The following is a 144179-nucleotide window of genomic DNA, read 5'->3' as shown; positions in this document are numbered from 1 at the left end:
TTTTACATATTGCACTCACCACATTCTTTTATGTCACATGCATAAAACCAGAAGTCGTACTCCATCGTAACGTACTCTAAGTGCTGCCGCCCGACAACTAAAAGCAGCTGTTACCATGTTGTCAAAGACGCACTTACTTCCAAACACTGCATAGCTATCGATACGTTTACAATGTTTAATACAGAACAACGCAGCCTACAACGGACAATATATTCTTTTATTAAACACTTAGAGGCTGTGGATCCCCACAGAAGCAAAATCTACACATCAGTAGCTTTCCTAATACTTTACCTAGTCGAAATCCGATTACTATTTTGTAATCCTTCGATTAATCGGAACCGTTTGATGTACATCACAACAACATTCTGTTTGATTTTCATTTTGGTATTTTTCTAGTGATTTTTGTTTTTGTGTGTTTTTAGCCCTTCCAACCCATTTCAACCTGGTCCAGTCAAAACATTATAAATGTAGTTTGCATACGATCAGAGCTGGAAGTTTGTGAGGGATTTCCCCAAGGTAATTTGGATGAACTGAATTACCTTTATTATTAGCTGTCAACATGACTTCAACTTACGCGACACTTAATTTGAAGCGTTAGACTCGTGGTAATTCGGAGGTAGAGCTTATCCGACGCCTTGGGGACGGCGTCACTACCCACTAGAATCAAAGCGGCAGCATCAGCTGAAGAGAGGCACTTTTTGGCAGTAGCACATGTGTGGTTGCTGTTGTGCTGAGAGTCTTAGCTGCATTGTTTATGCCTATGGTGGAGATGGCAACACTGACTCATTCAGCCAGCAACATATTTCAGTGCATCGCTCATGTTCTTGTTCATGTACAGAACAATAATAAACCAAATTAACTGATACTTTCGTCGCCTCTTGGTGGAACAACATAATTATAAATGAGAAGTACAATGTTGTGTGTTTTATGTATATAGACTAAAGGGCGAGTGAACATTTGTACCGAGGGCGGGAATCGAACCTGGGTCTCAGGCTTGCTAGGGATGTGGGTTAGCCACTGAGCCAACTTAGCACAGGGGTTCAGACAACTGCACGCATTATCCTGGCACGCCTCCCTCTTCTATCGAAATTCTTACTGCCGTCCCAGCCTACTTTAAATTCCCCCTTATACACGAACAGAATTACCGAGGCTCTTCATTTTCTGGAATAGCTCCTAAGCACCGAACGTTAATGGGAGACCCAGGTGCAGGTATTGGTACAAATGAAATGACACGATTTCAGAGACTTTACTCGTCACATACATATACAGTCTATACAGGGTGTTACAAAAAGTTACGGCCAAACTTTCAGGAAACATTCCTCACACACAAAGAAAGAAAATATTTTATGTGGACATGTGTCCGGAAACGCTTACTTTCCATGTTAGAGCTCATTTTATTACTTCTCTTCAAATCACATTAATCATGGAATGGAAACACACAGCAACAGAACGTACCAGCGTGACTTCAAACACTCTGTTACAGGAAATGTTCAAAATGCCCTCCGTTAGCGAGGATACATGCATCCACCCTCCGTCGCATGGAATCCCTGATGCGCTGATGCAGCCCTGGAGAATGGCCTATTGTATCACAGCCGTCCACAATACGAGCACGAAGAGTCTCTACATTTGGTACCGGGGTTGCGTAGACAAGAGCTTTCAAATGCCCCCATAAATGAAAGTCAAGAGGGTTGAGGTCAGGAGAGCGTGGAGGCCATCTAATTGGTCCGCCTCTACCAATCCATCGGTCACCGAATCTGTTGTTGAGAAGCGTACGAACACTTCGACTGAAATGTGCAGGAGCTCCATCGTGCATGAACCACATGTTGTGTCGTACTTGTAAAGGCACATGTTCTAGCAGCACAGGTAGAGTATCCCGTATTAAATCATGATAACGTGCTCCATTAAGCGTAAGTGGAAGAACATGGGGCCCAATCAAGACATCACCAACAATGCCTGCCCAAACGTTCACAGAAAATCTGTGTTGATGACGTGATTGCACAATTGCGTGCGGATTCTCGTCAACCCACACATGTTGATTGTGAAAATTTACAGTTTGATGACGTTGGAATGAAGCCTCATCAGTAAAGAGAACATTTGCACTAAAATGAGGATTGACACGTTGTTGGATGAACCATTCGCAGAAGTGTACCCGTGGAGGCCAATCAGCTGCTGATAGTGCCTGCACACGCTGTACATGGTACGGAAACAACTGGTTCTCCCGTAGCACTCTCCATACAGTGACGTGGTCAACGTTGCCTTATACAGCAGCAACTTGTCTGACGCTGACATTAGGGTAATCGTCAACTGCACGAAGAATTGCCTCGTCCATTGCAGGTGTCCTCGTCGTTCTAGGTCTTCCCCAGTCGCGAGTCATAGGCTGGAATGTTCCGTGCTCCCTAAGACGCCGACCAGTTGCTTCGAACGTCTTCCTGTCGGGACACCTCCGTTCTGGAAATCTGTGATGAACACTAACCTGTTGATGCTACGTACTGATGTGCTTCACTCTAGTACTGTAGAGCAATGAGTCGCATGTCAACACAAGCACCGAAGTCAACATTACCTTCCTTCAATTAGGCCAACTGGCGGTGAATCGAGGAAGTACAGTACATACTGTTGAAACTAAAATGAGCTTTAACATGGAAATTAAGCGTTTCCGGACACATGTCCACCTAACATCTTTTCTATATTTGTGTGTGAGGAATGTTTCCTGAAAGTTTGGCCGTACCTTTTTGTAACACCCTGTATACAGGGTGACAATTATTGAACTATATGAAATAAACGTAAGTTAGTTACAAACTACGACGTGCACACATGCAAACGTCACTGCAGATATTCGGATGTAGGTTATGGCACGCAAACCATTCAGAAGTTATCACGATTGTATTTCATGTTGTTCAATAATTGTCACGCTGTACATTAAATCATATCTGTATGAGACTAGTAGAGGCTCTGAAATTGTGTCATTTCATTAATATTGTGTACGTTCTACAGGGTTAATGTATTTACTTGATCTGTTTTCGGCTTACAAGTCCATCATCAGAATTTAACTATCGTCTTCAAAGAAGCTACAATTGTTGTAAAGAAAATTGGAAAAGTTGTTACTTGAAACTTCCTGACAGATTAAAACTGTGTGTCGGACCGAGCCTCGAAGTCGGGACCTTTTCCTTTCGCGGGCAAGGGCTCTACCGTCTCAGCTACCCAAGGACGACCCACGGCCCGCCCTCACAGCTTCAATTCTGCCAGTACCTCGTCTCTTACCTTCCAAACTTCGCAGAAGCTCTCCTGCATACCTTGCAGAACTAGCACTCCTGGAAGAAAGGATATTGTGGAGACATGGCCTAGCCACAGCCTGGAGGATGAGTTCGGGTCTCTGTCTGGCACACAGTTTTATTCTGCCAGGAAACTTCATATCAGCGCACACTCCGCTGCAGAGTGAAAATCTCATTCAAGATGTTACTTGTCTAGACTGAGGAACGAATACACAGAAAACGCATATCGTAACCCCTTCACATCTGTGCCTTCCATCTAAGAACAAGTAATACCCTCCCGCAACATTCTGTGTCATCCGTACCATTGGTCGGAGACCGTCAGCAGCCGGAATAGAGAATTATCTCCTACGCATAGGCTGCCTTTGGTACCACAACACAGCATTTGGAGAGGTGCCGTAACCAGACTGCTTATGAATGGCGTCGCATTGTGTTCGGCGATGGGTAATGGGACTGCACTATCCAAGATTACCATCGCCGAAAAGTCTGGTGGTGACTTTGGAAGAGGTCTTATGCTTCTGATGTTTTGGAGAGGCACAACGATGTTACTGTTGGCGTTATGATGTGGAGAGCCATCGGGTATGATGTCACGTGACGGCTGGAAGTGATTGAGGGTACACTGTCGGTACAACGGTACGTCACGGACAGCCTGCGTCCTCGTGGGTTGCTTCTCATGTGACAGTTTCGTGGTGCCACTTTTAAACACGGCAATGCTCAACGCTCGTCCACTCATGGTACGTGTCTCTATGTACTGTCTGCGTGATGTTGAGGTGCACCAGTATCCTGAATATCAAGGACCAGCTACAACAGTTGTGGGCCAGCTTGCCTCAGGAGAGGATCCAATGGCTTTATGACACTCTCCCAAACGAATCAGTGTATGCATTCAGGCCACAGACTGTGCAACGTCATACTGATAAGGCGGCTCATGCTGCCAAGTTCTTTGAAAATTTGACTCGATTTTGTAGTCGCCGAAATAACTTCACATGTGCCTTCCGCCCTTGAAGTTTCATTTCGTTTCCTCTTCTCGTTCTGGTTGCTTCACATTTTTGTCAAGCACTGCACATTGTAGATAGCTACTGCCCTAAAACACTCCCTTGAGGTACCCACGAAATTACCCTTACATCTGTCAATTTCGTACTGTTATGAATAACATACCAAATTCCGTTGGCAAGGAGGTCTTGAATCCAGTCACATACACTGAAGAGCCAAAAAACCTGATACATCTGCCTAATATCGTGTAGGACCACCGCGAGCACGCAGAAGTGCCCCAACACGACGTAGCATGGAACCGACCTATATCTGAAGTAGTGCTGACACCATGACTCCTGCAGGGCTGTCCATAAATCCGTAAGAGTACAAGGGGGTGGAGATCTCTCCTGAACAGCACGTTGCAAGGCATCCAAGATATGCTCAATAATGTTCATGTCTGGAGAGTTTGTTGGCCAGCGGAAGTATTTAAACTCATAAAAGTGTTCCTGGAGCCACTCTGTAGCACTTCTGGACGTGTGGGGTGTCGTATTGTCCTGCTGGAATTGCCCACGTCCGTCGGAATGCACAATGGACATGAATTGATGCAGGTGATCAGACAGGATGCTTATGTACGTGTCACCTGTCAGAGTCGTACCCGGACGTATCAGGGCTCCCATATCACTCCAACTACACACGCCCCACACCATTACAAAGCCTCCACCTGCTTGAACAGTCCCCTGCTAACATGCGTCCCCTGCTAACATGCAGGGTCCGTGGATTCATGTGGTTGTCTCCATACCCGTACACGTCCATCCGCTCGATACAATTTAAAACGAGATTCGTCCGGTCAGGCAACATGTTTCCAGTCATCGGTTTTGACGGGCCCAGGCGAGGCGTAAAGCTTTATGTCGTGTAGTCATCAAGGGTACACGAGTGGGCCTACGCCTCCGAAAGCCTATATCGATGATGTTTCGTTGAATGGTTGGCACGCTGACACATGTTGGTGGCCCAGCATTGAAATCTGCAGCAATTTGCGGAAGGGTTGCACTTCTGTCAAGTTGAAGAATTGTCTTCAGTTGTCGTTGGTCCTGTTCTTGCAGGATCTTTCTCCGGCCGCAGCGACATCGAAGATTTGATGTTTTACTGGATTCCTGATATTCACGGTACACTCGTGAAATGGTCGTAAGGGAAAATCGCCACTTCATTGCTACCTCGGATATGCTACGGTCCATCGATCGTGCGCCGACTACAACACCACGTTCAAACTCAGTTAAATCTTGATAACCTGTCGTCGTAGCAGCAGTAATCGGTCTAACAACTGCGCCAGACACTTTTTGTCTTACACAGGCGTTGCCGACCGCAGCGCCGTATTCTGCCTGTTTGCATATTTCTGTATTTGAATGCGCATGCCTACACCAGTTTCTCTGGTGCTTCAGTGTATCTACTCCAACACTTGTTTAGCTCATATTTTGTTCGCAAATCGTCAGTGCGAAACTTTATCGCATCTCTTCCGAATGTTAACGAACAGTGGAACATATGGTCGATTCTTTCTCCAGCAAAGTTTATAATGCATGAGCATAAAACATATACCACATTTCTACAACAGACTCACGTCAGTGTGATGGGCATATTTTTATGTCCATCTACGGGACGACCCTGCTTGAGACTAATAACAACTCTAGCTTTTCTCCAATCACTTGTTACCATTTGTTGTTCCAGCGACCTCAATAAACTGCCGGTAGAGGAGAGCAAGTTCATTCGCATAATCTGTGTGGAATCTGACAGGTATCTAATCTGATCCAGATGCCTTACCACTGCTGAACTGTTCTAGCCGATTTTCTATTCCGCGATCGCTTATCTCAATACCTGCCACCTCGCCATTCGAGCGACTTTCGCAGTGAAACAATTTCGGAAGAGGAATTTCAGTATTTCCGTCATGTCTCTATAATATTTCATTTCGGTATGGTTACAGAACGATTGAATACAGGCTTTCAATTCGCTTGCTGATTTTACGTAACTTCACAACTTCTCAGTATTTTTCGACAGATCGGTTGGCAAAATTTGGCTTTGGAATTCATTTGAATGTATCTTGCTCTCCTTAAGCTTTTTTGTCTTGGTTCAAATTTTGCTTGTAAAACAGGCTTCGACTTCGCTTAAATCTCTGATAAAGCTTTTTTTGTTTTCGTAGCAACTTTCTAAATTCTATTACGAATGAAGGATGGATACGCCTTTTTGCAAGTACACAATTATTATTTTACTTTAATACACAAATATGTTTCACCACAGTTGTGTCATCCTCAATGGGCTCTTTCCTTTCTTTTTGTGAAAATACAAAACTATATTTAGGTTAGGAAATATATTATATTGGCTTTTTATTGTTACTTAAATTACAAATGTTTATATTGTGTGTGTCCTATGGCTGCCAACCGAAATCAGCGACAGGCTGAATTAGTACACCCCGTCATCTGCAAACATGAGGGGAGTTCCGGATATCGTCTTCACTGAATTTTTGTTTGTAATCCAACCTTTAAAATATATATTCCGGTAAAAGTCGTGGTATGTGTTCCTTTTTTGGCCCTACCATTGCTGTATTTGGCCTGTCGTAATCTGTGGCTGGTTTGTATTTGAGTGCCGAACGACTTTTTGTTGTTTTTGTGTAGTGGACAGACCTGCGGACACGGCTAAAAATTTTGTTAAGCTTTAGTATGGAGAAGTAATTGGTGTTGTTTGTTATTCATGGATTATATTTCGTATTTTAACAGCGTTTACTCACGTTTTGTCCTGTTCATTTGTGAATATTGTATCTTGCTATGTTGCTGTGGTTTGGACACGCGTTTCATTTAACAGTTTACGTTTCTGATGCACTTTTGACCACTTTTCACTGTTTTGTTTTGGTTTGACGACCGCGAACTTTGAATTTGTTCCCTTTGTTTTCATTTTGTCTGTGCTATGTGTGCGTGTGCGTGTGTGTGTGTGTGTGTGTGTGTGTGTGTGTGTGTGTGTGTCTTTCTTTATTTAGTGTTGTCTGATAGTTCGTTTAGAGTGCTGAAGGGTATTTTGTTGCAGAGTTCGGTCATTAATGACTTTTTTGCGCTGTTTGATGGCTTATTGGTTGTGTTAATTTTCTTCTATTGTTAAAAATGGTACCAGTGATTACTGCGTTCTAGAATTTGGGGTTCCGTTTCTATGCCACCGGAGTGGTGGTTGTTTTTAACGAGGTGGTTGGCAAATGTGGAATGTGAGTTACTACTTTTTAGTGCTGTTAAATGTTCCGAGTATCTTATCCTGAAATTTATAGATGCCTGTCCTGCAGGTTAGTTGGTATATACCTGCTCTGTTGAATTTATCTGTGGTGGTATTAGGTTTTTGTAATATTTTCCGCAGTGTGTTGTTTGTTTTATACATACTTTGTTTTGTCATAGTGTTTCCTATTCTTTGTGTTATTCGTTCTCAAAGGCGCTACTTTTTCACTTCTTTGTGGCTTCATCATCTTGTGTGCTTTGTGTGTTCTCTGCTGTGTGCTTGTTACTGGTGTCTTGGGCTGTGATACTGTTGTGTGTTCAGTGCCAGTTGTGTTTTTATTTTTTGGTTCAGTTTGTCAACAGTTTTTATTTTGTAACAATTTTGTATGGCAATCTGTATGGTTATGTTTCGTTATCGTGCATAGCTATATTTTTCCATTGGAATAATACTGTTCAGTGTGTTGGAAGTATCTGAGGCTGACCTGCTTGTGAGCTGTCGGATGGTTTGTCCTGTTGTGAATAACTAAACTGGTTGATCTAGGTTTCCTGTATACTGAGAACCAGTGTTTGTACTTTTCGTTTTCCATTGTGATGTCTAGAAAATTTATTTATTCGTCTCTTTCAGTTTCAAGGGTTTCAAGCATTTTCTAAATTCTAACACGTTCGGACTTTCCCACACCCTTAAACCTTGCTAGGCACATTCAAGTGTAAGGTTTATTGTACAATAATATTGAGATTTATCCATTTGTTTTGCATATTTTCTTCCCAAGGGCTGAATATTTGATGTTGACTGCTCAGATACTCTGCAATTTGTTTCCTGTCACTCTTGATAAGCAAAAATATTTTCCTACGTTTCTCAACATTCCTTACAGTACCTGTACCCATAAACGCAATAACAGTCTTATAGCCACTGATTCCGTTCTGTGTGTTAGCTGTTTCGAAAAGTTCTGGTCTTTTACTGACCAAGAGGTCTAGACATTTCCGTCACGAGTCGACTCTGTAACTAACTGCTCGGAGTATTATTCAGAAAAAAAAACGTTGATAACAATCTCAAACGAATGCCTGTCTCTTGAACCACTTTTAATCGCATGATTTCCCCATTCTATAGCTGGCTGGCTTCATCCTACATATCTTCGTGTTTCAAGGTGGTATACACCGAGCGAGGTGGCACAATATTTAAAGACACTAAACTCCTGTTTTGGGAGTTTTGCTACTTAGACTTAACTTTTCCGTGATTTTACTAATTGAAGAAGAATGCTTGGATTTCCTGTAAGAAGGACATGATCTAATTGTTATCTACTCATTGGCTAACTTGAGCATGTCCTCTGTCGCTAATGATAGCACCGTCGACCGAACGTTAAACCTAATCTTCCTTGCTCCAACTGATACTTATATTAGATGTACCAGTAGCTCTTCCCTACTAATTTTTGCATATTAGTTACTGTTAAGTTTCCACCGGTAAAAAAAGCCAATTACAAAGTCACAAACTACTACGGTCACTCATTCACAACCGCACCGCCTCAAGTGTTCTGCCTCTCCCAACCAGAGGGGATTGTCAACGCCCCCCAAAACAAGTGTGTGTCTTATATTATCAGGTTCAAGATCGATGGTCACGAATGAACTCTGCATAAACAACGTGTCGTTCCGATATCGTATCAGACTGAATGACGTAATTAAATACATCTTCAATAATCTCGTTGGTCAAGCTTCTGGTGAAATGACGTATGGATCCGATTAAATGTGTTTGCATTCAGATGATAATAACTGAGTTATTGCAGAGACACTCGCAACAACCGTAGAGCTATTAGGTGGGTTTACTGTAGCTGCAGCCAGAAAATGTATTACTTTCGTTCTGTTCTGAGCGGGCATGTCACTTAACCTCCGGTCATTAGTTATCGAGGTGTATATATTGCCATAACGATCCTCTGTAATATGTAATGAGACAAATCCAGAAAGCGAGATACCCTGCGTAATCCCACACTTGGATTCAAGCCACATCTGGATTACTTTCCTTCCGCACAAGTAAACACCAGAAGCCACACAATAAGAGCACTTCCGCAAAACGTTAGTATGATCTGTCTGTGACGGCGTCGCAACCAAGAAAATGCTAAACAATCAAGTAAAGTTGTCCTCAACCCGAAGGTAAGTTATAACACATCACGCCTTTACTGCGTATGCTCCTATTGGAGGTAGGATGCCCACCCTTTCGTCCAGTCTTCAAACTGAACTACCGAGCCGATTATAGGTGACCTACAGTTTAACGTTGACTGCTAACCACGGTAAAACTCGAATACAAGAAATTTTTCATATTTGGTTTATAGTTATGTACAGAATGCTGTATTTTTATCTGCCTCAAGTTATGTTGGCTGTACACACGGGACGTCGTAGTTCGCTTTCATGTCAACGTCATTGCTATAATAATGGGCAGGTGTTCGAAATGACCTGCGAACGTAAGAGTATTACGCAGATCGATTTGTGCTACAATTGTTAGGCACAGCACGTCACCACTGATATGTGACTGTGAGTGTCCTATTGTATACTACTGTAAGGCGATAAAAAATGCAGTGACATGTACATTTCTCGGACAGTGCGCGATCTCTCGAAAGCCTCAGCTGTCTAGCTCATATATCTTCTCCATTTCAAGCAGCTTCGCTTTTTTATCGCAGCGAGGCCCCCAGAGGTTATCTCTTTCAAAGGTCGAAGTAAGAATACTGTCATACTCGTAACCACGAACGAGCTGTAGCATACCAAATGATGCACTGCAGCGACTGAGGGTGATGCCTTCGTGTGCTGTAAACTAATTCTCTGCATTCGATACTATCGTTCACATAAGTTTTACTGTTTGTCTGCCATTTAGGAGCTGCAGAAAAACTCTTTAGCAGTCGACGTTTTTCTACATGGCATATTACTAGAGTAAATAAAACATACACTGCTGTAGAAAAAATTGTAACAGTCGAGGAAACAGCAAGGGAGGTTTTCGAAATGATTAACTACGGTATTCACTTTCATATAGACAACGTATTGTGATGCTGACATGAAAACTCCAATCTTCCATGGAATCGAGTCAAAGAGAAGTTGGATATGTTTCCGTATCATTTCGGACAGGTTGCATCGATTAGAGCTCAAATTCCTTGGTACATATCACCAGCGTATACTGGCAGATGGGAAGAAGGAAGCAAGGTTAGATTTTTAACGTCCTGTCGATGTCGATATTATTAGAGACGAGTTACTAGCTCAGATGAACGATAGAGTAAGGGAGCCTTTATGGATTGTGGAAACTGCTCTAAACGTGTAGGTCTACAGCAATTTAGAGAAATTTTATTTATACTTTATTTTTTGTTGCTGCGTTTCACTTCAGAATCTGCCGTCTTGTGGCCAAGGTGGCTCGTGAGACAACTATTAACATGACTTGCGACGCACTAATGCCTGGAAAAATTACGCGCTAGCAGCTCAAGTGTAATTGTGATACTGCTCGCACAGAACTCGACAGGAAACTGTGGGCGAAATTGAACAGATCTCGCAATGGGCGTGGAAGATGCGCAGACTCTCTTTACAGATGGGTGCTACAGAGTCTCCGGGCCCCGAAACAAACAATCAAGCACATTAGAGATGAATGCCCCTTGCGTTCCTACCAGGGGAGTTGGAGCGACCTCATGAAAGCTGATGATACGGCCCTTATATGGATTAGAAACCTAGATGTTGACGTTTAGTTACTTCTGTATGTAGTTTGTATTTTGATATTCCTGTTATACATAGTATTACTAATGTTATATACCTGTAATTTTAAACTGCATGCGAGCTATACGAATAAATAAAAATAAGCTACAGAGACTGAAACATTCCTTTTATCCGCCCTCAAGTTAACAGCTCGAAATCCAAATCGCAACCAGAATCTATACGAAGGAAGGGTTTAACGTCCCGTCGACATTGAGGTCATTAGTGACGGAGAATACGCTGCGGCGACAAAAGCCTCTCGGCGGTACCTGCGCGACTGTCCAGTTACATTCCTCAACGCAAGCCCTACGGATTGTTAGTCACGCCATCACACGAGTTTCTCTAATTTCGTGTGACAACAACAGACTGCTATGTTTTTGTCTACAGTTTGGAGTGTCTTACCAAACGAACTCCGTACGGTGTTTCTTGTTCAAATGGTTCAAATGGCTCTGAGCACTATGGGACTCAACTGCTGAGGTCATTAGTCCCCTAGAACTTAGAACTAGTTAAACCTAACTAACCTAAGGACATCACAAACATCCATGCCCGAGGCAGGATTCGAACCTGCGACCGTAGCGGTCTTGCGGTTCCAGACTGCAGCGCCTTTAACCGCACGGCCACTTCGGCCGGCGGTGTTTCTTGTGTAGGCGGAGATTAGTATTTAACGACCCATCGACAACGAGGTCATTAAAGACGAGCACGAGCTCGGATTAGGGAAGGATTGGGAAGGAAATCGGTCGCGCTCTTTCAAAAGAACCATCCCGTATTTTCGTGAAGCGATTTAGGGAAATCACGGAAAATCTAAATCTGGATGGCCGCACACAGGTTTGCACCACGTGGCTCGGTGTTTTGCACAGTATTGCGAGTTTTCCCAACTGAAATTGCTAGGCCCCAGGAGCTGTAGAGCTCTTATATCAGATCACAGTACAGTATGTGCCACAATAATATTTTTATCATAAATACTGATGCCTTTAAAAATATTTTTGTCCATTTCTATTTATTGCGATTAGACCAGATGAATATCGAGATGATTTCTCTGAATAGGGTACGACAGTTTTTTCCTTATGGCTAGACTGATTAACGAAACTTATAATAGAATATTTATTAAAATTGTAGTTTTGTATGACCATGGCCAAACGTCCAGTAGGTGGGGGTAGTTCTTTCTTAGTGCTTGACATATAACAAAAATATAAAGATTTTTACAAATCGGTATCGCAATAATAATAACAAAATGACATTAAAATCTGCCTGCATAGTGTGAACTCTCATGTGGACGATTAGAACAGCACAGACAGAATGCTCGTGCGCCTTGAAGCGGTCGGACAGAGACCACTCTCTCAGAAGCGTTTTGTGCATTATTTCAAGGTTTTGGATTTCTTTATATGCCAGTGCAACAACGAGTAAATAAACAACAACAGGACTCATGTCTAGCCTTAATTCTGTAACAAAATGCAACGGTCCGCAGCTCGTGGTCGTGCGGTAGCGTTCTCGCTTCCCGCGCCCGGGTTCCCGGGTTCGATTCCCGGCGGGTTCAGGGATTTTCTCTGCCTCGTGATGACTGGGTGTTGTGTGATGTCCTTAGGTTAGTTAGGTTTAAGTAGTTCTAAGTTCTAGGGGACTGATGACCATAGATATTAAGTCCCATAGTGCTCAGAGCCAAAATGCAACGATGTTTGAAAAACGAAATGTTGGCAGAGCCTGTAACTACCCCATGAGTTTCAATATTCCGACAAACTGTTTCGCGGAACGTCATAACAGGTGGTCTGCATCCAACACGTCCAGCAGTATTATCGTCCATATGAATCACGGAACAAATAACGAATTAAACTAAACTTACCAGAAGCACTTGCCATATTATTTGCAGAACACTTACGTTTTTCCAGATTCCTACACATGACCTCCTCCTCCACCTACAACGGCTGGGGAAGTAAGTGTCTTTCTGCTGGGTTCCAGGGCACCAGGGAACTGCTGGAAACGAAAAGGCGGATCTAGCAGCCAAGGAGGCGTACCTTGATCCTCAGGTCTTTCGGTGTGTCATCCCCCTGCGTGCTAAGACGTAACTGTTGAGCTCCAGAGTGTTGCGTCGGTGGGAGGATGAGTGGCTGGAAGTAAGCGACAATAAGCTCCGTGTCGTAAAGCGCACAACTAGGCCGTGGCGAACCACGTCGACGCATGGTCTTTTGCTCCGGCGAGAGGACCCTCCAATGTGTGTCGCTTGTGGCATACACATCAGTGTGCGCCACATTTCATTACACTGCATTTCATTTTCAGACCAGCGTGCCGCGGCTGATTTGCCGACGGATCTGCAGTCTATTTTAGGTAATGATCAAACGAATGTGGTTCGCGTTTTAAAGTTTTGTGAATTGTCCAACGTTTTTACCAATATTTTAGGGATATGGTTTTAATGTCTTCATTGGGCGACTGGCTCGCCCATATTTTACGTAAGTGGCCAGCCATTGACATTTTCCTGTGCCTTCATTTTAGCCCCCTTGTCGTTTTACTCCTGTATACCATCCTTTCTTCTTTGCTGTTGTTTCAACGTCATGTTTTACTACTTCTCTACACACTTTTAATATGAGTACGGGAGCTGATAAGCGGCCGTAAGCACTGAACACACGCACCAGACATCGCCATCTGTTAATGTCGTGGACGGAGTTCTGTGTTTGGTGACTACAAGAATATTTAGTATCGAACCTGAATAGTGACGCGTTCACATTTCAGGAGAGTATCGAGCGCATAACACCTAGCACGGCCGCGAAATATCATACTACCGCAGTGGCGCACGTGTATAAACCCACGTCTGGCCAGAATCTCAGCACATTGCGGGCTATTGTACTGTGTCTCGTTTTTGTATTCATGCTTTCGACTCTAATGACCTCGCCGTCGACGTAACGTTAAATTCTTATACTATATTCATGCTGTCACGGTGAGGTATAAGCCTTTAGTTTCGTACAGTGTGTGAGGTCTCATTTGATCCACTTATTGATCTGACCAGCGTACTTTCCATACTTAGAAAGTTAACTTGAAATTCTATCACTGCTTTGCATTGCTGTTCTTAGGGAATTACAAAACCACTACAGGATGATAATTTAACTGAGCTCCTGACAGTCACTTTTCCCTCATTCAAGAGAAACTTACCACTGATGTGCAGATACAATTGATTTTAAACAGATATCTGCAACTACTTTTTTTTTCTTTTTAAGATCATTTAAACTTATGCGTGTAATAGCTTGTTAAGCTTTTCTATTATGGCACGAACAAACGATTTGACTCTCTAACGACATACAGCAAGAGGTTTTCGGGAAGAATGGGGAAGTATTGGTAAGGCATAGTTAAATGTAACAACTGAAATTGATGGTACTCTAGCTACTTGAAAGACATAATCCGTAACAGAATCTCCATCGCATACCGTCGAGGACAACAGGGGAGATTACTGTTCCATCCAGTTACGTATTATCTCGTGTCATCACAAAAGGGGATTATACTGAAAACTTATTTCACAGCATTATTACTGGAAAATTAAGTAATGAAATTAGTTATATTCCAAACTCAGTCGTGAAAATAAAACAAAAGAATAAGATAGCACATCATTAATGGCGATTACTGGCATCATTAATTTCAACAATCATTTAATATACACCTGACGTAGTAGAAGCAAGGACCAGTTCGTTTAGGGTTACGCACGTACAGAACATTTGTGCTATTCTCGAGAGCGAAAGTGCATACGCGTACAGTAATTTTTTAAATAAGTAATACTCAACAAAATATTATACGAAAATTACTTTTGCGTCACGGATAGTTGAGAAATACGTAATTTCATTAAAGTGCAACTGATAGTTAAGCCATCGAGGCAGACTTCTTATACCAAAACTTCTCTGAATAAACAGTTACTGTCAAGCACCAGTAAAGGTTAAATTACGTTTCAGGACACAGAATGCTGCTAACTCAGAATGCAGGACGGTTTTTCTGCTCTTATGAAATTTTGAATTTATAAGAGACAGTCAAATGAAAACGAGACAGAATTAACGCACAGCGGTACGTGGACACTTTGCAAAGATTGAAGCTCTCTATCAAGTCCAAATGCCCAGGAATGCTGACGGACGGCAATCAACGCTTGCCCACATGTAGCCAACGCTGTAGAAGTTTCGCTGGGAAGGCCTGACACATCCTCCATAAAGCCCCGATCTCTGTCCACTTGATTTCCATATTTTTGGAGCCCTGAAGCAAGACATTCGTGGCCGTCGATTTACTTTGGACGAGGAGGTGCACGCCTGTGTAAAATCATGGTAAGCCCAAACATACATTTTTTCATGTAGGCAGTGACTGTATTTCTCATAGTGGGTTAAATGTTTTGAGAGTCATGGCAATTACTTTTCTAATAATAAACAGTTTGATTACTTTCTTTCCATCTGTCTGGTTTTCATTTCACTGCCCCTTACAGTTTATTAAGCAATAGAAAAGAACCATAAATAGTTAATAGTACGCATGTTCAGAATAATTTGTGCTAGCTTCTAGATGGATCCTGAGCGGAGACCTATTATCGTGACAAGTGAACCGTTTTTCACAAGTCTAACGGCGGTAGACAACAGCCTCTCCAGTGAGATCTACCGTACGCACACATACCCGAAGTAGTAATGGATTTGCGGGTGAAATCATGCAAGTTGTGGAATTTGTGAGTATGTAGCGGTTCGTTGATATAGTACCAATCTATGACACCAAAATTCTCGAGTTAGATCCTCGTTCAGCCCCGTGATTTTAAATTTGTAAGTTATTACTTCTTTCTCCTCTGGCACCGTTTGTCGGTATGCAAAATACCCACTGGAAGATGTAGAAATAATTTAGTTTACATGATGAAATTGATATTCAGGCATGGCCAGTCGCTAATTCACAGTAAATCTTTAAAATTGAGAGGATGGACTTTAGGAGATGAAGATAATTCAGTCCAGGTCAAGTTTATTGTTAGATTTTCGGCAGACTCAACAAGTGTAAATGGTTTGCCAAATTCCGACATCCACAAATGCGGATCTGGACCAAGGAATTCCCGAAGAGGCTGTAGAACAAAAATTGTGGGTGTAGTGAGAATAACATTTCGCTTACCACTGTCTGAAGACGCTCCGACCATTGATACATTTATCACCTGCATCGAAGCAGTTCTCCCTACCGAACGAGGTGATACAGTAGTTAACACATTGTACTGCAGTTGAGAAGATGACAGTTAAGATCTACTTCAGGTCATGAAGATTTAAGTTTTCTCTTGATTTCCTAATTGTTTAAGGCGAATGGCGGGTGGTTGGTTTGAAAGGACACAGCCGATCACATCGTTGCCCCTCCTCAAGGTTGTGACCCGACTCTAACGACCTCATCGTCGACGAGTCGTTAAGCTCTAATTTTCCTTAGATTCCCTACATTTACATACGTACTCCGCAAGCCACAGTATGGTGTAAGATGGAGGGCACCATGTAGCACTAATAGTCATTTCCTTCCTATTCCATCAACAAATGGAGCGACAGAAAAATGCCACAGCACAAGGCCTCATTTTTCTTACCCTATCTTCACAATCCTTATGCGAAATGTACGTTGGCGACAATAGGCTCGGTCTGTATTCAGCTCCTAATGCACATTCTCTAAATTTTCTCAACAGTGTTACGCGAAAAGAACTTCATCTTCCCTCTAGGAATTCACATTTGAGTTCGCGAAGCATCTCCGTAACACGGTTGATCGAATCTGCCGGTAACAAATTTAGCAGCAGACCGCTGAATTGTTTCGATTTCTTCCTTTAATCCGATCTGGTGGGAATCCCAAACACTCGAGGATTATTCAAGAATGGGTCGCCCAAGAGGTAGAAGAACTACACTACCCTAAAACTATCCTAATAAACTGAAGTCGACGATTCGCCTGCACTGCTACAATTCTTACATGCTCGTTCCATTTTGAAACGTTACGCCGAGATAAATAATCGACGTGACTGTGTGGAGCAGCACATCGCTAATACTGTATTCGAACATTACATGATTGTTTTTCCTACTCAACTGCATGAACCTAAATTTTTCTACATTTAGAGCAAGCTGCCATTCGTCAGGTCAAATAGAAATTCTAGGTAATTCTGTATCCTTCTACAGTCACTCCCCCTTATAATACAGCATCATCACCAAAAATTCGCAGACCGCTGCTCTCTCTATCCGTTAGATCATTTATGTACTCGTATATACAGAATAAGAGCGCCCTATCACACTTCCCTGGAGCACTCCTGACGGTACGCTTGTCACTGAACGCTAGACGTCGAGAGAAACGCACTGGTTTCTATTACTTCTGAAGTCTTCGAGCTACATATCTAGGAACGTACTCCGTATGCTAGGATCTTCGTTATAAGTCTGCAGTGAGGCACCGTATCACCCGCCCGGATAGCCATGCGCGTTAAAGCGTGCTTCCGGAACGGGCAGAGGCGCCAGCCCCGGATCGAATTCATCCGGCAGCATTTATTAGGCGACTAGTTTCTAACCCTTATAGGTTCATTTTCAACCCTTGCTGCTGAGATTATAAAAACTGTACATAGTTGTCAGTGGGCGGTGAATACAAAAGTGGCATTACAATAAAAAGTTCCAATTTAACAGAAATTAATGATTTGAATGTAAACATACCTGCACTGACAGTACCTGATCTTGACAACAAACACTGAGTGGCAACACAAGGTCTATAAATGTTTGCAGGATGCGTGCCACAATCCATACATGTCTGGTACCAAGTCAAAATCAAACTGGAGGTCAACATAACGCAACAACACCAGGAAACTCACGTAGAAGCGCACATCCGCAGCCATTGGGCTTGTTGCGTTTTAAAACTGGGATGCGTCTAAGCACCTTCATTAAACCTGATAACAATACAGTGAATGACAACAACAAATGTACAGGTATTACACAAATACAAATACTAATGTGACGCGTACCCGTTACATATTGGAACAGAAGTCAAGCGCTTCATGTTCAAGTGCGCGTTCACCAAGAGACGCATCGAATTCAAAAAGGGGCACTGCAGTGCCTTTATTAACCAGTCACATGTGATATAAAGTGCAATGAAACAAATCGCATTTGTTGCTCTATTACAAATTCCGCGTTGGACATACAGATGGTTGTCTTCCAAAAGTCTACATACGCATAGTTTACATACATATAACATTTAAAAACAATACATATCGTTTGTTTAACCAATAAGTTTTGCAAAACATTACATAGTCCTACTAAAAACAGCGTCTCATAGCATCCAATCAGCATTACATCACGTCATGCGCGACCACCTTGAAATCGCTTTATCCTGTACTTAAACTGTGTATCTGTCCATGCGAGTCCTGTTGTGAATTACAGAGGATGAATACTGAAACACGGATACTGAAGCATTTTACGTAATCCCAAACAATTTTGTGCTACTGCTCATACATGCTGCATGAACAACCTTTTTCATATAGTGCGCCTACGATCACGCCACTCTTCAGCCACACACATTATGGCTTGACATAATTTACTAACTAGAAATACTAATCCAATTACAGATGCACTTAAATGCTCTCCTACGAAACATTGTTTCAAATTGAAACATCCTGATCTAAAATGTTTGGTGGCTTGATATACTCCTCTAACTACGGATTACACTCAAACGATATAATATCTATTACAAAGCGCTCTCGTGCGAAACATTGTGCTACGTGCCATACAGAGCGCACAAATTTCCTGTTTATTCGCTGTGAGATCATCATACACTACTTTGGGCATCTAATGCAGTAAATAAAATTGAAACGGCCAAAATATGTAGCCTGCATGTGAAAACCCACATACCTTACCTAAAAGCGAAATAAAATAAAATTAAAATTAATAAAATTTAAATAGTAAAGAAATAAAATTTAAAAAATTTAAAAATCAGGTCATTGTGTCCGACTTCCGTGTACGAGCATTTTGTACGTCATCTGCGCACACTACTTAAAAACTATTTAATACTAGGGATCGTGCCATACACACCCTAACCCCTGTTAATATCCTTGCATTACCATCTAGCAATTATCGGGAAACGGCAGGGCGTCCCAGAACGCTTGATAAAGACACTCGTGACATTGAGTGGGCATTCAATTAAATATACATGTTTTGCTAAATAAATGGGTAGGAGCGGAGTGTTTAAATTACAGTGATCTTGTCAATGTGCGTGGTATTAAGCAGTTCAAGAAATTACAAAAACAGAAGTCTCTGCAAGTCCGAAATAATTTGGGGAGCGTGAGTATGCAATGATAAGCCCTGGTTGGACAACTGTCACAACCTCTTATGAAATTACTTTCCTTACTGTAGCGAACAGTACGCATATAAAAAAAAAATTTGCATCACTTCCGTTCCGAGAGTTCCGGAACATGTACAGAAAATTGGAATAGAGATCAACATAAACATCATTTTCGCCCTTTTTATTGCTCATGAAAACCACACACTGCATGTTGTAGTCCGCAGCTCGTGGTCTTGCGGTAGCGTTCTCGCTTCCCGCGCACGGGATCCCGGGTTCGATTCCCGGCGGGGTCAGGGATTTTCTCTGCCTCGTGATGACTGGGTGTTGTGTGCTGTCCTTAGGTTAGTTAGGTTTAAGTAGTTCTAAGTTCTAAGGGACTGATGACCATAGATGTTAAGTCCCATAGTGCTCAGAGCCATTTGAACCAGCCAGCCATGTTGTACCACCATACAGCGAGACCTTCAGAGGTGGTGGTCGAGATTGCTGTACACACAGGTCCCTCTTATACCCAGTTGCACACCCTTTTGCACTGATGCATGCCTGTATTCGTCGTGGCATACTATCCACAAGTTCATCAAGGCACAGTTGACCCAGATTGTCCCAGTCCTCAACGGCGTTTTGGTGTAGATCACTCAGAGTGGTTGGTGGGTCTCGTCGTCCATGAACAGCCCTTTTCGGTCTATCCCAGGAATGTTCGATAGGGTTCATGTCTGGAGAATATGCTGGCCACTCTAGTCGAGCGATGTCGTTATCCTGAAGGAAGTCATTCACAAGATGTGCACTGTGAGGGCGCGAGTTGTCGTCCATGAAGACGAATGCCTCGCCAATATGCTGTCGTTATGGTTGCACTATCGGTGGGAGGATGGCATTCACGTATCTTCCAGTCGTTACGGCGTCTTCCATGACCACCAGCGGCGTACGTCGGCCCCACTTTATACCCGCCCAAAACAGCACGGAACCTCAACCTTGCTGACTCGCTGGACGGTGTGTCTATGGCGTTCAACCTGATCGGGTTACCTCCAGACACTTCTCCTACGATTGTGTGTTTGAAGGCACATGCGACACTCTTCGGTGAAGAGAACGTGATGCCAGTCCTGAGCGGTCCATTCGGCATGTTGTTGGGCCTATCTGTACTGCCCTGCATGGTGTCGTGGTTGCAAAGGTGGACCTCGCGTTGGACGTTGGGAGTGAAGTTGCGCATCATGCAGCTTAATGCGCACAGTTTGAGTCGTAACACGATGTCCTGTGGCTGCACGAAAAGCATTATTCAACATGGTAACGTTACTGTGAGGGTTCCTCCGCGCCACAATCCGTAGATAGCGGTCATCCACTGCAGTAGTAGCCCTTGGCCCGCCTGAGCGAGGCATGTCATCGACGGTTCCTGTCTCTCTGTATCTCCCCCATGTCCGAACAAGATCGCTTTGGTTCACTCCGAGACGCCTGGATACTTCCCTTGCTGAGATCCCTTCGTGGTACAAAGAAACAATGCAGACGCGATCGAACTGCGGTACTGACCGTCTAGGCATTTTTAAACTACAGACAAAACGAGCCGTATACCTTCTTCCTGGTGGAATGTCTGGAACTGATCGGCTGTCGAACCCCTCCGTCTAATAGGCTCTGCTAATGCATGGTTATTTACACCTTTGGGTGGGTTTAGTGACATATCTGAACAGTCAAAGCCCGCATCTCGTGGTCGTGCGGTAGCGTTCTCGCTTCCCACGCCCGGGTTCCCGGGTTCGATTCCCGGCGGGGTCAGGGATTTTGTCTGCCTCGTGATGGCTGGGTGTTGTGTGATGTCCTTAGGTTAGTTAGGTTTAAGTAGTTCTAAGTTCTAGGGGACTGATGACCATAGATGTTAAGTCCCATAGTGCTCAGAGCCATTTGAACCATTTTTTGAACAGTCAAAGCGACTGTGTCTGTGATACAATATCCGCAGTCAACGTCTATCTTCAGGAGCTCTGGGAACCGAGGTGATTGATGTGTGTAGTTGTGATATGGACACGGACAACATCTTAGGTCATCAGCCCCCTAGAACTTAGAACTACTTTAACCTAACTAACCTAGAGACATCACGCACATCCATGCCCGAGGCAGGATTCGAACCTGCGACCGTACGGTCGCGCGGTTCCAGACTGTAGCGTCTAGAACCGCTCCGCCACCGCAGCCGACTCCCAGCAAAGAGTCTACCCAGTACCAGTCAGTGTTGTCCTTATTTTCCTAAGAGTCCAGCCGTTACCGTATTCTCCAGAAGAACACTTCACTGTGCCGAAAATAGTTTTCGATGCCAGGTTGAAATCACCGTCCAGCCAAAGAAGTTTGGTTCTTGTGGTGTTTTTCTAAATCGCTTAATGCAAATATTGGGATAGTTCATTTGAAAATGATATAACCGCTTCCCAGTCCTCAACACGAGGCTGTACTCTATCTGTAGTGAAGTTAACCAAACATCTGACTTTGTTTTCCGTTCCGTTTGTCGCAGGAATGCAAGTACAGCAGTGTGTGAAGGAGAACTTTTATTACAATACACGATGCATTTCGAACCCTGAGCGATGATCATCTTCAGGTGCTTGACATCAGTTCTGCATCATTGTGTGAAACAGGTTGCCACTGGTTCTGTCAAGTGTCAAGCTGATACGTTTTGCTGCAAAGTAACTATAATAGTTTTTTTACAAAACTAAGAAAAAATAGTATTACTGACTATTTCCAGTATGTAGTGAATTTATGTACGACATGTGTAAGCTTCTTTTTAAGCGACAGACAAATGAAAATGAGCCAGATGGAAAAAAGGAAGTAAACTGTTTACTGTTCCAAAAATAGTCGCCATAACTATTAATACGAGTACTTTTATCCCACAGTGAAACTAGACGATCAGCGGCTTCGTAGACAAATGTTTGCGGTTGCCTACGGAACCACGATTTGTACCCAGGCGTGCACTTCTACGGAAGATGTGTAAGGGCTTCCCAGCGAAAACTTTGCAGTATAATCGAAACAATCTTGGCAACATGTGAGGCCGCCGATGGGTTAGTCCGGAAGTATCATATAGCCTGCAGACGTCTGTTACCCTCTGCATAATAAAGTAAATAATTATTATATGTGTCTTTTGTAAATGAATAGAGGATACAAACGATACGATTTTCTTCTTTAAGTTTGACGTCGAAAGAAATTTGGAAATTTGTGGTAAGGACTATTGGACCAAACTGCTAAGGTCATCGGTCCCTAGGCTTACACACTACGTAATTTAACTTAAACTAACTTACGCTAAGGACAACACACACACCCATGCCCGAGGGAGGACTGGAACCTCCGACGGGGGAGCCGAGTGAACCGTGACAAGGCGCCTGAGACCGCGCGGCTACCCAGAGCGGCAACGTCGGAAGAAAAACGCGTGTCGGAACGTATACACAGAAAAACAGAAGTCCAGTGAAAAATAAGGGACCTCTCTTTCACGGTAAGTCCTTCAGGTACAGCCTGTAAGCCGCGTTACAAATACGCATTGCGTTAGTTCTGGTTGTCATCAACACGTACGGGACAGACGTTCAGTATCAGTGTAGTGTAACCCATATTATTAGCTAAAACAGTCAATCAGACTGATTTTTAAAGAAGAAACTGCCAATTTCTTTTCCCATCTTTGTCCGGGCAGAGCTTGTGATCAGTTTCCAACGACTTCGTCGTCGACGGAGTATAAAACTCTAATCTTCCTTTCTTGACGCAGACCTTTCAAGGTACAGTTTTGTAGCACAGCCACCAGCAGAACGAAACCGCCTAAAATTTGCCTTAAAGGCGTAGCTCATAATTCAGCCTGTAGGTAACACCATCGAATGCCGAATAGTAAGTCTTTTTATTACTCTTCTTTTAGTGCACAAACTAACTTGACAACTGATGAGCTGCTCTGTCAAAAACATTAAAAGAAAGACTAAATGAGTACAAACAACTCGGCCGTTTGGCCAAAGAATAATTAACATTTTATTTGTTGTCGTTAATTGGCATCTCCAACGCAGTCCCCCACCTCCCCTTCCCAGGTGGCACAGCGGGCACCAGGAATGTGCGGAAACCTATTTCCTATTCTTCGACCTGTTCTCGTATACGTCACTGGACTGGTTGATTTGTAGGTGTCTCGGCTGCCGGTTGTTCTTTCTCTGTGTCGGGTGGGGTGGTAGTCGCCAGTGCAGTAGACCTCTTCTCCAGGAGTGTCCGTAGAGAGCAAATGTGCAGGTTTGACCCTTTCCGATGACACTGTCAGAGGCCGGTCGTTGTACCGTATTTGAACCGTACGTTCAGTGTGTCTTAACACCCGGAAAGATCCCAAGTATGGAGGTTGCAGCGGCGCGCATACAGCATCGGTTCGCAGCATCGCATGTGAGCATGTCGCAATGTGCCTTTGGAGCTCCCTGACGTGATGCCGAGACCAGGCGTAGCTTACAGCTTCACTCGCTGTAACATATACGGCAGCTCTGGTTCCACAGACATCTGTTTTCTGAAAAGAACTCCGATGGCAGATGCAACTTCTCTCCGTAAACCATTTCGGCGGTCCAAGTTCCAATGTGCTGTTTAACTGCACATTCACTGAGGTGACAAAAATCATCGGATAATTGCTAATATCGATTCGGACCTCCTCTTTCCCGGCGTAATGCAGCAACTGGGCGTGGCGTGGACTCGACAAGTCGTTGGAAGTCCCCTTCAGAAATGTTGAGCCAAGCTGCCATTACAGCCGTCCATAACTTCGAAAGCGTTGCGGTACACGATGTTGTGTACTAACTGACCACTCGATTGTGTACCGTAGATGTTTGATGGGATTATAAGTCGGACGATTTCGGAAATGGTATGTCCCATACGTCTAACTCCAATTACCATTCCGCGTTCAAAGCCTGTTAATTTCCGTCATGTCGGAAATCTTCTTATACGAATCACCGGAGTACAAATGACAGCTCCGTCAATGCACCGCCCTTTTATACCTTATGTACGGGATACTACCGCCATCTGTATTTGTTCATATCGCTATCCCGTGACTTTCGTCATCTCAGTGGAAGTGCGGCCTTCAGAATTCTATGCCAACTCTTCGACATTGCGTTAGTTGATCGGTGACGGCTTGTGGTTTGATGGTGTTCGAAGCCACATAATCTAGCTCCAGAAATAACATTGATTCAAATGTCGCCCCAGGTCTGTGTGACATAAGCGGGACAAGTCAGTCGCGAAATACACAGAATTATGAATGCCCCCGCTGTCGTCTCCACTGATACATCTCCTAGTGGAATCGCCCCACAACCGTACACACATAACGATATTCCTATGACGGCGGAAGTGAGCCCACGAGGTCTATGTGCAAGTGACAGAATCGACTTGCAGTTTCTGGAAAGTCTCCCACTTGTTAGAGCATATCTCTGCCAACTTTGCATCTTTGCTGGCAATACACTCATTCGTCTATATACGGCGATCAGGGGAACGTGCGAGGCTGTGGACGCTATCGAAAATTGATTTTCGTAGCGACAGGGTCACAAACGGCCTAGCTACGGTCCTGGACGTGTCGCAATAAATTAGGTCTCTTCTGCCAAATAACAACACCTGCTCGAGTTTGAGGGATGTGGGGTTGTTTCGCAACAGCTGTTGTAGCAGCTCAAATGTGGTTTTATTAGATCTTACCTGGTCATAATTAATCGAGGCGCCTTTTTCGGAAAAAATATCGGGCACTATGTTGTCGGGAAACCGAGGAGAACAGCCCTCTTCCATAACCTGGAAGGGTATATTGTATATTGCAAATGGCCGCGATTCATCATACGGCGGAAGTGAAATAGGGCTTCATAAATGGCCAGTAAATCTCTGTCGTACAGATTCCAGTCAGTTTGATCTTTCGATAGCTTTCGTGAAAAAAAACCTAACAGCTTCCAACTGCCTTCCATGTTTTGCTGGGGTGCTGCACCAATAGCCAAAATTGCCGTATGAACTGGGTAAGACAACAGTATCGCTTTTTGCAAAGTTGTCGTTGCCTTTCCGAAAGCTTACTGCCTAATCGGCGTCCATAGCAGGGGTTGCTTGTCTGTTACGTTGCTCCCTATTAGAGCCACCGTCAGCTGCGCCTGCATCTCTGCTGCTCCAGGTAGATGGTGTCTGTAAAGTTTGACGATCATTAGGAATCGTCGCAACTATTGATAATCTGTAGGTCGCGGAATATTCCGTGGCGCCTCCACTATCTGCTCGAGAGGGCGGATACCTAGGTGGTATCACGTGACAATACTACCCCACGGGCGTCGCGAAGTTGGTAACGGGATTACCTGTTTCCGGCCAACGCCGATAGCGACCACGCGGGATCTGTCGGACCGAATGGTGCGTGCCTGCTGAGCCACGCCTGCAGCAAGCAGCTCTTAGAGAGCCTGTATAGGGAGAGAGTGGCCAACCGAACGATACGGTGGCCATTTTTCTGCCAAACTGCGTGCGGGACTTTTGAATGGCCAGTAGTGGAGTACACACTTACCGAATCAAAAGCACAAGACAATATGGCGAAATCATTCGTTAAATGCCTTTCTTTACAGCTATACTATACTCATAATAGCCTACTACGTACAGCACAGGAAAATCTGATACAGTGGCTGTAAAAATTATTCGTTACTTGCATTTATCTCCTTTAAAGTTCGTTTACTAGACATATTGCAATGAAAGTAACTTAAATAAAAAAAATATAGTGTATAGCATTTGTTTTGTATCGGAAGTGCATAACGCTAAAGATTTAACGTACCTGTATTACGTCAGATGAATGAAAGTCGTAAGCAGATGTTTACAACCAAATGCAGCACAACCTGGCATCGTTTGCGAACGTCTGCAGAACGAATTACAGATGTCAAAAACAATACTGTACAATTACTAACGTGTTTACTTCAAACATGTAAGCCTACCGACTTCATCACAAAACGCTTCATTATTTCAACTCGTATTTAAGATCGCAAACGTTAATTAAGTACTAAAAACGATATACAACTAAATCGAACATGCATGCACAACGCATAACAAGTCTCTCAAATACCTTTTTATCGTTTTCAAAAGTCGTCTGAACTTCAATTCAGCTCAAAAGCACGGCGAACATAGGAAGCGCGAGAGACGTTTGGCAGAAAAATGGCGCCAAAGCTAATCAACGAATTACGCGCAACTTCACCTACGGCCACTCTCTCTGTATACAGGCTCTCTAGCAGCTCTGTACCATGAGCGGCCGGCCTAAATGGCCGAGCGGTTCTAGGCGCTACAGTCTGGAACCGCGCGGCCTCTACGGTCGCAGGTTCGAATCCTGCCTCGGGCATGAATGTGTGTGATGTCGTTAGGTTAGGTAGGTTTAAGTAGTTCTAAGTTCTAGGGGACTGATGACCTCAGAAGTTAAGTCCCATAGTGCTCAGAGCCATTTGAACCATTTAGTACCATGAGGGCCCTCTGCCACCGCGATATAGGACGGAAAGCAGCAGCCACTCAGCCCACGTGCACTTAGAGCCTGTTGCTGCAGCACCATAATTCGTGATTAGTGCAGCGAGCCTTATCGTTCTTGCTGTTGTAATAGCTGGTATTATTTCTTGCTACATTATTTGTTTTGAGTCTTCGTATGCTTGGAGAGATACAGGTTAAGTAAATCTTCTGTTCGTTGTGTTAACTTGTTCGCTAATCGTATCTGCTCCTGTCCAGTTTCCCTACGGCGACAGGTACTGCATCACTCTGTAGCACAGCTCTCTTTAGTGCTGAGTACGAAGCCATACACAACACGAAACACGTCACTTGTTTTAGGTGAAGACTACACTTTGCTTCAAAAATGTTCAAATGTGTGTGAAATCTTATGGGACTTAACTGCTAAGGTCATCAGTCCCTAAGCTTACACACTACTTAACCTAAATTATCCTAAGGACAAACACACACACCCGTGCCCGATGGAGGACTCGAACCTCCGCCGGCTTCAGCCGCACAGTCCAGGACTGCAGCACACTTTGCTTCGTTTATTAGTAGGCGCAATTTCCTTATTCTGTCGAGTACTTCTTTAAGTTGCTCTTCGTGCAACTTGGCTGTCCTTGAGAATATCAATACGTAGTCAAGATGTACAAAGTAGAAATCCAGACCCCTCAACACCTCATCTGTAAATCTCTGTCAGGTCTGAGCTGTATTCTTCAATCCAAATGGCATATAGAAGTGTTCAAATGGCTCTGATCACTATGGGACTTAACATCTGAGATCATCAGTCCCCTAGAACTTAGAACTACTTAAACCTAACTAACATAAGGAAAAATGGTTCAAATGGCTCTGAGCACTATGGGACTTAACATCTGAGGTCATCAGTCCCCTAGAACTTAGAACTACTTAAACCTAACTAACCTAACGACATCACACACATCCATGCCCGGGGCAGGATTCGAACCTGCGACCGTAGCAGTTCCGGACTGAAGCGCCTAGAACCGCTCGGCCACCGTGGCCGGCGAAGTGTTCAAATCATTCGAAAGTTGTTATCATGGCTGTTTTGGGAATGTTTTCTTCAGCGACCGGAAGCTGGTTATACTCTTTTTTGCAGAATACCGTGGCCCAGCTATAACATTCGTAAAATGGCACAAGTTCGGTACAGGACAGCAGTCAGCCATTAAGTGCGCGGTAATCCTTACAGGGTCTCATCGTGCCATTGCTGTTTCTAACGAGGTGGAGTGGCGATGCCCACTTGCTATCCGACCTTTGTACGATTTCTGCCTGCAGCTTGCTCTCACACTCCACTTTTGCCTCAGCAAACCGATTGGATCCTGGTCTTCTGGGCTATTGGGATGCTGGTTGGTCCGCAGTAGGCTCCATATGTTGCACGGTGGCATGTACTACCTTCTGTCCATTACTTTGCATCTCCTGCTTCATCTCCTGTGTGACTGCTTCTTCCAGTAGCGTTACGGCGTTGCTGGCAATTCTGCCTATGTGTCCACCACAACTTCACTTCTCCACCAAACTTACACTGAGCTCAGCTGCAACCCCGCTCTTGTTGGCAGCTGAAATCTGCCCAAGGATCGGTTCGTGCACATCAGCCAGCACGAATCACCATTTAAAATTCTTGCCGAATTCAGTATCCACTGTCTCCTCTTGTTCTCCATACGTCGCGATGGGCGAAATGTTAGCAGCAGTTAAGTGGAGTGATGCGCCTACGGCCTCTCCTGTTTCTGCTCCACTGAAAGTGCGCTAACGTCCCAGCCAGAATGGATCAGGTAGCACCGATTTCTGTCAAGTATAAGTGATATGACAACGTAAGCGGACAAGCTTGCTTAGACGTTTGCGTGTGCACACATAAGTCCCGCGAATGACTGGGCTGATCCTGAGTGCTGCACCCCGGTTGCCTTCGATCACTCCACCACCTCTGTCGGTTGCCGTAATGGCTGTCTCCTTGTTACCACTCGAGCTCTCTCGTGTATTTGTGCAGGCCGCTGCAGTAATTTGGGAATGTGCAGGGCTATGTGCATCTCGTGCCCACATGCCGGACCTTTTGTGATAGCAGCAAACTCTACCTTCGTCCCTTCAGGACCTTGTCTCCATTGTACCGACGTATGCCCTACCATTTTACCACCTCTATCATTGTCTGGTTTGTTCAACGCTAGCGCCGATAATTGCTTTTTAATTGTTTCAAATTGTGACTTCAAACCGTGGAGCAGGTCGTCGAGGGACTTCCTCGATTCCTGTAGTATAGTTGCAGTCTCAGCTGTGTAGCCGTAGTCGGCTTCCTGTTTTATCGCCAAGCCTCCCCTACTATTGCGTGCACCCTCTTAGCTACTGTCAGCACAGAATTAATGTCGTCTTTCCCACAAGAGACTGCTTACGTCTTCTCTGGCAGCAGCAGTTGCGTGAACCACACGAGCCGAAGAGTCTCATCCGACATCGCTGCTTCCTCCACTGTGTTTCTGAGATGTCGCCAGAATTCCGAAGGCTTCTTATCTTTGACACGTTCGAACTGTAGGACCTGCTACATCCGTTGGTCTAACGACTTTTCCATGCGTGAACCACATGTCTGACAAGTGTCGATAACGCTCGTGTGTAGGATGTGACGTCCTCTAACGTCTCCACTACTCGTGCATTAAGGCTATTAACTGCCACCACTTTTTCCTTTCTTCCAGCTTTGTTTTGTGTGTCTCGTTTGTTTTACTCCCACCCTTGTGGAATTATTTTAATCGGAACGAGGGACCGACGACCTAGCAGTTTGGTCCCTTCCCCCCCCCCCCCCCCCCTCTTTTAAACCAACCAACCAACTGCCACCACATACCTCATATCGTCGTTCGTGACTTGGTTCTATGTAAACTCTAATCTAACATTGCGAAACAAAGTTCAGGCCCTTCCGGTAGGGACTTGGGCACTTGCATTTTCATTGTTGCTTTGTCAGCCTCGTTAGACTTTGCACTTCCCACATCCTCCATATTTTTTCCACCGTGTACAAACTCTAGGGGCTGCTCCGGAAATGAATGGTTTCCATGCTACAGACCATTTATTCAATCATATTATACTTTGTTACGGAGACTGCGGTCTAATACACGCTGTACCATGCAGCCACTGCTACAGTATGCATGGTTTCCTCCTAGAGATGGCTCTGAGCACTATGGGACTTAACATCTATGGTCATCAGTCCCCTAGAACTCAGAACTACTTAAACCTAACTAACCTAAGGACAGCACACAACACCCAGCCATGACGAGGCAGAGAAAATCGCTGACCCCGCCGGAAATCGAACCCGGGAACCCGGGCGTGGGAAGCGAGAACGCTACCGCACGACCACGAGCTGCGGGCACCTCCTCCTAGAGAGTGGTACTGTTCCTCATACGTCAGGCCCTAGCGCCCTCTCCAGCCATAGTAATTGGTAATATTGTGTCTGATTCACTTCTCTGGTTGATTCAACTTGTGGTGGATGTGATACAGCGTTGTACACAATGGTTCCGTATTCGAATCAAGAGCTTGCCGCCATGGTATTTATTGTACTTACGGAAAGGCAAATGGCAACGGGCGGTGGGTAGCAAGGTTGTATCAGGAGACCTATCCCCCTGACAATAATCACAGCACTCAGTGTTTCCAACAGTGTTTCGCCGTTTGTCTGAAACGAGGTCGTTTCAGGAATCAGGAAATCATGAAGGAGGTTCCCGAAATGTTCGGACACCAGACTTCGAGGAAAATGTGATTAACAACTGCGGAAGGCGACCGCCATGTCAACACCAGGCAGTTGGCCCGCCAGTACAGGGTAAGCCAGACGACCGTGAGGAAAATTCTCCACGACAACTGTTACTATTCGTATCACTTACAACGTGTGGAGGGCTTACTAGTGACACACTTTCCACATCGCGAGCAGTTTTGCCACTGGTTTCTTCACAAGGAACCACGACTCCGGGATGTGTGTCACCCATCCTATTCACAGATGAGGCCACCTTCACGCAGAGTGGTATCTTCAACTTTCATAATAGTCGTCTGTGGGATAGTATGCAGAACACCAGTGGTATGGTGACAGCGAATCATCAGCATCGGTACAGCCGGAATATGTGAGCCGGATAATTGGCGACCGTATTTTGGGACCATTCTTCCTTCGACGTCGGCTAACAGGTCGGAACTAACGGCGTTTTTTGCGGGAGACTTTGCCTCTCTTGCTTGAAGAAGTGCCGTTGACGATTCGATGGGTTAGGTGGCTGCTACATGATGGTGCTCCAGCCCACTTCTCCGTTAAATTCCATACGCACTTGGCCGGCCGAAGTGGCCGTGCGGTTAAAGGCGCTGCAGTCTGGAACCGCGAGACCGCTACGGTCGCAGGTTCGAATCCTGCCTCGGGCATGGATGTTTGTGGTGTCCTTAGGTTAGTTAGGTTTAACTAGTTCTAAGTTCTAGGGGACTAATGATCTCAGCAGTTGAGTCCCATAGTGCTCAGAGCCATACGCACTTACTCGTGTCTTCCCTGGTCGATGGATCGGATGCGGGGATCCAGTTGCAAAGTCTGCTCGTTCACCGGATCTCAACCCGTGCGATTTCTGATTAGGGGCCATCTCAAAAGTACCGCCGGCCGAAGTGGCCGTGCGGTTAAAGGCGCTGCAGCCTGGAACCGCAAGACCGCTACGGTCGCAGGTTCGAATCCTGCCTCGGGCATGGATGTTTGTGATGTCCTTAGGTTAGTTAGGTTTAAGTAGTTCTAAGTTCTAGGGGACTAATGACCTCAGCAGTTGAGTCCCATAGTGCTCAGAGCCATTTTTTCAAAAGTACCGTGTATGCAGAGCCCATTCCAGACGTGGAAACAATGGGGCAGCGTATTCGTGCTGCCTTTGACACTGTTCGGATGCAGCCTCTCTGTTGTGAACGTCTGAGACAGAACATGCTACGGCCCGTACACGCATGTGTTGAGGCACATGGAAACCATTTTCAACACATATTGTAACTGTGGCTGCATGGTACAGCGCGTATTAGACCGCAGTCGTTGTAACAGTGTATGATTGAATAAATGGTCTCTAGCATGGAAACCATGCATTTCCGGACATAAGTTCATTATACCTTTTTTGTCCCGTATCCTCTCACCGATCGATTCCTAGAGTTTGTACGCGGTGGAAAAAATCACCCTGTATACTGACTCAATCTCTACGCACTTCCCCGTCGTTACGTGACGCATTTCACGCTTGTCTTTCCTTAATCTGCCTTTGTAGCTCTTCTTGTAAGCGTGAAAGCTGTTTCTCCATTTGATCTTGTATCTCGTCTTAATGCGAAGTCACCGCCTCGCTATGCGCTGTAGTTGTACCGGGTGATTGTAATTAAACTTCTCCTACTTAACACGTTATAACACAGAAACTAGTTACCGTACAAGTACCAAACTTGGTAGCATTATTGTCCAGAGTATGGGCTGCACGATTTCCATGCGTCACAGAGCATTGTCCAGTTCGAATTATGGCCACCTTGTGCTGTGATCAATCATCGTGATTCATAGTCACACACACCTTAGCAGTCGCAGTGCACTTGTTGGTGGGTCGACATGAGCTGGGACAAAAGGTGAAGCTCTATTATCAAAAAAACAGTGATGCTGCAGCTGCACTTCGCGAATATCACCGGCTCAAAGGATTATGGAAGGGACCTCTTTCTCCACCTGCTCTGCGGAGCATGATGAAGACGTGCGAATCGACTGGAGAACTGGGCGTCGCTCCGGGAAGAGGCCGACGATCGGCGGCACCACAGGTGGTTGATGAAATCGCTAATGCTACGGCAGACAACGCTGCGCGCAATTCCCGATCATAAGACAGCGTGCTGTGTCACGACAGTTGTACATCCCATGGTCCACTGTACGGAAGGTGCTTCGCACTGTTCTCAAATGGTATGCGTACAAGGTCCGTATCGTACAGGAGCTTGCACCACGACGTGTTGGTGAACGTGTCACCGTATGCTGTGGCTTCACGGCTACGTTCATCATTAGCCCATTCCTTTTTTTTTTTTTTTTTTTTTTTAACAGGTTTGCCCTCAAGGTCCAAAGACGTGCAGTGTGACTGGCCAGCGTTACTGCGATATGCTTTGCCACATGTCATTCCTGGCCTATAGGAGAGAGACACATTGAAGTCAACAGTTTTCATGCAAGATGGGGCCCCACCGCACATCGCTCGTGAAGGTCACCTGCTTCTACGAAATACACATGGAAACGATCGAATTATCAGCCGATCGTGTCCAAATGCTTGGATCTCAGTACATTGAAGGACAGGTTTTACCAGGGGAACATTCACACGTGTGCTGATCTGAAGAGCAGCATATGAAGAGAAGTAGACAGCATACCTACGGACTTGCTTCGTTCTGCTGTGCAGAATGCAATCCTGCGCCTTCAGTCTCTTCTGGATCCTGATGGCCGTTATACTGAACCCCTTTTGCAGCAGTAATGGTACCGGTACGTAACGGTATGATGTACCGTAGCAGCACATTTAAAGTCTTCAAATTGAAGTGATTCTGCATTATTTCTCTTCCCATGTCCTTGATATTAATGCTACCAAGTTTGGTACTCGTAAAGGTAATTAATTTCCATTTCTTGTTAAATAGGGAAAGTTTAATTATAACCACCCGGTATTTGTTGCCTCTTTCCTGTTTCTGGGCTCACCATTTTATAGACGCAACTCGTAATAAAGCCTGTAGATAAAGACACTACCGAATGCTGAAGAGTAACTCTTTTTACCACTCTTGTTGACAAGCGAAGACTAACTTCACAACCGATAAACTGCTCTGTCAAGAACACTATAAACAAATAATAAATCATTACAAACAACTCAGCCGTTTTGCCAAACAATAATTAATATTTCGTTCACTGTCCTCAAGTGGTGTCTCCCACAACACGTTCGGCCAATCTGTTTTATGAGAATGTCGTTACCGCATAACGTGGGTGCAAAATTTATTGGTAAGTTGATAACAGAAGCTGCTCTATGCATAGCGGCATTTTGATTAGCTAGGTCTCATTAGAGCTGTACGCAACCTGATGTTATGAGACAAATGTGTTTCTCTAAATCGCTTCAGGCGAAGGCTTGGATAGTACCTCTGAAAAGGAAACGGACAGTTTCGTTTTCTTTCTTTGTCGAATACAAGCTTGTTCTCCGTCCCTAACGACCTAGTCGTCGACGCGAGGTTAACCCCTTCATCTTTCTTAGGTTAACCACGTTAACTTGCTTCCTTCCACAAAGACGACACAAACTCTCAAGGCAGTGTTATAATGCTCTTACTGCAGCGCATACGCGCACACCATAGACACTTGTAACTTGTCTTTAAAGGTCGTTCTGCGGAGCTAAATAGCCTGTCGGTGAATGTCTCTAATGCGAGTGCCACGTCTTTACGGGTACGAAACTGGTGTCGACACAAATACAGGATGAGAACAACGTTGTGATCTCTAAGAGCATTCCTACGTTCTGAGGAGAATGAGCGTTGCAGTGAGTAAATTGCTGCATTTCTTTACGAACTCTGGTATTCACAGAAACTAAATGCCCCACTTCTTTACAAATTAATATTATGTAACCGAAGGAATATGCGGATAATACAATCTGCTTGCTTTTTATTCGCATATGGCAGCTTCCTCTATGGAGGAGAAGTTTCTCTCTTGAAAGTGCCACAGTTTTAGAGTAAATCACATGTGTCGAACATACGTCACTATCTTCAAACACGAAGTCCTGCAAAGTATAGACTTCGGTGCACCTGCAGATACCGTGTTTCTCAGACATACGAAAAGATTAGATGCGGGTTCGTCACTGTCGGCTCATAAAAAAATTAAGGATTATTAGGAATACGGCTATGTCAGAGTAAAATAAAATCGTCATAACTTTTGAACGATTTGCGTTAGGACGTTCAAACAGCACGGTTGGCCGCGGGGATGATGGGAATTAGTATACGCAAGCACACACAGATTGTCGTTGTCGGCCACTTTCATTTGGATGGGTTCGTCAATAACCATAACTGGCGCATTTGGGAGACTGAAAATCCGCATTTCGCGATCGAGAAGTTTCATCACCCTCAACGGGTGACTGTGCGGTGTGTAATGTCCAGCAACGGAATAGTCGGTGCGATATTCCTTGATGGCATGGGGACTACTGAAGGGTATGTGAAGGTTTTGGAAGATGATTTCATCCCCATTATCCAAAGTGACCCAAATTTTGACAAGATGTGATTCATAAAGACGGCGTTCGACGCTATCGAAGCAGGTGAGTGTTTGATGTCCTGGAGGAGCACTTTGGGGACTGCATTTGGCATGGGTCTCGATTGGCCACCATATTCTTCTCATATGAATGCATGCGACCCCTTTCTATGGGACTATATTAAATACAAGGTGTACAGCAATAGCCCCAAAACCACTGCTGAGCTAAAAACAGCCATTCTAGAAGTCATCGACAGCATCGATGTTCCGACACTTCAGCGGGTCATGTAGAATTTCGCTATTCGTCTGCGCATCATCGCCAATCATGGTAGGCATATCAAACATGTTACTACCTAAATCCGAATATCTGTAGTGACGTTTACATGTTGAACAAAGTGTGTTCACGCCGTAGTTTGTAACTAATTTACGTTTTCTTCATATAGTTCAATAATTGTCACCCTGTACAATCGACTGTGTATTACCTTATAAGGTCAGTCTTCACATACGCGTAATTAAAAATGGTTCAAATGGCTCTGAGCACTATGGGACTTAACATCTGAGGTCATCAGTCCCCTAGAACTTAGAACTACTTAAACCTAACTAACCTAAGGACAGCACACAACACCCAGCCATCACGAGGCAGAGAAAATCCCTGACCCCGCCGGGAATCGAACCCGGGAACCCGGGCGTGGGAAGCGAGAACGCTACCGCACGACCACGAGATGCGGGCTATGGAAATGACCTTTCCGATATACTGAGCAACACAGTAAGAGTGTTTATTGTCCGTGCTCTTAGACAAAGATATTGTCGTTGTGTCCAGTCCTATCAACAACAAAAAAATTCTCATTTTCAGCGTCGAATTATGGTTAAACGTACGTAGAAGCGTGTTAACGATTTTAACTAAAGATTACGAACAGTTCAGTAATACAGCGCTGTCTGTAGTCACATCCATAATGCTAAGTGAAACGAGTTGAAATGAAAACATAGCTTTAATTGTTAGGAGAGCGCAAGAATGAAGAGAACTAAGAGCGTGTTCCAAGAGTACGATGAAGACCTCTAAGAAAAATTTCGTGTGAACGATTAATGTATACTGCTCTAACGTTTGAGATGAAACATATTCGTCTGACTGATAAATGCTGCCTAAATAATTTAAGAAATTGCAGCATTGTTTGTTACCAGCGGGCTTAACAAATATGCTTGCTTCAATAAATGGCAATAGTTTCGAGACAAGAAATATTAGGAGGTCAAACTGTCTTTTTTCCGTTCCTTTGCTAGTAAATGGAGCAAGAGAGGGAACCAAGCCTTCTCTGTCGTGCCCTTAACAGAGGGTTGTGGGATGTGAATATATGAAGGGTCCCAATAAGTTCGTTTATTACGTTTTCTGACTGATAGACAAGAATTAAAGACACACCCTTCTTTGTGGAAATCTGCCGGGCGTAGCAGTCTTTCACTCTAGAGCAGGGCCGCACAAGGTGCATGCACCGGTGCATCGCACAGTGCAGAATGTTGACGACGGTGCAGACCCCCCACTCCTCGGCTTTGCGCAACCTCTCACTTCCTTAGCTTGTGTCGCTCGCGCCGCCTGTCTCGACGTGTTTCAAAGCTTTTACCCTGTTGTCATCGTCATTGCCAAATACTGATGTACACTAGGTGGAGAGCTTAGTTTGGTGTACCGGTACAAAAGAGATTTATATAATAACTATAATAGTAACAATTTTAAATTTGGTTTCAACACAAACGTATCTTCCTATGTGCTCTTTATTTTATTTTCAATTATGCTACTAGGATCTGGAACAAGAGATTGGCTGACAGCAATTCTGAGAGAATTTTTTAAATTACAATTAGAAATACTCGCACGGAATCTAGTTTTTGTACAAGACAAAACAGAAAAAAACTTTCACATACACAAGTGGAACCAAACATAGAAATAATCTTCGCTACTTCTCTGTGTAACTTGGGAAATTCTTCCTTCTGCAAATTCTGGTTGAATTGGAGCAAACCTTTTGTTTTGTAAAACACATCCTTTCGGTGAACATCGCTTTGCAAATCAATTAGTTCGAAATGTAAATCTGAAGGCGCACTTTCAATATCCATCGAAAAAGCTTTCACAAAAACATCGAGAATAGGCTGCAGGTAGGTAATTTCCTGAAACAATAAAAAAAGCCAATGTTAATAAATCAAAGTAATGTAAGCCGTTGTTTCGAAGTACTAAAATGCGATAGATTTTAATAAACATGTAATGTGTACTATTAGTTTTAATGTAATGTTACACTTGCATATGTAACGCAATCTCCTTTATTTAGCTGTATTTCGTACACCGGCACATTACCTGGAATCGGTCGTTAAACGCATTTTCAAGGGATTGTAGCACCTCGACGTATTTTTCAAAGCGCACTCCTTCCTGCACAGATGCTGTCAAACAAAAACATAGTACCGTTTTGATTAGAGCGGTTATAAAAATCAGGCTGTTTTAATAAAGGTACAATTGATATCTCGCTTACCTAGTTCAGGAAAGTGTTGCGTATTTTTCTCTGAAAGGTTGTTTTTGAAGAGCTTCAGTTTATACTGGAAAGCGTTTATTTTGCTGATCATATCGTTGATGAGATTGTTTTCTTTTTGGAGTTTCAGACTTAAATCATTTAGGAGAGCCATAATGTCTGCTAAAAATCATAAATCAGCTACCCATTCAGGGTCATGAAAAAGTGGCTGCGGACGTCCGTTGCTCTCCAAAAACTGAGCCACAGTGTGGCGTAGTCGAAAAATTCGGGAAATCACTTTCCCTTTGCTCAGCCAGCGCACCTCAGCGTGGTAGGGAATATCTGGATACTCCTCTTCAAAGCAAATCAAAAATTCTTTGAATTGACGATGAGAGAGTCCATGAGAACGAATGTAGTTCACGATACGCACCACAACCTTCATCACATCTTGAAGACCGATAACTTTCGCACAAAGAGCCTCTTGGTGTGCAAAACAATGAACGGAAGGTAAATTCGACATGTTTTTTCCGCAGTAGGCCAATAAACCCTTTTGCTTTACCGCACATTGTTGGTGCCCCGTCTGTGGTTACGGAAAACAGCTTTTCCCAATGGAGTCCTATTCCTTCAGCTGCCATTTCAACAGCTGCTAAAATATCCGCCCCTGTAAGTGTCCTTCAACGAAATCATACCCAGGAGCTCTTCCGTTACATGTAGGTCGTCGTCCACGCCACGCAAAAATATTGCTAACTGAGCCGTGTCGTTAATATCCGTGGACTCATCAAGTGCGATGGAGTACGCTAGGAAGTTTTCAATTTTGGCTGCCAGTTGTTCATGCAAATTCTCAGCAATGTCGTTGATTCTCCGATGTATTGTCATTCTGGAAAGTGGTATTCTGCTGTACGCGGGAGCTAATGTGGGATTCATTGTCTCTACTCCGTCCAACATAATGTTTTTTTATTAATGGCCAGTCCATAAATGGCCTCCCAGCTCTTGCTAAACGTAGAGCAACTTTGTAACTAGCTCTGAGAGTCCTTTCGCAACACCCCTCATCTTCTTCACCCTAAAGTAGAGAAAAAAAGATATGTTAGAAATAATTTATGCGAAAACGAAAACTAAGGAATCTAAACAAATGTTATTTCGTTTCGCATGACATTTAACCAAAATATACATGCTAAAGTACTTGCAACAAACCTCCTTTGTAGATACGGAATTCTCTTCTGCAAGAGTTTGCAACCTCCGTAATTCTTCCTCTCTGGCATCCCCTGTTATATAACTATACTTTTCTGAATGCAATTTGCTGTAGTGCCTTTCAATAGACGATTTTATGACACACGTAATTAGTGTACCGCAGATTAGACATTTGGCTTTATCGTCACAACGCACAAAAAAGTAGGAGAGTTCTCATTCCGGTTTAAATTGACTTTCGGCAATTTTCCCGTTTTTAGGAGCAGATGGTTCCATTATTCCGGTAATTGTCTTGCGCTTACGTATTCCAATGTTGACTGAACCGTCTGGCAGCGCATTCGGCAGCGCACAGCGTCGGCCTCACCTAGCAAGCCGAGTTGAGGCGAAGTATGCCGAGTTGAACCGATGCACTGTGCAGGCACTCGCTGCACCTCGCTTTGCACGCGTGCGGTTTTCCGTGTTTGTGCGGCCCTGCTCTAGATCCTTGAAAGACAGGTCGCTAGTTGTTTTGAGGATCAAAATCCTCTTTCGGTTTAGCTGCCTGACCTACTGGGTTTACACTTTCACATTTCTGTTCACTAATCATGTTCGCCAAAAGTCCACGACAAGCTGATAGTTGACACCATTGTGTCTCTTGACTGCCTCTCGTCCGCGCTGTTGAAGCTTCAACAAACCATTTACGGCTGTACTGTTCAAGCAACTAAAACACAAAAATACCTCGGACTAACATTTTACTACAAACTGACGTGGAAACTCCACTTAACCATTCAACACAGAGCTCACAATGAATTACCTTCCGATCCTGGTTTTCCAAGCACTCCACCTTGGTTTCATTTACATTCCCCAATCCTTCACAAGCTTTCATCCCCCACGACCACATTTTAGCGCCCTCACAAGTCCTGGAGAGTCACCAGCTCGAGTCCCACAACCTTCTCCTATAATTTATAGACCTGAAAACCTTCCGCGCCCACACGAACGTACTTTCCGATCCTCTCTATACGTTCATATATTTCATTGCCCCTCTCAACGAAACTAGGACAGGCTATCGACTCCAGACCACGAAATCCGCTGCGACATCTGTCTCTCTCATCGGAATTAACCCCCATCTCCCTATCCTTTTGCCCATCATAACTCCGTACCCCCATTTCCCTTTTATTCACTCTCCATACTGTCGCACAAACCACTGTACGTTGCAGCTACCCTACATCCCAACCACTATAACTTGTTAATATTCCACATCTTACATTTCCGTCTCAACATCCCACATTTTTTGTAAAAAAAGACAGCTGTGACTTTGTCTGTGTTTAATATTATCAACATCAACGATCTTTTTAATAATTCTAAAACATACATACATGTTTTATTTTTTCAAATACAGGATATCTCAAAATGTACTCTACAACTGTAGTGTAATGTTATTTATGGATTTTTCCGTTACTTCTTGGTAGAACAATTCCATATTTAAGGTTGAATAACAATTGAAGAGTTCTTGTTCTACTGATTTTCGTTTATTTCTCACTGTTTTTAGGCTTATTGGACCATCTCCAGGAAATAACTGACTAGCGTCCGGAAGAAACACTAGTTCTTAGCTAACCGGACAGATACAATCCATTTGTACAGAATGGTGTGCACCAGGTGAAACAATGCCTCGCTATTCTGACAGAACTACGATACAGAGCAGGTGTCACCCTGTACAAGTAGAAGACATAAGACCGGCCACCCGGCCATATTTACTACAAAATTATTTCCAATTGGAAGGTACTCTATGCAGACAACTAGAGGTATTGGCAACTGAGTCTACCCTCAGCTCTCTCTTTGCTGAATTTTTGATGGACCATTTCAAAAAATAATTCCTATTCAAAGAGCCTCTCAGTGATATCAAATATTGGTACAAAAATATGCAGATGATGTATATGTGTCTGTGGACTGGTATCAAAAGACAGCTTTATACATTACAAGAACATCAAAACTTACAATACAAAAACACACAATTCACCATGGAGATCAGTGAAGAACCTAGTTCAAATGGTCCAATGGCTCTAAGCACTATGGGACTTAACATCTGAGGTCATCAGTCCCCTAGACTTAGAACTGCTTAGACCTAACTAACCTAAGGATATCACACACATCCATGCCCGAGGCAGGACTGAGAACCACACACTACACGGTCCCCATAATTAAATCGAATGGGGAATTATACCAGTACACGTCCATCCCCTCGATACAAATTAAAACGATACTCGTCCGACCAGGCAACATGTTTCCAATCATCAACAGTCCAATGTCGGTGTTGACGGGCCCCAGCGAGGTATAAAGCTTATGTCGTGCAGTCAGCAAGTGTCCACGAGTGGGCCTGTAGTCCCGAAAGCCCATATCGATAATGTTTCGTTGAATGGTTCACACACTGACACTTGTTGATGGCCCAGCAATGAAATCTGCAGCAATTTGTGGAAGGGTTGCACTTCTATCAGGTTGAACGATTCTCTTCAGTTGTCGTTGGTTCCGTTCTTGCAGGATCTTTTTCCAGGTGCAGCGGCGCTGGAGATTTTATGTTTTATTGGACTCCTCATATTCACGGCACGCTCGTGGAATTGTCATATGGGAAAATCCCCACTTCATCACTACCTTGGAGATGCTGTGACCCCATCATCCGTGCGCCGATTATAGCACCACATTCAAACTTTAAACTTGATAACCGGCCATTATAGCAGAAGCAACGGATCTAACAATATCTCTGTATTTGTATAGGCATGCCTATACCAGCGACTTTGGAGTTTCAGTGTATATTGGAGTTATAGACCACAGAGCCGTAATCTGCCTGACAATATATCTCTGTATATGAACAGACATAGCTGTATCATCGTCTTTGGCATTTCAGTGTATATAGGCGATCCCTACCCAAGCGCTGTATTTTCCCTGTTTACATGTCTCTGTATTTGAATAGGCATGCCTATACCATCGACTTTGGCGTTTCAGTATATATAGGTGTTCCCTACCGCAGCACTGTATTCTGCCTGTTTACATGTCTCTGTATTTGAATAGTCATGCCTATACCATCGTCATTGGCGTTTAAGAGTATGTAGGCATTGCCTATTGCAGCGCTGTATTCCACCTGTTTACATGTCTCTGTATTTGAATAAGCATGCCTATACCATTGCTGATGGGGTTTCAGTGTATATAGGCGTTGCTTACTGCAGCGCTGTATTCTGCATATTTACATGTCTCTGTATTTGAATAGGCATGCCAATACCATCGTCTTTGGCGTTTCAGTGTATATAGACGTTGCCTACTGCAGCGCTGTGTTCTGCCCAGTTACGTGTCCCTGTATTTGAATAGGCATGCCTATACCATCGTCTTTGGCGTTTCAGTGTATATAGGCATTCCCTACTGCAGCTCTGTATTCTGCCTGATTACATGTCTGTTTTTGAATAGGCACACCTATACGATCGTCTTTGGCATTCAGTGTACATAGGCAATCCGTACCGCAGCGCTGTATTCCAGCTGTTTACATCTCTGTGTATTTGAATAGGCATGCCTATACCATCATCTTTGTCGTTTCAGTGTATATAGGCGTTGCCAACTGCAGCGATGTATTCTGCCTCTTTACATGTCTCTATATTTGAATAGGCATGCCTATACCATCGTCTTTGGCATTTCATTGTATATAGGCGTTGCCTACTGCAGCACTGTATTGTGCATGTTTACATGTTTCTGTATTTGAATATGCATGCCTATACCATCGACTTTGACGTTTCAGAGTATATAGGGGTTGCCTACCGCAGCACTGTATTCTGCCTGTTTACAGGTCTCTGTATTAGAATAGGCATCCCAATACCATCGTCCTTGGCGTTACAGTATATATAGGCGTTACCTACTGCAGCGATGTATTCGGCCTGTTTACACGTCTCTGTGTTTGAATAGGCATGTTTATACCATCGTCTTAGGCGCTTCACTATATATAGGCGTTGCCTACTGCAGCACTGTATTCTGCCTGTTTACATGTCTCTGTATTTGATTAGGCGTGCCTATACCATCGTCTTTGGCGTTTCAGTGTATACAGGCGTTCCCTACTCTATCGCTGTATTCTGCCTCTTAAATGTCTCTGTATTTGAATAGGCATGCCAATACCATCGTCTTTGGCGTTTCAGTGTATGTGGACGTTGCCTACTGCAACGCTGTGTTCTGCCTAGTTACGTGTCTGTCTTTGAATAGGCACACCTATACGATCGTCTTTGGCGTTCAGTGTACACAGGCGTTCTGTACCGCAGCGCTGTATTCCAGCAGTTTACATGTCAGTGTATTTGAATAGGCATGCCTATACCATCGACTTTGGCGTTTCAGTGTATATAGGTGTTGCCTACCGCAGTACTGTATTGTGCATGTTTACATGTTTCTGTATTTGAATAGGCATGCCTATACCATCGACTTTGGCGTTTCAGTGTATATAGGGGTTGCCTACCGCAGCACTGTATTCTGCCTGTTTATATGTCTCTTTATTTGGATAGGCATGCCTATACCATCATCTTTGGCGTTTCAGTGTATATAGGCGTTGCCTACTGCAGTGCAGTACTCTGCCTGTATACATGACTCTTTTTTTGAATAGGCATGCCTATACCATCGTCTTTGGCGTTTCAGTGTATAAAGACGTTCCCTATCGCAGCGCTGTATTCTAAATGTCTACATGTCTCTGTATTTGAATAGGCATGCCCACACGATCGTCTTTGATATTTCAGTGTATATAGGCGTTGCCAACTGCAGCGCTGTATTCTGCCTGTTGACATGTCTCTGTATTAAAATAGGCAACCCAATACCATCGTCTTTCACGTTACAGTATATATAGGCGTTGCCTACTGCAGCATGTATTTTGCCTGTTTACATGTCTCTGTATTGGAATAGGCATGCCTATAGCATCCTCTTTGGCGTTTCAGAGTATAAAGACGTTCCCTACCGCAGCGCTGTATTCTACCTGTCTACATGTCTCTGTATTTGAATAGGCATGCCCACACGATCGTCTTTGATGTTTCAGTGTATATAGGCGTTGCCAACTGCAGCGCTGTATTCTGCCCGTTGACATGTCTCTGTATTAGAATAGGCATCCCAATACCATCGTCTGTGGCTTTTCAGTATATCTATGTGTTGCCTACTGCAGCGCTTTATTCTGACTGTTTACATGCCTCTGAATTGGAGTAGTCATGTCTATACCATCGTCTTTGGCGTTTCAGTATATGTAGGCGTTGCCTACTGCAGCGATGATTTCTTCCTGTTTACATTTCTCTGTATTTGAATAGGCATGCCTATACCATCGTCTCTAGCGTTTCAGTGTACATAGGTGTTGCCTACAGCAGCGCTGTATTCTGCATGTTTACATGTCTCTGTAATTGAATAGGCATGCCTATACCATCGTCTTTGACGTTACAGTATATATAGGCGTTGCCTACTGCAGCATGTATTTTGCCTGTTTACATGACTCAGTATTTGAATAGGCATGCCTATACCATCGTATTTCGCGTATCAGCGTATTTAGGAATTGCCTACCGCAGCACTGTATTCTGCCTGTTTATATGTCTCTTTATTTGGATAGGCATGCCTATACCATCGTCTTTGGCGTTTCAGTATATGTAGGCGTTGCCTACTGCAGCGATGTATTCTTCCCGTTTACATTTCTCTGTATTTGAATAGGCATGCCTATACCATCGTCTCTAGCGTTTCAGTGTACATAGGTGTTGCCTACAGCAACGCTGTATTCTGCCTGTTTACATGTCTCTGTGTTTGAATAGGCATGCCTATACCATCATCTCTAGCGTTTCAGTGTATATAGGTGTTGCCTACTGCAGCCCTGTATTCCGCCTGTTTATATGTTTCTGTATTTGAATGGGCATGCCTATACCATCGTGTTTGGCGTGTAAGTGCATATAGGCGTTGCTAACTGCAGCGCTGTATTCCGCCTGTTAACATGTCTCTGTATTTCAATAGGCATGATTATACCATCGTCTCCAGCGTTTCAGTGTATATAGGCATTGCCTACAGCAGCGCTGTATTCTGCCTTTTTACATGTCTCTGTATTTGATTAGGCATACCTATAACATCGTCTTTGGCGATTCAGTGTATATAGGCGTTGCCTACTACAGCGCTGTATTCTGCCTGTTTACATGTCTCTGTATTTGAATAGGCATGCCTATACCATCGTCTTTGGCGTTTCAGTGTATATAGGCATTCCCTACTGCAGCACTGTATTCTGCCTGATTACATGTCTGTTTTTGAATAGGCACACCTATACGATCGTCTTTGGCGTTCATTGTACATAGGCGTTCCGTACCGCAGCGCTGTATTCCAGCAGTTTACTTGTCAGTGTGTTTGAATAGGCAAGTCTATAACATCATCTTTGTCGTTTGAGTGTATATAGGCGTTGCCAACTGCAGTGATGTATTCTGCCTGTTTACATGTCCCTATATTTGAATAGGCATACCTATAACATCGTCTTTGGCATTTCATTGTATATAGGCGTTGCCTACTGCTGCACTGTATTCTGCCTGTTTACATGTCTCTGTAATTGAATAGGCATGCCTATACCTTCGACTTTCGCGTTTCAGTGTATATAGGGGTTGCCTACCACAGCACTGTATTCTGCCTGTTTACATCTCTCTGTATTTGAATAGGCATGCCTATAGAATCCTCTTTGGCATTTAAGTGAATACAGAAGTTCCCTACCGCAGCGCTTTATTCTACCTGTTTACATGTCTCTGTATTTGAATAGGCATGACCACACGATCGTCTTTGACGTTTCAGTGTATATAGGCGTTGCCTACTCCAGCGCTGTATTCTGCCTGTTGACATGTCTCTGTGTTTGAATAGGCATTCCTATACCATCGTCTTTGGCGTTTCAATGTATACAGGTGTTCCCTACTGTATCGGTGTATTCTGCCTCTTTAAATTCTCTGTATTTGAATTGGCATTCCAATACCATCGTCTTTGGCGTTTCAGTGTATTTAGGCGTTGCCTACTGCAGCGCTGTTTTTTGCCAAGTTACGTGTCTGTGTATTTGAATAGGCATGCCTATACCATCGTCTTTGCCGTTTCAGTTTATAGAGGCATTCCCTACTCCAGCGGTGTATTCTGCCTCTTTACATGCCTCTGTATTTCAATAGGCATGCCTATACCATCGTCTTTGGCGTTTCAGTATATATAGGACTTGCCTTCTGCAACCCTGTATTCTGCCTCTTAACATATCTCCGTATTTCAATAGGCATGCCTATACCATCGTCTCCAGCTTTTTAGTGTATATAGGCGTTACCTACTGCAGCGCTGTATTCTGCCTGTTGACATGTCTCTGTATTAGAATAGGATTCCAAATACCATCGTCTTGGACGTTGCGGTATATATAGGCGTTGCCTACTGCAGCGATGTATTCTGCCTGTTTACATGTCTCTGTATTTGAATAGGCATGCCTATACCATCGTCTCGAGTGATTCAGTGTCTATAGGTGTTGCCTACAGCAGCGCTGTATTCTGCCTGTTTACATGTCTCTGTATTTGAATAGGCATGCCTATACCATCATCTCTAGCGTTTCAGTGTATATAGGTGTTTGCTACTGCAGCGCTCTATTCCACCTGTTTACATGTCCGTGTATTTTAATAGGCATTCCTATACCATCGTGTTTGGCGTGTCAGTGTATATAGGCGTTGTGAACTGCAGCGCTGTATTCCGCCTGTTAACATGTCTCTAAATTTCAATAGGCATGCCCATACCATCATCTCCAGCTTTTCAGTGTATATGGGCATTCCCTACTGCAGCACTGTATTCTGCCTGATTACATGTCTGTTTTTGAATATTCAAACCTATACGATCGCCTTTGGCGTTCATTGTACATAGGCGTTCCATACCGCAGTGCTGTATTCCAGCAGTTTACATGTCAGTGTATTTGAATAGGCATGCCTATACCATCATCTTTGTCGTTTCAGTGTATATAGACGTTGCCAACTGCAGCGATGTATTCTGCCTGTTTACATGTCTCTATATTTGAATAGGCATGCCTATACCATAGTCTTTGGTATTTCTTTGTATATAGGCGTTGCCTACTGCTGTGCTGTATTCTGCCTGTTTACATGTTTCTGTACTTGAATAGGCATGCCCGCATCTCGTGGTCGTGCGGTAGCGTTCTCGCTTCCCTCACCCGGGTTCCCGGGTTCGATTCCCGGCGGAGTCAGGGATTTTCTCTGCCTCGTGATGGCTGGGTGCTGTGTGCTGTCCTTAGGTTAGTTAGGTTTAAGTAGTTCTAAGTTCCAGGGGACTTATGACCACAGCAGTTGAGTCCCATAGTGCTCAGAGCCATTTGAACCATTTTGTCGTTTCAGTGTATATAGGCGTTGCCAACTGCAGCGATGTATTCTGCCTGTTTACATGTCTCTATATTTGAATAGGCATGCCTATACCATCGTCTTTGGTATTTCTTTGTATATAGGCGTTGCCTACTGCTGTGCTGTATTCTGCCTGTTTACATGTTTCTGTATTTGAATAGGCATGCCTATACCATAGACTTTGGCTTTCCAGTGTATATAGGCGTTGCCTACCGCAGCACTGTATTGTGCATGTTTACATGTTTCTGTATTTGAATAGGCATGCCTATACCATCGACTTTGGAGTTTCAGTGTATATAGGGGTTGCCTACCGCAGCACTGTATACTGCCTGTTTACGTGTATCTGTATTTGAATGGGCATGCCTATAGCATCCTCTTTGGCGTTTCAGTGTATACAGGTGTTCCCTACTGCGGTGCTGTATTCTGCCTGTTTACATCTCTCTTTATTTGGATAGGCATGCCTATACCATCATCTTTGGCGTTTCAGTGTATATACGCGTTGCCTACTGCAGTGCAGTATTATGCCTGTGTATATGACTCTGTATTTGAATAGGCATGCTTATACCATCGTCTTTGACGTTTCAGGGAATACAGACGTTCCCTACTACAGCGCTGTATTCTACCTGTTTACATGTCACTGTATTTGAATAGGCATCACCACATGATCGTCTTTGATGTTTCAGTGTATATAGGCGTTGCCTACTGCAGCGCTGTATTCTGCCTTTTGACATGTCTCTGTATTATAATATGCATCCCAATACCATCGTCTTTGACATTACAGTATATATAGACGTTGCCTACTGCAGCGACGTATTCTGCCTGTTTACATGTCTATGTATTTGAATAGGCATGCCTATACCGTCATCTCTAGCGTTTCAGTGTATATAGTTGTTGCATACTGCAGCGCTGTATTCCGCCTGTTTACATGTCTCAGTATTTGAATAGATATGCCTATACCATCGTGTTTGGCGTGTCAGTGTATATAGGCGTTGCAAACAGCAGCGGTGTATTCCATCTGTTAACATGTCTCTGTATTTCAATAGGCATGCCTATACCATCATCTCTAGCATTTCAGTGTATATAGTTGTTGCCTACTGCAGCGCTGTATTCCGCATGTTTACATGTCTCTGTATTTGAATAGGCATGCCTATACCATCGTGTTTGGCATGTCAGTGTGTATAGTCTTTGCCTGCTGCAGCGCTCTATTCTGCCTGTTTACATAACTCTGATTTGAATAGGCATGCCTATACCATCGTATTTCGTGTATCAGCGTATTTAGGAATTGCCTACTGCAGCGCTGAGTTCTGCCTGTATACATGTCTCTGTATTTGAATAGGCATGCCTATACCATCGTCTTTGGCGTTTCAGTGTATATAGGCGTTGCCTACTGCAGCGCTGTATTCTACCTGTTGACATGTCTCTGTATTTGAATAGGCATGCCCATATGATCGTCTTTGATGTTCCAGTGTATGTAGGCGTTGCCTTCTGCAGCGCTGTATTCTGCCTGTTGACATGTCTCTGTATTAGAATAGGCATCCCGATACTATCGTATTTGGCGTTTCGGTATATATAGGCGTTGCCTTCTGCAGCGCTGTATTCTGACTGTTTACATGCCTCTGTATTCGAATAGGCATGCCTATACCATCGTCTTTGGCGTTTCAGTATATGTGGACGTTGCCCACTGCAGCGATGTATTGTTCCTGTTTACATGTCTCTGTATTTGAATAGGCATGCCTATTCCATCGTCTGTAGTGTTTCAGTGTATATAGGTGTTGCCTACTGCAGCGCTGTATTCCGCCTGTTTACATGTCTCTGTATTTGAATAGGTATGCCTATACCTTCGTCTTTGGCGTTTCAATCTATATAGGCGTTGCCTACTGCAGTACAGTATTCCTTTTGTTTAAATGACTCTGTATTTGAATAGGCATACCTAAATCATAGTCTTTGGCGTTTCAGTGTATATAGGCGTTGCCTACTGCAGCGCTGTGTATTGGCTAGTTACGTGTCTCTGTATTTGAATAGGCATTCCTATTCCATTGTCTTTGGCGTTTCAGTTTACAGAGGCATTCCCTACTGCAGCGGTGTATATTGCCTGTTTACATGCCTCTGTATTTGTATTGGCTTGCCTATACCATCGTCTTTGGCGTTTCGGTATATGTAGGCCTTGCCTACTGCAGCGCTGTATTCTGCGTCCTAACATGTCTCTGCATTTGAATAGGCATGCCTATACCATCGTCTCTAGCTTTACAGTGTATATAGGTGTTGCATATAGCAGTGCTGTATTCTGCCTGCTTACGTGCCTCTGTATTTGAATACGTATGCCTATACCATCGTCTGTAGTGTTTCAGCGTATATAGGTGTTGTCTACTGCAGCGCTGTATTCCGCTAGTTTACATGTCTCTGTAATTGAATAGGCATGCCTGTACCATCGTCTTTGACATTTCAGTGTATATAGGCGTTGCCTACTGCAGCGATGTATTCTGCCTGTTTACATATCTCTGTATTTGAATAGCCATGCCTATCCATCATCTTTGACATTTCATTGTATATAGGCGTTGCTTAATGCAGCGCTGTGTTCTGCCTGTTTACATGTCTCTGTATTTGAATAGGCATTCCTACATCATTGTCTCTAGCGTTTCAGTGTGTATAGGCGTTTCCTACCGCAGCGCTGAGCTCTGCCTGTTGACATGTCTTTGTATTTGAATAGGCATGGCTATACCATCGTAGTTGGCGTTTCAGTATTTTTAGGCATTGCCTACGGCAGTGCTGAATTCTGTTTGTTAACGTGTCTCTGTATGTGAATAGGCATGCCTATACCATCATATTTGTCGTTTCAGTATATATAGGCGTTGCCAACTGCACTGCTGTATTCTGCCTGTTTACATAACTCTGTATTTGAATAGGCATGCCTATTTAATCGTCTTTGGCTTTTCAGTGTATACAGGCACTACCTAGTGCAGCGCTGTATTCTGCCTGTTTACATGCATCTGTATTTGAATGGGCATGCCTATACCGTCGTCTTTAGCCTCTCAGTGTATATAGGCATTACTACTACAGCGCTGTATTTAGCCTGGTTACATGCCTTGTATTTGAATAGCCATGCCGATACCATTGTCATAGGCGTTTCAGTGTACATAGGCGTCGCCGACCACAGCGCCGTATTCGGCCTCTCAATATATCTCAGTATTTGAATGGGCATGGCTATACCATCGTCTTTGGCATCTAAGTGTATACCGGCGTTCCCTACCGCAGCGCTGATTTCTGCCTGTTTACATGCCTCTGTATTTGAATAGGTATAGTTTTACTGTCGTATTTGGCGTTACACTGTATGTAGGTATTGCCTATTGCAGCATTGTATTCTGCCTGTTTACATGTCTCTGAATTTTAATAGGCATGCCGATACCATCATCTCTATCGTTTCAATGTATATAGGCGTTGCCTACAGCAACGCTGTATTCTGCTTGTTTACATGCCTCTGTATTTGAATAGGCATACCTATACCATCGTCTTTGACGGTTCACTGGACATAGGCATACCGCATCGCAGCACTGTATTCTGCATGTTTACATGAGTCTGTATTTGAATAGGCATGCCTATACTATCGTCTTTGGCGTCTCAGTGTATATAGGCATTGCTACTGTAGCGCTGCATTCAGCCTGGTTACATGCCTCTGTATTTGAATAGGAATGCCTATACCATCGACTTTGACGTTTCAGTGTATATAGGCGTTGCCTACTGCAGCGCTGTATTCTGCCTGATTACATGTCTCTGTATTTGAATATTCATCCCTATACCACCATCTTTGGCATTTCAGTGTATATAGGCGTTGCCTACTGCACTGCTCTATTCCGCCTGTTTACATGCTTCTGTATTTGAATAGGCATGCCTATACCTTCCTCTTTGGCGTTTCAGTGTACATAGGCGTCCCGTACCGCAGCACTGTATTCGTGCTGTTTACATGTCTCTGTATTTGAATAGCCATGCCTATACAATCGTCTTAGGCGTTTCAGTGTATATAGGTGTTGCCTACTGCAGGTCTGTATTGTGCATGTTTACATGTCTCTGTATTTGAATAGGCATGCCTAAACCTATGTCTTTGGCGGTTCAGTGTATATAGGCGTTGCTTACTGCTGCGCTGTATTCTGGCTGTGTACATGTCTCTGTATTTGAGTAGGCATGGCTATACCATCGAAGTTGGCGTTTCAGTGTGTATAGGTGTTCCCTACCACGGCAGTGTGTTCTGCCTGTTTACATGCCTCTGTATTTGAATAGGCGTGCCTATACCATTAGTCTTTGGCGTTTCACTGTATATTGGTGTTGCCTACTGCAACGCTGTATTCTGCCTGTTGACATGTCTTTGTATTTGAATAGGTATGCCTATACCTTCGTAGTTGGTGTTTCAGCAAATTTAGTATTGCCTACTGCAGTACTGAATTCTGCTTGTTTACGTGTGTCTGTATTTCAATAGGCATGCCTATACCTTCGTCTTTGGTGTTTCAGAGTACATAGACGTTCCATACCGCGGCAGTGTATTCCTGCTGTTTACCTGTCTCTGTATTTGAATATCCATGCCTATACCATCGTCTTAGGCGTTTCACTGTATATGGGCGTTGTCTACTGCAGCTCTGTGTTGTGCATGTTTACATGTCTCTGTATTTGAATAGGCGTGCCTATCCATCATCTATGGAATTTCATTGTATATAGGCGTTGCTTAATGCAGCACTGTATTCTGCCTGTTTACATGTCTCTGTATTTGAATAGGCATGCATATACCATTGTCTCTAGTGTTTCAGTGTATATAGGCGTTCTCTACCGCAGCACTGTATTCTGCCAGTTGACATGTCTTTGTATTCGAATAGTCATGCCTATTCCATCGTAGTTGGCGTTTCAGTGTTGTAGCATTGCCTACTGCAGTGCTGAATTCTTCCTTGTTACTTGTCTCTGTATTAGAATAAACATGCCCATACCATCATCTTTGGCGTTTCAGTGTATATAGGTGTTACCTACTGCAGCGCTAGATTCAGCCAGTTGATATGTCTCTGTATTTGAATAGGCATGCCTATACCGTTGTCTCTGGCGTTTTAGTGTATATAAGTGTCCCGTACCGCAGCGCTGTATTCGTCATCGTTTCATGTCTTTATTTGAATAGGCATCCATATACCATTGTCTTTTGCTTCGCAGTGTATATATGGGTACCCTAGTGTAGAGCTGTATTCTGCCTATTTACAGGCCTCTGCATTAAAATAGGCATGCCTATACCATCGTCTTTGGCGTTTCGGTGTATATAGGCGTTCCTTCCTTCAGCGATGTATTCTCCCTGTTTACATGTCTCTGTATATTCAACCCTATACCATCGTCTTTGGCGTGTCAGTGTATATAGGAGTTGCCCACTGCACTGCTGTATTCCGTCTGTTTACATGTCTCTGTATTTGATTAGGCATGCCATTACCATCATCTTTGGCGTTTAAGTGTATATAGTCGTTGCCACCTGCAGTGTAGTATTCTGCCTGTTTTTATGACTCTATATTTGAATAGGTATGCCTATACCATCGTCCTTGATGTTTCAGTGTATATAGGCGTTGCCTACTGCAGCGCTGTATTTTGCCTGTTTACATATCTCTGTTTTTGAATTAGCATGCCTATACCATCACCTTTGGGGTTTCAGTGTATAAAGATGGGGCCTACAACAGCGCTGTATTCCGCCTGTTGACATGTCCCTGTATTTGATTGGGCAAGCCTATACCATTGTATTTTGGCGTTTCAGTATACATAGGCATTACGTACTGCAGTGCTGTATTCCACCTGTATACATGTCTCTGCATTGGAATTGTCATGCGTATACCATAGTCTTTGACGTTTCATTGTATATAGCCGTTGCCTACTGCTTCAATGTATTCTGCCTGTTTGCATGTCTCTGTAATTGAATATTCATCCCTATAGCATAGTCTGTCGCGTTTCAGTGTATATAGGCATTGCGTGCTGCTGCACTGTATTCTGTCTGTTTACATGTCTCTGTATTTGAATAGGAATGCCTATACCATCGTCTATGGCGGTTCAGTGTATATAGGCGTTGCCTACTGCAGCGCTGTATTCTGCCAGTGTACTTGTCTCTGTATTTGAATAGGCATGCCTATACCATCGTCTTTGGCATTTCAGTGTATCCAGGTGTTCCCTACCGCAGCGCTGTATTGTGCCTGTTTTTCATGTCTCTGCATTTGAATAGGTATGCCTATACCATCGTCTGTAGCATCTCAGTGTATATAGGCATTGCTAATGCAGCGCTGTTTTCAGCCTGGTTACATGCCTCTGTATTTGAATAGGCATGCCTATACCATCGTCTTTGGCGTTTCAGTATATTTAGGCGTTGCCTACTGCAGCGCTGTATTCTGCCTGTTTACGTATCTCTGTATTTGCATAGGCATCCCTATCCATCATCTTTGGCATTTCATAGTATATTGGCATTGTTTAATGCAGCGCTGTATTCTGCTTGTTTACATGTCTCTGTATTTGAATAGGCATTCCTACATCATTGTCTCTAGCGTTTCAGTGTGTATAGGCGTTTCCTACCGCAGTGCTGAGCTCTGCCTGTTGACATGTCTTTGTATTTGAATAGGCATGGCTATACCATCGTAGTTGGCGTTTCAGTATTTTTAGGCATTGCCTATGGCAGTGCTGAATTCTATTTGTTAACGTGTCTCTGTATGTGAATAGGCATGCCTATACCATCATATTTGTCGTTTCAGTATATATAGGCGTTGCCAACTGCACTGCTGTATTCTGCCTGTTTACATGACTCTGTATTTGAATAGGCATGCCTATTTAATCGTCTTTGGCTTTTCAGTGTATACAGGCACTACCTAGTGCAGCGCTGTATTCTGCCTGTTTACATGTATCTGTATTTCAATGGGCATGCCTATACCGTCGTCTTTAGCCTCTCAGTGTATATAGGCATTACTACTACAGCGCTGTATTCAGCCTGGTTACATGCCTTGTATTTGAATAGCCATGCCGATACCATTGTCATAGGCGTTTCAGTGTACATAGGCGTCGCCGACCACAGCGCCGTATTCGGCCTCTCAATATATCTCAGTATTTGAATGGTCATGGCTATACCATCGTCTTTGGCATCTAAGTGTATACAGGCGTTCCCTACCGCAGCGCTGATTTCTGCCTGTTTACATGCCTCTGCATTTGAATAGGTATAGTTTTACTGTCGTATTTGGCGTTACACTGTATGTAGGTATTGCCTATTGCAGCATTGTATTCTGCCTGTTTACATGTCTCTGTATTTTAATAGGCATGCCGATACCATCGTCTCTATCGTTTCAGTGTATATAGGCGTTGCCTACAGCAACGCTGTATTCTGCTTGTTTACATGCCTCTGTATTTGAATAGGCATACCTATACCATCGTCTTTGACTGTTCACTGGACATAGGCATACCGCATCACAGCACTGTATTCTGCATGTTTACATGAGTCTGTATTTGAATAGGCATTCCTATACTATCGTCTTTGGCGTCTCAGTGTATATAGGCATTGCTACTGTAGCGCTGCATTCAGCCTGGTTACATGCCTCTGTATTTGAATAGGAATGCCTATACCATCGACTTTGACGTTTCAGTGTATATAGGTGTTGCCTACTGCAGCGCTGTACTCTGCCTGATGACATATCTCTCTATTTGATTAGCCATGCCTATCCATCATCTTTGGCATTTCATTGTATATAGGCGTTGCTTAATGCAGCGCTGTGTTCTGCCTGTCTACATGTCTCTACACTTGAACAGGCATGCCTATAACATCGTCTTTGGCGTTTCTGTGTATATACGCGTTGCGTACTGCTGCACTGTATTCTGCCTGTTAACATGTCACTGCATTTGAATAGGCATGCCTTTACCATCAAATGGCTCAAATGGCTCTGAGCACTATGGGACTCAACTGCTGAGGTCAGTAGTCCCCTAGAACTTAGAACTAGTTAAACCTAACTAACCTAAGGACATCACAAACATCCATGCCCGAGGCAGGATTCGAACCTGCGACCGTAGCGGTCTTGCGGTTCCAGACTGCAGCGCCTTTAACCGCACGGCCACTTCGGCCGGCCCTTTACCATCGTCTTTGGCGTTTCAGTGTATATCGGCGTTGCCTACTGCAGCGATGTAGTCTGCCTGTTTACATGTCTCTGTATTTGAATATTCATCCCTATACCATCATCTTTGGCATTTCAGTGTATATAGGCGTTGCCTACTGCACTGCTCTATTCCGCCTGTTTACATGCTTCTGTATTTGAATAGGCATGCCTATACCTTCCTCTTTGGCGTTTCAGTGTACATAGGCGTCCCGTACCGCAGCACTGTATTCGTGCTGTTTACATGTCTCTGTATTTGAATAGCCATGCCTATACAATCGTCTTAGGCGTTTCAGTGTATATAGGCGTTGCCTACTGCAGGTCTGTATTGTGCATGTTTACATGTCTCTGTATTTGAATAGGCATGCCTAAATCTATGTCTTTGGCGGTTCAGTGTATATAGGCGTTGCTTACTGCTGCGCTGTATTCTGGCTGTGTACATGTCTCTGTATTTGAGTAGGCATGGCTATACCATCGAAGTTGGCGTTTCAGTGTGTATAGGCGTTCCCTACCACGGCAGTGTGTTCTGCCTGTTTACATGCCTCTGTATTTGAATAGGCGTGCCTATACCATTAGTCTTTGGCGTTTCACTGTATATTGGCGTTGCCTACTGCAACGCTGTATTCTGCCTGTTGACATGTCTTTGTATTTGAATAGGTATGCCTATACCTTCGTAGTTGGTGTTTCAGCAAATTTAGCATTGCCTACTGCAGTACTGAATTCTGCTTGTTTACGTGTGTCTGTATTTCAATAGGCATGCCTATACCTTCGTCTTTGGTGTTTCAGAGTACATAGACGTTCCATACCGCGGCGGTGTATTCCTGCTGTTTACCTGTCTCTGTATTTGAATATCCATGCCTATACCATCGTCTTAGGCGTTTCACTGTATGTGGGCGTTGTCTACTGCAGCTCTGTGTTGTGCATGTTTACATGTCTCTGTATTTGAATAGGCGTGCCTATCCATCATCTATGAAATTTCATTGTATATAGGCGTTGCTTAATGCAGCACTGTATTCTGCCTGTTTACATGTCTCTGTATTTGAATAGGCATGCATATACCATTGTCTCTAGTGTTTCAGTGTATATAGGCGTTCTCTACCGCAGCACTGTATTCTGCCAGTTGACATGTCTTTGTATTCGAATAGGCATGCCTATTCCATCGTAGTTGGCGTTTCAGTGTTGTAGCATTGCCTACTGCAGTGCTGAATTCTTCCTTTTTACTTGTCTCTGTATTAGAATAAACATGCCTATACCATCATCTTTGGCGTTTCAGTGTATATAGGTGTTACCTACTGCAGCACTAGATTCAGCCAGTTGATATGTCTCTGTATTTGAATAGGCATGCCTATACCGTTGTCTCTGGCGTTTTAGTGTATATAAGTGTCCCGTACCGCAGCGCTGTATTCGGCATCGTTTCATGTCTTTATTTGAATAGGCATCCATATACCATTGTCTTTTGCTTCGCAGTGTATGTATGGGTGCCCTAGTGTAGAGCTGTATTCTGCATATTTACAGGCCTCTGCATTAAAATAGGCATGCCTATACCATCGTCTTTGGCGTTTCAGTGTATATAGGCGTTCCTTCCTTCAGCGATGTATTCTCCCTGTATACATGTCTCTGTATATTCAACCCTATACCATCGTCTTTGGCGTGTCAGTGTATATAGGAGTTGCCCATTGCACTGCTGTATTCCGTCTGTTTACATGTCTCTGTATTTGATTAGGCATGCCATTACCATCATCTTTGGCGTTTAAGTGTATATAGTCGTTGCCACCTGCAGTGTAGTATTCTGCCTGTTTTTATGACTCTATATTTGAATAGGTATGCCTATACCATCGTCCTTGACGTTTCAGTGTATATAGGCGTTGCCTACTGCAGCGCTGTATTTTGCCTGTTTACATATCTCTGAATTTGAATTAGCATGCCTATACCATCACCTTTGGGGTTTCAGTGTATAAAGGCATGGCCTACAACAGCGCTGTATTCTGCCTGTTGACATGTCCCTGTATTTGATTGGGCAAGCCTATACCATTGTATTTTGGCGTTTCAGTATACATAGGCATTACGTACTGCAGCGCTGTATTCCACCTATATACATGTCTCTGCATTGGAATTGTCATGCGTATACCATAGTCTTTGACGTTTCATTGTATATAGCCGTTGCCTACTGCTTCAATGTATTCTGCCTGTTTACATGTCTCTGTAATTGAATATTCATCCCTATAGCATAGTCTGTCGCGTTTCAGTGTATATAGGCATTGCGTGCTGCTGCACTGTATTCTGTCTGTTTACATGTCTCTGTATTTGAATAGGAATGCCTATACCATCGTCTATGGCGGTTCAGTGTATATAGGCGTTGCCTACTGCAGCGCTGTATTCTGCCAGTGTACTTGTCTCTGTATTTGAATAGGCATGCCTATACCATCGTCTTTGGCATTTCAGTGTATCCAGGTGTTCCCTACCGCAGCGCTGTATTGTGCCTGTTTTTCATGTCTCTGCATTTGAATAGGTATGCCTATACCATCGTCTGTAGCATCTCAGTGTATATAGGCATTGCTAATGCAGAGCTGTTTTCAGCCTGGCTACATGCCTCTGTATTTGAATAGGCATGCCTATACCATCTTCTTTGGCGTTTCAGTATATTTAGGCATTGCCTACTGCAGCGCTGTATTCTGCCTGTTTACGTATCTCTGTATTTGCATAGGCATCCCTATACCATTGTCTCTAGCGTTTCAGTGTGTATAGGTGTACTCTAACGCAGTGCTGTATTCTTCCTGTTAAAATGTCTTTGTATTTGAATAGGCATGCCTACACCATTGTAGTTGGCATTTCAGCATATTTAGGCATTGCCAACTGCAGTGCTGAAATCTGCGTGTTTACATTTCTCTGTATTTGAATATTCATGCCTATACCATCATCTTTGGCGTTTTAGTGTATATACGCGTTGACAACTGCAGTGCAGTTTTCTACCTGTTTACATGACTTTATTTTAATAGGCATGCCTATACCATCATCTTTGGCGTTTCAGTGTATATAGGCGTTGCCTACTACAGCGCTATATTCTGCCTGTTTTCATGTCTCTGTATTTGAATAGGCATGCGTATACAGTCGTCTTTGGCGTTTCAGTGTATACCGGCGTTCCCTACCGCAGCGCTGTTTTCTGCCTAATTAAATGTCTCTGCATTTGAATTGGTATGCCTATAGCATCGTTTATGGCGTCACCATGTATATAGGCATTGCTACTGCAGCGCTGTATTCTGCCTGGTTACATGTCTCTGTATTTGAATAGGCATGCCTATACCATCGTCTTTGGTGTTTCAGTGTATATAGGGGTTGCCTACTCCAGCGCTGTATTCTGCCTGTTTACTTATCTCTGTATTTGAATAGGCATGCCTATCCATCATCTTTGGCATTACATTGTACATAGGCGTTGCTTAATGCAGCACTGTATTCTGGCTGTTTACATGTCTCTGTATGTGAATAGGCATGCCTATACCATTGTCATTAGCGTTTCAGTGTACACAGGCATTCTGTAAAGGAGCGCTGTATTCCGCCCGTTTACATGTTACTGTATTTGAATAGGCATGCCGGTAGCATCTTCTTTGGTGTTTCAGTGTGTATAGGCAATGCCGACTGCAGCGATGTATTCTGCCTGGTTACATGTCTCTGTATTTGAATAGGCATGCCTATACCATCGTCTTTGGTGTTTCAGTGTACATAGGCGTTGCCTACTGTAGCGATGTATTCTGCCCGTTTACATGTCTCTGTATTTGAATATTCATTCCTATACCATCGTCTTAGGCGTTTCAGTGTATATAGGCGTTGCCTACTGCAGCACTGTATTCTGCATGTTTACATGTCTCTGTATTTGAACAGGCATGCCTATACCATCGTCTTTGACGTTGCAGTGTATATAAGGCATTGCCTATTGTAGTGGTGTATTCTGCCTGTTTACAAGTCTCTGTATTTGAATAGGCATGCCTATACCATCGTCTTTAATGTTTCAGGGTACATAGGCGTTGCCTACTGCAGCGGTGTTCTGCCTGTTTTAATGCCCCTGTATTTGAATAGGCATGCATATACCATCGTCGTTGACGTTTCACCGCATGTAGCCGTTGCGTACTACATACTGTATTCTGCCTGTTTAGATGTCTCTGTATTTGAATAGGCATGCCTATACCATCGTCTTTGGCGTTTCAGTGTACATAGGCGTTCCGTACCGCAGCGCTGTATTCCCTCTGTTTACATGTGTCTGTATTTGTATATCCATGCTTTTACCAGCGTCTTTGGCGTTTCAGTGTATATAATCGTTCCCTACCTCAGCTCTGTATTATGCCTGTTGACATGTCTCCGTATTTGAACAGGCATGCCTATACCATCGTCTGTGGCGTTTCAGTGTATATGGGCGTTGCCTACTGTAGTGGTGTATTCTGCCTGTTGACATGTATCTGTATTTTATTAGGCATACCTATACCATTGTCTTTGGCATTTCAGTGTGTATAGGCGTTGCCTACTGCAGTGCTGTATTCTGCCTGTTTACGTGTCTCTGTATTTGAATAGGCATGCCTCTACCATCGACTTTGGCGTTTCAGTGTATATAGGCGTTGCCTACCGCAGCACTGTATTCTGCCGGTTTACATGTCTGTGTATTTGAATAGGCATGCGTATACCATCGTCTTTGACGTTGCAGTGTATATAAGGCACACCTATACGATCGTCTCTGGCGTTCAGTGTACATAGGCGTTCCGTACCGCAGCACTTTATTGTGCCTGTTTATATGTCTGTATTTGAATTGGTGTGCCTATACTATCGTCTTTGGGGTTTCAGTGTATATAGGGATTGCCTGCTGCACTGCTGTATTCCACATGTTTACATATTTCTGTATATGAATAGCCATGCCTATACCATCGACTATGGCGATTCAGTGTATATAGGCGTTGCCCACTGCAGCACTGTATTCTGCCTGTTTATATGTCCCAGTATTTCAACAGGCATGCCTATACCATCATCTTTGGCGTTTCAGTGTACATAGGTGTTCCGTACCGCCGTCAGTATTCCGCCATTTTACATGTCTCTGTATTTGAATGGGCATGCCAATACCATCGTCTTTGGCGTTTAAGTGTATGTAATCGTTGCCTACTGCATCAATGTATTCTGACTGTTTACATGTCTCTGTATTTGAACAGGCATGCCTATACCATCGTCTCTGGAGTTTCAGTGTATATAGGCGTTGCCTACTGCAGCACTGTATTTATCCTCTATACGTGTCACTGTATTTGAATAGGCATGCTTATACCATCGTCTTTGGCGTTTCAGTTTACATAGGCGTTACGTACCGCAGTGTTGTATTCCGCCTGTTTACATGTCTCAGTATTTGAATAGGCATGGCTGTACCATCGTAGTTCGCAGCTCTGTATTCTGCCTGTTGACATTTCTCTGTATTTGAACAGGCATGCCTATATCATCGCAGTTGGTGTTACAGGATATTTAAGGATTGCCTTCTGCGGCCCTTAATTCTGCCTGTTTACATGTCTCTGTATATCAATAGGCATGCCTATACCATCATCTCTGGCGTTTCTGTATATATAGGCGTTGCCCACTGCTCTGCAGTATTCTGCTTGTTTACATGACTCTGTATTTGAGTAGGATGCCTATACCATCGTCTTTGGCGTTTCAGTGTATACAGGCATTCCCTACCGCAGCGCTGTGTTCTGCCTGTTTACATGACTCTGCATTTCAATAGGCATGCCTATACCACCGTCTTTGACGTTTCAGTCTATATAGACATTGCCTACTGCAGGGCTGTATTCTCCCTGTTGATATGTGTCTGTATTTGCTTAATCATGCTTATACCATCGTCTTTGGCTCTTCAGTGTATTTAGGCATCACCTACAGCAGCGCTGAATTCTTCCTGTTTACATGTCTTTGTTTTTGTATAGGCATGCCTTTACCATAGTCTTTGGCGTTTCTGTGTATAAAGGCGTTGCCTACTGCAGTGAAGTATTCTGCCAGTTTACATTATTCTGTTTTTGAATAGGCGCACGTATACCATCGTCTTTGGCGTTTCTGTGTATACAGGCGTTCCCTACCGCAGCGTTGTGTTCTCCTTGTTTACAAGTCTCTGCATTTCAATAGGCATGCCTATACCATCGTCTTTGACGTTTCAGTCTATATAGGCGCTGCCTACTGCAGCGCTGTATTCCGACTGTTACATATCTCTGTATCTGAATAGGCATGCCTATACCAACGTCTTTGGTGTTTCAGTGTATATAGGCATTGCCTACTGCAGTGATGTATTCTGCCTGTTTACATGCATCTGTACTTGACTGGGCATCCCTATACCATCGTGTTAGGCATTTCAGTGTATATAGGCATTGCGTACTGCACTGCTGTGATCCGCCTGTTTACATCTCTCTGTACTCGAATAGGTATGCCTATATCATAATCTTTGGCATTTTAGTGTATATAGGCGTTGCCTACTGCAGCGCTGTATTCTGCCTGTTTACATGTCTTAGTATTAGAATAGGAATGCCTATACATTGATAGTTGGCGTTTCAGCGTATTTAGGCATTGCCTACCGCAGCGTGGATTCTGCCTGTTTACATTTCTCTGTATTTGAATAGGCTTGCCTATACCATCATCTTTGGTGTTTCAGTTTATATAGGCATTGCCTACTGCAGTGCAGTATTCTTCCTGTTTACATGACTCTGTATATGAATGGGCATACCTATACCATCGTCATTGGTGTTACTGTGTATATACGCGTTCCCTAACGCAGCGCTGTATTCTGCCTGTTTAATTGTTTTTGTATTTGAATAGGCATGCCTATACCATGGGCTCTGACATTTTGTGTATATAGGCATTGCCTACTGCAGAACTATATTTTGCCTGTTGACATGTCTGTATATTCGAATAGGCACCCCAATATCATCGCATTAGGCGTTTCACCTTATATAGGCGTTGCCTAATGCATGCTGTATTCTGCCTGTTCATATGTCTCTGTATTTGAATAGGCAAGCCTATACAATCGTCATTGGCGTTTCAGTGTACATAGGCGTTGCCTACTGCAGCAGTGTATTCAGCCTTTTTACATGTCGCTGTATTTGAATAGGCATGCCAATACCATCGTCTTTGGTGTTTCAGTGTATATAGGCGTTACCGAGTACAATGCTGTATTCTGCCTAGTTACATGTCTCTTTATTTGAATAGGTGTGACTATACCATCGTCTTTGGCGTTTCACTTTATATTGGCGTTGCCTACTGCAGCGGTTTATTCTGCCTGTCTACATGTCGCTGTATTTGAACAGGCATGCCAATTCCATTACCTTTGGCTTTTCAATGTATTTAGTCATTGCCTACTGCATCACTGAATTCTTCGTATTTACTTGTCTCTGTATTTGTATAGGCATGTCTATACGATTGTCTTTTGGCGTTTCAGTGTATATAGGAGTTGCCTACTGCAGCGCTGTATTCTGCCTGTTTACATGTCTCTGTATTTGAATAGGCATGCCAATACCATCGTCTTTGACGTTTCAGTCTATATAGGCGTTGCCGAGTGCAGAGCTGTATTCTGCCTAATTACATGTCTCTGTATTTGAATAGGCATGCCCATACCATAGTCTTTGGTGTTTGAGTGTACATAGGCATTCACTACTGGAGCGCTGTATTCTGCCTGTTTATACGTCTCTGTTTTTGAATAGTCATGCCTATACCATCGTCATTGGCGTTTCAGTGTACATACGCATAGCCTACTGCGGCGGTCAATTCTGCCTGATTACATGCCCCTGTATTTGAATAGGCATGCATTTACCATCGTCTTCACCGTACGTAGGTGTAACGTAATGCATACTGTATTCTGTCTGTTTACATCTTTCTATATTTGAATAGGCATGTCTATACCGTCATCTTTGGACTTTCAGTGTACATAGGCATTCCATATCGCAGCGCTGTATTCCGCCTGTTTACATGTATCTGTATTTGAATAGGCATGTCTTTACCATCAATTTTGGCGTTTCAGTGTATATAGGCGTTGCTTACTGCTGCGCTGTATTCTGCCTGTTTACATGTTTCTGTTTTTGAATAGCCATCCCTAAACCATCGTCATTGGACTTTCAGTGTATATCGGCGTTGCCTACAGCAGCGTTGATTTCTCCTGTTTACATGTCTCTGTATTTGAATAGGCAAGCCTATACTAACGTCATTGGCATTTCAGTGTATATAGGCATTGTCTACAGCAGTGCTGCTTTCTGCCTGTTTACATGTCTCGGTATTTGAATAGGCATGCCTGTACCTTCGTAGTTGGTGTTTCAGTGTACCTAGGCGTTCCCTACCGCAGTGCCGTATTCCGCCTTTTGACATGTCTCTGTATTTCAATAGGCCTGACAATACCATCGTAGTTGGCGCTTCAGCGTAATCAGGTATTGCCTACGGCAGTGCTGTATTCTGCCTAATTACGTGTCTCTATATTTGAAAAGGCATGCCTATACCATCGTCCTGAGCGTTTCAGTGTACATAGGCGTTCCCTACTGCAGTGCTGTATTCTGCCTGTTTACATGGCTCTGTATTTGAATTGGCATGCCTAAACCATCGTCTCTGGCGTTCAGTGTACATAAGCGTTCCGTACCGCAGCACTTTATTGTGCCTGTTTATATGTCTGTATTTGAATTGGTGTGCCTATACTATCGTCTTTGGGGTTTCAGTGTATATAGGGATTGCCTGCTGCACTGCTGTATTCCACATGTTTACATATTTCTGTATATGAATAGCCATGCCTATACCATCGACTATGGCGATTCAGTGTATATAGGCGTTGCCCACTGCAGCACTGTATTCTGCCTGTTTACAAGTCTCTGTATTTGAATACGCATCCCTACACCATCGTCTTTGCCGTTTCAGTGTTCACAGTCACTCACTACCACAGCGCTGTATTATGCCTGTTTACATGTCTCTGTATTTGAATATTCATGATCATACCATCGTTCTTTGCGTTTCAGTGTAAATAGGTGATGCCTACTACAGCGCTGTATTCTGCCAGTTTACCTGTCTCTGTATTTGAATAGGCATGCCTATACATTCGTCTTTGGCGTTTCAGGGTTTATAGGTGTTGCCTACTACAGCACTGTATTCTGCCTGTTTACATGTCTCAAAATTTGAATAAGCATGCCTATACCTTCGTCTTTGGCGTTTCAGTGTATATAGGCGTTGCCTACTGTAGGACTGAATTCTGCCATTTTACATGTCTCTGTATTGGAATGGGCATGCCGAAACCACTGTCTTCGGCGTTTCACTGAATATAGGCGTTCCCTACAGCAGTGCTGTATTTTGCCTGTTTACATGTATCTGTTGAATACTCATGCTTATAGCATCGTGTTAGGCGTTTAATGTATATAGGTGTTGCCGACCACAGCGCCGTATTCTGCCTGTCAATATATGTCTGTTTTAATGGGCATGGCTATACAAGCGTCTTTGTAGTCTCAGTGTATATAGGCATTGCCTACTGCAGCGGTGTATTCTGCCTGTTTACGTGTCTCTGTATTTGAATAGGCATGCCTATACATTCGTCTTTGGCGTTTCAGGGTTTATAGGTGTTGCCTACTACAGCACTGTATTCTGCCTGTTTACATCTTTCTGTAATTGAATAGTCATGCCTATGCCATCATCTGTGGCGTTTTATTGTATATATCGCGTTGTCTAGTGCAGCGCTGTATTCTGCCTGTTTACATGTCTCTGTATTTGAATAGGCATGCCTATAGCATTGTCTTTGGCTCTTTCATTGTATATAGGCGGTGCCAATTGCAGCGCTGTATTCTGCCTGTTTACATGTCTCTGTACTTGAATGGGCACCCGTATACCATCGTCTTTGGCGTTTCAGTGTGTATAGCAGTTGCCTACTGCAGGTCAGTATTCTGCCTGTTGACATGTCTCTGTATTTGAATAGGCAAGCTTATACCATCGTCTTTGGCGTTTCAGTGAATCTAGGCTTTCCCTATCACAGCGCTGTATGCTGCCTGTTTACATGTCTCTGTATTTGAATAGGCAAGCCTAGACCATCGTCTTTTGCGTTTCGGTGAATCTAGGCGTTCCCTACTGCAGTGCTCTATTCTGCCTGTTTACATGTCTCTGTATTTGAATAGGGATGCCTATACCTTTGTCTTTGGCGTTTCACTGTATATACACGTTGCCTACTGCAACGCTGTATGCTCCCTGTTTACATGACTCTGTATTTGAATAGGCATGCATATAACATCGTCTTTCGTGTTTCAGTGTACATAGGCGTTCCCTAATGCAGCGATGTATTCTGCCAGTTTACATGTCTCTATATTTGCGTAGCGATGCCTATCCCATCGTCTTTGGCGTTTTATTGTATATAGGAGTTGTCTACGGCAGTGCTGTATTCTGCCTGTTTACATGTCTCTGTATTTGAATAGGCATGCCTATAGGATTGTCTTTGGCTCTTTCGTTGTATATAGGCGGTGCCAACTGCAACGCTGTATTCTGCCTGTTTACATGTCTCTGTATTTGAATAGGCACCCCTATACCACCGTCTTTGGCATTTCAGTGTATATAGGCGCTGCCTACTGCAGCGCCTTATTCTGCCTGTTTACATGTCTCTCTTATTGAATAGGTATGCCTACACCATCGTCTTTGGCGTTTCAGTGTACATATGCGTTCCCTATCGCAGCGCTGTATTCTTCCTGCTTACATGTCTCTGTATTTGAATAGGCATGCGTACATCATCGTCTTTGGCGTTTCAGTGGTTATAGGCGTTCCCTACCGCAGTGCTTAATTCTGCCTGGTTACATGTCTCTGTATTTGAATAGGCATGCCTATAGCATCGTCTTTGGCGTTTCAGTGAATATAGGCGTTGCCTACTGAAGCGCAGTATTCTGCCTGTTTACATATGTCTGTATTTGAATAGGCATGCCTATACCATCGTCTTTGGCGTTTCAGTGTATATAGGCATTGCCTACCGCAGCGCTGTATTCCTCCTGTTTACATGTCTTTGTATTTGAATATGCATGCCTATTCCATCTTCTTTGGCGTTTCAGTGTATATAAGAGTTGCCTACTGCAGCGCTGTATTCTGCCTGTTTACATGTCTCTGTACTTGAATTGGCATGACTATACCATCGTCTTTGGCGTTTCAATGTATATAGGCGTTGCGTACTGCAGCGCTTTATTCTGCCTGTTTACATGTCTCTGTATTTGAATAGGCATGCCTATGCCATCGTCTTTGGCGTTTCAGTGTACTTAGGCGTTGCCTACTGCAGCACTGTATTCTGCTTGTTTACATGTCTCAGTATTTAAATGGCATGCCTATAACATTGTCTTTGGCGTTTCAGTGTATATAGGCGTTGCCTACTGCAGCGCTGTATTCTGCCTGTTTACAAGTCTCTGTTTTTGAATAGGCATTCCTATACCATCGTCTTTGGCGTTTCAGTGTATATACACGTTGTCTACTGCAGCGCTGTATTCTGCCTGTAGACATGTCTCTGTATTTGAATAGGCACCCCTATACCATCGTCTTTGGCGTTTCAGTGTATATAGGCGTTGCCTACTGCAGCGCTCTATTCTACCTGTTTACATTCTCTGTATTTGAATAGGGATGCCTATACCTTCGTCTTTGGCGTTTCACTGTATATATACTTTGTCTACTTCGACGCTGTATGCTCCCTGTTTACATGACTCTGTATTTGAATAGGCATGCATATAACATCGTCTTTTGTGTTTCAGTGTACATAGGGGATGCCTACTGCAGCGCTGTATTCTGCCTGTTTTATATGTGTCTGCATTTGTATAGGCATGCCTAAGCCATCGTCTTTGGCGTTTTATTGCATATAGGCGATGCCTACTGCAGCGCTGTATTCTGCCTGTTTATGTGTCTCTGTATTTTAATAGGCATGCCTAAGACATCGTCTTTGGCGTTTTAGTGTATATAGGCGTTGCCTGGTGCAGCGCTGTATTATGGAAGTTTAGATGTCTCTGTATTTGTGTAGGCATGTCCATACCACCGTTCTGTGCATTTCACTGTATATAGGCGTTGCCTACTGCTGCGCTGTATTCTGCCTGTTTACATATCTCCGTATTTGAATAGGCATGCCTATGCCATCGTCTTTGGCATTTCAGTGTATATAGGCTTTCCCTACCGCAGCGCTGTATCCTGCCTTTTTACATGTCCCTGTATTTGAATAGGCATACCTATACCATCTTCTTTGGCGTTTGATTGTATATAGGCATTGCCTACCGGAGCGCTGTATTCTGCCTGCTTACGTGTCTCTGTATTTGAATATACATGCCTATACCATCGTCTTTGGCTTTTCAGTGTATATAGGCGTTGTCTACTGCAGCGCTGTATTCTGCCTGTTTACATGTCTCTGTATTTGAATAGGGATGCCTATACCTTTGTCTTTGGCGTTTCACTGTATATACACGTTGCCTACTGCAACGCTGTATGCTCCCTGTTTACATGACTCTGTATTTGAATAGGCATGCATATAACATCGTCTTTCGTGTTTCAGTGTACATAGGCGTTCCCTACTGCAGCGATGTATTCTGCCAGTTTACATGTCTCTATATTTGCGTAGCGATGCCTATCCCATCGTCTTTGGCGTTTTATTGTATATAGGAGTTGTCTACGGCAGTGCTGTATTCTGCCTGTTTACATGTCTCTGTATTTGAATAGGCATGCCTATAGGATTGTCTTTGGCTCTTTCGTTGTATATAGGCGGTGCCAACTGCAACGCTGTATTCTGCCTGTTTACATGTCTCTGTATTTGAATAGGCACCCCTATACCACCGTCTTTGGCATTTCAGTGTATATAGGCGCTGCCTACTGCAGCGCCTTATTCTGCCTGTTTACATGTCTCTCTTATTGAATAGGTATGCCTACACCATCGTCTTTGGCGTTTCAGTGTACATATGCGTTCCCTATCGCAGCGCTGTATTCTTCCTGCTTACATGTCTCTGTATTTGAATAGGCATGCGTACATCATCGTCTTTGGCGTTTCAGTGGTTATAGGCGTTCCCTACCGCAGTGCTTAATTCTGCCTGGTTACATGTCTCTGTATTTGAATAGGCATGCCTATAGCATCGTCTTTGGCGTTTCAGTGAATATAGGCGTTGCCTACTGAAGCGCAGTATTCTGCCTGTTTACATATGTCTGTATTTGAATAGGCATGCCTATACCATCGTCTTTGGCGTTTCAGTGTATATAGGCATTGCCTACCGCAGCGCTGTATTCCTCCTGTTTACATGTCTTTGTATTTGAATATGCATGCCTATTCCATCTTCTTTGGCGTTTCAGTGTATATAAGAGTTGCCTACTGCAGCGCTGTATTCTGCCTGTTTACATGTCTCTGTACTTGAATTGGCATGACTATACCATCGTCTTTGGCGTTTCAATGTATATAGGCGTTGCGTACTGCAGCGCTTTATTCTGCCTGTTTACATGTCTCTGTATTTGAATAGGCATGCCTATGCCATCGTCTTTGGCGTTTCAGTGTACTTAGGCGTTGCCTACTGCAGCACTGTATTCTGCTTGTTTACATGTCTCAGTATTTAAATGGCATGCCTATAACATTGTCTTTGGCGTTTCAGTGTATATAGGCGTTGCCTACTGCAGCGCTGTATTCTGCCTGTTTACAAGTCTCTGTTTTTGAATAGGCATTCCTATACCATCGTCTTTGGCGTTTCAGTGTATATACACGTTGTCTACTGCAGCGCTGTATTCTGCCTGTAGACATGTCTCTGTATTTGAATAGGCACCCCTATACCATCGTCTTTGGCGTTTCAGTGTATATAGGCGTTGCCTACTGCAGCGCTCTATTCTACCTGTTTACATTCTCTGTATTTGAATAGGGATGCCTATACCTTCGTCTTTGGCGTTTCACTGTATATATACTTTGTCTACTTCGACGCTGTATGCTCCCTGTTTACATGACTCTGTATTTGAATAGGCATGCATATAACATCGTCTTTTGTGTTTCAGTGTACATAGGGGATGCCTACTGCAGCGCTGTATTCTGCCTGTTTTATATGTGTCTGCATTTGTATAGGCATGCCTAAGCCATCGTCTTTGGCGTTTTATTGCATATAGGCGATGCCTACTGCAGCGCTGTATTCTGCCTGTTTATGTGTCTCTGTATTTTAATAGGCATGCCTAAGACATCGTCTTTGGCGTTTTAGTGTATATAGGCGTTGCCTGGTGCAGCGCTGTATTATGGAAGTTTAGATGTCTCTGTATTTGTGTAGGCATGTCCATACCACCGTTCTGTGCATTTCACTGTATATAGGCGTTGCCTACTGCTGCGCTGTATTCTGCCTGTTTACATATCTCCGTATTTGAATAGGCATGCCTATGCCATCGTCTTTGGCATTTCAGTGTATATAGGCTTTCCCTACCGCAGCGCTGTATCCTGCCTTTTTACATGTCCCTGTATTTGAATAGGCATACCTATACCATCTTCTTTGGCGTTTGATTGTATATAGGCATTGCCTACCGGAGCGCTGTATTCTGCCTGCTTACGTGTCTCTGTATTTGAATATACATGCCTATACCATCGTCTTTGGCTTTTCAGTGTATATAGGCGTTGTCTACTGCAGCGCTGTATTCTGCCTGTTTACATGTCTCTGTATTTGAATAGGCACGGCTATACCATCGTCTTTGGCGCTTCAGTTAATATAGGCGTTGCCTTCTGCAGCGCTGTATTCTGCCTGTTGACATATCTCTGTATTTAATAGGCATGCCTATACCATCGTCTTTGGGCTTCAGTGTATATAGGCGTTTCCTACCGCAGCGCTGTATCCTGCCTGTTTACATGTCTCTGTATTTGAATAGGCATGCATATATCATAGTCTTTGGCGTTTCAGTGAATATAGGCGTTCCCTACTGCTGCGCTGTATTCTGCCTGTTCATATGTCTCTGTATTTGTATAGGCATGCCTATACCATCGCCTTTGGCCGAGCGGTTCTACGCGCTATAGTCTGGAACCGCGCGACCGTTATGGTCGCAGGTTCGAATCCTGCCTCGGGCTTGGATGTTTTTGATGTCCTTAGGTATGATAGGTTTAAGTAGTTCTAAGTTCTAGGGGACTGATGACCTCAGCAGTTAAGTCCCATAGTGCTCAGAGCCAGCCATAGGCATGCTTGTACCAGCGTCTTTGGTGTTTCAGTGTATATAGGCACTGCCGACTGCAGCGACGTATTCTGCCTGTTCACATATTTCTGTGTACCAGTTTTTTTGGCGCTTCATTGTATTAAAAAGCTTTAGAGTTTGCATAATACTCGACAGCAAGAGTTGGCTACAACTAGAAAATGTTGGGGTGAGATCTTCGGGGCAAATCTAGGTGTCTATCATACGGGTGGCCTCCATGGAGTGGGGAATGAAGCATGTGCAGATAATTGTCGTAGATCATCCGCCCCCGGTAGCTGATTAGGCAGTTTGCCGCCGGCAGTGCTGCGAGGCGGTCATGCGCCAGAGCGCTATGGGCAAGGCGCGCACTGTGCTTTTGTGTTTACTTCGGCCGCTGTAAGTGCCGTTTTCCCTTCTAGACCACCATGGCGCACAACTATCCAAAGAAGACATTACGTGTCAACCTTTGTTCCGACTTCGCTCGACCCAAGGCCCTGGAGGTAGAACGATTTATTCGCGATGAAGTTAAAATACCACCAACGGATCTAATTGCTATCCACTTGTCCATAGTTAGCAGTACCGTCTACGTCAAAATGATCAACGATGCGGCGTGCGACAAGGTCCTTCGAGAGGCAAAACGTGGACTGCGCTTTTGTCATTCCGACGGCAACGTCGGACCCGTTACCGTCGATCACGCACGTCTCGGCACACGAACAATAAAGATCTTCGAACTGCCGTTCGAACTACCTGCAGACGTCGTCATCGAGGCGCTCCGTCCATATGGCAACGTTCTGGAACATGTTGCCGAACGATGGGTACAATTTCAAACCTATCCCGTTTGAAACGGTGTCAGACAGGTTGCAGAAACACGTGCCTTCCTATCGGAGGCTGCCGTACCCTTATAATGTACGACGGCCAACCTCGGACCTTTTCCGGTTGCGGGAATGAAGGTCACCTACGGTCTGAATGCATTGAACGACGTGTCTCCCAGCTCCCGTTGTCGGAAGCGTCCGTCACACCCACGATGACCGCCGTACCGGTCACTTACGCAGCGGCTCTTGCCACGTCTACAGTTTCGTCCAGTCCGTCGCGCGGTCCCTTCGACCGGCACGTCCCACCGTCCCAGTCACCAATGGACGATGCGGACGTCCCACCTGACAATCTTGCCGCCGAACAGGCTCCCGCACCGGACGCTGACGAGACCAGTACTTCTTCACAACACCTGTTTGACAACTTCATTGTACTCACCGACGCCTTCGAACCAGGTCGACGCTCCTCCTTGCCGTCGCCCGACACTGAGGAACACGTGCGCAAACAACGCTCGCCACGTAGGCGCAAACGCCGTCGCCGTTCACCCACGGGCTCTCAAAGCGTCGCCACCCGCGACGACGAAGACGACACCCATCCAGCCGATATTTCCACGCAGAGGTCGGCGGACAACTTTTACGATGAACAAGACGTTTCGCAGGACGGGACCACCGTGGAGGTCGCCATGCACAATGTAACGATCGGTGCGCAGGTTGAGGCGCCTGTCTCCCCGCCGACAACTCCAGATCTCTCTCACCATGACGCAATTCCCACGGACATTGGACAGACCCACGGCACAGGAGTATGGGCCGACGACATTGAGGAAGATACGCCCCCTCCTCCGGATGAATTGCCTCCACCGGACGAAGCTGCCTGTTAACATCAAAAGCGAGGCACTGCAGCTAATGGGGCGGGACTTCCTGTCGGTTCCCTCCTCATACTTCCCTTGCTGATGGTAGATGCGCGTCCACCACCACTGAAACTAACGTACCGGTTTGCCACACTGAACATCAACATGATCGGCACTGCACCCAAGCTTCAACTCCTATGTGACATGCTTCGGGCTTCTGACGTCGACGTCGCCCTTCTTCAGGAAGTACGCGTTGCCACACTACCACCAGTCTATGGCTACGACTCATACACGTCCACATGTGATCAGTCAGGGAGTGGAGTGGCTTTCTACATACGCGAAGGAATCCCACTCAAGGACACGACAATCCTTCCCTGTGGAAGGGGCATGGCTGTTACCATCTTCGATCGGCGCGTCATCAATATCTACGCTCCGTCTGGCTCCACGAACCGTCGGCAGCGGTCCACTTTCTTCGGACATGACGTGGCGCCCCTGTTTTCTGGACGCTATGATCGCCTTATCATGGGAGGCGATTTTAACTGCGTCCTCTATCCGCAGGACCAAATGCCTGGTTATTCGCCATGCCCGGCGCTGCTCACCTTAATCGAAGATTTTCATCTAGTGGACGTTTGGGAGAAAATTCATGGCAATACCCCCGGTTTTACCCATTATACAGCACGTTCTGCGAGCAGACTGGACCGGTTTTATGTCTCTGCCCACCTTGACAATGAAGTCGCCCTAGCTGAACGATGGCCCCTTGCATTTTCGGACCACTGCGCCGTCATTTGCTCCCTGGCTCTGCCACCTCAGTCAGTGTGGCGCAACAGAAGTTATTGGAAGCTTAATACCTCCCTCCTTAATGACCCACACTGCCGACAATGTATTGCCACTACATGGGCGTCTTGCGAAAGACGCCTCCCGCAGTACACATCCACGTTCCATTGGTGGCTCAAGTGTGCCGAACCTGCGATCAGAAAGGTCTTCATACAATATGGCAAGGAAGCAGCAGCATGGCATCGAGACACCACAAATTTTCACTACGCCGTCCTCCGTGAGCTCGATGCGCTCCCTCCATCACCTGACACCCATAGGGAACGACAGCGTACTAAAGTTCGTCTCCACTCTCTCCAACGTGCACGACTGCATGGTGTCGTGGTGCGTTCCCGACGACAAGACCTCCTCCACGACGAAACCCCATCCACAATCCACGCCGCTTCCGACCATAGTCGTCGACGTCGACTTTTCGTCCCCAACATCACGACCTCCGATGGTGTTCACCACACAACTCAGGCGGCAGTGTTGTCTGCCTTTGCTGCACATTATCGCCAATTTTATGATGATGAACCGATGGCAACGCCAATTCCTGATTATCTCCGTCCTTCCCCTGGTCGGACCCTCACCGTAGCGGAGTCAACGTCCGTGATGTCTGCAATCACCGCGGAAGAGGTGGTAGATGCGATCAACAAAGGGGCCAAGAACAAATCACCAGGACCAGATGGCCTCCCAGTGGAGTTTTACCGGGCGTTCACCACGTTAATGCTTCCTCGCCGGACGGAAATGATGCAGGAACTCTTTAAACCGTCCTTCCCAATTCCACCTGAATTCGTCACTGGCATTCTTCTACCTGTGCCTAAGCCGAAAGGAGGGTCTCATGTCTCTGCATATCGCCCCCTTACACTACTGAATGCAGACTAAAAAATCTATGCACGCCTCTTAGCAGCGCGCATACGCACCGTCTTACCTACGGTCCTTTCACCAGAGCAGACTGCACGTGGTTGTGGGGCCACCTTACAAACAGCCCTAGGAGAATGCCGTGACCTCATCGCACTGGCGTCGGTTTGTCGCCTTCGCGCAGCACTGGTATCCGTCGATTTCACGAGTGCCTTTGATCACGTTCGACACCCATTCATCCTCATGGTGGCGACACGTATGAGGTTCCCATCATTTTTTGTCGATGCCATTCGCCGGTTACTACTTCCCGCGGTCTCGATGGTACAAGTCAATGGGAGGCTTGTAGGACCGATTCCTATACGCCGCTCTGTGCGTCAGGGATGCCCTATGTCTACTTTACTAGTATATGCCATTGCACTTGAGACCCTCATCACTGGTCTTGCCTCTAGACTGCAGGGTCTCACTTTGCGTGACTACACCTTTCACTGCAGGGCTTATGCGGAAGACCTCCTCTTTCTCACCTGCTCCTCCACGGAACTCAATGATGCCATCCAATGGATCCGCCAGTATGGACGTCTTTCTGGTAGCATTCTTAATGTCCGTAAATCGACTATGATACACATTGGGCGCGGCCTCCCGGCTATGGTGCCGACCCCAATCCCAGTCAGTACCACCCTTCGTTACTTGGGTATCGAATTTACGAGCTCCACACACCGCACAGTGGCCCTGGATTACCGGCGGCTTTTGCAGTCGATTCGACACCATGTCCGCGGTCAAGTGCACCGTAACTTAAACCAACTCCAACGTGTGTCCTATGTCAACATGTATGTCGCCCCTAAACTGGTACACGTCGCCCAGATCCTCCAAATGCCGTTACTTCTTGGCCGCCATATCCAATCAGCCTTTGGATATTTCGTGTCAGCAGGGGCACTTTTCAAAGTCCGCTACAACACTCTAACACTGCCTCCTGCAAAAGGTAGCCTCGGACTCGTCAACGTGCGGGCACGATCTTCTGCACTCTTTGTCCACACTCTGTCGCAGCACTGGCAGGGGCCGGTCCCGTCCTTAACACGCAGTCTCTTAGATATCCTCCGACCAGCTTCTCTCGATCCACCGATCAATGTGGCACCTATTTCTCCACTATTGTACCACGTCGCCAGTTGTTTCATAGAACTCAGCTACGTTCGGGCCGATCTTCCAGTCACCCGTCCTCCCCTTACAAAAGATTATTATCGTTTGTTTATACTGTTCAACCCTTGCGACCCCATGGTGCTACAGCATCCTGACATTAACTGGCGAACGGTTTTGGGGTGTGTGCATGCACCCTTTCTACCGTCGTCTGTGTCTGCACTCTGGTATGTTTTAGTCTATGGAAAATTCCCGACTAATAGTCGACTTTATCGCATAGGACTGGCCACCTCCTCACACTGCCCTGGCTGTCAGCTCGAAGACACCGACGAGCACCGTCTTACGTGCCCCCTGAAAAAAAAAAAAAAAAAAAAAACGTATAGCTCCTCATCCAACGAAGCTTTTACCTCCGTCCCCCGCCAACGACGGTAACCCCGGATTTCCTGTTGTTGCCCCAGACATTTCACTACCCTCTTGCTAAGCACCATACCCTAATCTGGTTTCGAGGACAGGCTTTAGCATACCTCTTTCAGAGTGGTCCGCATACAGTCCTTGACTTCTGGTACAAAGTTGTGACCGCGCATAGCACCCTCACCCGAAAACCATCTTACCGACAAACTTTTGCCGGTTATCTCCGCAGCGTCTTCCTTGACCCCCCTCAAATTTGGGGTGTGCCATGCCCACCCGTCACATGATGCAATACCCTTATCCACGTTCTCATGCATCGACCGAAAACAAAAAAAAAAATTTAAAAAAGGAAGAAGACACAATATGTTACATTTTGTTGTATTTAATGTTTTTTTAATATTTTTTTTGTTTAACTAACAGTCATTTGTATATGTTTAAATGGTACCTCGAAGAACTCTTGCATAGTGAATGTATATGTACTTCTAGTTTGTTCAGTAACAATTATTAAACAAATAAAAAAAATGGTCAGCGTGACGGATTGTCAATCCTCTGGGCCCAGGTTCGATTCCCGGCTGAGTCGGGGAATTTTCTCCGCCCAGGGACTGGGTGTTGTGCTGTCCTCATCTTCATCCTATCATCCTCATCGACTGCAGGTTGCCGAAGTGGCGTCAAATTGAAAGACCGGCACCCGGCGAACGGCCTGCCCGGCGGGGGGCCCTAGCCGTACGATTAAATTAAATAAATCGTAGATCAACTGTGGTGCAAATTGATTCTGCATGAGAAATGATTTGGGCACAGTGAAGAACCACTTATTGGCCATCTCGTGTCACTGGAGAAGTAAGCGGTAATTTCTGAACTAGGCTCCATCTCTTGTTCCTATGTTTCCAAGTCACGCTATGATAAGTGGGGGACACTTTAATTGCCACACAATTGATAAGTAAAATTAGAATTTGATAAGTGGTGGATGAAGAAGAGACTTCCCATGGAACAGTTGTAAAAGTTCTCTCTGAAAATTACTTCGGTGCCCTGTCCGTGATGGGATGGGAATGCATTAGACGTGTTGGAATGAACGAGGTCCCTCCGAGCACTCGGTTTATAAAGCAAAGGCTTTTCCAGGCTTCTTCTCCTTGTCTTCTCTTTGTAAGAGGTCCTCCTGTCAGTTTCTGTCTGTTCTTCTGTCTACTCACATCCCCCTCCCCTTCCCCTGTACTTTAAATTCAGATAGGTCCAGCCGGAAGGACAAAATAACAACTTCGGTAAAGATAAACAGTTTGGAATAGATGAACTACATCATTTCGCTATATGACACAGTCACCTCACGCACTGCTGTAAGGACTTACATAAGCTTGATACTAGCTTCCCTCCAAACGAAAAGATGTTTGCTGCTTCTCTACAAACTAAATTGGAATTCATTTATAAAGAGCAAAGTTCTCCACAGATGTACGAGGGTGTGCTGAAATGTAATAATTTTTAAATAACGTAAACGTTATGAACATTCTACACTTTTATTCTTCGTGTCTACATATTTGCAGCCTTCAGCTGCTAGAGGAGTCGGCGTTGTAGCGTGTAATGTGGCGATGTGTAACGTAACTATGTCATGCGCTAGAAACAGGGTGCTGTAATCGAATTTCGAATTCGAAGAGTTCTTTCACAGATGAAGCACCTTCTCCTTCAGCATAACAATGCCAGACCACAGCCGGCCGAAGTGGCCGTGCGGTTAAAGGCGCTGCAGTCTGGAACCGCAAGACCGCTACGGTCGCAGGTTCGAATCCTGCCTCGGGCATGGATGTTTGTGATGTCCTTAGGTTAGTTAGGTTTAACTAGTTCTAAGTTCTAGGGGACTAATGACCTCAGCAGTTGAGTCCCATAGTGCTCAGAGCCATTTGAACCATTTGAACCAGACCACATACGATGGTTACGACACCTCCAATAATCCGCCGGCCGCTGTGGCAGAGCGGTGTTAGGCGCTTCAGTCTAGAACCGCGCGACCGCTACGGTCGCAGGTTCGAATCCTGCCTCGGGCATGGATGTGTGTGATGTCCTTGGTTCAGTTAGGTTTAAGTAGTTACAAGTTCTAGGGGACTGATGACCTCAGATGTTAAGTCCCATAGTGCTCAGAGCCATTTGAACCATTTTTTGCAACAATCCGACTCTTTGTTTTGACTGTCAGCGATTATCCTCCTTACAGTCCCGACTTGGTCCCATCCGATTTTCAACTTTTACCAAATTTAAAGAACTATTTCGAGGTCTTCAGTTTGATAGTGATGAAGCGGTGCAAGCAGAGGTAAGGTCGTGGCTTCATGAACAAAGTTAAACATGCAATGACGTTATCAATAAACTGGCCTTTCGTTGGAAGAAATTTGTTTGTCACCAGGGTGACTATGCTGAGAAATAAATATGTAAACATGCAGAACAAAGACGTAGAATTTTAATAATACTTGTTTTGTTTAAAAAGCTTTAAGAGTTTTCACTTGACAAATTCTGAGGCATTACTTTTAAACACGCCTGCGTACTTGAAATCTTACGTGTTGGTGTGGCTACTGTAACACCCTCCTCCGTGACTAGGCGTTGCGTTCACCTGCGTACAACTTTCCTACAGCCTTCTGCGAACAGAGCCTGGTGATATCACTCTTCCAGTGATGGCAACCAGGGCACACCGAACGTACGGGTCCATTTCTGGCTGGTTTAGGTACGTTAGTGGCGAGGTACAGAACAGGCATAATAACGAAGCCTGATGAAATGAACATTTATTTATCTATACATTCATCTGTATACCGCAAACAGTTTACATTATTTCAAAGCAAATTTAGCCTGGTATGACTTCACTGCGATAAGAGCATGACTGTATTGATTAAGAAAGGATCGTTTCACTACGATTTCTCATTGTACCTCGATTGTACTTTCTATGGTAGGCAATGGAAACCTCGTAACTCCATTAAGTTAAATTCTGCTGGTGAAGCAAAGGCGGTTTCTTAAAAAATAATATAAAGTGGCACAGAAAGTTGCTACATGTGTAACTATATAATAGAAGCCTAGTTATTGATAGATAAGAGAAATCCATGCACTTACAAATCTCTCTTTGATTATAGAGTAACTGGTTACTAGAATTACGAGTTTTCACAGGCAGATGGAGTTACTGGGTTTTCAGTGCCTAGCATCACTTTGCTATGAATGTACGTAAATGATTATTGTCGTTATTATTATTGTCCCTTACCGAAGGAACACAAATCGCTGTAGCGAGAAACGTGTTTGGTGGAAGGCTAGAAAAAAATTAATGGCGTAACCTCAACGCAGTACCGGCAGAGTTGAAGTCTGCCCTTATAGGCCGGAGCCACACGAGGGGATTGTTTCCCAACGGTCGACGGCCTGCGGCTAGGCGCAGAGTCCTGTAGCCATGCGGATAGCTGCGGAATGTTCGTGCGGAGAGCCAAATATCTAGTCATCTATTTTGTCTCGAAAAAAATTGTTTCATGTAAACGAAGGAAAGCTACATCCGTCCATGTAGTTAGTTTCTCATTACAACTTATACTTTTCGTGTAAAAAATTAAAAACCACTGTTTTGGAATTCGTCTGTGTTCTGCACTACGCAATCTCTCTCATTCGATTGTGAGGAAACTATTCGACGAAAACAATTTATTTTTACGCCTGTTATAGCCTGATATCACAGCTTGATAAAGAACTGGTTTTCTTTTCGCTGCTGCCCATGGTTATCGTGATACTTCATAATTAAGTAAAATACAGCGCATATTTTGTAAAGTTTGCAGTAAAAAATGTCGTCGCTGGCTACTTTGCGTTTGGTGCATTTGAGGTCGTATAATGCTGCGTACGAATTGTAGCTAAGATATCGAAACTGTTTTTAACACTGGAAGGAGAGCCATATCTCTTTCCAGTCTCGAGTAATCGAGAGATGTATATTGGCACTTGGCAGCAGCTGCCTACGGCGCGCCACACTCGAGGGTATTCTCGCTCACAATGCAGAGTTGTGCCGTGTTTATTTTCCGCATGTCGTCTATGATTTGCTGTATGTGTCATTTTTTCTTGTCTACACTGTTTCATTCACGAAACATTAAATAACTATTATCAACACAATTTTTAAGAAAGTAAGTAAAGTCGACCTGGTAACTGTTTACCTTGCGATTAAATGACAATAGAGACGAGAAAAAAATACACTTTTCATTCTAGAACAGCGCGAGATGTTCTTAGAATGAAGATAGTTCGCTTCGTAGCCGCGAGGAGGCCAAGCAAATAGACTGAATTGTTCTCTCCTTCTTTTTTTTTATTCTGGTAATCGCGATGGATGCTCGACACTGTGCAGTAGTGGCATACGTAGGGTTAAAAATACTGAAAAAGAGAAAAATACACCGAAAGTACTGGGTGCATCCAGTAGTGAGTAGTCGGTTGTTGCAAGGAGCGTTTCACGTTATATTTAACGAACTACGAGAGGATGAAATGAAATTTTTCAACTATTTCCGAATGTCTTTCTCAAGCTTCGATGAATTACATCACACGCTTACAAACGCTTTACAGAAGCAAGACACGAACATGAGATCGCTATACCTTCAATGGAAGTGTTTGCTATAACTTTAAGGTAAGTGAATTCTAATGTGTAAGTATCCTGTCTCAGCCAAAAATTATCTCAGCTAAAATTAAAGAAACCCAGTAATGTCTATCACTAGTTTTAACAACACTTTCACACTTTCATTTCAATAAAAAAAAAATAAGATAATGATAAGGTCAATAAACGAACAAGTTTAATTCTCATTTCTTTATTGATGAAATGTTAGATGTAAATCTGTCTTTTGAGGATAAGAAACATCAATTAACTTTAAATGAAATTAACAGAATGGACATGCAAGAAGGGAAAGTAACTCCTTTTAATTCACTTTTCTGCAAAATCCCTTTACTCAAGAGTCAGAATCAATAAACTCTGGTGAAATAGAAGGCGATTGTTCTCTAGACGTCAGAATTCTTTCAGCTCCATACTGTTGAGACTGCATCTGCACTAACTGAGGAGCTGCACGCTGGTTGTACATATTTCCTTGTGTATGTAATGTTTGGAAATGTCCTGAGCTTACTGCATGCGTTGGTGCATGTTGCATAGGTTGCTGACACGCTGCGTAACAGCCATGAAATGGTTGCGATTTTGCGTTTCGGATGCGCTGAAGTAGGCGTAAAACTTCCATACGGAATTCTAGTTTTTGATCTAAATCAAACTTACGCAGCGTGGGCAACAAGGAATCAAAAAACGATTTGTATTCGTCCTCAGCGGACGGAGAACGAATTGGAGGACTATCCAGAAATTTGCATGACATTCAAGATCTATATATTACGGTAGTATCTGTTCCCGAAAGAACAGTTACCGTCGATGACCATGCAGCTTTGCTCGAAATGAAATGATAATTAAATAGACACCCTAGCTGCAAGCAGGCGTTGATACACTTCATTGTGGACATGTTGAAAATGTGTGCCCCGACCGGGACTCGAACCCGGGATCTTCTGCTTACATGGCAGACGCTCTATCCATCTGAGCCACCGCTGGCACAGAGGATAGTGCGTCTGCAGGGACTTATCCCTTGCACGCTCCCCGTGAGATCCACATTCCCAACATGTCCACAACACTACATTCGTAGTGCGCCTAATAGATGTTTGCCCATCATACTCATTACTCGTGGCAGATTAATCTACCAAGTCCCGTACGAGTTCGGGCATAGCGTGAGCGTTCGCACAAGAAGGTCAAAGGCGTCTGCCACTATATATTACGGTAGTATCTGTTCCCGAAAGAACAGTTACCGTCGATGACCATGCAGCTTTGCTCGAAATGAAATGCTCACGGGGAGCATGCAAGGGATAAGTCCCCGCAGACGCACTATCCTCTGTGCCCGCGGTGGCTCAGATGGATAGAGCGTTTGCCATGTAAGCAGGAGATCCCGGGTTCGAGTCCCGGTCGGGGCACACATTTTCAACATGTCCACAATGAAGTGTATCAACGCCTGCTTGCAGCTAGGGTGTCTATTTAATTATCATTTCATTCAAGATCTGTTTTCACGCTTCTAACTTTCGTTTTCTTTTGTGGGACTGATGAGCCTACTGAAATCCGCTCAGGTGTTGAGGCATCAACTGATGTTAATGGATTGCCGGTGTCGTCTTCTGCCAGGGATAATTCCAAAGGATGTTCCAACTGCTGAATTTCGTTTTCCTGTAGACTTGAAACTGAATCTCTTGTTTCTAAAACAGGTGACAAGAACCCCAGTTGCTCAGCGTACACGTATTTTAATATTCTTACTGCTTCTGAACCAGATTTCTTCACTTTCCTTACATATTCCCGATAATAGTCCCTAATGTTACGCCACTTTTGTTGTACCTTCTGGCCTACAAAGGAGAAAAAAATAAACGGAAATTTAACGTAACTTTAAAATCTTTAACATCATTAAATAATGACTAAATATTGAACGTAATTTTTATACATTTATATCTTTGGTTTTAGGTATTTGGCTACTGGTTGTCACTTAGTTGATTTGCACTACACATACAGAATAGGCAAGTCAACAGCCAGTGACATAGTGAGGAAAGTGTGCTGTGCGATTTGGGGCTGCCTGCGTGACAAATGTCTGCCTCAGCCGACAGAGGAGGAGTGGAAGAATATTGCCAATGGATTCCAAATCCGTGCAAATTTCTCAAATTGCATAGGGGCAATCGATGGTAAACACATTCGGTTGGTCAAACCTAAGACGAGTGGTTCACTGTTTTATGATTATAAGGACTTTTTTTTCCATTGTTCTTTTAGCGGTGGCAGACTCAGATTATAGATTCGTTTTTGTTCACATTGGCTCGTTTGGAAAAGATTCAGACACCACAATTAAAAAAAAAACTACCCTGTGGAAACGTCTCAACGGAAATACATTGTGTATACCAGAGCCTTCTGGCTTACTAAATGTCACTGGGATAGTTACACCGTATGTGTTTGTTGGTGACGAAGCATGTGGACTGTCAGAACACGTACTACGACCATATGGTGGTAAAATGTCGACACGTGAGAAGAGAACTTTCAACTACCGTTTGCCACGGGCTCGTAGGTACGTTGAATGTTCCTTCGGCATATTCTCGAACAAATGGCTCGTGTTCCAGCGAGCCATCAATGTGAAATTGGATTTTGCTGTTGACATAACAAAAGCATGTTGTGTTCTGCATAATTATGTGCGCGAGAGAGATGGACACCAAATTGAAGACACATTTATTGTGAATGGATTTGAGACTGCAACAAACTTGGATGAAAGAAGAAGAAGTGTGTCAGCAATAAGAAACAGAGATGTAATGGCAAATTATTTTGTAAGTGAGGCTGGTAAAGTGCCTTGGCAGGACAGCAAAATCTGAGGTGTTACATAGAGCAGAAAATGAACTTTTTTATGCATTTTCCTTAATATTTACAGTTTTATTAATTTTATTGTTCTAGCTTGTTGTTATCGGTAATTACACCTCTAAATTCACCTGAGACTTAATAAAACTAACTAATCAGCTATTGTTGACTCTTTCATACACTATCCAGAAACTCGTTTGAGAGCAGTGCTTACTGAACCTGGTTTGTTTAATGTTCTATTTTTAGTGATTTATCACTCTATCCAATACTGTAATTGTCCAAGGCGATCATGTGGCTTAATTCATGCGATGCAAAAGAATCGATACCATTATTACCAATTCTTACATATTATTGTCCAAATATGCTGTTATTTTCTATTGTTATATTTGTGCATTGTTGTTACATTATCAATGTGTAACATGTCAACAATAATAGAAATGCAGGACTTTCTCAACACTTATCATTTTTCAGCAATCTCTAAACAAAAATACAGGGTCCGGCATAAAAAACTCCCCGATTACAAAGTAACGTGCAGCGGACAGTAGAAGGAGCAGAGTGGTGGAGGGCGCGTCGTTAAGTAGCTGCCTACGTGCCGTTTTCAGTGTACGCCATGGCGTGGTCTGGTGAACATCGTGCCTTCGTAGTGGAAGATTTTATTCAAAATGGCGAATCGCCTATTAATACTCAACGTGCTTTTCGCGTTCGCTTTGCGCTCGGACGACGGGACCCTGTTCCCGATAAGAAAACAATTTATTCTTGGGTTGCTAACTTTCGTGAGACAGGTTCCGCATTAAAAAGGAAACCACCTGGACGACCACGGACTGCAACAGGCCCCGGAAATGTTGATGCAGTTAGAGCTTCAGTTCAACAATCTCCTCGACGATCCGCTAAAAAGCATGCGGCAGCATTACGGATATCTGATCGAAGTGTGAGAAGAATCTTGCATCGAGATCTTAAAATGCATCCTTACAAAATTGTAACTACGCAGGAACTGAGTGAACGAGACTGTGGTGTCCGTGTAAGTTTGTGCCAAGACCTTCTTCGGAACATTCGTCCCAACGATATTGTGATTTTTTCTGATGAAGCACACTTTCACCTTGCCGGAACAGTGAACAGCCAAAATTGCAGGTACTGGTGTGAACACAATCCCCAAGAACTTCATCAACGACCACTTCATAGCCCTAAAGTAACAGTATGGTGTGCTGTTTACAATTCCGGAGTGATCGGTCCTTAGTTTTTCGAAGAAAATGACAGGAATTTAACCGTCAACAGTGAACGCTATTGTGCCATGCTCCGCGATTTTCTCCAACCGCAACTAAGGGAGCTTTTTGGTGAAATAGAGAACGTGTGGTTCCAGCAAGATGGTGCTACAGCCCACACAGCGCGGCAGTCACTGGCATTGGTGAAGGAAATGTTTCCTGGACATGTGATCTCGTTGCGTGGAGACATTGGCTGGTCCCCACGATCGCCGGACTTAACGCCCTGTGATTTCTTTCTTTGGGGCTATTTAAAAGCAAAAGTTTATGAACAACGTCCACAATCTTTACGAGCCCTGAAAGAAGCAATTACACAAGAGGTTGAAGCTATTCCACCTGAAATGACTCAAAGAGTAATGAATAACTTCAGGGAAAGACTCAATCAGTGTGTCGACAGTGCAGGAAGCCATTTAAGGGATGTTTTATTTAAAAAGTAAGACCATAAGAGTATTTTCTAAAATGGCATAATATGTACTTTTATTTAGTATAAATAAAATTGTTCTACCTTATTTGGTTTTGTTTTTATTAGCTTTCCTTAAAGGGGAGGTTTTTCTGCCGGACCTTGTACTTAACGAGTTCCAGAAAACTAATTCGCTAACTATGTTGCAATTCAGAGTGATCTTTTAACCAATTGTATTATTCTAAAAGTGGACGAGAAACTTACCAACGGATTTTTTCTCTGTGCTTGAATGATCTGCGAAATCATCGAATAATGCACAGCAGATTTCATGCCATGCTGCATCCTTCTTATGTCTGTCTTTGTATTCCTCGGTCCTTACATCCCAAATACAAGGCCTTTTTTCCACTTCCATTATCAGAATCTCCATATCTATTTTCTCAATGTCTAGTGGGCACATCGTGGAAGTCACTTTGTATTCACACGGAACGGAGCACGCAACTGCCTGCTGCAAACGGCCACTCTACTCCGCTCCCAGCACTGACTGCTGTCAGCTGCCCCTTCTCCGCACACCTGCCGCACCGCCCGTGTGAAATGCCCAATTGATTCTCATGACCCATAGCGCTGCGTGTGCCGCAGCGGGTTTTCCGCCTCGCTATGGGCGATGCGGCTGGCAAGCGGCAATATTCCGCAGACGTTCCGCCCTGTGTGGACTGCTGCATCTACCCCATGCGCCATAGCGGTGCGGTCATTTACCGCGCGTCTGACGTTCCGCAGCTATTCCGCTCGTGTGGCCCCGGCCTTAGACGGTTGCGCCAACGCCGCTGCTTAACTGCTGACACTCTTGTATGTATTCAGCAAATGGTTCAAATGGCTCTGAGCACTATGGGACTTAACTGCCGAGGTCATCAGTCCCCTAGAACTTAGACCTACTTAAACCTAACTAACCTAAGGACATCACACACATCCATGCCCGAGGCAGGATTCGAACCTGCGACCGCAGCGGTCGCGCAGTTCTAGACTGCAGCGCCTAGAACCGCTCGGCCACCCCGGCCGGCTGTATTCAGCAGCCTCGTAAAACTTTGAACCTCGAGTTTTCGAAAACAATTGTCAAGCGCATAGTACTAGAGTAGCATTTGTTACGTCTAAGTACAATCGTGCGGAATATGAGGAAAAAGCGGTGATCCTTTGGGAATATGCCTCCCGCATGTAGTAGGTTTGTATAGTACTTTTGCATGAAGCCTTCTGCGAACAATGCACGACGATATAACGCTTCTGGTGATGCCGAACACGGCAGATAGTATGCAGTCGAGGTAACGAGTGCTAACAAAGGAAACTCCCCGTCACCCCATTCAGATTTAGTGGTAAGAGAACCCAGTGACCACCGACGCAGGTAGCTCGGCAGTTAAATGCTGGCACGGTAGCTCAGCGTGTTCGGTCAGAGTGTTAGCTGCCCTTTGTAGTAAAAAACTGAGTTAATCGATCAATAACGAACTTAAACGGATGTCTTACGACGTCCGCCCCGAGCAGATGCAACGAACAAAAGCGAACAAAATGAATGAAAAAAAAGGTGGCGCAGTGGCTAGCACACTGGACTCGCATTCGGGAGGACGACGGTTCAATCCCGCGTCCGGCCATCCTGATTTAGGTTTTCCGTGATTTCCGTAAATAGCTCCTGGCAAATGCCGCGATGGTTCCTTTGAAAGGGCACGGGCGACTTCCTTCCCCGTCCTTCCCTAATCCGATGATAGCGATGACCGCTCTGTTTGGTCTCCTCCCCCAAACCAGAACCCAGTGGACAGCCCTTCAGAAACTGAACACAGCCGGCCGCGGTGGTCTCGCGGTTCTAGGCGCGCAGTCCGGAACCGTGCGACTGCTACGGTCGCAGGTTCGAATCCAGCCTCGGGCATGGATGTGTGTGATGTCCTTAGGTTAGTTAGGTTTAAGTAGTTCTAAGTTCTAGGGGACTGATGACCACAGCAGTTGAGTCCCACAGTGCTCAGAGCCGTTTGAACCATTTTTTTAACTGAACACAGATCAGGCATGAAATCAGGTAGAAGGTGTACTGAATTGTGAAAAAAAAAGCAAAATACAAAAAGTGAACTGTTCAAGGACAAGAAGTACAATATAGAGCAGCCTAATTAAGAAACAGCATTGTGGTTTTTTTAAACTCTCATTTTGTTCGTCATTCTTCAATGCATTCGTTCGGTGCGGACGTCCCATGAAAGTCGTCCAAGTTCGTCATTGATTCAGTCGCTCAATTTCTTTTTATTACAGAGAGCAGTTAACTCTTTCCTTTTTTTTAAAAAAAATCTTATTTTGTTCGCTTTCGATCCTTGCATCTGCTTGGGGCGGACATCGTACGACACCCGATCAAGTTTGTCGTTAATTAGGTAACTCAGTTTTTTTAATTACAGAGGGCAGCTAAACCTCTGACCGAACACGCTGCGCTACCGTGTCAGCGACGTAGCGGCGAGGACTTGTTTGCCGACCAGCCGGTCTAGTGCCGTACGCGAATTTGTTTACTTCCCGCGAGCGCGAGTCGCTTACTACAACCTCACTGAAGCAACATGGCGAACTCATATAGGAAGAACACTATCAAGACTACGTTCTAAGCCGAATATCCAAGACCGCGAGCATCTGAAGTAGAAAACTTCTTGACAGGTGAACTACGTCTACAACCACAGGACGTAACTGGTATTTACTTTTCGATCACGACCAGTGTTGTCAATGTTAAGATGATTAACGAAGAAGCGTGCACGAAGGTGGTTACCGGCGCTGCCGGCAAACTGCAGTTTAGGCACTCAGATGGGCATATCGGCGCTGTTGCCGTAGAACATGCGGACCTAGGCATGAGGACCCTTCGGGTATTCAAGCTACCTTTTGAGGTACCTGCCGCTCTTAAGCCGTACGAGACCGTCATTAGCTAGGTGGCTGAGAATGGGCAGACTTTTACAACGTATGCCGTACTCAGCGGAGTAAGACAGGTCAAAATCGAACTGACGAAGCATGTTCCTTCATACTTAAACATTGCCGGTTGTCATGCAATTATCATGTACGATGGACAACCGCACAAATGCTCAGAATGTGGACAGGAGGATCATGTTCACTCTGATTGCTTTCAGTGGCGGATCACCCACATTCCATCAGGAGAAACGGGACAACAGGTTCCTCCATCGATTCTACCAATTGCTTATGCACAAGTGGCGGCACCTACGATGTCGGGATAGGTTACCACTGCAGACAGCTGAGGCACATACCGTCCGCTCCCCCAGACGGAGTCGCCAGACAAACCCGAACAGCAACTGCCACCGCACCACAAGGGGATGGATGTTGATCCACGAGTCGTGCCAACCCAGACTTTTCTCTCGGAAGGCGTAGAGGAGTCAAATCTACACTATGTGATGAAAAGTATCCGGACACCCCCAAAACATACGTTTTTCATATTAGGTGCATTGTGCTGCCGCCTAGTGCCAGAAACTCCATATCAGCGACCTCAGTAGTCACTAGACATCGCGAGAGAGCAGAATGGGGCGCTCCGCGGAACTCACGGACTTCGAACGTGGTCAGGTGATTGGGTGTCACTTGCGTCAAACACCTGTACGCGAGATTTCCACACTCCTAAACATCCCTAGGTACATTGTTTCCGATGTGATAGTGAAATGGAAACGTGAATCGAAACGTACAGCACAAAAGCGTACAGGCCGACCTCGTCTTTGACAGACAGAGACCACCGACAGTTGAAGAGGGTCGCAATGTGTAATAGGCAGATATCTATCCAGACCATCACACAGGAATTCCAAACTGTATCAGGATCCACTGCAAGTACTATGACAGTTAAGCGGGACGTGAAAAAACTTGGATTTCATGGTCGAGCGGCTGCTCATGAGCCACACACCACGCCAGTAAATACCAAACGACGCCTCGCCTGGTGTAAAGTGCGTAAACATTAGAAGATTGAACAGTGGGAAAACGTTATGTGGAGTAACGAATCACTGTACACAATGTGGCGATCCGACGACAGGGTGTGGGTATCGCGAATTCCCAGTGAACGTCATCTGCCGGCGTGTGTAGTGCCAACAGTAAAATTCGGAGGCGGTGGCGTTATGGTGTGGTCGTGTTTTTCATGGAGGGGGCTTGCTCCCCTTGTGGTTTTGCGTGGCACTGTTACAGCACAGGCCAACATTGATGTTTTAAGCACCTTCTTGTTTCTCACTGTTGAAGAGCAATTTGGGGATGGTGATTGCAAATTTCAAACACGATCGAGCACTTGTTGATAATGTAGGGCCTGTGGCGGAGTGGTTACACGACAGTAACATTTCTGTAATGGACTGGTCCGTACAGAGTCCTGACCTAAATCCTATAGAACACCTTTGGGATGTTTTGGAACGCCGACTTCGTGCCAGGCCTCACCGCTCTTTATCGATACCTCTCCGCAGTGCAGCACTCCGTGAAGAATGGGCTGCCATTCCCCAAGAAACCTTCCAGCACCTGATTGAAAGTTTGCCTGCGAGAGTGGGAGCTGTCGTCAAGGCTAAGGGTGGGCCAAAATTGTACTGGATTCCAGCATTACCGTTGAAGGGTGGCACGAACTTGTAAGTTATTTTTAGCCCAGTGTCCGGATACTTTTGATCACATAGTGTACCTCAGGGATGCGGTCACAGCAGCCGAGTTGTGGCCAGCAGCACTTACTGACGACACTGCTAACATCTGTACCATCAAGCTTGGACGCCGACAAGTGTGGCGCAGCCGCAGCCCCTGGAAATTTAGCACTGCTCACCTGGCCTCACCGGAACGTCAAGCGGCTGTGGGAGACACGTGGAGACTGTGCCTACGACGACGAGGAGCGTATACATCTGCTTTACAGTGGTGGCTGCACTGCGCCAAGCCGAGCCTTCGACCTACCTTGAAGACCTTTAGTAGGGAAGCTCCGGCATGGAGGCGCAGCACTACAGAGTTCTACTACGCCATCAGATGACTGTCAACCGAGCAAAAGCGAAGGTTCCGACGTTGACTCGTTAACAACTGGAAAGGACCATCATCCGTACACGTCAAACGGTCGGAATCACCAACGAACGGCCCTCCTTGTTAAATATAGCCATGAAAAGAAAGCGCAGTCATAGGACATTGATCCGTGAGGTGACGACAGCAGATAGCGTCCGTCACGTCACGGAAAGAGACATAAGCAGTGCATACTTTATCCATTATTCTCACCTGTACGTGGAGAAGAAATCTATTCCGAAGATCATTACTGCTGTCGCTGGTTTGACGCACGCAACGGTTACTCCGGAACTCCAACAGAAACTGTTAGAACCAGTGACTGAGGATGAAGTGTTGGATGCCATAGGAAAGGGGTACCCAATAAGTCACCAGGCCCACATGGATTACCCTTGGAGTTTTATAGGACGTTCCAGAGACTGTTGGTACCCTATTGGACTGCTATATGTCAAGAGCTCGTAACACCAGAGGTGCAACTTCCGGCTGCATTTGTGGAAGGTATCATCATCCCAATCCGTAAACCTCGCGGAGGATCACGGACTACCGACCATTAAGTTCGATGAACAACGATACGAAAATTTTCACACGTCTACTGGCAGCTCGAATTCGGCGTACGAGATCTCGTGCCGTATCAGTGTATATAGACTTCAGTCAAGCATTTGATCGCGTCAGTCATATCTACTTAACTGCTGTTCTTCAGAATATGCACTACCCCGGCGCTTTCGTCGAGGTGGTGCTCCGTCTCTTACGTGGTGCAACATTGAAAGTGCTTTTCTACGGTAGACTGTCGAACACCTTGCAAATTCGCCACTCTGATAGACAGGGATGCCCATTATCGACAATACTGTACGCTTTAGCATTAGAACCTTTGTTGCGCGGTCTGATACACTGCCTACCGGGTTTGCCTCTTGGTGGTTTCGTTTGTAGGTGCACTGCGTATGCAGATGATCTGATGTTAACTCTTTGTGACGAACATGATGTTCGCAGTGCCTTGAATTGGTTAGCCACTTATGGTGAAGCTTCGGGGAGCCGTATAAGTGTGCATAAATCGATGGCTTTTAATATAGGCACTGGGATGACGGCTGCAAGCGTCACCCCATTCAGGCTTTGCGATAAAATCCGCTGTCTTCATATCGACCTCGTGGACAACATCTCACGCACGACGACCCTTAATTATCGCAGCCTCTTGCAACACATCCGTGCTGGACTAGTGGACCATCGACTTAGTGCTCTGGACCTTCATCAACTGACCGAATTTGTTAACGTCTATCAACCATCACGAATTCCGCATGTAGCACAAACACTACCGATGGCTAAACACAGAGCTCGGAGCATGATGGCGGCATTCGGTTCCTTTGTCAGCGCTGGAATGGTATTTGAGGTTCGACACGACTCCCCCACTCTTCCTAAAGAACGAGCTGGACTTGTGCTTCGCAGTGTTCATGATCGAGCAGTGTCTCTGTACGTTAGTATGAATCTCAAGCTTTGGCGACGATGCCCGACCAGACCCACGGACTTACTGATGCAGGGCTCTGCCACCATATTCCCTTGACCATCCAGTGGCGCTTACTGAGATACCGATGCCCTTTTCCTACTCTGGGAGGTTTTATCTGGAGCATAGCTACCTATGGGGCGTTCTCCCCGTCTGTTGCTTACCAACGGCCAGTGACATCTGTCGCACCCTGTTTCGCCGCCGGTCAACTAACGTCGTCGAACTGACACGTCCTGCTGTGCACTGGAACATAGTACGGCGCACTGCCAACGCGTTAACGCTAGATCCAGACGTACGTTCGACGTGCTACTTGATGGTGAACATGTAAGTAGACTGTTTAGGTTTTTTTAATTGGTAACGCCACCTCTGTATGAAAATCACTGGCTGTGCTGTGTGCAGTCTGTGGCTGCTTTGCATTGTTGTAATACTCGCCATTGTAGTGTTAGGCAGCTGGCTGTGAACAGCGCGTAGCGTTGCGCAGTTGGAGGTGAGCCGCCAGCAGTGATGGATGTGGGGAGAGAGATGGCGGAGTTTTGAAATTTGTCATGAACTGCTCTATATATATATATATATATATATATATATATATATATATATATGTATATGATGATATCAAGGTTAATACATTGTTTGTTCTCTATTAATATCTTTCATTTGCTAACTATCCCTATCAGTAGTTAGTGCCTTCCATAGTTTGAATCTTTTATTTAGCCGCCAGTAGTGGCGCTTGCTGTATTGCAGTAGTGGGAGTAACCAAGATTTTTGTGAGGTAAGTGATTTGTGAAAAGTACAGGTTAATGTTAGTCAGGGCCATTCTCTTGTAGAGATTATTGAAAGTCAGATTGCGTTGCGCTAAAAATATTGTGCGTCAGTTTAAGGACAGTCGAGTAAAATTGTTTAAAAGGGGACGTTTCATATGTCGACCCTTAGCCTAGGATACCTCACTGGAATCTTCTGATTTTTCTTGTAGTTTGTGTAATTAGTGTAGATTTTGTTTATTGCTAGCGCGTAATTATAGAGAGAATTTCCATTGTAGTTGTAGTTTTTCATTGTTGTACAGTAAAACAGTTGTGGCATGTATGTAGATTTGCACCAAGTATTTCGCAGCTGCAATTAACTAGATATTATTTTCAGTGTTATGTTAATGTGTTCTCTTATTTTTTGATCTTCAAATTGTGTTTTTCTGTGTTGTCGCGTGAAATACTGTGACAATAATGGCGTGTGAAAAACGTAATACTAGGCTCCAAAGTAAACTGAGAAATGACAGTGAAAATGAAAGCAGTGTGTTAGCGCCACCGAGTAATGAATTAACTGATGTTCAAAGTAGTAATTTGGTAACTGTGCATAGGGAAATGGAGCGGGCGGCAAACAATGGCGTGGACAGTGAAACAATTAGTGAAGAGGGAAGCATTATCGATCGATCGGTCGGCAACAGCTCGCCTCAGGAATCCGAAATGACAGGACACAATTTTGCAAATACTGTAGATTCAGGTTTTGGGTCCTCACCGTTTTCTCAAATAAGTCAAGACACATTTTCTGCTTGTCAAAATGTGAATGTTGCCGGTGCAACTTCACTGCCGAAAAGCACTGAGGAACGTGTTTCAGACACCAGTGCATTGTTATTACAGTTAATGCAACAAATGGGACAAAGGCTACAAAAGTTAGACACAACGCTTGAACAAAATCAGAAACAAATGGAACAAAATCAGAGACAAACACAGCAAAAGCTACAAAAGTTAGACACAGTGGAACAAAATCTTCAAAAGTTAGACACAATGGAACAACACCAGAGACAAACACAGCAACAGTTAGACGCAATGGAACAAAATCTTCACACCACACTTGAACAAACACGTGAAGATTTAACTACTGAGTTACATAAAATCGAATCGAAATGTCAAAAAGTCTGTAATGACGTAAAAACACAAATTTGTGAGCATTTCCAACCTATTTTTTCGCGTCATGAAAATGCACTACAGAATCATGAAGCAGCCATAAAAGAACTGCAAACTACTGTTCATGAAAATCATGAGACCTTGCAAGCTAAATTTGACTCAGTTGCATCTACCGATTCGGTTACGCAACTTGCAAAATCTCAGGAAAACTTAAAGGACACAGTAGATACTCTGAAACTTGGTTCAAAAAAACACACTGAGGAAATAAGTACACTATCGGAGAAAGTAGCCGAACTTTCGGATCAGTTCACTAATTTATCTACGAAGGTAGATGATAATCTGAATGACACAAAACCGGTAGTCTTTAATGACACAGAAGAGAGCGAACAAATTAGGAAACTGAAACAAAATCTGAATCAACACCAAAGAGAAATCCGGGAAGTACAAGATCAGCTGACACAGGTAATACAAGAATTACGTATTTCAGAGGACACTCGCGCCCCAATACGGGATGAGGGACTTAGAAATACGGAAAAGCCGCAAAATAATAACACACGGCATTTCGGAAGTTATGAAAGAAATTGGCAATGTGCACCGAATTTTGAGATGGAACGGCCGACACGACCTAACAATGACCGATATGCGACTCGCCGACATGATGATTTTGACTATAAGCTGTTCATTACTACACGTAAATTCAAAACATTTAAGAATTCTGGCAACGACATTCATCCACAAGCATGGCTCCATCAATTCTCTCATTGTTTTCCTCCCAACTGGTCGTTAGAACACAGATTAGAATTTATGTGTGGCTACTTGGAGAATGAACCAGCTGTAAGAATGCGATCGGTCATTCACGATTGTCACAGTGAAGGAGAATTTTATCATGCCTTCCTCTCAGCGTATTGGTCTCAAGCTACACAAGACCGAGTAAAACATAGCATCATAATGATGAAACGTTTTGAACAATCTGAATTTTCCAGTCTTGTCAAATATTTTGAAGACATGTTGCATAAGAATCAGTATCTTTCAAACCCATACAGCCCCTCAGAACTCATCCGCATTTGCTTAATCAAACTGCCTGAACATTTACGACATATTATTTTGGCAGGACGTTGCAGAGACGACATTGAAGCATTTCAGGGACTCTTACAAGAATTAGAAATTGACACTAACAATCGCGGAACGCGAAAACAGGAACACAACAATTACAGGTCACATCCGTCGCAATTCCACGATGAAAGAAATAATAACTGGACACAACAAGGCTATTCTTACAACGCAAATCGTGAACAAAATAGACACCACCCGTATAACAACCGTTGGCAGAGTAGTAATAATTACAGGGAAAGATCACCTCTCCGTGGTAATGACTATCACAGAGACAATCAGAGAAACAGACAATATGGGAACCAAAACAATTATTATTACGAGAGACAGAATAACTTTAGACGCAACGGTCCAGCGCGCAGTTACGATTCAGGGAGAAATTCTCCACCACTTAACCGACAAGAAAGAAACCACAGGAACTACCGACATGACGACAGACGATATGATCGTAACGACAGACCTGAATTGCTTCAGAACTGGCGGGATTTAAACAGGGCAGGGCCTTCTCGTCAGAGTGAATTTGTAGAAGTTAGGTCTCCTAATCCCAATAACGGCGCGCGCCAACAAAGAGACAGACAATGACTCGCACAGCAGGCAGCCGCGTGCGCCCGCTGGCTCCGAGAAAAATAACATTAGACGCTAGCCTTGAGAAAAATTTTAGCATTCTTTACCGATGTATAAAACATGACAATTGCTTTTCAGTTGAAAGTCTGAGTACTAGGAAGAGCAAAGGTTTACACCACATTTCACACATAAAACCGTTTATTGAGAGATAATGTGCTTTTTAACTTGAGATTTTAATGCAACATTTTGGTTTACTTGAAAATGCATTCTGGATTCAAAGTACTTTCTGTGAGATACCAGATGACACAGTGGTTAGTTTATGTGATAGCTACACGATTTTATCACGACGCTACTAATGAGTGACAATTTACAATGTTGCTTTTGCAGTGTATCTGTTTTATATCTGCACAATTTTTCTGAATTCTTCTGGAAAGTAAAACATGTTTTAGTATTTAACTTTTGTGGTATAGCTACAATGAGACAGCCTTTTCCGTGGCACAACAATACGTCACAGCACAGTACTTTCTTCATCACAACAATAAGCGTAATAACTAAGATATCTATACACAAAGCATTTCACTTTTGTTTATCATGAGGTAAGTACATTGACTTCTGCAGAACTTAGCTTTCGCAGGACGATAACTACGACACTTCCACAGAGATTATCTTACAACATGACGCACAGTTTAGCGCTACAGGACACGTATTTGAGTGATTAATTTTGTACTTAAAACATTTATTTTTCAAGATTTTTTAATTGCAAAGAAGGTTTTCTGTGATACATTTCATTCCATTGCTGTAATCTGTAACACCTGAGGGTATAATTACATTAATCCTCAGGGGGGTACACGCCTACTTTGTGTACCATGTGTCTGGCAAGCACAAGGAGCCCTAGCTAATATGGTATTTGCTTATACAACTTTACACATCGGTACCATATTTCTCTAACACAGAATTACACAGCTATCTGATTATTTAACAGAGAAACAAACATTTCTTTACTACATCAGTGACAGATGTTTACGCAATTACACAGTTGGATACCTTCACACTTATGAAATTGTATTTTGTCTGTACTTTGTGAACTGTTCATATTTTTTCAGAACCATTGTGATATTATGAGAGCTTTGAATGATATATTTGGTATGAGATCATGATTTTTAAAGTACGTTTGAGGTAGATGACACTATTGAAATGAGCAGAGAATTTTTTTTAGGTTTTGAAATTATTGGAGGAAGCTACGACGATTTTGAGAATTGACTGAGATGTTATGATATTATTACAACGACGATGTGTACTATGCTGTTGAGATATGTTTATGATCAATAAGATGATGCTACCGTATATGAGGAATAAGAAGTATGTTGGAAACCAAGAATCGTACTTTAAGAGTTATGAAATGTGTGTAAATGCGTGACTGTATCACAATGCTGACGAATATTTTTTTTTGACACTTATATATATAGGATTTTGTTTCTACAGATTTGCAACGCTAATTCTTGACCTGTGAAATATTTTTATATGAGACTGCCACTGTAGCGGAAACTGCTGTCGTAAATATTTTCGTACGAAAGGTAAGTGACCTTGACGTAATGCGTCTTGAGCGGCCACCTGTGCCAGCCACCTGGAGAAACAGCCATTAGGTGGAGAAAAAAGAGGCCATTAACCTCGCTATTGACATTCCTTTGTAGAAAGCATCGCAAAAACGACATGGTCGAACTTGAAAACATATGATTACACTGTGGAGCTCTTAATTTATGATATTTACTGAAATGCCTAATGAAATGACGAGAAATATTTTTATGTCTATACACCTGACTATGACTACTGTCTCTCTAGTTGAGAGATTTTTCTACTAACTTATGAAATGCCATATGGCTAATGAATGATGTTTCATGCCGTCCTTTGTACATATTTTCTCATTTTCTTTAATATCTAGTTTCTAGCTGCACTGCAGCATTGGTTAAAATAAAATTTAATATATGTACTAATATAGTTATTTTATGCCTACAGATCGAGTCAATAAGAAATTTATGATCTACTTCCAAGAAAACGAGGGCACATAAATAGACATTTCCCTTCACAGGAATTGCATAAATAATTTCTTTACGATTTAGTAACTTATCTGCTAGTGTAAGTTCTCGTGATGCGTCACTCTAGTGTTAAGATGTGACATAGGTATTAGACATGGCCATTTTTAGTGTACTACTTTTTCTGCTTGAGCTATGTCATGTTTAGGTATAAGATATTTCATTTTCTGCTTCTGCTTGCCAGGCATAGTGCTACTAAATTTCACTTTGTATTACTCTGCTTAGCCAGTTTACTACTGATTTATTTTTCTTGTTTGCTGCTCATTGCCTTATATTAGTTGTAATTTATGCTGCTTGCTTCGCCATTTGTATTTTTGATCATTGCTGTTTGTGTTAATTGTTTTGTACTGCTGCATTGCCTCGTCCCTTGGTATATATATCTGAGCTCAGTAGATTTAAGTTAGCTTAAGAGGGGTAGACTATATAAGAAACTGACTATGGAGAATAGGGAAAGAATGCATTGATAAGCTATAAGAAACAGATTTGGCAAAAACGAGTATTGTGCACTGAGAAATAATTATTTTGAAAGAAATATGAATAGAATATAGAAAGCAGGTATAGATAGGACTTTTTGGAAATAATGATGAATGAAGGGAGATCTCCAAGAAGTAAAGAAAGTTTTGTTTGCAAAATACTGCAGTAAAACAAACCCTGTCCTTTCCTTGTGTTATCCCACTATGTTTTTGAGTACCCTTGGGTATTTATGTTTTTCCTGTATTTATATGTTTATCTGATAAGACTTATGTTGTAGAATTTTTCTAATACTATTATCTTTTCTAATACTGTTATCCTCAAATATAATTTGCATTAATAATAAGTTATTTTCTTTGTAAAGATGTTTAGACATTATTTATTCTCTTCTGTTTTAATGCTCATGTGTGAAGTTGATGTTTCAAAATTTATTCTGATCTTTTATGTATCTACTTACCTCATAATTCCTGTAACATTGATGTATATGTTTATTTCTATTCTTTTGTTAAGCCCCTATTACCGCAAATGTTATTTGTATTGTTATGTTCTTTACTGATGTGTTTTGTACCTTTGTTATTGTGTTCTTATGTTATAAAATTGTACTTGTCACCAGTTCATCATATTATTAACTTGTAAGTTACATTTCACTGCACACGTTTCTGTTGGTCATAGTATATGGACAATATGTGAGAAGTAGGGACTGTTAGTGTTTGCACGTGTGTTAATAATTCAGCAAGGGACTGGAAACAGCATTGCTGGTTCTAAGGACAATTCCAAAAACTTTGTGAGTGCACAAGTGGTGGTTACGGACTTGCTCTATTATCCGCAAGACTCTTCAATGGTGATTGTGCACCTGCACAGTCACAACAGATGGCTGCTGGCCACCTCTACAAGGACTACAGTGGGTCTGCATCTTTGATGACCCACCAGTACCATTATCTCTACAAGGACTACAGTGGGTCTACATCTTTGATGATCCATCAATACCATTATTTCTACAAGGACTGCAGTGGGTCTGCACCCCTGGTGGCCCACCAATACTGTAATCTCTACCAGGACTACAGTGGGTCTGCTCTGTGATGACCTACTTACCAATATTCTTCAAAACTTCGACTGACTCTGCTGTGGGTTTGCTCTGTTGTGGCCCATTACCTGTCAGCATGTCAAGAGTCAGCACTGTCTTTCCATTGGAAGGACAACGCTACTTCTTCAAGGCTGCATGGAAATCCACTACTTTCGTGTGCATTTTCTTCTACTGCTCAGACTTTGAGAAAAACACTGAAATGTTATTGTGATGAATGATCAGGACTGTCTTTATGGACTGTGAGAAAATTTTAGCTTTTGACCAACATTGTATTAATAAGTGTGTGCATTTGATTTCTTTGTTATTGTAATTATGAAAATTTTTTTCAAATCTGTATTGGCCACTGCCCAAACCAATTTGTAAAATTTTTCGTGGGGAGCATGGGGGCTATGTAAGTAGACTGTTTAGTTTTTTTTAATTGGTAATGCCACCTCTGTATGAAAATCACTGGCTGTGCTGTGTGCAGTCTGTGGCTGCTTTGCATTGTTGTAATACTCGCCATTGTAGTGTTAGGCAGCTGGCTGTGAACAGCGCGTAGCGTTGCGCAGTTGGAGGTGAGCCGCCAGCATTGATGGATGTGGGGAGAGAGATAGCGGAGTTTTGAAATTTGTCATGAACTGCTCTATATATATATATATATATATATATATATATATATATATATATATATATATATATATATATATATATATGATGATATCAAGGTTAATACATTGTTTGTTCTCTATTAATATCTTTCATTTGCTAACTATCCCTATCAGTAGTTAGTGCCTTCCATAGTTTGAATCTTTTATTTAGCTGCCAGTAGTGGCGCTTGCTGTATTGCAGTAGTGGGAGTAACCAAGATTTTTGTGAGGTAAGTGATTTGTGAAAAGTACAGGTTAATGTTAGTCAGGGCCATTCTCTTGTAGAGATTATTGAAAGTCAGATTGCGTTGCGCTAAAAATATTGTGCGTCAGTTTAAGGACAGTCGAGTAAAATTGTTTAAAAGGGGACGTTTCAAACAGAAAACAAATTACTCGAGAGGGGATCCATCTTTCAGATTCGCCTTTATGTGCGAACTGCAACATCCAGGATACATACGGACACCGGCTAGATTGTTGACCAGCGGAAGAGATATGGTATCGTGTGCGTCAAATTTTGTCTCTCTTTTTACGGATGTGGCCCGCTTACGTCGATCCCCGCACACTCCTCTGCCCGGACGCTGTTTATTACCCGTGAACGAAACACAACGCTGTCACGTGAATCAGAGGTCACGCGATTCATTATTTATTTGGAGGACTCGTGGATTTTTGGAGCTATTTAAACGATCGACATTGTGCTCTTGGGAAGAACCCTAAGTACAGTCAATACTTTTCGAACTTTTTGTGGAGCATCTTCCATGATCCGCCCCGTAGCTGGCTTATTCATCGCAGGAGATAAATTTGATACATTCACACAAGGAGACGAACAGATCACGGTACCTACATGATATTACAACACATGACATGAAAATGGGGGGGGGGGGGGGCGGAGTCCGTGGAGTATCGACGCCGCATGTGCGTGAACAGAAGTGTAGCTTTGTTTTTATTTTTATTTTTTTTTTCAGAGACAGGTCATGCAAAAGATGGATTTATTTTTTGTCAATAAATAAATGAATTCTCCTGTGGCCATTTACCCCTTCCATATGTTCCTGTTTGGCGATGGAGACATCGTGGCCAGGTCTCGTACAATGACCCTATGAAGATAAGTAAATACAGGAAGTGGTCACGGCGTTAGACTACCAAGCGGATGAACTGTGTTCAAACCTTCCTTTTTTTCCCGCTGTTTGCTGTATTCCAATTTGTGTCTGCCGTGGTGAAACGTCCGTTGGCAACAGCGAGGTGTAAGGAAGGGACCTATAGGTCTAATGACAATTGATTCTGCGCAACTACTCTATTACCAGCCGAAAGGAAGTGGCTTCCGAATGGGAACAGCAAAACATTTGATGACAAGGTGACAAGTCAACCGAATCCTCCACCGGAAAACACGTCTGGTGTATCATACACGGCATTAGTGACAGCACGTGTGTCATATGATAGGAATCTCTTACCGACACATCTAATTTGTATGCCTGGTAAGTGAGTGAGATATGCCTCCTCGCCCAATTTTAGTGTTCGTATGAATGTGAACGCTGTCACTAACAAGGAAATGACGAAAACATAATAGTTTGTCACATAAGCTGCAACAAATGAGCGCAACAGTTTCACAGTCACAAGGTTTCTCTGTGCTTTGTCAAAACATTTGTTTTTAACGTTTTTGAAGTTCCGTTCCGTTTTGGAAGTTTCGACTCTTGAATTCCTTTGTTGCAACATAGTTCACATCCATTTCTTTGTTGTTTTTATTTCTCCCAGAGGTCTATATGGTATCTCGCCTGCTCTCACTATTCATCTCACCACATGACTCAAATTCCATAACCAGTGTATAGTATGACAACTGCCAAAACTACAGAAAGAGAATAAACATTTCAATGACCGGACAGACATTTCACAACGTTCTGAAAAAAAGTAGAAATAAATTGCACGAGGGAGTTTTGACCACGGCTCCTCCGCTTTCCACTCTAACTCGGTGACCACTAAATCTTCGCTCAATATTGCACTTGTTGAGTTTGGACAGTTGACGGTTTCTTTTTTCACAGTTCAGTACACCTTCTTCCTGTTTCATGCTTGATCCGTGTCTAGATTTTGACGGTCCACTGGGCCTTTTTACCACAAAATGTGAGGGGGGGGGGGGGTGCGATGGGGACCTTCCCTTGTAAGCATCAAATATCGTGGCGTATTGTTTTCAGTTTTCTGAAGTTACCGTTTTTTGTCGCATTACTTATTTTACGGGAAATGGTACCTTTATGAGTCACAGGGGCACCTTGGACACGAACTAAGTTTTTATTGAAATTTATTATCATGTTTTGCGAACCCAATGTAGTTTAAGTTCCTTCATGTTAGTCTTTCATCACCTTTATCAGATGTATTTGTTAATTTAGCTTTCCCATCGTAGGCAAAGCTTTTCCTCATCTTCAATATCGAAAGTATTCTTGGCGTCAGTGGAAGCTACCTTCAACCCGAACGTATATATATATATATATATATATATATATATATATATATATATATATATATATATAATAAAAAAAACTTGGATATTTTAGATGAAAACAGTAAAGTAGCTAGAGTTTAATTTCGTATGACTCGGTTGTGTAATTACAGAAGGCCCACTCCTACACTGCGTAATTCTTTTTCGTCGATTTTATTTGGAAGTGGCTGTAGAGCTCTGCAGAAAAGTTGCAGGCGCTGGAGAAGCAGACCTGCGCCGAAATCTCGTTACGAGCATCTTTTTGCCAGCTGGCAGGCAACAATTTAAAGCAATTCACAATTGCGGTACTTTGGTAGACAATTTTAGCTGCATTCTTCGTCAGGCACATGAAGTGGCGTTCCAGACTCATTCCAACGAACAGCAATTACGTTCCGGTGAACAGGTCTTATATCTTCCTGAAAACATGATTACTGATCGATGCGACAGACATTTGATCATTGCTTCTCCGATCCACAGAAGAAACTCTGAGAATAAACATACTTAGTAATACCGCAGTATATTATAATGTGGTGTACACAGTGCAAGGGGAACAATGCTGTCGGTGGGCCACCTAAAGACAACGTGAAATAAAATCTTCGGATATTGTAATAAATAGTTTATTTTCAATGTAACTTGAACGTAATATTTTGCATTTCGCTATAGTAGACACAGAAGTAATCAATATTTACCGTTTATGAAATATTTGGAAACTAAAATCATGTGTCATCGGCCCATTCAAGGTGACAAGTTTCCTTCATTGGACCAGCCACTTTCCGTGAATGGGTAAAAGTGTGATACTTGTTTAATACTACGCACATCTAAATAAGTATCGTTACACTTCATATTTTTAATTTTTTGGAGTTTTTTGTTGGCATCTGAAACTGAATAACATATAATCGAAACGAAGGAGGTTAAAAGCAGAAATGTCGCCTTCGAAGGTAAAAAACAAAAAAGAAACCATCTGTCTGATTACCAAAACTCTTACAAATTATTATAAAACATATAGTTAAATTTTGTTTATAGTGGCCTACTTATGCCTAAGATTAGACAAAATTCGAGGTGACTCATTCAAGACAACTCACACTGCATCACATAACACCTAATCTTCGTCCAAATCATCTAACTTTATATTGTGAATAACACAAAATGGTATAAACTGCACATACTTTCTGCTAACGGCTTCAAAAATTTAATCACAAGTATTATATTAATACTAGTCAATTACAAGGACATCGTGCAAATTTTACGTTTTTTTTCGGTATTTCTTTGTCTCTTCGTGGAACAACTCGCCAAAAAGATGGCGAATCTTTGACAACACTGCGTACACTTAATGACCGCTAGAATGCACCTATTGTCAGTATCTGCAGAGAAATCAAACCGGCCCAATCGATGGAGCCAGCCCATCGATAGAAACCTTCCCCTTACGAGACACACATAAATGGTCTAACATTATCCTTATTTTGATACTGACGTCTCAGCTCGCTCTGTTGAGCCACAGGCACTCAAGCTGATACCGTGTTCCGTGATTTCCGGACAGCATTTGACACTTCCTCGCTGCCGCTTACTGTACAAAATACGAGCTTACCGGGTATCAGACCAGATTTGTGACAAATCGTTCTTTACGGAAAAAAGAGACAAGTGTACAAACAGTATCGGGAGTACACCAAAGGAGCGTCATACTACTGTTTAAATTTTGTATCAATGATTTAGTGAATAGCGTTGGAGGCTCCGTGAGGGCTCTTCGCGCTGGATGCTGTTGTGTATAGGGAAGTTATAACGTCAGGAGACCAGCGAGTTCCATGGTGGCCTGCAGAGGAGCGACGACTGGTTCAACGTAAATACACTTGAGGTGGCAGAAGGCATGGGATAGCGAGACGCACCTCAGCAGATGTCGGTAGTACCGCGTACACAAGGTATGAAAGGGCTGTGCATTGGCGGAGCTGTCATTTTTTCTCTGGAGAATCGCGTGAGAAGGTTTCCGACGTGTTTATGGCCGCACGACGGGGATTAACAGACTTTGAACGCAGAATGGTAGTTGGAGCTAGATGCATGGGACATTCCAGTTCCGAAATCGTTAGGGAATTCGATATTCGAGATCCAGTGTCAAGAGTGTGCAGAGAACTTTCATTACTTCTCACCACGGGCAATGCAGTGGCCACCGGACTTCACTTAACGACAGAGAGCAGTGGCGTTTGCGTAGAGTTGTCAGTGCTAACAGACAAGCAACACTGTGTGAAATAACCGCAGAAATCAGTGTGGGATGTATGAGGAGCGTATCTGTTACGACAGTGCAGCGAAATTTGGCTTTAATGGGCTATGGCATCACACAACCGATCCAAGTGCCTTTGCTAATAGCACGACAACGCCTGCAGCGCCTATTCTGAGCTCCTAACCATATCGGTTGGATCTGACGACCGGAAAACCGTGGCCTGGTCAGATTTGTGTAGATTTGTGGTTGTATCCAACAGCACCCCACACCAGAATGCCTTGAGATGGCGGTGTACGTCTTGTGGGAATGCAGTCACTGTGATGCCGCACGCCCTGTCTGCGGCGAACTAAAATGCGGCCATCATTTTCAAACAAACAGAACCTAGATTCGTCCTAAAACATTATGTGATGCCCTTCCTGTATCCAGTGACGAAGTTCCATACATCATTGCCGTCTAGCATGTTTCTGCACATTCGTCAAAGGTAGGCGGAGAAGCGCACACCGCACCTGCTCCTTAATAAACGGTGACGAACTGTCACCCCTGATAGTGTACGAAGTGTTATACTGTTTCACTGTTGCGCCAGAGACAAGGAGGACGTAGATCTGTCCTTCAATGCCATTCGGATGAGGTGTCTACATTTCGGGATGGTCTGGGTTGTGCGACCTGACCCTTTTCGTCGCGTTCTGCGGCCTTCCGTGAACCATTCTGCACACACTCGGTGCACTGCCCAAACACTTCGTCCCACACGAGCAGCAATTTCCCGGATGGCTGCTTCACATTCTCTCATACTAATAATGCGCCCTCCTTCAATGGCACAGATTTGACGGTACGGTTCGCACATACGTCTGCGAGGCATTCTGCACGTCTGCGCCAAGTCACACTGGTCCATTACCTTCGGTTTATAGCGACAACGAGAGCCGCGGGAACATTTTACCGGTGGGTGGTGTTGCGCCGCGATATTGATGTTGACCATAAACCCGCGGGCCGACATGGTTCAAATGCTGATCATTTTTGTAGAACATACTAGTCTACATGAGCTATGAATATCAACGTCCTATCTTTAGTCGCTCAAGATGTTCAGTTTTCTTCTAAACATGAGTGTAGTCTCGGCGAATCAGAGTTCTAATCTCGTCATTAGCCTATGAGACAAGAGGAAATGCTTGCACCTTCCCCCTACATTCGGAATATTTTCGGAACATCTTAAACCAGATCACGAGAAAACGCGCGCGTTCCCACGGTTCGGAGGCACCTTCCACTGGCGCCGGTGATGCGGACGTGGCGGTACCCCACCGCCAATCGGAAAGCTGTCTTCTCTAGCGCACTACTGCGAAATTTTAGCGAGACGGGTCCCTGCCTGCCTGGAAAGAGTGCGCGAGCGACCATCTGACACAATGTGCCGTATGCACCACGTGAAGGAGTCTCCATTGTCTGAGGAACACACAGGCCGCTCTGAACAGGAGGCAAGTGACTAGTGAGAATCCTCTCGTGCGAAACGTTGCACCAGACGAAAAATATTATTATTTTAATAAATTCTAACTCGCTTATTCCTTGTCATCTTAAGAGGAGCATCTAATTACATATTAAATGTAGAAAAAAGGATCTTTTACAAGGCTCATTGCAATTACTTTTGCTCTGCTTATGCTTACATTTAAATAACTGTCGGGAATTAATCTTCAACGACTACTCACCATCGCAAAGTGATGTCACACTCAAAGTGCAAATACTGAGACATACTCCTACATCTTCATACGTTCCCTTTATTAATTTAACTGTTTGTTATCCATCGTCGGACTGAATTTCTATGCTAGCTGTCTTGGGAAAGGAGTGAGGAGAGCGGCCCACGTCCTCATTTAATTGTCATGAAAACCTAAAGAACACAATGAGACCCTTCGTTCGGAAAGGCTGATAACCCTAGCGAACAGGAAGCGAGTGGAAAATGCGACTGAACAATCGAGAAAGGTAGAAATGTATGAGAGGGTTCTGACGGATTTCTCTCCTTCTTTTCTGTTGCCTAATGTAGTGGTCACCGGTTGCTGTAGTTGACCATCGTCGACCACATTCTGCTCTTTGGGCAGCAGTGTCTACGGTTCGGAACGCTCCCTATACGAGTAAAACAATGGTGTGAGAAATACTTAACTCCTGGGCTACAATCGTCACACTTCGTCCCGATGATCCTTCCACGTGTGAAGTCATCCAAATGTTGTCTCTGGGCCACGTTGTAGTGTGCTCCGCAACCTCCTCTCCCCTTACTTCAACTGCATCCTGTTGCGTGGTAGCCCCATTTGTCGCTCGAGTCAAGCTGACCACATGCCATGTGACGTCCAGTGAAACCACTTGCAAAATGCTCCCGCACTTTCAAATATTTCCACCGAGTAGTAAACATGTTACGTCACGTTATCTACCTTGTCCTTAAAATTTGCACAACAGTATAGTAGGAAAAGCAAATATCAGATTGAGATTCATTTGCAGACTCTTACGGTAATTTAATTCATTCACGAAAGACGCGTTTCGCACAATACTCGTTTGAACGATTCTTGAATACTTTTCATCAGTCTGGCACCCTTACCAGGTAGGATTATTGGGAGAGATAGAGAAGACCCAACGAAGAGTGGCGCGTTTCGTTTCGGAATCGCTCACTCGATGGGAGAGTGTTACGGGGATGCTCCGCAAATTCCAGAGGCATGCGCTACAATAAAGGCTTCGTGCATCACGGAGAGGTTCACTGCTGAAATTTCGAGAGCTTCAGTTCCAAGAAGAGTTGGTTAACGTATTGTAGTCCGCAGCTCGTGGCCGTGCGGTAGCGTTCTCGCTTCCCACGCTCGGGTTCCCGGGTTCGATTCCCGGTGGGGTCAGGGATTTTCTCTGCCTCGTGATGACTGGGTGTTGTGTATGTCCTTAGGTTAGTTAGGTTTAAGTAGTTCTAGGGGACTGATGACCATAGATGTTAAGTCCCATAGTGCTCAGAGCCATTTGAACCATTTTTAACGTATTGTAATTCTTCAGTTTCTCTCGGCGTATGTGTTGATCCAACAGTCCACGGGTGTACTGCCGCTTCAGTGTGTCCAACGTGCCCGTTGGATGCTGTGAACCGGCAGTTCACCCATGGATTGTTTTGGTAACATACGTCTCGCGAAACGATCACGGCGAGAAACTCGGAGAAATTGTCGCTCACACGGAGCTTTACCGAGAATCATTTTTCACATTTCCCATTCGTGGATGGGATATAAAAGAGGAAAAAGATGGAGAAGAGGAACTAACTGGATCAATAAGTCTGATGCAGAGACTGGCGAGGAGCGCTTAATATAGAGAAATGGAAAGTAGTGCAGTTCACTGAAAGATTAATTACTCACAGTTATAGTCATTCTTGTCATGCGAATAACTGGGAGTCACAATGTGTAGTTATGATGCGTAGCCACTACGTATGCTAAGAAATGATTAATGCAAACTGTGGGCTACAATCCATAGGATACTAGGTTACTGCCGTGCGTCAACCAAAACATACTGCATACAAAACTTTCTTACGGCACATACTGGAATGTTGCTCTCCTAACGGGCGATATCGAGTGTGTGGTGCGAGCTGACACAGGCGAAGGAATTTCACAGAAATATCGAAAAATATTATCTGGCAGACATTTGAAGAAAGATGTCGTGTATTTCGTGACAACCTGCTTAGGAAACTTCAACAACTGTCTTCTGGGGCACAAATAATGTTCAGTCCACTATGCACACATTTCGTAGAGATAGTTCAGACAAAATGCGGCAAATAACAGCTCGCACAGACGAGAACAGGCGTTCTTCCCAAGCTCCATCCGTGGGTGGAACGAGAAGAAACGTTCACATGTGGTACAGTAACAAGTACGCTCTCACTCTCTGTTCACAGAGTTTGGACGGAGATATAGAAGGCAGCGGTTAGGGCTGGGAGGCAGATATAGAAGGCAGCGGTTAGGGCTGCCGCCAGTATTACCAGCGCTTGATGCCGCCAGCGCCAGGCCAGTGGATGCCGACCACGTAACTCGCCTAAAATCAATTGAAAGCACTGCGTGCGCAACTCAGTGTTGGTAGCGTCGCGAATCACACCTTACACACCACAGAAAAACCTCATGTAGAAATCCTATTATTAATGAAATAAAGCCAAAATAGTGGTATTTGATGAAAAACTGATGTTTCAAAGTATTCAAGACGACCGTCGAACCGGGAATTTGCGAAGAACTGTGCGGTATCGTTACCCATCCTGTAACTCAAGTATCAATGTGAGTTACTGGAGTTTTATAAGAAAACAGCCATTTCAATTAAGATGGTTTATTAAACGTAAAAAACAATAAATGGAATATATCGCATGTCATCTCATAACCTTTAGGACATTAACGGATTTTTCATTGCAGTATGGTCTATTTTCAGGCCGTTTGTAAGTTCGGCCATGTAATACAAATTAGGTCATTTGATATAATTTATATTGCGTGTAAAAAAACTATGTACACAAAATTTTAGAGTGATTAGAGGAGATAAAAATGAACACTTTTTATATAGCAAAACTGTTCCAGATACACCGTTTGCCCGCTAGGAGTCCATGAAGGCTTGACGATATTGCTGTACAGAGACGTTGCTCAAGTGCCGTGTGATGACTATTGCTTTAGAGATATTGCTGACCTCCACTGGGTATCTTTTTGTGGGGGAAATGCAGCGATTTGTGTAGGAGACACCAATAGACACTCCAGTAGAGTTGGTTGCCCTTTTGAAGATGCAGCCATTATTCGAGAAATAAATAGTTGTTTTGAGACTCTTAGACAATTCACGCAGATGTCAGTTGTGAATTAAGGTAAACGGACATTTTCAGCAATATCTCTAAAAGAGCATTCATCACACGGCAGTTTGAGCAACGTCTCTGAACATCACTAACGTAAAAACCTTCATGGATCCCTACCAGGGAAACGGTGGACCTGTGGCATTTTTGTCACATAATAAAGTGGATCTCTTTATCTACTCTAAACACTCTAAAATTTTGTACAGGTAGTTCTTTACACCCTCTAGGTATTTCACCAATAAATTAACAACTAACGAGTATTTTCGTAAATAATCAACTCCGTTTAGTTAATTTATATGATGGGACCCAAAAGTAAGGTGTCAATATGAAGATGATTTCTATCACTATCGCAGTTAATAGAGCAGTAACATTCTTTTTCTTGCTTCAGTCTCTAATGACTGAAGAGAAAAATCACCGTTGTTAGAAGTATCTACAAGCAGTATTTTACTATCACAGTTGGTTTTCTAATTTTTTACAGATACTGAGAGACGAATATAATTACATTCAGTTGATAATTATCACTTATGAAAATTATAAATGGGCTTACTATGGCGACTATATGTTCGTTTGTGTTAAGTGGGATACATCAGTACACAACCTGCAGTTACCACTATTTTAGGTGATAATGGTACGAATTTAACACAAATATTTTAAGATTTGTTACCAATAACGTTTTAATTATTCGTCTGTAATTACAATTTCTCATTAACTTGAAACTGGAACTAAATATGAAATAATCAGTAAAATCAACGTGTAAGAGCGTGAGATTACGACTGAGTTACACATCCCATATGTTCAGAAAAAAATTGGTTCAAATGGCTCTGAGCACTATGGGACTTAACTTCTGAGGTCATCAGTCCCCTAGAACTTAGAACTACTTAAACCTAACTAACCTAAGGACGTCACACACATCCATGCCCGAGGCAGGATTCGAACCTACGACCGTAGCGGTCGCGCGGTTCCAGACTGTGGCGCCTCGAACCTCTCGGCCACCCCCATATGTTCAGAATTTCGAGTAAAATTTTAATGGTTAAACATATCTTTTTTATAGGTTGAGAGCTTTTAACTTGGCTAGAAGACCCAATTAACGCCCGATCGAATGAAGTACGATATAAACATGAAGGGAATGTGTCATAGAATAATATTTTTAATGTCAAAATGTGTGTGAAAACATGTAATACAATATCGAATAGACGAAAATTTCACCACAGTCGCTGGACAAGAGTACAAAGGGGCGTGCTCACTGCTCGATGTAACTTAACGTCTCTGCGACAGTTTCAGACGTAGAGATAGTTCAGATTTTGTCTTAGTTTTTCTCGATGTGATTCGCAGTATAGTTTCGAGTTACAGATTTTCGTGGACAGTCAGAGACCTGACTTTTTCAGATGATGAACGCGGACTCACATCCTCAGTTGTTCAGTACGCTGCGAGGACTTCGAATTTTCAGATGCGAAGGAACTTTGAACATTTCGCGATTCATACAGTGGATCCAACGAACATTGCCGGAATGATTGTGCACGGTTATGGCCGAAGTGAACTGAAACTATCGATTTACAAACTCAAGCTTTAGTCGATGTTGTTGTTGTTGTTGTGGTCTTCAGTCCTGAGACTGGTTTGATGCAGCTCTCCATGCTACTCTATCCTGTGCAAGCTTCTTCATCTCCCAGTACCTACTGCAACCTACATCCTTCTGAATCTGCTTAGTGTATGCATCTCTTGGTCTCCCCCTACGATTTTTACCCTCCACGCTGCCCTCCAATACTAAATTGGTGATCCCTTGATGCCTCAGAACATGTCCTACCAACCGATCCCTTCTTCTGGTCAAGTTGTGCCACAAACTCCTCTTCTCCCCAATCCTATTCAGTACCTCCTCATTAGTTATGTGATCTACCCATCTAATCTTCAGCATTCTTCTGTAGCACCACATTTCGAAAGCTTCTATTCTCTTCTTGTCCAAACTATTTATCGTCCATGTTTCACTTCCGTACACTCCATACAAATACTTTCAGATATGACTTCCTGACACTTAAATCTATACTCGATGTTAACAAATTTCTCTTCTTCAGAAACGCTTTCCTTGCCATTGCCAGTCTACATTTTATATCCTCTCTACTTCGACCATCATCAGTTATTTTGCTCCCCAAATAGCAAAACTCCTTTACTACTTTAAGTGTCTCATTTCCTAATCTAATACCTTCAACATCACCCGACTTAATTCGACTACATTCCATTATCCTCGTTTTGCTTTTGTTGATGTTCATCTTATACCCTCCTTTCAAGACACTGTCCATTCCGTTCAACTGCTCTTCCAAGTCCTTTGCTGTCTCTGACAGAATTACAATGTCATCGGCGAACCTCAAAGTTTTTATTTCTTCTCCATGGATTTTAATACCTACTCCGAATTTTTCTTTTGTTTCCTTTACTGCTTGCTCAATATACAGATTGAATAACATCGGGGAGAGGCTACAACCCTGTCTTACTCCCTTCCCAACCACTGCTTCCCTTTCATGCCCCTCGACTCTTTTATATTATCTATTTATCTCTGCACTGATTAGTGGATCTAGCTGAATCAGTTCCACTGTAAATAATTGAGCCTAAGCTCCTGATAAGAATTAAGAATATCCCCCAGACGCTAATTATCAGTTTAGTTCCGGAACTTATGCAAGTTTCGTTTGTTTTCTTTGTCGATAGATAAAGTAAAAACTTATGACGTTTATACATTACGAGTAAGTAAATGCGAATATGTTGGGAAGGCAAAACAGTTAGGAAAAAACCGGATTCACGAATGAAGCATTTGCGTCTGAGAACGTTAACTGAACACTGAAAATGTAAGTTCGTCGATGGTATTACTTTTGTGGTTGAAAGGAGAGAAGATGCAAAGAAAATATAAAAAAATTAAAATAATCCAGTAAAAGCAAAGATGCTCTGCAACTGAGGAGAGAAAAATTACACAATAGTATCAAAATAAAGAAGCAGACTAACACGCATGTCTTAAATTTTATTATACGAAATGAAATATTATTGCAAAATATTGATATAATATTAGTGCAGAAGTTTGTTAAACTATATCAATGCTCGCAAACATACGGAATCCATCAGAAATTGCAGGAGATGTTTGTCCATTGGTTTTGCTCACGTAACGCCTCATGTGGGACTGGTCGGCAGGTCCCATTCACTCTTGCACACTTCTTATCCGCTCTTCGAAGGATAACTGGAGAAGAGGCTTGTAGCGAGCGCTGAAATTTACCCGAGTCAGGAGAAGATGTTGTCTCCCGAAACGTATAATATAGCAATTTTGTGTCAAGACCCTTTGTGGGAAACCACTCAACCATTGCTCATCGGTATGAAGGATGATATATCATTTTCATCCATAAAATTTTATCGCTGAATTCGTCTGTGATTCTGAGCAACAATAAAGAGGTAAACATATGTTTCTAGTCCTATGATTTAGCACTGCTGTATATTTTAACAAGAGGCCTAACCTTCTTCAAGAGAAGATCGAACGCTATCTCTTACCATTAATTTTATTATAAGCATAGCTCTAGTTGGTAATGCATGAAACGGAACTTGTTGTACCGTTCCAAAAGGAGAGAATGGACTAAACAGAGTTATTTATTGAATTTTTTATGTTGTGTACCACGTTTCCCATTCTCCTTTCCTTTGTGCGGCCTGGACGGTATAAATGAGTGAGTGTGTGAACTAGCAGAAAGCTTTAGGCACTGCATGAATGGTCGTTCTGGGGTAGGGTAGTACCAACCCCCCCCCCCCCCCCCCCCAAGCGTGAACAAGTTTAGCAGACACCAGGTTTGCAGGTGAGGGCAAAGATGACACGAAGGCGCGCGTATGGGCTCTGTCAGGTTGGCGCGCCACCCCCACCACGTTTGTAAGCGGAACCGTTAGGCGAATTCGGTTAGAGGAGCACTTGTTCCTGGGTCGTGGTGCTGGACAGACATGGAGACGCAGCTCTCGTTTTGGTAATGTTAACATAGGTATTAGAGTGTCTGAAATCTGCTCTGTAATGAAGTCCAGATGTTGAAATCAGGTGCGAAATTACCACTGAACCCCATAAGGGAATGGATTTTCTTAATTTACTCGAATTTCAGTATACCTTGCGTTAGTGCCTTGTTCAGGCAACGCACCATGTGCCTTAAGCTCACGGTCACGTTATTGTTCGGTGCTTAACGGAAATTCACTCATTCAATGTATTTTAATCTGCTCTTCCATTTACAGTAATATTTTGGGGATTTTTATTTATTTTCCATATGTTTTCTTTGTGAACTTGCCTTCGCGCCACGTGGTCGGTTGGAGCAACCGCCGCATTGATAAATTGTAGTTTCGGTCTGAAAATATATTGTACACGATGAATAATCATACGATAGTGAGCGAGTGTAAAATAGGGAAGGAATAATCGTGTGTGTCCATATTTTTCTGGGTCTGTTGGCTACTGAAACTTGGCCATGTGGGTTGAACAGCATTGAAGTGATGTTTCTTGTGCACCCCCATAACGAGTTTGCTTTGTTGGCGATGTTGTGCGTTAAGTAAAATACTCGTGCCACTAGGAAAAGTACCGGATTTTAATGCCCACTGATTTGATAAAGATTTGCGAAATACTCTTCCACCCTGACCTAGTTTTGCTTGTATTGTCTTTGCGGAACTTGTTCTGAGTAATCTATAGTAACTGAATGCAATAACCGAGAGTTTAGGTATAATTGTGCGGTTGTATAGAATTACATTGAAGCCAGGTCTGCGCTCCTCTGTCCCATTCCATAATTACGTGGCGAAACTGAACCATGTTAACTAGAGACCGGTGTTGAAGATGTACATTGCAAGAGAAACACGACTAGTTGTTGAAATACCATCGGTACTGAATAAATATCAATTAATCTTTACCCTCGACTGATTATTTACTCCTTCCATAAAGAATAGGTGGCAGTCAGTACCACAGTCGAATTCTGGGTCATGAAAGCAAATAAAAGCTATATACTGCCTATTAAGCCCTGTATAGGTGCCTTCTGTAGTGGTTCAAAAAAATGCGTTATCCGTTGCGTTCAAAATTCTACCGGTTCGTTAAAACCTTCCGCTAGAAATTATTAATACCCAGCAATAACTCGCAGGGGCCAGTAATTTCGTGGACCACACGAATTTAAGAAACCATTTGCTACAGACGGTAGCTTGCAGATGCGGTAGGACATGTCAAAGCGACGGTAATCTACCTAATTAGGTGGACTTATACCACCACCAGTATTGGAAGGTTACGTTGCATGCAGTGAATCAGACGGTCTACAAACTCATCGGAATTCCAAGTTCTGTAGTAGCGTACGCTAGGAAAGTTTTTCCTGTGTTTCTTAGCCTGTCGGCGTCACCTCATACACCATCTGAAAAAGAGCTTAGCATTTTCCTGACTTAGAATCAGAGTTTCCTAGCCTCTCGAGACCTATTCCTCCTTCATACATTGTAGGACGCTTATGTGAGGGCAGCTGTCTATAACGTCCCGCTTAAACGCTTTATGATCGTTGCGGTCAAAACAGGGAGGGTGAACTGGTCACTTTTCGGAAAGTATAGTTCCTTCACAAAATGCAACGTTCACTCTGCGTCTATGCTTGCGCTAAACTGAAGCTTCCTGACAGTGTGCTGGTTCGGATCTAAAATTAGGAACTTTAGCATTAGCAGGCAACACTCTAGTAATTAAGCCATTCGAGAACGCCTCAAGGAATGATTAAGGGTTTCAGCTTACTTACAACTTTGTCGTTCTCTTTCAGGCTCTGAAGACAATCCCTTGCAGTCATTCGTGGAGAAGAGATATGCAGGACACTGGCGTGGCCACAGCTTGGCAATTGGTTTCAAAATGAAACTTGAACTCTGCTCCGTGGTGCACGGTGCAATGAAATTCGCAACATTTTAAAAGTGTGTGTCCGACAGGGTCTCCATTTGATCTTTGTCCTTCACGTACACCATTCTTCCATTACAGTTTAGAAACGTGGGACACATGTGGTATTTTGTGTATCGTAGCTAGTCTAGATCACTTCAGTAGGAGGTTGAGCGGTTACTACAACGCACATAAAAATTAGTAAAACACTTTAATCTGTAACACTTAAGCTGAATGCAGTCCATTTCCACTTGATTTACAATACATATATTTATTACTGCCACCGAGCACACGAATACTGTTTGTACTTGACCAGCTCAGAAGAAGTCATATATCAATTCAACTTGAAAACTGCGAGCTTTGTTGATGCTGCAGTCCCCACTGAAGATCACAGAGTGGTAGTGAGCGGCGCTGCTTGCTGACGTAAGTAGTCCTCCGTCAGTGGCGGCAAATGGAACCTCTTGAGGTAGTGTCTTCGCCGATGACTCTCATTCGTGGCTCCGGCTGGCAGCGCCTGTCTTTAAATTATGGTGCCGCTGTGAAGTACCGACTATACCCTGGGGCTTCACTTTTCACATGAGGCCACAAAGTAGGTCCGCGAGGCACTCGCAGATGCTAGTATGTTGCCCGCAAAAGATAAAGGTCAGAGTTATAATCCCAGACTGGCTCTCAGATTAAATCTGTCGGGTAGGCCTTCAGTTGCTGACTTTTCCATTTCTCTCTACAGCTTACCTGGACTAGTTTTGAAGGGATTAAATATTTCACAGTAGCCAAATGAAATCCTGTGCGCTGTTTTTGGTCTCTCGCAACAGCACATACACTATCCCCACATAAGTGGTGTCATTGACGAAGAAAGTCTCTTCCCTGGTGCTGTTCGGGTACTTTCGATCGCGCTGTGCATATAAGCTTCTGGACGAAATATTAGGAATCCCCTTAAAAGAAAACACTGGTCGCTTTGGAGGGCTGTAACTGGTGCCTTTCATCCCTACTGTTCAGTCTATGTATCGAAGAAGCAATGACGAAAAAAAAGAAAGGTTCGAGAGTGGGATTAAAATTTAAGGTGAAAGGATATCAAAGATGAGATTTGCTGATGACATTGCTATCCTCGGTGAAGGTGAATAAGAATTACAGGATGTATTGAACGACATGCATAGTCTAATGAGTACAGAATATGGAGTGAGAATAAACGGAAAAAGGCAAAAGTAATGAGAAAAGCAGATATGAGAACAGCGATAAGCTTAACATTAAAATTGGTAATCACGAAGTAGACGAAGTTAAGGAATTCTGCTAATCCAGAAGCAAAATAACCCGCGACAGATGAAAGAAGAAGAACACAATAAAGCAGACTAGCACACGCAAAGAGGGCATTCCAGACCAAGAAATGTCTACTGATATCAAACATAGGCCTTAATTTGAAGAAGACATTTCTGAGAATGTACATTTGGAGCACAGCATTGTATGGCAGTGAATCGTGGACAGTGAGGAAAAACGGAACAGAAGAGAATCAAAGCGTTTGAGATGTGGTGTTACAGAAGAATGTCGAAAATCAGGTGGACTGATAAGTTAAGGACTGAGGAGGTTCTCTACAGAATCAGCTAAGAAATGAACATATGGAAGACACTGACAAGACGAAGGGACAGGATGTGTGTTAAGACATCAAGGAATAATGCCCACGGTACTAGAGGGAGCTGTAAGAGGGTAAAAACTGTAGAGGAAGACAGAGATCTGAATACATCCAGCAAATGAGGACGTAGGGTGCAAGTGGTACTCTGAGATGAAGAGGTTAAAGCAGAAGAGAAATTCGTGGAGGGCCGCATAAACCATTCAGATGATTGACGACTCAACAAAAAGGTAGTGTAGAGTTGGTAGCAGGCAGTCATGTGCCCCTGCACCGCTGGCATTGAAATGGTGTGTACGTGCCAGTCATTTGTTTCGAATCAGCGCTGAAAGGTGCATCGACGCGGGGAGGTGGCAGAATGGTAGAAAGGAGCTAACATGCTTGCGATGGTCCGTGACAACATCACAAATGAAATTTACCGATGTGTTGGTGTATCAGAGGGGACTGTCCACGGTGTCTACAAGTACTCGTAACCATGTATCACGGCGCAAGATGAGTGGTCGTAAAATGATCTTAACCGATAATGACCGCAGATGAGTATCACGATTTGTCAGTGACAACTGGTTTCAGTGGACGAAGGTTCACTTCAAGCCGTTTACGAGCGAACACTGCGAAGCAAACTGCATGTAGTAGTAATTTGGAGGGTACTTCAGCACAGTGCAGTGGCTCACTGCGTTCCGAATAGTAGCTCTTTTCGAGTCATGCAGGCTCTCTTCGAGTGTAACGATGGCCCAATGATGCGTTTAACCCATACTGTGTCGAGGTTGTAGTTCGGGCCAGCGGTGGTTCTGTGATGTTTCGGGGCTGTTTTTCATACACATGTCCGCCCCTGGTGGCTAAGTGGTCAGTCAAAGATATGGTCTTAGTCGTCCCCAGGAGATAAATCCGTTCTTTAGAAAGAACGAATGAAAACCAATTGTGTTTAAACCTGATTCAAAGTGGTCAGTACGAGTGCGAATAATTACGTCATCGGTTATGAGGCCAGCGTTAACTGGTTGCATCGGCCAGCTCAGTGTATTCGAAGCAAAAAGCGTACGTAATTTTTTTTAAATGCCGCCTTATCTGATTTCTCATCGTTTTAAACATAGACCAAGTAAGCAATAACCCTCACATTCATTTCGTGCGGAAATAGTTCTTTCGTTTTTTATTCGTCAGTACCATCAAATCTCGCAACATTTCATATTTGATACCGAAGTACATAATTTTTATCGATTTAAAGCAATAGCATGTGCATATTCTGGCTGTTACTGTAACAAAGTCTACCGATGAAATAAGAACAATGATGTAAAACAAATAAAATCAACGTATAACAGACAAATTTTCACTCTTACGTAATGTATAATGGTACTTCTTCGTTTGACGTCTCTTTGCTTACATACTGCTCACCTTGAGGCCTGAGGCGAAAGACCAAGTCTAGCTACAGAGAGTCTACTATACAGTTTCTACTGCCTGTGACATTCTAAAATAGAGTATTCACCACAGTACACACACACACACACACACATATATATATATATATATATATATATATATATATATATATATATATATATATAGACGAGTTTCGTTCTTTGTATTTTTTTAAAAAAATGGCTCTGAGCACTATGGGACTTAACATCTTAGGTCATCAGTCCCCTAGAACTTAGAACTACTTAAACCTAACTAACCTACGGACATCACACACATCCATGCCCGAGGTAGGATTCGAACCTGCGACCGTAGCGGTCACGCGGTTCAAGACTGAAGCGCCTAGAACCACACGGCCACAACGGCCGGCTGTAGTTTTTCGTTTGATGTTTATTTTGTGAGATATTTGGCCCGCTCACTATCAATGGACCACCCTATATATATATATATATATATATATATATATATATATATATATATATATATATAGGGTGGTCCATTTATAGTGACCGGGCCAAATAACTCACAAAATAAACATCAAACGAAAAACTACAAAGAACGAAACTCGTCTAGCTTGAATGGGGAAACCAGATGGTGCTATGATTGGCCCACAAGATGGCGCTGCCATGGGTCAAACGTATATCAACTGCGTTTTTTTATAATAGGAACCCCCATTTTTTATTACATATTCGTGTGGAATGTAAAGAAATACGAATGTTTTAGTTGGACCACTTTTTCGCTTTGTGATAGATGGCGCTGTAATAGTCACAAATGTATAAGTGCGTGGTATCACTTAACATTCCGCCAGTGAGGACGGTATTTGCCTTGTAGATACATTACCCGTGTTAAAATGGACCGTTTACAAATTGCGGAAAAAATGGCTCTGAGCACTACGGGACTTAACTGCTGAGTTCATCAGTCCCCTAGAACTTAGAACTACTTAAACCTAACTAACCTAAGGACATCACACACGTCCATACCCGAGGCAGGATTCGAACCTGCGACCGTAGCGGTCGCGCGGTTCGAAATTGTAGCGCCTAGAACCGCTCGGCCACACCGGCCGACCAATTGCGGAAAAGGTCGATATGGTGTTGATGTATGGCTATTGTGAACAAAATGCCCAAAGGCCGTGTGCTATGTATGCTGCTCGGTATCCTGGACATCTTCCAAGTGTCCGGACGGTTCGCCGGATAGTTACGTTATTTAAGGAAACTGGAAGAGTTCAGACACATGTAAAACGTCAACCACGACATGCAACAAATGATGATGCCCAAGTAGGTGTTTTAGCTGCTATCGCGACTAATCCGCACATCAGTAGCAGACAAACTGCGCGAGAATCGGGAATCTCAAAAACGTCGGTGCTGAGAATGAATGCTACATCAACATCGATTGCACCCGTACCATATTTCTATGCACCAGGAATTGCATGGCGACGACTCTGAACGTCGTGTACAGTTCTGCCACTGGGCACAAGAGAAATTACGGGACGATGACAGATTTTTTGCACTCGTTCTATTTAGTGACGAAGCGTCATTCACCAACAGCGGTAACGTAAACGGGCATAATATGCACCATTGGGCAATGGAAAATCCACGATGGCTGCGACAAGTGGAGCATCAGCGACCTTGGCGGGTTAATGTATATTGCGGCATTTTGGGAGGAAGGATAACTGGCACCCATTTTATAGATGGCAATCTAAATGGTGCAATGTATGCTGATTTCCGACGCAATGTTCTGCCGATGTTACTACAAGATGTTTCACTGCATGACAGAATGGCGATGTACTTGCAACATGATGGATGTCCGGCACATAGCTCGCGTGCGGTTGAAGCGGTATTGAATAGCATATTTCGTGACAGGTTGATTGGTCGTCGAAGCACGTTCACCGGATCTGACGTCCCCCGATTTCTTTCTGTGGGGAAAGTTGAAGGATATTTGCTATCGTGATCCACCGACAACGCCTAACAACATGCGTCAGCGCATTGTCAATGCATGTGCGAACATTACGGAAGGCGAACTACTCGCTATTGAGAGGAATGTCGTTACACGTATTGCCAAATGCATTGAGGTTGACGGACATTATTTTGAGCATTTATTGCATTAATGTGGTATTTACAGGTAATCACGCTGTAACAGCATGCGTTCTCAGAAATGATAAGTTCACAAAGGCACAGTCGTGCTCAGAAGTAACCGAACGACCTGAATTGCTTTCGCCTGATTCGCATACAACCCTCATAACGCAGCTGTCTAGCGAGTCCTCTAATTGCTCCTCGGTACAGTCGTTTGACTATTCAAAATGGTTCCAACAAATCACCACTAGAAAACACTGCTCTCTATGGCAGTTACTCAAGATGTAAAGTAATACCACGATACTACAAATATCAGGGAACACCTTATCACAATTAAGACTATTCTTAAGGCTTGTAAGCTCACATTTATTACAATAAATGACATACCTGAAATGTTACCACTCTCATTATTACGTCAGATAGGTAATGCACGTAGTAAGTTCGTCGTATTCATGGTTTCCTCTTCAAAGTAACATACTGTACTTATTATTTAACGCAAAATGACATTAAATATTTAAGTTCTTCTCGATCTGCTAGTTCAGAATATGTATTAACTCCAAATGACACGACGAACCGTCTCGTTCTGCATATGGATTCAAACCCACGTCATGCAGACTAAGCAAAGATTTCGTGACTGACGGAAACTAACAGTCATTCCTGACTAGGCATACAGAGAGTGATATACCTCGATTTTAGACAGTATCAGTTAGGGAATACCAACCTTAAATTACATAACGTAAACATTTTTAACGGACGCGAATTCCTACCCAGCATCTATTGCCCCTATTAACGAACTACTAGAGATCTTAAATATTTATTCTTCACAAGTAACTTACTTGAAATGCAGTGAGGTAAAACTTTGTGTTGGACAGGGATTCGAATCCAGAACCCAATCGGATTGTTATCGAAGCACAATTTACTGTGACATTTCGGATTTTCTCGGCAGTAGCAAGATGTTTTAACTGAAATGACGAGACGAAACATTAATTTTTTCCTTCCCAGGACTCCAACCCGGCACCTATCGTTGTTGACTACACACAAAGAGATGTTAGCTACCGAATTTCTCTCCACCGGCAGCTCGGAATAACATCCTTAAACTTACAGTGATCTCGCAAATAGTCCCGTGTCTCACTGGGAGTCAAAAACGTCAGATATCGTTAGTGTTGACAACGAATGAAAATACATTAAAAATCAAAATTATTATCCACCAGCAGGTAGGTATTCTCATGCTAGAGCTTGATAATACATAATGAAAACTTTAGTGCCGGGCCAGGATTCGAAACCATTCACGTGAAATATGTGGAGATGTTGAGTAATGTGCAGTTTTGAACAAACAACAAATTGTAGTCGAGCTGAATTGTCACGAAGGGATCAAATTCCGCGTTAAGGGCGGTCTGAGTGGCATTTCAGTTCAGAAACAATATTATCGACTTACAGAAGCTCAAATAAAAGATGGATTATGTGTCGTGTGACCCTACATACTGTTTGTTTCGTCACTAGAAATAAATAACTAGAATAAGAAAGGTTACTATTGATAGAGTTTCTACATGTCGCCACTCCTGACTTTATCGTGGTTCAACCTGATGTCTACTTGGTAGAGAGGGAATGTTATGTTTAATGTGGATTTCAGACCACAATGCCATTATACCTTTTTCACTTGGCGGAGCCAGAAGAGAATAGAATCCGTCCCTCCCTATCAAAAAACATGGGCAGAAGTTGGAATTGAACCCAGATGATGAGGATATGAATCTACCTGCAATCCAGCAGACCAACAAATCCTTTGCTCTGTGGCTCATTTTTCTATCGCAACGCCGTTGCGCCACACTGGCTGAGCACTCTGACACAAAGGCTCCCTGTGTGGTTTGCAGCAAGTTCAGTGCATTCATTTACTTGGTTGACCGAATCGACATGAACTAGCTGCCTCGGCTACCCAGTGCATACATTCGACTCTATTTTGTAATCACCGAAATAAAATCACGTAACTGTCACGTATACAGAACTGCCAACAGTGTAGGATGCAGAAATTTAAATAGGAAGTGTTCCTTTCCATTTGAGCTACTCTATTGCGCTATCTGTTTGTTGAAAACGTCGTGCAGTGCAAAAGAAAAGCTGTAACTGTCTGTCTCTCAGATGTCTACACCCGGCCATATGCATTATCTCAGAACACTGTGGAATGCGGATGTTCTGGAGGAACTGTTGACTTTTGGAGGTGCTGTAACTACGGTTCAGCTTGTAGTGTAACGGTAAGTGGAGTGCACCTTCGACAAAACATCCCAAGTTCAAATACATTCACTGCTACATTTTTTAAAACGCAATTCTGCTGTCTGCTGAAGTTATCAATGTAATGGAACTTGGAACATAATTCCCTTCACTTCTCAACCCAAAATAGTCGCATGTGGAAAAAGCGCCAACTACTGCGACATTTTGTTCTTTTCAGGTTTAATAGACGGCCAGGCAGCAGATGCATCTCGAAACGTTTGTATTATGTATGGGGAGAGCGCATCGTGCCAAAATACGTACGTCAGAGAAGTATTTTCTACATTAGCTGTCGGGTGGTAGTGGCATTTTATTCTTCCTCAAACCTTGTTTGACAGCAGGAAGAAGACGAACCAATGTGATCGTACAGAGGGCGGGAAGTGACCATAGCTGGCATCTCAAACACTTGGCTGGCACAGACTGGAATACGTAATGCGTCTGATTCGTGTTTCTGTAAGTAGGTTTAGGGACTGGAGCTTAGTTATTAGTAATACTCAGAACTGACTGTAAACTAAAAATCATAAATCAGTAACTCTCATACTTGTTTTTATATTTCTTTCGTAAGTGTACTCCATGGAGAAGAAATAAAAACTTTGAGGTTCGCCGATGACATTGTAATTCTGTCAGTGACAGCAAAGGACTTGGAGGAGCAGTTGAATGGAATGGATAGTGTCCTGAAAGGAGGATATAAGATGAACATCAACAAAAGCAAAACGAGGATAATGGAATGTAGTCGAATTAAGTCGGGTGATGCTGAGGGTATTAGATTAGGAAATGAGACACTTAAAGTAGTAAATGAGTTTTGCTATTTGGGGAGCAAAAGAACTGATGATGGTCGAAGTGGAGAGGATATAAAATGTAGACTGGCAATGGGAAGGAAAGCGTTTCTGAAGAAGAGAAATTTGTTAACATCGAGTATAGATTTAAGTGTCAGGAAGTCGTTTCTGAAAGTATTTGTATGGAGTGTAGCCATATATGGAAGTGAAACATGAACGATAAATAGTTTAGACAAGAAGAGAATAGAAGCTTTCGAAATGTGGTGCTACAGAAGAATGCTGAAGATTAGATGGGTAGATCACATAACTAATGAGGAGTTGTTGAAGAGGATTGAGGAGAAGAGAAGTTTGTGGCACAACTTGACTAGAAGAAGGGATCGGTTGGTAGGACATGTTCTGAGGCATCAAGGGATCACCAATTTAGTATTGGAGGGCAGCGTGGAGGGTAAAAATCGTAGACGGAGACCAAGAGATGAATACACCAAGCATATTCAGAAGGATGTAGGTTGCAGTATGTACTGGGAGATGAAGAAGCTTGCACAGGATAGGGTAGCATGGAGAGCTGCATCAAACCAGTCTCAGGACTGAAGACCACAACACACACACACTCAAAACTAATAACTCATTCATGGACGTTTTCGTGCCTGGCCGATAGTCGAGCACAACAAACAAATAAAAATAAAAATCAGTGTTTGTTTGTTTGTGCGTGTGTGTGTGTGTGTTTGTGTGTGTGTGTGTGTGTGTGAGACAGAGAGAGAGAGAGAGAGAGAGAGAGAGAGAGATAGAGATAAATATAAAAAAGAATGAGAGAGAGAGTAAATAATTGTTGTTAAGAAATTGCATCATGGTATCTAAACAAATCTTTCATTAAAATGACATGTTCCACGCCCTTATGAAATGTCGTATTCATGATCTATGGAACAAATATTAATCCAATCAAATCAAATCTAATCTAATCATATTGCTGACTAGCCATGAAGAGTCATGAATTACCGAAATTTTCGCCGGCCGAAGTGGCCCAGCGGTTCTAGGCGCTACAGTTTGGAATCGCGCGACCACTACGGTCGCAGGTTCGAATCCTGCCTCGAGCATGGATGTGTGTGATGTCGTTAGGTTAGTTAGGTTTAAGTAGTTCTAAGTTCTAGGGGCCTGATGACCTCAGATGTTAAGTCCCATAGCGCTCAGAGCCGAAATTTTCGCCAATATCAGTAACCAAATCTAAACTTGAAAATAAAAGACCACAGTTTCTGTAATAAACCGGGACTCCTATCAAGACCCTTTCGTCTCTGTTAACTAAACACGAAAGATATCTGGTATACCTCCATTCAGAAGTAACAAAGTGTGCATGCGTTTAAAGATGAAGCACATGATGTGAAGTTTTGTGACGGTGATACGAACCGAACAGGCAATCGCATTGTTAACTAAGTAAAATCAAATGTTATGTATTGGTTTTTCTTACCAGCTGCTAGGTGTTTGAATCTAAAACAGGGATACAAATTTTTGTGCCTGAGCGACAATCGAACCGTACACTTACCGTCATTCTTTATCATCCACGAATATAGCTTAAGTACCAATTGGTTACTCACCAACAGTAAGATGTGTGCGTGTTTGACCAGAAGTCACGAGACCTATTACGAATGTTGGCAAAACATGAACAGACATTAAAAATGCATGTTAATTTTCACTATCAGGCCGGTGTGCACGTGATAGGGCTTGAAATGAGATTTGAATATATTTGTACTGGATCAGTATTCAGACCAACATACTTACCTTTGGAGGAGACCTAGAGAAGACTGCAGTCTGGGGAAAAGGAACGGAATGACTGAACTATACTGTCCAGAGAGATTCAGATCCTCAAGAGAGGAGATATGAGATCAGATCACAGTCCAGCACCAAATTTTTCAACGTCTGTAGTTCAATCAAGTACAAGTAAAACATGAGCCCTGTTCCTTTAAATGGCTATCGGTTCATCAAATAAAATAAAATTTTCTAATGTAAGTAAGTTTTCTGGCGACAGTATTTCTGTTTACCATGACTTCCGCCTCTGTCATTTCCCAACGTAAACCAGCTCTGCCTAGTTGGTAATGAAGGAACGTGATGTTTAATGCCGATTCTGAATTATAACGTCTTTCTCTTGAGGTTACCAGAAGTAAAGTAAATCTGTTTGTGCCTCTTAAAAGTAAATCCCTGAACCCACGCATTGCACCTGTGTTAGTTCGTTCCACCAGACCATTGTGGCCACATTTCCCAGCCTCAGGAGTGTGCTGTAACAGATCATATGCTTAGCTTACAAAATCAGTCACGGTGGAAAAAATGCCCGTATATTAAATGGTTAAGTAGAAGCAAGCTTCTGACGTGGAGATTAGCCTATTCTCATGTCAGCAGGATGTAAAGACTCTTCTAGACATCATAGCCTCGAAGTGAAGCCATTTTGAAATTTTCACTAATTCAGCAAATATTTCTTAGTTCTAGAAAATCCACTATGAAGTGTGAAGTTACCGGATAATTCGATTATTACCGTCATTATTACTATCATTTTCTTCATACCGCTGCTGGAACACATGTGCCTGAGCATTATTTAATGCCTTTTGGTCATTATAGAAGTAGTTGCCCAAGAACAGGTTCTTTCCCTGTCTACGGATTCTTTTCATGTTAATATCAAACATCAACAATTACTCGTAGATTACATTAAAACTGAAGTAATTGGTGAAGACGTCAGTTGATAACAAATGTGCGCTCTCTTTCTTCATTTACTTGCGACTAGAAATGGCTGTCGAATACTGCCAAACCAAAAGTCAAGGGATCTTGCTGCCTTCCGATATATGTACGTCGCTGTCAGTTCTTCCATATGATTTGGTCGACGTGACCTGTTTCAAGTTATGTATGACAGAGAATGTTTTAGAGAATCAATTGTTTTCCTTTGCAGTAAACAGAAAGATTTTCATTCTAAGCTATCCAAGTTCAAAATTTTCGCATTCGCTTCTGTAATGTGGGAAAGTATTTCACAGTAGCAAAACCCGCATCTGACCCATTGACCTTACACTTAGTCGCTGACCATAAATTCTAGCTCAGAGTGACACCAGTTTAAGTAACCTAATGTAGCGAAGACAGTTTGCCAGTGCTCTTTCTCACCGGAAAATACGCAACTAACCCATTGGGCTCCATAAGTAAACTGTAACAGAAATTTCTGTGTGTATGCAATGCATACGGATTGTAGAATTTAGTGGTGCTCTCGCTACCACTTCTCTATACAATATGCCTAATCTAAACGGGCACGTTATCATTACAGGCCCTGGGCAGTCCAACATCATACTGACAACAGTAATGTGCTTTTATTGACAACTTCACTGTTCGTTTTACCTCATTTGTAATCACTTAAATAAAACAATATGACCATCCAGTGGGAGACATGGGGTTCGTATCTCCATCACAGAACTTCACATCATGTGCTTCATCTTTAAATGCATGCACAATTTGTTACTTCTGAATGGAGGTATACCAGACATCTTTCGTGTTTAGTTAACAGAGACGAAAGGGTCTTGATAGGAGTCCCGGTTTATTACAAAAACTGTGGTCTTATATTTTCAAGTTTAGATTAGGTTACTGATATTGGCGAAAATTTCGGTAATTGATGACTCTTCATGGCTAGTTGGCAATATGACTACATTAGATTAGATTTGATTCGATTAATATTTTTTCCATAGATCATGAATACGACATTTCATATGGACGTGGAACATGTCATTTTAATGAAAGATTTGTTTAGATACCATGATGCAATTTCTTAACAACAATTATTTACTCTCTCTCTCATTCTTTTTTATATTTATCTCTCTCTCTCTCTCTCTCTCTCACTCTTCCTCTTCTCACACACACAAACAAACATTGATTTTTATTTTTATTCGTTTGTTGTGCTCGACTATCGGCCAGGCACGAAAATGTCCATGAATGAGTTTCTTAGTTTTGAGTACACTTACGAAAGAAATATAAAAACAACTATGAGAGTTACTGATTTATGATGTTTAGTTTACAGTCAGTTCTGAGTATTACTAATAACTAAGCTCCAGTCCCTAAACCAACTTACAGAAACGCGAATCAGACGCATTATGTATTCCAGGCTGTGCCAGCCACGTGTTTGAGATGCCAGCTATGGTCGCTTCCCAGCCCTCTGTACGATCACATTGGTTCGTCTTCTTCCTGCTGTCAAACAAGGTTTGAGGAAGAATAAAATGCCACTACCACCCGACAGCTAATATAGAAAATACTTCTCTGACGTATTTTGGCACGATGCGCTCTCCCCATACATAATACAAACGTTTCGAGATGCATCTGCTGCCTGGCCGTCTATTAAACCTGAAAAGAACAAAATGTCGCAGTAGTTGGCCCTTTTTCCACATGCGACTATTTTGGGTTGAGAAGTGAAGGGAATTATGTTCAAAGTTCCATTACATTGATAACTCCAGCAGACAGCAGAATTGCGTTTTAAAAAATGTAGCAGTGAATGTATTTGAACTTAGGATGTTTTGTCGAAGGTGCACTCCACTTACCGTTACACTACAAGCTGAACCGTAGTTACAGCACCTCCAAAAGTCAACAGTTCCTCCAGAACATCCGCATTCCACAGTGTTCTGAGATAATGCATATGGCCGGGTGTAGACATCTGAGAGACAGACAGTTACAGCTTTTCTTTTGCACTGCACGACGTTTTCAACAAACAGATAGCGCAATAGAGTAGCTCAAATGGAAAGGAACACTTCCTATTTAAATTTCTGCATCCTACACTGTTGGCAGTTCTGTATACGTGACAGTTACGTGATTTTATTTCGGTGATTACAAAATAGAGTCGAATGTATGCACTGGGTAGCCGAGGCAGCTAGTTCATGTCGATTCGGTCAACCAAGTAAATGAATGCACTGAACTTGCTGCAAACCACACAGGGAGCCTTTGTGTCAGAGTGCTCAGCCAGTGTGGCGCAACGGCGTTGCGATAGAAAAATGAGCCACAGAGCAAAGGATTTGTTGGTCTGCTGGATTGCAGGTAGATTCATATCCTCATCATCTGGGTTCAATTCCAACTTCTGCCCATGTTTTTTGATAGGGAGGGACGGATTCTATTCTCTTCTGGCTCCGCCAAGTGAAAAAGGTATAATGGCATTGTGGTCTGAAATCCACATTAAACATAACATTCCCTCTCTACCAAGTAGACATCAGGTTGAACCACGATAAAGTCAGGAGTGGCGACATGTAGAAACTCTATCAATAGTAACCTTTCTTATTCTAGTTATTTATTTCTAGTGACGAAACAAACAGTATGTAGGGTCACACGACACATAATCCATCTTTTATTTGAGCTTCTGTAAGTCGATAATATTGTTTCTGAACTGAAATGCCACTCAGACCGCCCTTAACGCGGAATTTGATCCCTTCGTGACAATTCAGCTCGACTACAATTTGTTGTTTGTTCAAAACTGCACATTACTCAACATCTCCACATATTTCACGTGAATGGTTTCGAATCCTGGCCCGGCACTAAAGTTTTCATTATGTATTATCAAGCTCTAGCATGAGAATACCTACCTGCTGGTGGATAATAATTTTGATTTTTAATGTATTTTCATTCGTTGTCAACACTAACGATATCTGACGTTTTTGACTCCCAGTGAGACACGGGACTATTTGCGAGATCACTGTAAGTTTAAGGATGTTATTCCGAGCTGCCGGTGGAGAGAAATTCGGTAGCTAACATCTCTTTGTGTGTAGTCAACAACGATAGGTGCCGGGTTGGAGTCCTGGGAAGGAAAAAATTAATGTTTCGTCTCGTCATTTCAGTTAAAACATCTTGCTACTGCCGAGAAAATCCGAAATGTCACAGTAAATTGTGCTTCGATAACAATCCGATTGGGTTCTGGATTCGAATCCCTGTCCAACACAAAGTTTTACCTCACTGCATTTCAAGTAAGTTACTTGTGAAGAATAAATATTTAAGATCTCTAGTAGTTCGTTAACATGGACAATCGATGCTAGGTAAAAATTCGTGTCCGTTAAAAATGTTTACGTTATGTAATTTAAATTTGATATTTCCTAATTGATACTGTCTAAAATCGAGGTATATCACTCTCTGTATGCGTAATCAGGAATGGCTGTTAATTTCCGTCAGTCGCGAAATCTTTGCTTACAAGGGAACCTCCCCATCGCACACCCCTCAGATTTAGTTATAAGTTGGCACAGTGGGTAGGCCTTGAAAAACTGAACACAGATCAATCGAGAAAACAGGAAGAAGTTGTGAGGAACTATTAAAAAAATAAGCAAAATATACAAACTGAGTAGTCCATGCGCAAGATAGGCAATATCAAGGATGTTTTGAGCTCAGGAGCGCCGTGGTCCCGTGGTTGGCGTGAGCAGCTGCGGAACGAGAGGTCCATGATTTAAGTATTCCCTTGAGTTAAAAGTTTACATTCTTTATTTTCGCAAAGTCATGATCTGTCCGTTCGTTCATTGACGTCTCTGTTCATTGTAATAAGTTTAGTGTCTGTGTTTTGCGACCGCACCGCAAAACCGTGCGATTAGTAGACGAAAGGAGTTGCCTCTCCAATGGGAACCGAAAAAATATGATCGCAAGGTCATAGGTCAACCGATTCCTCCACAGGAAAACACGTCTGATATGTTCTATACGACACTGGTGACGGCATGTGCGTCACATGACAGGAATATGTTGTCGACCCACCTAACTTGTACACTTGGCGAATGGGTAAAAAGATTCTTCTACCTTGCCCGATTTAGGTTTTCTTGTGGATGTGATAATCACTCCAAAAAAAGTCATTAAAACATAAGAGTTTGTCACATAAACTGCAACAAATGAATGCAACAGTTTCACAGTCGCACAGTTTACCTTGTGCTCTGTCAAAACATATGTTTTTAAAGTTTTCAAATTTTTCCGTGTGTAGACCGTCAAATCCTGCATATGTCCAAGCAACTCTGAACATGTCCTGGAATTTTGGAGAGCGAAGTTGATTATGTGTGAGTGCCTGAACTTTGATAATTGTCTGAAAAAATTTTTTTTTATTAGAAGGATGACGTGAACCATGGACCTTTCGTTTCGCAGCTGCTCACGCTAACCACGGGACCACAGCGCTCCTACGTTCACATACTCCTTTATGTTGCATATCTTCCACATGGACTACTCAGTTTGTATATTTTGCTTATTTTTTCATAGTTCCACACAACTTCTTCCTATTTTCTCGATTGATCTGTGTTCAGTTTTTCAAGGCCTATTCACTGTGCCGACTTATAACTAAATCTGAGGGGGGTGCGATGGGGAGGTTCCCTTGTTAGTCTGCATGACGTGGGTTTGAATTCATATGCAAAACGAGGCGGTTCGTCGTGTCATTTGAAGTTCACACATATTCTCAACTAGCAGCTCGTGAAATACTTAAATTTTTAATGTCATTTTGTGTTAAATAACAAGTACGGTATGTTACTTTGAAGAGGAAACCATGAATACGACGAACTTACTGCGTGCATTACCTGTCTGACGTAATAATGAGAGGAGCTGTAACGAGGAGCGATTAGAGGAACTTCTAGACAGCTGCGTTATGAGGGTTGTATGCGAATCAGGCGAAATGCAATTCAGGTCGTTCGGATACTTTTGAGCACGACTGTACATGTATCATATTGGAACAACCGAAGTAAAATGTTCAAACGTACCTATGTTCTGTATTTTAATTTAAAAAACCTACCTGTTACCAACTGTTCGTCTAAAATTGTGAGTCATATGTTTGTGACCATTACAGCGCCATCTATCACAAAACGGAAAAAGTGGCACAACTAAAACATTCATATTTCTTTACGTACTACACGAATATGTAATAAAAATGGGGGTTCCTATTTTAAAAAACGCAATTGATATCCGTTTGACCTATGGCAGCGCCATCCAGCGGGACAACCATAGCGCCATCTGGTTTCCCCCTTCAAGCTAGACAAGTTTCGTTCTTTGTAGTTTTTTTTGTTTGACGCTTATTTCGTGAGATATTTGGCCCGGTCACGATCAGTGGACTATATATATACAGAGTGGTACACTGATCGTGACCGCTGTCACTGCATGTGTTTGACCGCAGAAAGTTTCTGCACGGTGGATAAACAGCGTTATATTATCATCTGTCTCCTCTACTTAGTTCTGACTGTTAGACTACGAGGTAAGAAATGACTCATGTCTGTTTCTGTGTAAGAAGGTGAAAGCAGTGTTGAGTGATACCAATAAGTACATCTTTCTTATCTACATAGATCATGCTCATTAATACTTTCAATTAAGATTGTGTTTAAAAAGTAGATTATCACGTGCTTTTTATGCACGTTTCCTTTCGCTCCAACAACAAATGTATGTTTATGTGACCAGTGTAAGACGCTGACAGTGGGAGGAAGTGATACATGTATGTATATCTGTCTATATCTACACAGTTCGTGCTCATTTACGTTCAGATGAAGACTGTGTATAATGGCTATCTCATAATTTTTATACCTATTTCTTTAACAGTGATGATATAGCTCACAAAAGATGAATTGTGATGACAAAATGCACCGTTAGTAAATAACAGTTCTAGTGTTACCTAGAACCACGTCTTTTCTATATCTAGACAGCTTTATGACTTTTAGTATTAGATTAAGGATCATGTTTAAAAAGTTATCTCATTGATTTATGCTTTTTTTTAACAGTGATGATACATGTTACAAAATGTTATACGTGTTAAGTCCCATAGTGCTCAGAGCCATTTGAACCATTTGAATAAAATATTATGATTATGGTGCAGATGTAGATGTAGAATATTATAGAATGAGACTATTGACAACCAACAAGACTATTTGTGACAGTTGTACATAATATATACAAAAATGATGTAAAGTAATATCAGTTGTTGACAGACTATTGTGTATTCAGAGAATCATAATCATAGTAAAAGAATCATAATCATAGTAAAAGAAAATATTGGGTAAGTTATTCACACACTCCTAAATTTTAATGAAAACGTGAGAGACAATATGTTTTTGCTTTTGTTACAAGCTGTATACACTCTGCTTTGTGGAACCGAAATATAAACCTATATTAATCACAACTTATTCATTAAATACTACTAATAAACTTTGAACCTCCTTTGTTTCCAGAATTTGAAGCAGCACTAATCAAAGCTCTTGTCATCAGTCCATTACATTCTTCATAGGTGCAAACAATGACATATTATGTCAGCTGCCAATCCTTCATTCTGAGATGTTGCTATGATGTGTTATAAACTTGTTCTTTTGGGGAAAGAGAGTGTTTGTAATAACAAGATCATGTTCTAAACATTTAGATAGCTATAGAAGTCCATGTGCTCATGTTATTTCCTTTGCCTCGATAATTCATGCAGAAATTGTCACTGTTAAGTGTTGAACAAAGAAATACATTTCATAACAAATTTATATATAGGTAATTCTGTTTATTTTGTTTGCTTTTTCTCCCTACCTTCTTTCATATTTTTTATTGTTGTAATCATGATGTAAGATGCAGAAGTGAACTCCAAATATGAATGAGCTGCCACTCTAATAATATTGAAACTGGTACTGTGATTGCAGATCTACTTATAATGATGTACAGAAGAAACAGTAGGAGTCTAAATCATTAAAAAACAGACTTTGGTAAGGTTCATTTCAAGCAGCTAATGCAAAATCACATTCACTTTGAAAGCCTCAGCTGTGGAGTGATACAGTCGAACTCTTAAGGGTAAGGATGCTTAAACACAGAACAGTTAATATGAAACTTGTTAATGGGATAGATAATGAATGTAATGACAATCATCATCAAGTGTTCAGTATGTTATTTCAGTCATGTAGTCTCCAACTGTGTGACAGAATATGTTATCATTGTCAGCAGAAGATGAAAAAAGTTTTCTGCTGGAAGATAAAGTTTTTTTTTTTTTTTTTTTTTTTTTTTTTTTTTTTTTTTTTTTTTTTTACGGCAGCATGGTCTTCTGTATTGTTTAGCTACCAAACAAAATCATGAAGTTGCTAGAATTTTTGTAGCTTTAATCATGTCAGTTTCCGATAAAATGCCAATGACTCCCCGAACTATTGCTTCAAACTGCGTACTTCTGTTATGAGAAATGACAGAACGCAATTTCTATAGAGTAAGCTGTGAACCTATTGGTTTGTCTGCAGGAACGGCAGTCTCTAAATGTCATATCTTATGTCACCTCACTACAGCTGTTACTGACTTAACAAGATCTTTGCTGGCCTATGTGACAGCTTATGTTAATTAAGGTAATCTCCCTCTCTCTACCGTTCTCTCGATCATTCAGCTACCTGTTGCACTCAAGTCTGGAAATATGTGTATAATACATTTCTTAAGTGTGTGTGTCCTTACGTATTTTCGATAAATTATTCGGATCATTCAGATACTTTTGAACATGGTGCCAGTTTATGCAGTTCATGTGGAGCCTATGTAATGTTTCTGGCATGGAAATACTGTTGTGTAATGAATATTTTTGGTGAATAATTGGATACTTTTGAACATGATGGGCTACATACTTATTCTTCTTCCTGAAACGTTTCTGCTTATGAAGGTCGTTCGCAGAGCCTCTTCCAAGCGTCTCTTTTTTCCCACAGTCTATCATTCAGTATCTCCTCCCATTGCAGTTCTTTGCAGTTTATGTCATTCTTCACCGGGTCACTACATCTTGTTGACTTAACAAGATCTTTGCCGGCCTATGTGACAGCTTATGTTAATTAAGGTCATCTCCCTCTCTCCGACGTTCTCTCGATCATTCAGCCACCTGCTCTCTCAAGTCTGGAAATATGTGTATAATACATTTCTTAAGTGTGTGTGTCCTTACGAATTTATGATAAAAGATTCGGATTATTCGGATCATCATCCAGATTCTGTCCATTCTAGGGTTCTTCCTGAAAGTCTTCCTTGTCTCATTCTTTTAACACAGTCAAACCATTTAAACCTATTTGTCTCCATAGTGTTTTAGGGGACTGATCTAAAGGATGTCTCGTATTTTTTCACTCTTTATCCTGACAGAAAATCTATCTCTGTTGCTTCTATTCTACTCAGATCTTTCTTTGTCCAAGTCCAACATTCTGAACCATAGGTCAAAACTGGCAGATAGTGTGACTTGTGTATCACGTTGTTTCTTTGGATGGTATTTTCCAATTGGATGGTATTTTTCCCACAGTCTATCATTCAGTATCTCCTCCCATTGCAGTTCTTTGCAGTTTATGTCATTCTTCACCGGGTCACTACATCTTGTTGACTTAACAAGATCTTTGCCGGCCTATGTGACAGCTTATGTTAATTAAGGTCATCTCCCTCTCTCCCTCTTTGGATGGTATTTTCCAATTTATAGTTATGTCCAATACACAATAATAAAATTCTGAACAATTGTCTTCTATCACCGAAATTTCGTCCTTGATGTTTTCTTTCTTACTTAATTTACTTTCTAGATGCATGAAAGCTTTTACTTCTCTAATAATTTTTCCATGACAACTTTCCTGTGCACTTCCATAGCTGAGTGGTCTGCACGGCAGAATGCCATAAGGGGGGTCCAGGTTCGATTCTGCGCAGGTCAGAGATTTTCTCCACTCAGGGACTGGGAGTTGTGTTCGCTTCACCATCATTTCATCCTCATCAACACGCAAGTCGCCGAAATGGCGTCAATTAAGAAGACTTGCACCAGGTAACCAGTCTACCCGTGGGAGACTCTAAGCACACACACATTCCATTTGCATTTTTCCTGCTGATTTTTATTATTTCACTTCTTGTTAAGGTTATTTCCATGCCTGCTTACTCAGTTACTCTATGCCAAGTATTTAGTTGTTCTTTCAATTGCTGTTCGCTTTCTTCACAAATCATCACATTGTCAGCATATGGGCTACATACTCATTGATTATTTACTTATTTAGCGTATGGCTAATACAGACATATCATGAAATTAAATTACATATACATATGTACATATTGATACATAAGAAAATTAAGTTTGTCTTTACAACTGAATATCCAGTCTTTCAATCCAGCGCACTGCATCCGGAGTTGCTAGCAGGAAGTCCTCTTTGGAGCCGTGATAGGCTCGAATCCTGCATTCAGTGACAATGTGGTGAACAGTCTGGTATGGAGCCCCGCAGTCACAGGCTGGATGAGGCATTGATTGTTTAGTTTCAATGGCTGTTAAAATACAGTACTCTGATTGGGTATTTTATTTTGATGGATGCTTAGGATTTTAAATTTCCCACCAGCGGCATCTTACTTTTTTAAAATTTCCCGCCATTGACATCAAGCGTTTTTTTAAACTTCACGCCATCGACATGGCCATCTTAAAATTTAAAATTTTCTGCCACCGCCATCTTGTAATGTAACGTCAAGGCAAAAATTCCCTCACTACACCCTGAAGCCAGGGCCTCCAGATTCGAACCTGGGGCTGACGAATGTGCCAAAACGAACATAGATATACTACTGTTTTGCTTAAGGTTTTTTTTTGGTGTAAAAGGGATTATTATCATTCAGTAACTATGCAAGTCTTCAGGATCACTTTGTGAGCAAATAGGTACAAACATGCAAAGCCTAGATGGCAAATGAAAAAATTAATCATTTACAGGTAGAAAATTAACCTGTCCGAAAAAAGTGCTTTGGACAGCGGATTCGCAGCGAGAATGGCTTGAATATTCACGCTATTCAGCAAATTCTACTCCCTCTGGCATCTATTTCTTCTAATATTAAATTGAAAAATAAAACAAGAGATGTGGCTTTAAAAACCTTTCGAATTCATTAAAGTGGCTGGTGTAGCTGTAGATGGATATTTCGCAAACAAGCATGGCAGTTTAGGGGAAGAAACTTCTCGCTGCAAAAATTTTTAACGATGTACAATGACCTAGAACAGAACTACGTCAATAAATGAGTGAAATTTTGGCAACGGACATAGATTATCACTTCGAAGCCAGATATTTTCCACATTGCCTATATGAACTTATTGATCGATACTGACCATTTCTTTCATCTACAGCATGGTCGTTTCCCCCTGCATCACATTGTCTAATTCAAAATAAATTTTCGCATAGTTTATACATTTCACTGTATTGCTGTCATTGGTCTGTCATTAGCATAATACATAGCACGTGTGTGCGCTTGACAATCAACACACAAAAAAAGGCTTGGAATATAAGTTACATATGACGTCAACGCTAAGACAGTTTCGCAACAAGGGTGGCGCATTGTGAAAACAGAGTACATGTTCAGGGTTCCCTGCAAACAGAATTCTGAAGCGGTACGGATGACAGGCGCATCACAGTTTGCAAGTGAAATAGAGCGGCAAATGGAAACATTCTCCAGAGATGAAGTACGTGGGACAGCACTATTCTTGTGGACAAATCGTCTACATCGAACACAGGTTTACGGCGAAATTCTGGTGGTATATGGACCAAACGCAATGTCGCATCCATCTGTAGTGAAATGTTGCCAACAATTTGACCAAGGCCGCACAGACGTAGGTGACGCTGATCGGGAAAGAATGCCATCGACATCGATGTCCAAGCAAATGAGGGTCTGATTCACAGCAGAACGTTCACACGGCAATTGTAGAGTGAATCCGCGGCCATGGAGCGGTTTTCTGTCGTCTAAAACTACAAATTCAATAATAATTAATAAACTGAGGATTTTGAATTGCATCATGTCATTAATATTAAAATTCTCTCACTAACAGAAGAAAAAAACCTCCGAACAAAAAATACTTTAAATAAAAAAATTTTGTATAAAAAAGTTTACATCAGTATAATAATTTAATTTATGAATTTATAAATTCCATCTTTGTCCAGTACAAAAAAGATTACATTAACTACTTTAAATTATCTTTCTGATGCCTGAGTACCTGTCTCAGGATTTCGTTCAAGTCTTCCTCAATTTCATCGTCATCTGTATCGTCATTAATATCAAGCTCTTCCTGATGTCTGAGTACCTGCATCATTATTTCTTCAATATCTTCATCAATTTCATCCATTTCCATGTCTTCATCAACATCATCATCTTGAGTAGGATCTACAACAGTACAGAAAGAATCCTTACGCAATAAAGCATTTTCCGATCACGATACTAATAATAAAGAACTGTGACCCCTTATAAATTTCAATAACGATGAACTAACCTTCACAATGGCACGTACAAATCATCTCTGTCTTTTCCTCCTCCTCCCCCTCTTCCTCCTCCTCCTTCTTCTTCTCTTCCTCCTCCTGTCTCTCGATACCTATATAGAAAAAAATAATAATGAGATGATGCATTTTGCTACAGTCAAGACGAGAATAGAAGCTTTTGAAATGCGGTATTCCAGCAGAATGGTGATTAGTTAGGTATGTTAGGTAACTAATGAAAGGGTGCAGCATCGAATTGTGGATAAAAGAACATAGTGGCATAGGTTGATATGATCTACATCTACATCTACGTGATTACTCTGCTATTCACAATAAAGTGCCTGGCAGAGGGTTCAAAGAACCACCTTCAAGCTGTCTCTCTACCGTTCCACTCTCGAACGGTACGCGGGAAAAACGAGCACTTAAATATTTCTGTGCGAGCCCTGATTTCTCTTACTTTATCGTGATGATCATTTCTCCCTATGTAGGTGGGTGCCAACAGAATGTTTTCGCAATCGGAGGAGAAAACTGGTGATTGAAATTTCATGAGAGGATCCCGTCGCGACGAAAAACGCCTTTGTTTTAATGATTGCCATTCCAATTCACGTATCATGTCTGTGACACTGTCTCCCCTATTTCGCGATAATACAGAACGAGCTGCCCTTCTTTGTACTTTTTCGATGTCATCTGTCAGTTCCACCTGATGCGGATCCCATACCGCACAGCAATACTGCAGAATAGGGCGGACAAGCGTGGTATAAGCAATCTCTTTAGCAGACCTGTTGCACCTTCTAAGTGTTCTGCCAATGAATGGCAGTCTTTGGTTTGCTCTACCCACAATATTATCTATGTGATCGTTCCAATTTAGGTTATTTGTAATTGTAGTCCCTAAGTATTTAGTTGAATTTACAGCCTTCATATTTGTGTGACTTGCCGCGTAATCGAAATTTAGCTGATTTCTTCTAGTATCCACGTGAATAACTTCACACTTTTCCTTATTCAGGGTCAATTGCCACTTTTCGCACCATACAAATATCTAATCTAAATCATTTTGCAGGTCGTTTTGATCATCTGATGACTTTACAAGACGGTAAATGAGAGCATCATCTGCAAACAATCTAAGACGGCTACTCAGATTGTCTCCTATGTCATTAATATAGATCAGGAACAGTGAAGTAATAGTAAATTTTTAAACGAAATGAAGTGTGAATGGAAAGAAACTGCAGATGGAGACCAATTCTTGAATTCAGTAAGTAGGTTTAATAGAAAAAGGTTCTGGTAATTATACAGAGATGACGAAACGTGTACTGGTTAGACTAGCGTGCGAAGCTGCGTCGAACCCATCTTTGAACTGAAGACTAAAATAAAAACACTAGCGCCTGTAAGCAACTGCAATACCTGAAATAAACTAGCTTCTATTGTTGTTCATAACAGAATCTAAAAAGAAACACTTAAACAGTTAACAATGTCACTGTGGCGTTTGCTCATAGTGATTTTATACATTTTTCGTCTGCTTTCACCAGTATGGGAAAAACTGTTCTTGACACAAAGAAATGACTGACATTAGCTGCTAACGGTCATTGGTTTAAATCAATGGGGAAAGTTGAAAATTTGTGTTTAGACAGGATTCGAACCCAGATATCCTGCTTCCTAGGAAGATGCACTGAACACTGCGCCATCTGGACGCCGTAGTCACCGCAACTGCACGTACTAACCTAGCACGCCTCCCGTTCTCAACTTAGCCCCACACTACTGTCGTAGTGCTCCTTGCACATTATCCTCATTCCCGTCAGAGTTCGAGCACGGTGTGCGTCTGCACGGAAGTTAATGCATTGTCGTCCTCACCTTCTTGTTGAGGTTTCGCATCTGTACACTGTTTTTAGCCACAACAGTGCATTTCTTCCTTATCTGTTAGGGGTGGGTATTTAATGCGTAAAGTTGCTTGTAATATTCTGTTACCAACTGTCGCAATACACTAATCCGTTGAATTAATTACTAGGGTTGCCGCAGGATTGAGTTAGAGTTTTTAATCTACATTTACATGGATTAGTTCGTGGAGAAGGTAATAATGGGAAAACCATTTCCATATAAATGACGTCTGAAATATTATTGCAAGTTCAGTAATGAAAACAGAATAGAGCGCTGTGGAGAGCTGCATCAAACCAGTCTTCGCACTGAAGACTACAGCAGTTATTACAAACTGTGAACTTTTTTTATACACTTCTATAAAGGAGAACTTACTGTCATTTTCCATCGTGTCCCACTCCTCGTTCAACTCGTAGAACCGTGAGAGCTTCTGCAGCAGTAGTTCTGGTGGAAACACTGAAAACATAGACGTTCCATGGTAATGCACAAACGCTAACGGTCAGAATTATCTCATGTCATTCCACACCACCATCACCACACAGGAGTTTAATAATAAAATCTAACCAAAGAGTTCGTGCAGATGTAGTACCATCTTCGATTGCTTCACCTGAAAAACATATTGTCACAGAAAGATGTTATGTCAGCATCTCCCAACCGGAGACACGTGAGATAAAAGCTAACCTTGGGACCGCTGAAGTACGAATAACTATGTGCACTAGTAAATAAACTAAGATTGTTTTATGAGCACAGGTAGATGAGTGTTGAGTGAGAGTGCACGGTAAGGTGACCACTCGCGATGAGTGAGAAATCCCGGTTCGAGTGCCGGTCGGGCACAAATTTTCATTGTCGTCATTCCATTATACAGCTGAGGGATGTCCAGTTCATATTCGCTACTGCGAATATATTTCGTGTATAGATCAGGATGACAGAATGGAAATCTGAGCCCCATTCTCATGTATATGAAAAAAATGTGTCAACCACTATTTCATCTCATCCTGTTTAGAAGTTCGGATCAGTGATCCGTTTACCATTCTCAGAAGTGATACATTTTTGCGTGGACGGCTTCTCCCACAACTTAAACAACTATAATCACATGACACCATTGAAAAATGTCGGCTGTGGTCATAAAAATGTGATTCTATTGCTGAGTGCGTGTATGGTGCCGTATCCGTAAATAACTTCTGCATGCAGATATTTCTTACTCTTATATTTTATGTTAAAAAAATGATCATTTTTACCGTGAATGTCTGCAGTTATACGTCGTCTCAACGTCAGAGGAGAAAAATAGCAGATATACTGATGAACCAAAACATGACGACCGCCTTCTTAATAGCGTTTTGGTCCGCATTTGGAACATAAAACAACAGCCATTCTACCTGTTATCGATTCCACAAGTCCTTGGCAAGTTTCCGGCGATAAGGGGGGGGGGGGGGGGAGCACATATCTACGCACAAGTCACTCAGTTCATGCAAATTACGCGACGGTGGTTTGTGGGCGCACAGCTGGCTCCCAACAGAGTCCCACATGTGTACCATCGGGTTCAGATAAGTCGAATTTGGTGGCCAAGATATCAACGTGAACTATCAAGCTCCTGAAGCCACTGTAGCGTCAATCTGGCCTTGTGACACGGACAGTATTTATCCTGCTGAAAATTGCCATCGCTGGCCGGGAAGACATCGAAAAATGTTCAAGTAGTTGACAATAAAGTTCACGTAGTCCACAGCTGTGTCGGTGGCTTCGGTTACTACCACAGATTACACGGAAGCGCAGGTTTACGGCGCGGCGCGTGTTCCAACGGCCGTTCGCCTAGGCCCTAGGCCCTCGATGACGGCAAATCTGTACACGACCGCCGTTCTGGTGTAATAAGAAACACGATTCATCGTATTAGGCGCCACGTTTCCATTGGTCGGTGGTCCAATCTCGATGACCCGTGCTCACTAAAATCGTAATTGACGATGTCGTTGGGTGAATATGGGAATACGCACGGGTTGTTCCCTACGGAGCCCCATGTTCACCAGCCGGCAGGAGTGGCCGAGCGGTTCTAGGCGCCACAGTTTGGAAACGCGCGAACGTTACGGTCGCAGGTTCGAATCCTGCTTCGGGCATGGATGTGTGTGATGTCCTTAGGTTAGTTAGGTTTAAGTAGTTCTAAGTTCTAGGGGACTGATGACCTCAGCAGTTAAGTCCCATAGTGCTCAGAGCCATTTGAACCATTTGAACCTCATGTTGACCAACGTGCGCTGAGCAGTGTGCTCCGAAGCACTTGTGCTTGCAGCACCTTTGTACTCTGTCGCCAGATATGCCACAATTCACCGTCAGTTGTGCTTTACAGAGCGGACAAGGAGCTTCACGTTTTTTGAGTGGGGAGGACATCAACACTCATGACAGCAAGCGAACAGTTGACCAGCCTCGCCGTTCCCGAGATACTAATTCTCAAGAGCCAGACCATAAAAATCCCCCTTTGCCAAAGTTGCTTATGTCAGTGGATTCTCGCATTTGCGGACCGTATCGTCCAATGACAACGCAACCACGTAGCACTCAGTACGTCGATGGGTAGTGGTCATTAGGGAAATCGTGTTCCTGGGTACTAAAACTAGGTGCCAAATGGGGACTACAATCGGAACTTTAACACTGCAAATATTTCTCCACCGATTGAGCTATCCAGGTACAATTCAGGATCGGCCGTACAGCTCCCACCAGCGAGAACCTCAACAACAGGGAAAGCACCAGACTCGAGGCCCGGTCCGATACATAGTTTCAATCTATTAGGAAGTTTGATCTCAGAGCACATTACGCCGGGAGAGGGAAAAATTCATTCTGGTTCTAAAAGCAGAACTATACTCAACACACGATGCAGAAATGTGCAGTCTGTGCTGCCTCTTTCTCTGCAACTCTGGTGGGACGTTCAATATCAGTAGCTCTATAAGAAAGAATGAAAATAAAACCTTAACGTACTACCGACATATGGTTCGACCGTCATCCCATTGTGTTTCGACACTTCTTTTTATTTTGACTTTAGCCCGTGCAGTGTCAGAATTGTTTTTATCGGATTTGGCATTGTTAATGATGGAAATGAGCGAATGTCCTTCCTGTCGCTACCCCATTATCCCTCCAGGACGGAATTCGTGTACCCCAACGGTATGTGTATAGTGTCATCCTTGTGAAAGTTCGCGGGACGTGGCTATGAGCCCGATACTCACCTAGTCGGACGTGGGAAACCGCCTAAAAACCACATCCAGGATGGCCGGCACACCGGCCCTCGTCGTTAATCCGCTGGGCCGATTCGATCACAGGGCCGAGCACCTCCCGAACCCCAGGAGGGGCGTGCTAACATATGCGACTACCCAGGTGGGTAAGTGTCCGACCACTACTCCACGGGAATAGCACGATTATTGTGTAGACAGTAATTGCCTAACCTCATACAGCGAAAACTCCTATTTTTGTTGCGTATTTTCTCTATTATGATGAAAGGTATTGTCGACAGTCATGGTAAGTGAAGAAGCGTGGATAAGAATTCGAATGAATTTATCCACTGGACTTTCTTTCTGTAGTTCAATTCTAAATCGAATCAGGTCACAGTGATTTCGGTTGCCTGCAATTTCTCAATTTCTCAGAATTACTTCAGGCAATGTCAGAACAGTTCCATCGGCAATGTTATGATCAAAAACTTCATCATGTTCCCCGATTTAATATAGCTTGAATTATAAAGTTAAGGGGCGAGCAGACTGCAACATTTCTTCATATATCCTCTTCCTGTTTACCTGGGACAAAATAAGAACACAAAGTAAAGCTTAGTTCTGGATTCGTGGAACGGCATTCGACCTACAGCCCTGGCGATTATAACAGAATATCTTCATCATTGCACTATTTTGTTTGGTAGCAAAAGGCCTCTTTTCGAAAACTATGGGCGCTCCTTTACAACAAAAACCGAAATAATTTTTTGAAGATTCCACCAATACTTACAAGGAACCCCTTGAGTGTGAGGTCTCAAAAGGCCAATGACGTTTACAGCATTCGACTCGACGCTCCACATATCGTCTACCACGCAACCACAATATTGGATGCCAATGGCAACAAGGGGCGGGACTGGAGGTATTCAACGGTGAACACAGCATGAGGCTGCGTAGCGTAACTGAACTGCTCATTCGACGAGTAACTCACAATATACAGGGTGTTACAAAAAGGTACGGCCAAACTTTCAGGAAACATTCCTCACACACAAATAAAGAATAGATGTTATGTGGACATGTGTCCGGAAACGCTTAATTTCCATGTTAGAGCTCATTTTAGTTTCAACAGTATGTACTGTACTTCCTCGATTCACCGCCAGTTGGCCCAATTCAAGGAAGGTAATGTTGACTTCGGTGCTTGTGTTGACATGCGACTCATTGCTCTACAGCACTAGCATCAAGCACATCAGTACGTAGCATCAACAGGTTAGTGTTCATCACGAACGTGGTTTTGCAGTCAGTGCAATGTTTACAAATGCGGAGTTGGCATATGCCCATTTGATGTATGGATTAGCATGAGGCAATAGCCGTGGCGCGGTACGTTTGTATCGAGACAGATTTCCAGGAGGAAGGTGTCCCGACAGGAAGACGTTCGAAGCAATTGATCGGCGTCTTAGGGAGCACGGAACATTTCAGCCTATGACTCGCGACTGGGGAAGACCTAGAACGACGAGGACACCTGCAATGGACGAGGCAATTCTTCGTGCAGTTGACGATAACCCTAATGTCAGCGTCAGACAAGTTGCTGCTGTACAAGGTAACGTTGACCACGTCACTGTATGGAGAGTGCTACGGGAGAACCAGTTGTTTCCGTACCATGTACAGAGTGCAGGCACTATCAGCAGCTGACTGGCCTCCACGGGTACACTTCTGCGAATGGTTCATCCAACAATGTGTGAATCCTCATTTCAGTGCAAATGTTCTCTTTACGGATGAGGCTTCATTCCAACGTGATCAAATTGTAAATTTTCACAATCAACATGTGTGGGCTGACGAGAATCCGCACGCAATTGTGCAATCACGTCGTCAACACAGATTTTCTGTGAACGTTTGGGCAGGCATTGTTGGTGATGTCTTGATTGGGTCCCATGTTCTTCCACCTACACTCAATGGAGCAGGTTATCATGATTTCATACGGGATACTCTACCTGTGCTGCTAGAACATGTGCCTTTATAAGTATGACACAACATGTGGTTAATGCACGATGGAGCTCCTGCACATTTCAGTCGAAGTGTTCGTACGCTTCTCAACAACAGATTCGGTGACCGATGAATTGGTAGAGGCGGACCGATTCCATGGCCTCCACGCTCTCCTGACCTCAACCCTGTTGACTTTCATTTATGGGGGCATTTGAAACCTCTTGTCTACGCAACCCCGGTACCAAATGTAGAGACTCTTCGTGCTCGTATTGTGGACGGCCGTGATACAATACGCCATTCTCCAGGGCTGCATCAGTGCATCATGGATTCCATGCGACGGAGGGTGGATGCATGTATCCTCGCTAACGGAGGACATTTTGAACATTTCCTGTAACAAAGAGTTTGAAGTCACGCTGGTACGTTCTGTTGCTGTGTGTTTCCATTCCATGATTAATGTGATTTGAAGAGAAGTAATAAAATGAGCTCTAACATGGAAAGTAAATGTTTCCGGACACATGTCCACATAACATATTTTCTTTCTTTGTGTGTGAGGAATGTTTCCTGAAAGTTTGGCCGTACCTTTTGTAACACCCTGTATTTTGTAATATGTATGGATTATGATAACTGCCAGAGTTACTATCTCTGTCATATAAACAAGGCAAGTTGAAACATTTCGTTTCACGATACCATTCAAAATTATACCTAAACAGTCCCCTTTAGTTTGTCATAAAGCCTTTAATGGGGATGCAGAATCGTCGTATACAAGCATCAGTCGTATTAGACATCAGTTTCTCACCCTTCCTGCGATTACTACGTGGCGTTGCAATTTTTTTAGTCTCTATTTTTATAGTTACATAGAACCAACAGCGCCACGTGGAATTATGATCAACTGGTTGGGGTGCTGCAATGCAGTGTGTCTGGGAGTTAATTCCTGCACTAGACTCATCCTCCCTTTCTGATAATACACAGGATAAAGTATTACGGTACTCGTATTCTTTTGTGTTCACTGCTAGTCTAAAACAAAAGAATGATATTAAAAAAACTAAACTCTGCAAATATCTAT

The sequence above is a fragment of the Schistocerca nitens genome, chromosome 3, assembly GCF_023898315.1.
Source record: "Schistocerca nitens isolate TAMUIC-IGC-003100 chromosome 3, iqSchNite1.1, whole genome shotgun sequence".
Classification (NCBI taxonomy): Eukaryota; Metazoa; Arthropoda; class Insecta; order Orthoptera; family Acrididae; genus Schistocerca; species Schistocerca nitens.
This window is presented reverse-complemented; position numbering follows the sequence as displayed.